The following is a 115,350-nucleotide window of genomic DNA, read 5'->3' on the forward strand; positions in this document are numbered from 1 at the left end:
CAATTCCATGCTTGTTGTTCATATCTTACATGATACGTATAGAGGTTCTAAGTCTCTTACTAATGACCTTTGGGAAGTTTTTCAACATGCATTGCACACAATCATGTGGTGCTCCATATTTGTCATGCACGCATGGAGTTGAATATAACGGCTTATGAGCTAGTTATGGTACATCTTTGACTGGTATAATGATCTTCAAGTCAGACTTTTCATCTTGGCTTCTTGATATTATTCATTCTGATTAAAATTTTTTTTTTCGTTTTCTCCCTAATTTTTTTAAAATTTCCTACAACTTATTCATTTCTAATTAATTTTTAATGATTTTTACATTAAATTAAAGATTTTGTCATGATATTTAATTTAAAATACATATTGAATATTTGTCATGAATGAAATTTGAAGTTTTCTAAAATAGAACTAAAATAGAAAAAAGAGGAAATAAGAGAGAAAAAAATTGGCGGAAGAAACTTAGTTACATATTGTGTATGTATAGTTTGGACGGGAAATTTACTATCCTACTTTTATATATACTTCATCCATCCATAAAAAATAATTAATTTTTATCATGTTGAGACGTCCAAACAAATTAGTTCATTTTTATTTTTGAAAATTTTCTATCACGTGATAGGCCATTTTCTCCACTCGCAATATAATTAATTATCATTATTAACACTATTTTTTAAGTGAGACTCTTTCTCCATTCACAATACACGAACCATTTTTATTAAAACTTGTGCAGTCTCATTATGTGAAATAGAATTTTAATGCAGTCTCATTCTATGACTATCTGTGAAATTGAATTTTGGAGTTTAGTGTCAATTCGGTTACAAACGATTTCGACTGTTCGAACCATGAAATGGCCGATTAGGTAAAAAAAGGATGGTTTCGATTCTGTATTGTGAACTGTCGGTTCTAGAGAAAATAAAATTGGAACCAACCTTCTGGAATCGATTATGATTTCAATTCGAAACTATTGCTAACGATTTCAATTCAAGAATCGTTAGCTGCGATCCCAATTTCAAACAGATTCAGTATTTTCGATTCGATTTGATCACCTCGAGTTTCAGTTCTATGCAACTTTCATTAGCAAAATAGAATAATAAATACACTATTGTCTAATTAAGCATGTGGGGTGAAAAGGGTGAGATGGCACATGATTCTTTATCATCCTGTCTCAATTAATGAGAATTTACAATTTCCTTTTCTCCATAGTGGGCCATGGAAAGATGGAAATTTATCAACTGCACTAACCCAAAACCATCACTACCAACTGTAGGATATAATGAGTGATTGGTTGCTATTTTAATCTCGCTAGCATTAATTGGTTGCTATTTTAATATCGCTAGCATTTGCATCCCGTGCAATGCGCGAGAAAATATTTTTAAATTTTATATATAAAATTAATACAAATTTAATTATTATACTTAAAAATTAATTTTAATTGAATATTAAAAAACTAAAAAAATAATTCACAATTAAAATTTGATATTATGAAAAACAAAAACAAAAAAAATAAGTTAAAAAAATTTAAAATAAAATACTAATTAAAAAGAATAAAAATATATTTATTCGGAAAAGATGAGAGAGGAGAAAGAAATTTATAAAACTTCAATATTTAAACAAATTTAATTTTTACATTTTAAATCAAATATTTTCATAAAATATATCATATTAAAGCTCTTATCGAGATCTTTCATTTGATATACATATTAAATATTTTATAATTAATCGAATTTCGCAATTTTGGAAAGAAATGTGACAACAAATAAAAAGCTAAATAAAGAAAATGAAAAGAAAAAGAAAAATATATAGTTTAAACATAAACCTTCTACTCTTTTTTTTGACTTGGGGTAGTTGGGGAGAGGGAGCAGTGGGGTTTGAACCCGGGACCCAACTGTTCAACACAGGAGGTCGCACCGCTTGGTGTCCCATTAGGGACACATAAACCTTCTATTTTATTATAACTACAAAATTGTCATTCAATTTTGAAATTATTTGAAAATGATTTTAAATTGGAAACTCCCTTTTTAGTATAGTATAGATATAGATGTATTTATATACACATATTTTTTAGAGCCGAATTAAACTGAGGGCATAAGATTATCAATAAATTATACTAATAAAATCAAGTTATAAATCCATATATTATAATCAAATTTTGGTTTTTCTATACATTATAAAATTTATGCCAAAATATATATACTTTGAGACTTTTTAAAATTTTCCTTAAATATCATTTTTTCCCTAAATCAAAGTTGACGTGGGAAAATTAAAACTAATGGGGTACGCTTAGTGATCAAAACGATGTTGTTTTGATCATTATTTTTTGAAAAAAATTGAAAAATAATAAGAAATATCATCGATGCCTCCAGGTCGCTTCGCGGCTTCCGATTGTGGCCCATTAAATTTCTTTTTATTTTTAAATAAAAAAAAATCAAAACGGTGTCGTTTTGATCGATAAGCTTGACACGTCAATTTAAATTTTTCCGCGTCTACTTTGATTTGGGAGAAATTAAAATTTATGAAAAAAATCTAAAAAGTCTCAAAATATATGTATTTTAACACCAATTTGATATTGCATGAAAAATCAAAATATAACTATAATATATGAATTTATGACCAATTAACCCTAAAATCGAATACCAAAAGATGGACAATGGTAATGTTTAAATTTGTGAGCGGTATATGAAGATAAACACATTACGACATCTTGCATAGCCCATAGGGCTCCCAAGTGGTGGAACAATGATATTCATGATTTAAAATTGGGTAATTTGAAACATAACCCCCAATTTTGCACTGTAGCCTTTTATTTAAAACTAGCACACGCCCACTCGTGCGATGCACGATCAATATCGAAACTGAACGATATTTTAAATAAATAAATATGCATATTAAATATATACTATAATTTAAATATAAATATAAATCTAAATAAAAAATTTAAATTATCCACGATATAATTTCAATAAAAAACACGAATTTGAAAATATATAAATTTTCAATTTTGTATTTTCAATTACCAATTAATTGATTTTTATTGATAATTAAGAGAAATTATAAAAGAGAAAGGAGAGACAAAAGATGAGAGAGAAAAAAAATAATTTTGCAACTTTAATTGATAATAATAACTTATTCGTTTTAAATTTATTTTTTATAATTTTTATATCAAATTAAAGATCTTTTCGTTATCTTTAATTTAACATCCATGTTGAATATCTTTTTATTAATCAAAGTTGGCGATTTTTATAAAAGAATCAAAATAAAAAAAGAAAAATGAGGAGAGAGAAATTTTGGTGGGAAAAAGTAGCCGTTATACTGCTCTTTTATATAATAATAATAATAATAATAATAATAATAATAATAATAATAATAATTGTACTATTTTACCCTAATTATCATTTAAAATTTATAATAAATTAATATATTAAAAATATTGACAAATAACTCATTTATATAGTCCCCAACTTATTAATCTAGGAACATCAAGAACATAATTGCTAAATTACAATCTAAAGTGACTTTCTCACCTACGTCTTCTCCTTCCTCCATTAATACCCACAGATTCTCATTTCCAACTTTGTCTCTCACTAGCATATCTGGGTAAAACTCTAAATTCTCTTGTTTTCTCATCATTCGATTCGATGAAGATCATATTTCCACAATTTTGAAATTCTGAAAATTTCCAATGTTATTTCCTAAAACTCTTCTCATTTCTCTGTTTCTTCCTTTTCACCTTCCCTTCTTTATGTGAAGTCATTCTCGTGCATTATATCAAAGCAAGTGTAGTGAGAAACTTTTTTGTTATTTGACCATCTTTACATTGCAATCCACAATTTTCATGTTGCTAATCAGAATCCGATCTTGAGCTCAGAGTTATGTCACTCAAGCATTTTAATTACATTAAAATTTCATTCTCGTTATTTATATCAAGATCAGGAGAATTAGAGAAATTATTTAAGTTCTTCAAACGGGTACTGCTCTCCAGTCAAAGTCGAAAGAATTTATTCATGAAGATTCTGATAATTATATGATTGTTGTATCAGGGAAGAGACAATCCGAAGAATTTCCTTGAATCAAAACTTTTACGCTTGTTAACTACCTCAACGATCCTTGGAAATATTACTTTGAATAAAGAAAACATAACAATGGCATTCTCTTGGAAGATGTAGCCTCCACGTTTTCCAGTCTTTTGATTAGGGGGTTATGTATGAGTATTTTTAGTGGGGGTTATATATGATTAAGAGATTATATGTATTAATTTTGATAAATTTATTAATTTATTATAAATTTTAAATAGAGACTATAAGGATAAAATAGTATAATTATAATTATAATTATTTTTATTATTATTTAAATAAGAGGCTATAGTGAGAAAATTGGAGGCGGTACCCTTTAAAATTAACGTTACATATTTGAGAGTCCCATCAATTCTTGTAGGCCGAAATATTTAAACGCATCCATTTGGTTGGAGCTTTAAGAATCCAAAATAAAGTTTGGAATCAAAAAGCTTTTGAGAGAATCAGCTGCATCTCCTAATTCAAGTCCATATGGTAGGTTTGTGAGCCCACCAACCTAATTTGTTTTCTAAAGTTAATGAACAAAAATAACTTTTTTAATTAATTAAAATTGTCTGGGCCACTACTAAAAAAGTCCAAACGAATCACCATGACATATACATTTTCAAATTAATCGCGCCTAGTAAATTATAAAGAAAGTTAATAGAATTTTAGTGGTCGTTTGGTTCAAGTAGAGGAATAGAAAGGGAATGAAATCAAATAAATATGATAACAATAAATATTATTTTTATTGAGTGTTTGGTTTAACAATGGAAATGAATCATTAGTAAGAGATTCTCTTTTTTCTTTGTTTCCCCTCTATTTTGAGGGATAATAAATTGGGTGATTGGATTACCCCCAAGTAAGGGTAATAGTTACTTTATTATCTAAACCAAACATGGGCTTAATGTATCGTGTTTGGTTACAAGAAAACCATTCGTGGTGTGCGTGTGTTGGCCAAGCGGTAAGGGAGTTAATGCCTAAGGCTAAAGGTCTTGGTTCAAGTCCCCTGTGGAGCGGCCATTTAATTTCTTTATCTAATATTGTAAATTTATCAAAAAAAAAAACCATCCGTGTTAACTAAAAAGTCATGCGTGTTTTATGCATTCATTGATAATTTCTTATACAAACATAAACGCTTCCTTTTATGTTACTTTTTTTATATTGTTCAAAGTATTAGTATTATTTATGAATTAGATTAATTATTAAGAAAAAATAATACTTCTTCTGGTCTACTTCAAATGTCTTGTTTTTTTTTTTTGTCCCACTTCAAATGTCTTGTTTTCTTTTATGGAAAAAATTATCCTCAAAAAGTAGATTTTTTGGGACGCACATCATCTTTTCAACTCTACACCACACCACTTAATAATATAATTAATATTTTTTTAAATAACCGTGCCAAAAAGAAATAAGACATTTCATTTGGGACAGAGGGAGTACTTGTTAATTTAAATGTTAGTTTTTGAGTTGAAATATTATATAACAACAATATTATCAACTCAATGATAATATTAAATTTATTAATAATCGCATAATAATAATAATAAAAATAAAAATAATAATAATAATAATAATAATAATTAAACTTATAAATTATAAAGCAAATAATTTAATTAAATCTTATATTGAGCAAATTACTAAATCATTAATCTAACAAAATTAATATCCCACACTTATATAATAATTTTGAATTCTTAAATTTCCAAACTATATCATTATTAAAATTGTATATTTAAATAGCCCAAAATTACTTATTTTTTTTTTTAAAAAAATACAAATAATATAAAAATAAAAAAGATATGAACAAATATTTTTATACAAATAAATAAATAAATAATAATTCATAGACAAAACTTTTGCACGTCGACTGTGGAGAATCGTTGGCCCTGGTAGAAAACCCTGGCCTCGACTAGTGGCGGAGCTAGAAATTCTCAATAAAAAGCTGAATCTGTACGGGGGGTATGAGAGCGGTAGCCCACAAGTCAAATTTTTTTGAGCAGTTCGTACAATTTTTTTTTCTTCTTTTAAGAAACAAATTTAATAGTAATAATAACGAACACCGTTTTCATATTTAAATAGTTTCAAGGGAAAATGTGCAGATTCGCCCCCGAAGTAGTAGCCCATATAACGTATAACCCCTCTTACTCATTGTGTGTGCAACTAAACCCCTGAACTCCGAGAAAAGGGTGCAAATTTCCCCCTCTGACCTAACGCCGTTAAGTGTCCGTTAATGTATGAGTTTAATTGCACCCTCTACTTCAGGGGTTGATCTGCACCTTTTTTTTTTTTATAATTTCAGCAACCCACCTCCGGCATCAACTTAACCACCCCCGTACTCATCGATTCTGACTTGCACCTTGTCAGCTCGCACGCGCCCAATCTCTTGGTTGTCGACTGCCCACCGCTTACATGCAGCAACGCTACCAGCTTCTTCACCGCCTCGCACAACAGCATATCCTCCAACACCTTAACATTTTAGGCTTATCTTATGATATTAATTGTGTATATATTTATCTATATAATATATATTTAAATTTTACTTATTTATTTTTTAATAATTATTAAAACTCTAGATAATAATTATGATTTTATTTTTGGTTAATTTAATATTTATAAATTTATTTTAAACCACCATGTGAATCTAATGGATCTGGACATGAATCTCATTTTTTTGGACCTAATGGATTTGGACCGGATCGTGACCTAAGTAAAAAAATACGGATATGGATTTGGACCGAGCAGGATTCGATCCAGGTCCACATCTAGAGTTGGTAATGCTGTTGCATGTCGGCGGTAAGCAGTCAATGATCAAGAGATTGAGCACGTGCGAGCTGACAAAGTGTAAGTTGAAGCCGATGAGTACGGGGGGTGGTTAAGTTGATGCCGGAGGTGGGTTGCTGAAATTATTTTTTAAAAAAAAATTAAGGTGTAGATCCACCCCTGAAGTAGAGGGTGCAATTAACCAAACGTTAACGGACACTTAACGCGTTAGGTTAGAGGGGGGAATTTGCACCCTTTTCTCGGAGTTCAGGGGTTTAGTTGCACACACAGTGAGTAAGAAGGGTTATACCGTTATACGCTATAAGGGCTACTACTTCGGGGGCCAATCTGCACATTTTCCCTAGTTTCAATACATTACAAATAACTTAATACTTAGCGAGATAGTTATTTTTGTTTGAGAAAACAATGACTTCTATATTTACTCATCGATTGAAAACATTTCAAGATGTACTCGTTATCAACTGTTGAGAAAATATCATTTTCAAATTATACGACTAAACTGTCATTCATCTACTCATCTTTCATACAATTTTGAAAATTACTCTTGACAATTTTTAAGGCAAAAACTGCTTTCTCAACAGAAGCAATGACTATAGGTAAAAATGTCAATTCAATCATATGATAAACCAATTGAAAAACTAAATGATTGACACTTTCAACTATTTCATGAGGCTAATGGTCAGTGCCCTAAATGTCTATATGTGAAGACAAGGCTTCTATTCTTCCCATCTCTTTCTCTTAATTAATACTACATTTTTACAAAAATATATATAAAAGATAAAATAGAAAGTTGGGGTGGGCTTCAGCTCCCCATAGCCGGGCCCCTTGGCTTCAGAAGAAAATTTACGATGCACAATCATATTTTGAGGTCTCGAAGGTGGCGAATCCAACCTCCAAATTCTTATGTTAATGACTTAAATAGATCTTCAAGATGGTTATTCGTGTAAAGACATTATCTTAGAATCATCTATTGTTGAGTATGATGCTAAAAAATACTACGAATATGTTACGGGAGTGAACGATCACACTTTTGAAAACTCAGCCATTGAAAGTTTAACTTAATAGACCATTAGGCTGACCAATAGCATTTTATCAAATTTCCATGTTTAGGTCTCACTTTTATACGCTTAATTACTCATTCATTTGAAATTAAATTAGAGTTCATAAATGCACCAACATTAGCTACTCGCTAAGTAGATTTTAAATCTTTAGTTTACTTTTATAAATTTCAATTGAGAATCCATCATATAAACATGATTTAAAGAACATTAATACGTATACTCCCTCAGTCCATAAAATATCTTTTATGGTAAAGTGGACATGAATTTTAAGATAAATTAGTTATGTATTTGGTGAATGAATCCACAAATTATAAAAAGTTGTGATTGTTAATGGACTTATGTGGATCCATTAATAACAATATTTGAAAATTTTAAGGTGATAATTAGTGATACTATATCCAAAAAGATAAGAATACATTTTATAAATGGATAAAAATATAAAATTATAAAAATATTTTGTGTACGAATAAAGTATTATATTAAAGGATAATTATCTCATGAGATCATCTCACCAACCAAAATTTGTGAAACTAAAGTATTTAAATAATACTTTTGAAAATAAATAAATGATACTAGTAACTTTTGAATGTGAAATAATATGACTTGGGATGAATTATTTATTTTTCATAGTGAAAATAATTTTCTTTAATGAAGTATTATTTTCGTGTTCAAATTATTGCTTGATTATTTTCCGTCATATTTTATCATTGAGGCCGCTTCCAAACAAGTTACTCTATTGGATAAAAATCTTGAATTTTAGTTACTTCCAATAATTGACGAATGATGTGACATGATGTTACCGAATTCGTAACGTACTAGAATAAAAAAGTGATAATATTAGTAGAGTTCCATTTCAACATAAGATTTAATTAGATAGTACCTCTAGAAAAGATTGAAATGAAATATAATCAAAAAATTGAATTTTAATACTTCCTCCGTACCCAAATAACTTTTTAAAAGGGAGAGACACAAATTTTAAGATGAAAATTGAAAAAAGTAGTAAACAATAACGATAAATGGGGTATTAAAAGTGATGAAAAATTAAAAACAAGGATAGAAGAAGAATTAATTATGCTGGAATAATGTAAAAAATTTAAAAAAATAATTTTTTTTAAACGTACTGAAAATGAAAATTAGAAAGTTATTTGGAGTATGAAAATAACATTTATATTCATACAAATTAAGTTCAGTGCTATGTAAATCTATACAAGTGACACGCCTTATAATGGCATATATATATATATATAGGGGGCCGCTCCAATGAGACCCCCTAATTTTAGTGAGATCTAAGGCACGATCTGGTGCGTTTATTTTATCAATCCTATGGCTGATATTGTATCTGGAGGGTGATTTTTTTTCACAGGGTTCAAATCCTGGAGGGGGCAGAATATTTTAAATTTTGTTATTCATCAGCATATACTGCATTGTTCATCAGTATATACGGCCTTGTTCATCAGTATATATGTCTTATTCATTACGAATTTTTTAAATTTTATTTTTCATCAGTATATACATCTTGTTCATTAGATATACGTTTTGTTCATTAGTATTATATGTCTTATTCATTGTCCTAGTGTTTCACGAAAATTATGGGGTCTCACTGGAGCGCGCCCCTATATATATATATTGAGTTTTTCCTACATAAACACATACAAATTGTACGTATGTGCAATAACCTAATAAAAAATAGGGTTAATAGCCGGAAAGTACATGAACTATTTTCAAATTTGCATATTGTACATCACCTTTAAAATTAGCTCCAGAATGCATATCCTTTTAATTTAGTTGTAAATTACACACGGCGAAAATTCCGGCAACACTTAAGTTTGACTGACGATGACATGGACAACCACATGACTTTTTTACACACTGTCAAGCCACGTGGCAAAACGACGTCGTTTTGATATTATGAAGAATTTTAAAAAAATCCTTGCTTTTCAGACGAGCCATTCCATTGCCTTCTTCCTGCTCTAGACGGTCCGCCGCGCCACCGTCACCATTTTCAGAATCCGGCGAGCCATCACTGACCCCCCCTTCTGATTCAAAGGCTGAGCTGAATATCTACAAGAATTTTTTTCTTTAAAAAAAAATCAAAACAGAGCTGAAGATCTACTACCATTTCCGGTCAAAAAAGGGACCTCACTATTCACCAGAGCTATCAACGGCCAATGCGGATGGAATCCAGCCTTCGGCAGTGAGAAAATCGCTCTGTCAAATCCATACCATCGCTCAACAATTCAGAGCCTATTTACAGCAATCGCTACCTCAGAATTCCGGCAAGCACCGCCGTCAGGCATGGATCCAGACTCTTACCGTTGCTCTCTCTCTCATGGATCCAGATCGTTCTCAGTTCCCAGCGAAATTTTCCCAAATTCCCATAAGATAATTCCTCAAAAAATCCGATCAAGAGCCCCAAAATCTAAATAGGTGGCTGGAGACAAGGGGTGAGGGAGGCGCTGAAATAGCAGTGCAGCGACAACGTCCGGAAAAGGACGGCGACGGCGCGGAAATAGCAGCGCAGCGGCGACGTCTGTCCGCGATGGTGGTGGAGGCGGCGCAATGTCTGGAAGTTGGAGGTGACGCGGCTGCTGAATAGAGCAGGGGTGGTGGCGAGGAGCGCAGAGGCGGCCGGCGGCCGGCAACGAACTGGAGTGATGGTGGTGAACTGAGGCATGCAGCTGGTGCAAGGGGTGAGGGAGGCGCTGGTTTGGGAGTGAAGAGAAATTATGGCTCAATTTTGATTTTCACGATTTTCCCTTTTTTTTTAATTTATACTCACTCAAAATGACATCGTTTTGAATGCTGGTGAATCCACATCTGAAATTTTCGGTGCCACGTCAACACCGATCAAGGTGGTGGTCAACGCATATGTAATTTGTAAAATAAAATTAAAATGTGATGTATTCTGAAGCTATTTTTGAAGGTAATGTGCAATTTGTAAATTTCGTGAAAGTTCGTGTATTTTTTTGCTATTAACCCTAAAAAATATGCATGCAAAAATTAATATAACTACAAATATATTTTTCTTTTTTTTAAGAGGGGATAAATAATGGTTTTCATTTCTGGGGTTGAAAAATAATGGGATAGGTTAAAAAAATAAATACTTCAATCAACGACGATGTCGATGCCACAATGATGATCGAAGGAGCTGGGAAGGAGAAGTGGAGGAGAATGGCTTTAAAGTATTCAATTGATTTATTCGTTCATGTAGCAGACTTCACAAACACAATAGTTTTATTTTAATTTTTTTTAATTATTTTAAAATTAAATTTTACTCCCTCCGTCCCAATAAAAGTGGCCACTTTTTTTTTGGGCACGGAGATTAAGAAGGGGATTGTTATGTTTTAATTGAGTGTGACCCACCAAAATTAGTGAGTAATTTTTAGAAAGTGGCCTACAATTATTGACCAAATTAGTGAGTAATTTTGACATTTTTAGAAAGTGGCTTACAATTGTTGACCAAATTAGTGAGTAATTGTTGACTTAATTAAAGTAAACTTTTGTCATTTTTAGAAAGTAGCCACTTTTAATGGGACACCCAAAAAGGAAATGTGGCCACTTTTATTGGGACGGAGGGAGTATATAATACTCGAGTAAGTATAAATAAAAAATTTGCGCTGTGTTGAAGCCCGGTGCGAGCCCTTCATAGATCCGCCCTACGGAATGATCCATATTGATGCTGATGTATTCCAAAATGGCGCATGATCAACGGTCCCGATTGATTGTAGGTAGACAACCAATTTGGACATGCATGTAGAAATAATTTTTTATCTATATTAATAAGACATTGACTGCTCATCATATTTTAATGCTTGAACACGGCTCTTTAATTTATTATTTGGGTAAACATCTTCTATTTTATTATGACATTTTCAGCTAAACAAACTCCCAAAATAATTGTTGGAAATTTCAGAGGTGTGCATAATCTGCATCATGGGCCCTTTAATTGGATTTGATATTCGAGAACTGCTGCTTTATTTTGTGGAAAAGGTTTGCCTTTTTCATTCATCTAATAATGGTCGTGTATTTTCTTAGAAATTGTCACGTGTAATTTTAACTTTTTTTGAGTAGGTATTTGAAGACGCACCCAATTTAAGGCTGTGGGTGTCTATTTACTAGTATTCCATCCGTGGATACGTGTGGAGTAAGATGGAGTAAATTATTTTTTTTATAGTTTTTTATAACATTAATTAATTAATATTATATTATGTTGGAGTAAAAGTTAGTGTTATATTGAAAGAAAACGCATAATATTTAATTAAGCAAATAATTTTAATTTTTTTATTGTACTATTACAAATAGTGGTATGAAATAATAATAATAATATAATTTAGATTTCTTTTAAGAAGAAGTTATTATTAAATTTATTAATTGCAAGTTTAGAAGCTCTACACGAGCATTGCTCTAAGTCGGGTATCTGTAAATCCTGTAAAGCCCTTTGGGGTAAGGTAAGATTAAACCCTTGACAGTATCTTCATAAACTTACAATGAATAAATTAATAAGAACATTTTCTACAAAAAAATCTAATGAAAAATCAGATAATAAATTATCTACAAAAAATAAAGAGATTATTCTCGCTGAAAATTTTGATAAAGAATTACAAGACTGGAAATTACCAGAAATCTCAAAATCAACTGTGTATAAAAAAGGATCTTTTGAATTTAAAAGTGATTATATTATCAAAACAATAGAAGAAACAATTCCTCTAAAAGGAGGATATGATTCCTTTAATCTTTTATCCGAAAAATTAATAAAATATCACCAACAACAGAAGTTTAAATTTCTTCATGTTGGTCTTGTCCAAATTGGAATTAAACCATTAACAAGAGATGGACTAAATGTCTGTGCTTTAACGATAATTCGAGGTGAAAGACATCTTGGACTTGAAGACTCTCTTTTAGGAATAATTGAATCATCACTTTGTGATAGACCAATTTATTTCTGCTGTTGTTGAATCATTGAATATTTTAAATATAATGAATCAGAAAATCCTATGCTATTATTATTATTATTATTATTATTATTATTATTATTATTATTATTATTATTATTATTATTATTATTATTATTATTATTATAAAAGTGACAATTGTACTACTGAACTATATAATTTATACATGTATTATGCATACAACCTATATAACATAAATGGATAATTACGCCAAAAATCATGAACTATACTTCCATTTTCAACTTTTCCATTAACTTTTTTTTAATAAAAAATTCCCTGAATTTAATGTGTTGAACAATTTTTCCATGACTTTCAAAAATCCCCAAATTGAGTGCTAACATGGCATAGCCGGCGGCGAAAAGAAACGACGTCGTTTAGTTGGGGGTAAAACGACGTCGTTTTGAGCAAAGAGGGAGAGTTTGTTGTTGTGTGCGTCTGATTTGGCAGATTGAAGAAGAGGGAGGCAGTGGTTGTTGCTGCCGGCGGCGGCTCCGCCGTGGCCGGAAATCAAGTGGAGGCGGGCGCGGTTCGCGGCCGTGTCGTCATCGGAGGTTTTGGTTCGGTGGCTGAATCTGGGGTAGGTAGCAGGGGCGGCGATTTGAGGTTTTAGGGTTTCGATTGACGGAACCGGAGCTTCTAGCCCGGAGCCCGGAGCTTCACCGGAGGACAAAATCATGAAAAAATTGTTCAACACATTAAATTCAGGGAATTTTTTATTAAAAAAAAGTTCATGGAAATGAGGGTATAGTTCATGGTTTTTGGCGTAATTAACCCTAACATAAATAACTTCTTTTAGAAATTATATTGGAGCTTAAATGTATATACATTGTTAAAATTAATTTGATGTAGTGATTTGTATTATTCTAACTTGTGTTATATATTAACTACTACTGAATGTAAAAATACCAAAGAATAAGTTGTAGCATTTACATATTTAATTTCTAATAAATGAATAGTGGAAATTGGAAAAGCTAAATGTATTATTTTTAGAAATTTGTCAATTGAACTAATCATGCTATCCAATTAACTTAATTATGGAGATATTAATAATACCACTAAAAATGCAATCAAACATAAATACTCAATTAAAAATATAGTTTTTTGGAGGCACTTAATAATATAGTTAATAATTGAGTATTTAATATATTATTTACTATAATTAATATCTAAAAACGGAAAGATGAAGTTATTATTTTCGGCTATCCGTAAGCATTATTATATATTATATATATATATATATATATATATATATATATATATATATAGATGGAGGCACTCGCAATTTATGTTCTGTATATATACGAATCCAGGATACATCATTTTCTCATTTCTTCTGAGCATATTAACTTTAACCAAAGATAGAAAGCCCGAAAATAGATATTCAATCACGGATCATATATAGAGTGGATTTCGAAAATAACCTATTGCTTTTAGTAAACTTAAAAATTAACCACTAAGATAAAAATTTAAAAAAATATCCACACTTACCATTTTACCCCTTCAAACACCACCCTTTAAAAAATCCCTACATTTCACAACCCAGTGGAATTCACAACTAGAATTAATTTTGGTTGTGAATTCAAGTAGTTGTGAATTTGAGTTTTAAAGTTTGAATTCACAACTAAAAACATTAGTTGTGAATTCACAACTAGCAATAGAGTTGGTTGTGAATTCGAGATTCGAAACTCGAATTCACAACTAACACTAGCAATTCAGTCGTTAATTCATCAAACTGGTTGTGAATTCTCGAATTCACAACCAAAACAACTAGTTGTGAATTTGAGCTTTAAAACTCGAATTCACAACCAAAATTTATTTTGGTTGTGAATTCAAGTAGTCGTGAATTTGAATTTTAAAGTTTGAATTCACAACCAACACTAATGATTCAGTTATAAATTCATCGAGATGGTTGTGAATTCTAGTTGTGAATTCATAGATCTGGTTGTGAATTCAAGAATATTAAGTTGTGAATTCGTAAATGTGGTCGTGAATTCAAAAATATTAAGTTGTGAATTCAAAGATCTGGTCGTGAATTTAAAAATATTAAGTTGTGAATTCAAGTTTTAAATAAATTTACAACTATAAATAGTGTTAGTTGTGAATTCGAGTGAATTCACAACTAGAAATATTGTTGGTCGTGAATTCGCGTGAATTCACAACTATAAATAACACTAGTTGTGAATTCAAGTTTTAAATGAATTCACAATTAGAAATATTTTTAGTCGTGAATTCAAGTTTTAAAACTTAAATTCACGACTAGCACTATTTCTTGTTGTGAATTTAGTTGTGAATTCATCAAACTGATTGTGAATTCAAATTTTAGTTGTGAATTAATAGATCTAGTTGTGAATTCAATGACATTAAATTGTGAATTTATATATCTGATCGTGAATTTAAGAACATTAAATTATAAATTCATAAATTTGATCGTGAATTCAAAAACTCTGATGATAATTAATTATGAGTAAAATTTTGAAGTAACCCAAATGGAACATAAAACTCAATTTTTGGCCGGATCTTCAAAAAACTTAAATTTTGGCCATATTTTACGATTTCAGACGAAATTACCCTTAATGAGATGGACCGGGTAGGATCAGGCACGCGGGTCGCGTGCCGGGTCGGGTTAGGCACTTATGCCACTATTAGTGCCATAAGTGCCAAGATTTTACTTTGTTTTATTTTGAATTTTCGTTGGCACTTTTGGCACTATTAGTGTCATAAGTGCCAACAGAATCCAAAATAAAACTAACTAAAATGGTCTTGTTGGCACTTATGGCACTATTAGTGACATAAGTGCCAAGGGAAATAAAAAAATAAAATTAACCAAGTAAATGGTCCTTCTGGCACTTATGGCACTAATAGTGCCATAAGTGCTCATACGAGCAATACAAATACAAAAACATCATCTAAAGGCTAAATGGATAATCTAAACCCTAAATAGAACATCTAAACCCTAAAATGGATAATCTAAACCCTAAATAAAATATCTAAACCCTAGTGGGAAGTGTTTAAAATGGTCCTTTTGGCACTATTCTTATGGCACTAATAGTGCCATAAGTGTCATATGTGCAGCACATACAGAAACAACAGCAACAAAATCATCACTGACACACCAAAAATTAGAAAAAATCATAAACTCGAAATCCCCCCGATCGAATCGATGTCGTCGAAAAACGACAGCCCGTCGTCGCCTACGGCGGCAGCCGCCGTCGACACTATGCCTTTGCTTGGCGACCAGAGCCCCAACAATCGCTCCCGTTTCCCTTCTCCGCTGTGCCGCTCGCTTTCTCCGCCGCGCCAGCAGCCGCGGCCGTTCGATGCGAGAGCCCTTCGTCCACATCAGCGAAGCTGCGACAGAGCAAATCGAGGAGCGCCAGAGCGATTGGGCCAAATCGAGGAGCTACAGTGCGATGGGAAAGGGGCAAATTAGGCATACCGCCTAATTAATGGCTAAATTTTGATGTTTTAAGATTTGAGGCTAAATTTTGGTCAATAGGCCGAATGGCCCTATTGTTTCATTAAATATTATGTCCAACCAAACAAAGAAATCGTGAGAAAGCAAACAAAAAAACTTTTAAAAAACTACCTAAAAGATTTTACTCAAACACGAGTTTCCAAAATTTACACCAACACTATTGCCCCCAAACTCAACCTATCAAAGTCAACCTCCTAAATTTACACTAAATCACGCCAGTTGATTTGAGATATCAAGCTCGAGAGAAAGAAAAAAAAAATAAATGAAATTATTAGACAGCGCACCGATTTTACCTCCTGTGAATCTGAGCTCTCTTCCTCATCCTATCTTTCAATTGTTTATTTATTGTTTTAAATCTCATCGTCAAATTTACGGTGATGTTAGAGAGGTGACGATGAAAATCTTGTCTACCAATCCACTAATTCTTGTGATGTTAAAAGTGAATCCCGACAGCATCTGCTCGCTTCTAAAAACTGATTATATCTCAATTTCAATGATTAAAAAGAAAAGCATTTGGAGAGAGAGATAGAGAGAGGGGGGATTGGAGAGAGAGAGAGAGCGCGCGAGCTTATCGATTGGTAGAGAGAGATAGGAGAGATAGAGATTAGAGCACCTCCAACGCAGCTACTCGAGCGCCTCCTCGAATAGTGCGTTGCAGTCGAGTATGTCGTTGCGGGGGGAGCTCCTCGAGTAGTACTCGAGTCTTCGAGTATGCTCGAAGGGGGGGAAAGGGAGGGCGCGTGCACTGCACGCGCCCTAATTAAAAAAAAAAAAGGAAAAATTGAGAAATTCGAATTAAAATTCGAATTTTGACTGCAATGCCTCGATTTGCGCACTTTGACCGACCGTTTTAAATTTTTTTTTTCTTCTTCTTCTCCTCTTTAAAAATCCCAACTTCTCCCCACCATCTTCACACCTCTTCTTCTCCAATTTTCTTCTCCTCCATTTATCAACAATACAATTTTCTCCGTCATGGATCCACACAACCCTTTCTACGATCCAAATTGGTGTCCCGATCTCTCCTCCGATTATCATCCCGATATGGGAGGAATCAACTTGGAGGAGAGCCCGCCCGAGGAGGAACCGGTCAGTGCACAACAGAGTGTCTCCCTACCAAAGAAAGGCGACCGGAGGAAGGAAATGGCCACCAAAATCAAGCACGACAAGGAAGGTAGGTACCGTCATACTTACCTTCCCGAGCATACGGATCTCATCGTCCAAATTTGGGCGGAGGAGACCAACGACGCCATCCGTGGGACGGATCAAAAGGGAGAGGCGTATTGGGGCCGGATCCGCGCACGTGTGAACCCCATCCTCGGCGTCGACCTTAAGATCAAGCAACTTCAAGGCCACTGGTCCCGGGTGAGCGCGGATGTGCGTCTCTGGGAAGCTGTTTGGGTGGAGACGCGCAACAATTGGCCCTCCGGTCATTTGGATGATATGCTTCGTGACAAGGCCCAAATCCTCTTCAGGGCTCGAAGCCCACACAGGGCCTCCTTCAATTTCTGGAACGCGTGAAAATTCTCCGGAACAATCCCAAGTTCAAGTCGATGTACCTCGTTGGAGACGTGCATGCCTCCAAGAGGACAAAGACCACGGAAGAGGGCGGCTTCACCACCTCGGCGTCGGGCGAGGAGATCTCTTCTGCCCGGCCCATTGGCAACAAGGCGGCGAAGGCGGCGGCGAAGGGGAAAGGGAAGGCTTCAGCGTCGCATACGAGCTCGGATCCTCCACCGGAAATAGTGGAGAGGTTGGACAGGACCGACGAGCAGATGAGGGCATTCACCGCCCAGTACCAGCGGAGGAACGATATCAGGGAGAGGGAGCTCGATATGCAGCTCCTGAACACGGATACGACGCACATGACGGACGCACAACGTGCATTGCACGCGTCCATGGTCGCCGACGTGCTCAGGAGTCGTGGTCTATCCTAGGCTTTTAATTATGTGATTTTAATGATGTTTTAGGTGTTTTTAATTTTTATGTAATTTTATTTTATGTTTTAGGTGTTTTTAAATTTTTATGTAATTTTTATTTTATGTTTTAGGTAATTTTAAATTTTATGTTTAATGGCGTATTTAACTATTACAAAAATATGTTATTTAAATTATGCAATAAAATTTAAATGAAAAACATAAAATCAAAACTAATATTATCAAGTAGGCTATCAAGGAACCCCAATGCAGCACTACCTACTCAATAACACAACCACTATCAAGTAGGCTATCAAGGAACCCCATTGCGGATGCTCTTAGGAGTGGGTAATTTTTTAATTTTAATTTTAGGGATAATTTAGTTATTTAATATAAAAAAGTGAGTAATTTTTAAAAAAATTATTTGAGTTGGTAAATTTTAAGTTTATTAAAAGAAAATGACTACTTTAAGAGGTGGCCAAAAAAATCGAAATCGGGAACCGAACCGTCCAAGACGGTTCCAGAATCGGAACCCTGTTAGACAGTTCCGAACTGGAACCGAAATCGGGTTCGATCGATTCGGTTACGGTTCCAAGTTTACAAAACCGACGGTTCCAGATTTGAAACCGAAACTGTGGAACCACCAAACCGTCAGGAACCGCCCCTAGAACTGGCAGTTCCCGGTTCGAACCATCATTTTTTTAAATTTTTTACTATAGTTTGAAGTGTTGTATGAAATGTAAATAATGTTGAACCATTTATTTAGGTTATAAATGGTTGATGTTTAGTAAGAATTAGATGTGAAAATGAGAAATGAGGATTGACCATTTATTTAGGCTGTGAATGATTGAAGTTTAGTAAAAATTTGATGTGGAAATCATGTGCATTGAAAAAATATAAGTTCATGTGCTTCTTTTATATCATTTACTTTTATCTATCTCAAATTCTTATTCCCGAATCGAATTTGTGCTAAACTTCAACCCTTTACAATCTAAATAAAATGGTCAACTCTCATTCCCACATCTAATTCATACTAAATTTCAATCATCTGCAACCTAAATAAATAGTAACATTGTGTACATTTTATAAACTTCAAACCAACACTTTAAAACATAAAATAAAAATAAATAAATAATAAAAAATATAAAAAAACGATTCCATCTTTTGGAACCGGGAACCGCCGGTACACGGTTCGAACCGAAACTGTGACACTATGTTTTTGGTTCGGTTCCAGTTCTCGTTTTTGGAACCGTGGAACCAGCGGTTCCGGTTCGGTTCGAACCGGGAACCGAATCTTGGGCATCTCTAGCTACTTTCATATATTGACTCTCAGATATATTTTATTTTATTTTATTTTTATTCTTAATGAACTATATACTTTACAAATATTTTTGGGTATGAGAAATAGAAGAATTTTATGGAGGCCTGTTATGCTACATATTTTATGTGAGCACCATTTTCATTTAATCTATGTTAACATGATATCTTTTATATTATAAATGTGTTTTGAGTCTAATACCTCAAAAATTGTTACTGATGTCATTAATTTTATCAATTTCATAAAAATCAAAGTTCGATTTGTTCATTTTTCCTATAACTTCAACTAAATTAATAAAAAGAATAATATGAGCTAGCTTTGATTGTTTTATATTCCCTCTGTCCCTAAAATTTATGAACCAAAAGAAATGACACGGATTTTAAAAAAAGTGTGGTAATTGTGTTGAAGTGGAGATTGAGTTCCATACTCCCTCCGTCCCTAAAATAACTTCCTCTTTTTCCATTTTGGGACGTCCCCCAAATAACTTCCTCTTTCTTTCTTTTCATTTTTGAAAACCTATCCCACCACTAATAATACTTTATTTATTCTTACTTTTCACTTTTCACCACTCCCAATACTAAGAGCATCCACAATGCTTGCACCCATAGTGGGTGCAATACCATGGGTCCCACTTCTATTGCACCCACTCTCACAATGGTATTGCACCCACCCGGGTGCAATAGATTTTAATTTCATTTTCTCTTTACTTTTATTCATTTTTCAATTTAAATTAAACAACTTCAATTTTAACAACATAAAATTCATTCAATTAAAAATCCAAACATTACAAATAAAATTAAAAAAAAAACAACAAATATTTAAAACATCCAATTTCGAATAATTTAAAGCCGTCGAACTACGGGTCAACCGGACCAAAGCGTGCCCATATATGCTCAACCAAATCGTCGCGGAGGCGTATATGCAATCGTGCATCCTTCAAGCTTGCATTCCGTGCCAAATAGGCGGCGAACTCCGGTGGTGCTCCGGAATTGAATTGTGTTTGAGGAGTAGAACTTGGTCCCTCGCCGTCGTCACCGTCGAAATTACTTGCATTTCCACCTTCTTCCTCAATGATCATGTTGTGCAATATGATGCATGCAAACATGATCGAACTCATTTGCTCCGACTTCCACAAACGTGACGGTCCCTTAATTATACCCCACCGAGCCTGAAGAACACCGAAAGCTCGTTCCACATCCTTCCTTGCAGCTTCTTGCATCACCTTGAACCTCCGCTTCTTCTCATCGTTCGGAAACTGGAAGCTCTTCACGAACACCGGCCAGTCCGGATAGATGCCGTCTGTTAAGTAGTATCCTCGAGTGTGGTGAGAATTGTTGGCGAGGAAGTGCACAGCCGCTGCATGCCCCGCTAAAACATCGTTGAATAGCGTGGACTGGTGGAGCACGTTGATGTCGTTGTTGGACCCAGCGACTCCAAAGAATGCATGCCAGATCCATAAATCTTGTGAAGCAACGGCCTCTAATATAATTGTTGGCTCGCCTTGATCCCCTCGAGTGTAGGCGCCGTGCCAAGCAACGGGGCAATTCTTCCATCCCCAATGCATGCAGTCTAGGCTCCCCAACATTCCCGGGAACCCATGGCGGGCTTCGTGCATTGCAGTGATGCGTTGCACATCGGCAGTTGTTGGCCGCCTCAAATACGTGCCGCCAAAGATACGAACGACGGCCTTGCAGAATTTCTTCAAGCATTCCAACGCCGTCGTCTCTCCTATACGGAGATATTCATCACAACAATCAGCAGAATTTCCGTATGCCAATTGTCGAATAGCGGCAGTGCACTTCTGGATCGGGGAGAAGCCCACCCGGCCAACAGCATCCGGACGTTGTTGGAAGTAAGGATCGACTTCTAGCGCATTGACAATGCGTAGAAACAACTCCCGGCTCATGCGAAATCGACGGCGAAAGAATTGTGGCCCATAAACAGGCTCGACGGCGAAATAATCGCGATGGAGGCGCTCGGCTCCACCTTCACGGTCACGACGAACCACTGCCCGCTTTTTCGCCGGGCGTTGTGGAGGTGGATCGAACCGATATGAACTTGCTACTTGCATAAAATTCACAGCACATCTCATAAAAAATAAATCGGGGGCTTGAGTAGGATCGGGAAGAGGAGGAAGTTGTGCGGGATCAACATGAACTTCTTCTTCGGATGAAGAATTTGAGGAAGAATTATTGTTGGAAGAATTGGTGGATGAAGACATTTTTTAGGAGTTGAAGAGAATTGTTGGATGAATTGTGTTTGTGATTGAAGGGGATATATATAGGTGAAAAAGAAAAAAAAAACAAAAAAAAAAACAAAAAAAATCGGCCGAAGACCGTTGAAGGCAACGGTCATTTGACCGTTAAAATTAAATTTTTTTTTTAATTTCGGAAAGGGGCGCGTGTTTACACGCCCCCTCCTTCGCTCCCACATTCGTCGAGTGCGAACGCACGCCTCCCCTCCATCGCACCCGGGAGCGGCAATGGTGGTGGGTGCGATAGGCCGGGTTCGATCCGGCCATCGCACCCACCATTGTGGATGCTCTAATTATAACACTTTTCACAACTTTCAATAATAATTATATCACTTTTTCTCCACTATCAATACACTTTACAACTTTTTATTAAAACCCGTGCCGTCCCCAAAGATGAAGTCATTTCAGGGACGGAGGGAGTATCTTTTTGTAAATAGTGAGAAAAAAAGTTTGTGCGATCACCAAATAAAGAAAGATCATAATTTTCAGGGACGTGTCTCAATATAGAAATAAAGCTTGGATATACCCAAGAAAGAACAACTAGTAACTAGATAAACTAACATACATAAAACTTGGATATACCCAAGAAAGAACATCTAGTAACTAGATAAACTAACACGTCGGGGAGGACCTTTCACTTTAAGAGTGTGTTCTATTTGATTGTAAATTTATTATGGGAAAAGAAGGGATAAATAAAATTTCATTATTTTATATGAAATGAGAAAAAAGAAAAGAAAAATTTAAAAGGTGAAATTTTGTTTATCCTCATTTTTCCATGATAAATTTACAACCAACGAGAACGCGGGGGGCAAATTACTTTCAAAAAAAATGAAGACCTTATCAAAACATGTAGACAAGAGAAAAAAGTGAAATTAAATCAAATTACAACTACAATTAATTGCGTCTAAAGGAGGGCGAGGCATGTGTACTCGAAAATAGGGAAAAGGGTAAAACAACCACACTAGAATACCCCATGAATCCTTTCAAGATTGAGGTGGTGGATTTGTGGAAAAACTCAACCGACAAGAACATCGGGGCAAACCCAATCTGAGTAATCAGGCCTTGTCGGTAACGTAGCACCACATGAAGCAACCACAAAAGGATAAAAAAAATAGTGGTTTTTTTGGTGCACAAAACCCTACATAATTTCTTTATAATTTGTGAAGTATTAAAATCGAAATGTATATATAAAACTAAATTATGCTTATGTGAACTAAATGAAAATGATACTCATATATATAAAGATATAACATAACATTCCTCGAATTTTAGATATTTAAATCTTATCCAAAGTGCATAAAATTAAAGGCGAAAATAAAAATTAATATTGTCTTAGACGAAAAGTTTTGAAGTAACTCTAGAAATAAATCTTAGATATTCATTTTACAATTAAAACATAAAATCATTTCACTTGAAGAAAACAAAATAAAACTTCAAACGTACGTTTTAGTTAACATTAAATGGTTCCAACATTTCAATCCTAAGAATTGTGAATGTAATGGTGGTCCTAGCTAGTACTTGGCCTAGTTGTGGAAATTGACATTACAAGATCAATGATTAATTTCCATGACAAGTAGCCTCATAACATGCACTATATAATAGTGAATTAGTGATAAAGTATTTGCAGCAATAAAAGAAGAATCACACGTACATTTTTATAATTTTGTGAGATGTCCTGCAATGTTTCTAATACATCTTAAAATATGAGTTAATGTAAGAAAACGATCACTTTTTTCTAGTAAAATTAAAATTTGTCTAATATAAAATTTAAAATTTATTAATTTTTTGTGTAAAGAGTCAAATTTGCCCATGTCATTAATTTTGCAATACAAGTTCTTTTATTTCTCTCTTCTCAGTCTACTCTGTTTCTCTCCTTCGTCTTCTTCTCCTTCTCCTTCATCTCTCTGCTCGTCATCATTACGGCTCCTTCCAGCGAATCGCTATCCACATCCTCTCGGTGTCGCCCTCCTTGTTGAACTCGTCACCGGGATAGGAGTCGGAGTCTCTCCTCTATCCTCAGTTTGAGATGGTGGTAATCAGCGTGGATTGTTAGATGCATCCACAACAAACTTTACAGAAGCTTTTGATGAGGAGGAGTAAAGTATGCACCAACGCTATGCAATATAAGGGCCGTATTATTATTATTATTATTATTATTATTATTATTATTATTATTATTATTATTATTATTATTATTATTATTATTATTATTATTATTATTTTGAATATTTGGTGCAGCGCTGACTTGATAGAGTTGACTGTATCAATCGGGAATTAACGACTCAGCTCTATTTCGACTTTGACAGTCCAACTCTACATTAGCCTCAATGACTCAATTCCAAGACAAAGACTATTGTAATAAAGGATTAAGCCCAATTATTTAGATTAATGGGCCTTAGAGGTCAAATGGGCCCAAATTCTAGGTTTACTTTGATGCTTATAAGTAGAGCTTTCATTATTAAATGGAGGGACTTTAGATTCACTTCACATAATGTAAAATGTAATCGCTCCCCAAACATAGTGAAAAATCCCGGCAACCCCCGTGGATGTAGATCTTATGATCGAACCACGTAAATATGAGATTAAGTTACAATAGGACTTACAAAAAGACTCAACTTTTCTACGTCTCTATAACTTTCAAAACCCTAACAACGATGAAATATTGAAAGCTAGACGACAACTAACCTTCTAGGTGTGCACACCGGCGAACACCACCTAATCCCTTTTACAACTCAATACTTCACGAAACAATAAGTGAATACCACAATCAATAAACGCACCTTGCTCAAGCCGACATGGAAAAGCAAATATGCAAAACTTACGAACATAATGAGTGAATATACGGAAATCGCTCAAGCAATGCTAATGAAAATCACCCACGCAACGCAACAACTATCAAATATAAAAGCTGGAGAAATAATAAAGCTATGACTCAAGAGAATAAAAATAGTCGAACTGATCTTCGTTATTCTCTTCTCCTTATATAGATGTAGCTTGATGAACTCCTTCTTCATGTAGGACTCATTCATCTCATATCAACAAGCTTATCTCCCAAGAGACCGACAAAAACGCGAGTTATCTCTGACCGAAGAAGTATATCCATACAAGAGTTATACTTCTATAATAACTCATATGTGTTGATCCATTCAGACTAAATATGTAACACCGAATGTATCAAACACAACTGTTACATGACAACTCTGCTCTTGTGCTTATCCATTCAGACTAAACATGTAACACCGAATGTATCAAAGGCAGCTATTACATGTCTACTAAATGACAACAAAAATAAATAGAGTACTTCTACTCTAACAACAAATTTTGCTCAAATAGAAAATTTTACTCGATATGATCGACCAATTCAAGTTAAGCATTACAGGTGCATGTTTACCTCATTTCTGGGCGTCATTTGTGGATGTTTTGGTGCACTTTCGAACATGTTTTGCGCTTTTTAGTATCATTTTATACTTGCTCGATTATTTTTCGTGCACGTGTGTTATCTTTGCAGGTTATCAGGTTCTCGGGCATTTCGGGAAGTGATGGAGGCCTTTTTGAAGAATTTTGGAGCCACCCACCGCCGCCTCACGGCGGCTGCCTGCTTTCAATTTGTGACAAGGCCCGAATGGGGTAGGCGGCGGCCGCCGCCTGCCGCCCACGTGAATCCGACAGTTACGGATTTTGGGTATAAAACTCATTTCTAGGGTTTTCTTCACCACTTCTGACTCCAGCAGCCTCCTGAGGCGATTTTCATATATTTTTCTTAGTTTTTGAGAGCTTTAAACTCATTGAAACATGTGTTGATTCCGCGGATCGAAGATCATGTTGAAGAATTATTTTGGATCACAATCGTTGGATTTACTCTTTAGTTTTATTGTAAGAACTCTTTTAGATTGCTATCTCCTGAATTTCAGATTGATCTTGGTTTATTGATGAATTTGTTAGTGGATGTTTGAGATTTATTTTTGTACCTTTGTTGCTTGATGTTCTTGGATGTTCTTTCTATTAATTATTTGCCTAGTTAATTGCATTTACAAGTTTTTTACTTTTGATCAAGATATTTGATTTGGTTGGTTGAGTTTGTGGGTTCGCAATTGTGGTTTATGTTCATGCTTTGGTTGTTTACAATTGTTGTGATTCGTTCATTGATTTCTTTCCCGCGATTAGGTTAGATCAATGCCGTCTAGGAAATAGTCGTTTTATGCCCTAGTTATTGTCTGTTAGCTTCTTATCGTTGGTTGTTTATCTTTCATTTATGATTGCATGAGTTTTATAATGTCTTTTAATTAGTTAAGTTACTTTCGTGTTGGTTATTTTATGTCTAGAAGGATAAAGAATTTACTCGACCCAAACTTCCGATTAGAGTGTTTAGGTTATTTACCGCTTTCTGTGAGTAGCACGATTGAAGCCCTGCTTAGCCTCTCTTGAGAGACGACTTGGGTCAACTTATCATGCTAGGATGTCCTTGTTCTATTGCAAGTCAATCTAGAAGTGTTTTAGGATGAGTCGGTACATACATCAATGCTTGACATGCTCGATCATTCTGAGTCAAGCAAACATGTATTAGTGATCGACCATTCTTAGAAGATGCATAAATACTCAACATATTTAATCATTGAGAGTCGAGTAGTCAAGCATTGATGTATGTAAAAAAAGTACCAACAGAAAAAAAAATTAAGTAAATTGGTACACTTGGCACTATTAGTGTCAATAGTGTCATATACTTATGCTGATACATTGTCTTGTCTTATATAGATGAGTACAGTTATATGACCATTTTGAACACTTCCCTGTAGGGTTTAGATTATTCATTTATGGTTTAGATTCCCCATTTAGGATTTAGATTATCTATTTATAGGGTTTAGATTCTCCATTTAGGGTGCTACAATGGTCATATTAGTGTCATTAGTGCCATATACTCTCTTTTATGTAGTGCTACACGAATTGTACTTATGGTCATATTAGTGTCATTAGTGTCATATACTCTCTCTTATGGTCACTGGTATCATTCGTGCATGGCACTATTGACACTAATGTTACTTAGATTTTTTATTTATTTATTTTTTTCCAGTTGGTATTTTTGGCACTAATAGTGGCATATGTGCCTAACCCGCGCGCAAACCCGAATTTGGTCCGCCCGAATAAAGGGCAAAACAGTCTTAAAATGTAAAAAAAAAATGGCCAAATTTTGTGTTTTTTCAATTAGTGGCCAAATATTATATTTCATTCTTCAAAATGACTATTTCAAAAGCGTTCTCTGAAAAGTATGTTTTTAGAATTAAACTAATGCAAAATTTGGAAGGAAAATAACATTTTTGAAAACTAATTAATCTATTATGAGAGTTTTATATGCATAAAATTAAATCAGCAATTTTTTTAAAAACAAAAAGTAAATCAGCATTAAGTGGAAGAAATATTAAAATGATGAAGCCTGTTGACATTCTTCATAAGTAAGATGAATGAACTATTTTTATGAATTCATCCTAGTACAATAAATTTATGTAGTCACATTGTGGTTACCCTCAAACTAATTTAATAGAAAAAATTTGATTTATATAATTTATTTATTTTTAATAAAAATAGAATTTTGTTATTTTATTTTATTCTTTAAATTGTACTTAAATTTTTTTGCATTTTTTATTTTTATTTTATTTTTAATAAAAATAAAAAATTATAATTTTTTTACTATATAGAGAATACAATAAAATAATTAAATCTTATTATTTTTTTTAAATAAATTATATAGCTTTTTTGTTTCTATTTAACTAATTTATGGTGGCTATAATTTGACTGTCTATAGCTAGCATCACCATTCCTAGTAAAATCCTATCGTCACAAACATAAAATAAATGAAATCAATTATTGCATATTGATTGTATAATTAATCCCATATTTCAGATATATGAGAATCGCAGAAAGTTTGAAAACTTATTGCGACTTTTAGTAAAATTTAATTATTAGGTCTATATTGACATGTTGTCACTCTGTTCAGCCTTTGTATCAAGAAATAAAAAATGAAAAACAGAGTTGGAAATTATTGTTCTACTGTAGCCACGCTACCACTTTTTTCCACACCAAAAGTTGGGCATGCTATTGCTACATACATTTTACAAGTGCTCACCAGCTAATCATATGAATTTGTTAATATACATGATTATAGATATACCCAATATCTTGTTTCATTTATTATTGTTAATCATATTTATGTTGTCAGTTTCATTACCTAATATTACTATTATACAATTTTAATTTCCTTATATTGCAGTAAATAAAAGGCTAGAATATAACAAGTAATTAATAGAACATTATTTTCGTTGTGCGATCTCAGATTTATCAATGTTCATATTGATGTGCTACTCTCATCGATTACATGGTAGTGACGTATTCTACGATGACGTGCAACTATATATAGATAATTAATAAAATATATTAGTATTTTAATTGCAAAATAATGTATATGTTTGACACTATTATCATCATTGGTTAAGAAAATTATTTAAGTGGTAATTATTTCCTTTTAAAGTTGAGGCAAATTTGGTGATGGGTGGATGATTGTTGTGAAACAACGTGTCACAAATGACATGCCTCGAGCCAAGACTTTCTAAAGTTTTCTTATAATTTAGCAAACATTTTATAGTGGGATGATTAGGCCAATACTTGCTTTTTAGTTTTTAGCCACTTTTTCTTTTAACACCCTACATTTCCTAATTTGGAGGTTACGTAAATAATTTTGTTTGAATATTTTTGTAATATAATTTAATATCCCACTAGTAATTAAAGTAAATCCTATGTTTTAATATTGTTCATCCAGGATTGGGGAACAAGGTTGCTATTATTTAATCTTCATTTATTTCAATAGAGATGTTAAAGTCGTCCAAAACATTCGAGGGGTAACGACTCTTTCTATAAATAAAGATATTTAGGGTTCAAAAAGCATGGTCCTATTTTCTCCAGTTAAAAAAGAAAAAGGAATGACCGTGAATTGAGTTAACGGTAGAGTGATTAATGTCTAAAATCAAATAGTTTTAAGTTTGAATTCATTATAATATGATCTTTATAAATTTATTTACTTAATTATTAATTTATATATAGAGAGAGAGAAAGTTCGGTTCCGGTAGATTAATATATAGATCACAAATTTTATATATGTGGTGCACTAAGATTGTGACATGTGGCAAGGAACTTCCAAAACTTTCCAAGACAAAATTCGTGTAGAGGTAAAATTGGAATATAATTTTCGAATATTAAAAAAATCGATATTTGTTTTTAGATTTTGTGGAAAAACATGTTTTCCATGCATAATGTTTTACAGAAACATACATAACTTTACATACAAAAATGCATTAAATTGTGCAAAAAATGCATTGCATCTTTTTTATCAAATCTGATTTTTTTCCCCCACCCATCCCCGAAGTCAAATTTTTTGTTTAATTTTTCTTAAAAAATAATTTCTTTTTTTTTTAATTTTTTTTTTGTCGAAATTCATTTTTTTTGTACAACATAATAATGCATATTATAAAACTGAACCATGCATATTATGTCAATATACCATGAATGTTGCAGGGTTCATTGACACGGGATGTATGATTCAGTTTTATAATATGCATTGTTCTATTGTGCAATATGCATGGTTTATTAACACAATATGCATGGTATTTCTCGCCACCCCACCCCCAATCCCCCACCTACCCCTTACCACCGGTCAAATTTTTTTTTTAATTTTTTTTTTTGCATAATTTTGCACACAACAGAACAATGCATATTATAAAATTGGACCATGCATCTCATGTTAGTGAACCTTGTAACATGCATGGTTCATTAACACAATATGAAGGGTTCAATTTTATAATATGCATTGTTCAGTTGTACAAAAAAATGAATTTTCGACAAAAGAAATTGAAGGTGGGGGCGGGGTGGGTTAGCGGGAAAAAAACACCAGATTTGTCAAAAAATTTAATGCTTTTTTGTATAATTTAATATCTTTTTGTATGTAAAATTATGCATGTTTCTGTGAAATATTATGCATGAAAAATATGTGAGTTTGAGAAAATCTAAAAAAATAAAATAAAATTAATATTCCATCCGTCCCACGAATCTTGAGTCTCTTTCCTTTTTCGGTCATCCCACGAATCTTGAGTCATTTCTTTTTTTGGCATTTTTTTTTCCTTTATTCACCTTTTTCACTTTTTCACCTACCACACTTAACACACTAAATACTATTTTCTTAATTCCCGTGCCGAAAAGAATTGACTCAAGATTCGCGAGACGGAGGGAGTATTAGATTTTTTTTCTCCGATTGTACCCCTTCATGAATTTTGCCTTGGAAGGCATCGGCCACGTATCACAATCTTGGTGCGCTACATAGAGAAAATGTATGGTCCAGATTTGAATCTATATATTATCTCAGGGCTTATGGTGGAAGATAGTTGGTCGGACGATCCGAGGGTGGTGAAACAAGCTGTTAGAAATCATTTCCAAACTCAGTTCCAGGAAAATTGCAGAAGAAGACCGCTCCTTCCGGATGACTTTGGCCAAAAGAAGATCACGGATGACATCAGAGATGGCCTCGATGCGCCGTTTTCAGAAGAGGAGATCAAATCGGCGGTGTGGCAGTGTGATGGAGATAAAAGTCCCGGAACAGACGGATTTAATTTCCAGTTCATGAAAAGGTGTTGGGATATTATCAAAGAAGACTTGTGCAAACTAATGAAAGAGTTTCACAAGTTTGGGAAAATAGCAAGAGGATGCAATACTTCTTTTGTGGTTCTTATCCCAAAGAAGGATGGGGCGACAGAGCTCAAGGATTACAGGCCGATCTCCCTTATCAACTGCCTATATAAGGTGATCGCGAAGGTCTTGGCAGCCAGAATGAAACAGGTACTTAATTGTGTTATTTCAGACTGTCAGAGTGCTTTTATCGAGGGGAGGTATATTTTAGATGGAGTTGTTATCCTCAATGAAATAATTGATGATAGTAAGAGGAAGAAAAAAGGTCTGGTCCTTTTCAAAGCAGATTTTGCAAAGGCCTATGACACTGTGGATTGGGGATTTCTTGATAGTATGCTACAGAAGATGAATTTCAGTGTTAGGTGGAGATTATGGATAAAAGGTTGTCTCACCTCGGCATCCTCAAATGTCCTTGTCAACGGCAGCCCCTCTGGTGAATTCCATCTTGGTAGAGGTCTTAGACAGGGCGATCCATTATCACCGTTCCTTTTCTTGATAGTGGCTGAAGGCCTTAACCTTCTGATGGAAAGAGCGATTCAAAATAATTTGATAGAAGCGTTTAAGATTGGGAAAGAAGACATTCGAATTTCACACCTTCAGTATGCCGATGATACTATGTTCGTCTTAACAAATAAGGTGGATAGTGTCAAAGCTTTAAAGTATGTTCTCAAGCTTTTTGAACTACTCTCGGGTTTAACAGTGAATTTCGACAAGAGCTGCCTCATTGGAGTCGGGATTTCCGATTTCAGAGGTGAAGATCTGGCGACCATTCTCAAATGTAAAGTGGGTGGATTACCCACTAAATATTTGGGAATTAAGATTGGGACAAGACTTTCTCGGAAATCAGAATGGCAATACGTGGTGGAAAATATCAGGAGTAAAATCAAGAGCTGGGAAAAACGTAAGTTTTCGTTTGCTGGTAGAATCACCCTGATTCGATCAGTTCTTATATCCATTCCGGTATACCATCTCTCATTTTCTCTTGTTCCAAAAGGTGTGTTAGCTGAGATGCGGTCTTGTTTGAGTAATTTTTTATGGGGGGGGGGAATAGGAGAGAGGAAGATTCATTGGGTTAAATGGGAGCAGCTTTGTGTCGGTCTGGATTTTGGGTGTCTTAATTTTAAAGATTTGGGTGGATTTAACTCGGCTCTTATGGCGAAATGGATCTGGAGATTTTTGACAGAAAAAAAATTTGTTGTGGGTGAAGGTGTTCAAATCTTGCCACGGGGACTTGGAGAGGGATGGAGAGGGATTCAGGGCTGAGGGAAACAATTTGATTAAGTCGGCTTGGTGGAGGAAAGTGGTGGGACTGAGTAGGGGTGAGGGTGGAAAAGGGATGAGAGAAAATCTTGAGCGAGTAATTGGGGATGGGAACTCGGTGAGGTTTTGGACTCACATTTGGGCGGGGGAGAAATCTCTGGCTGATTTGTATCCCAGACTCTTTCGTCTAAATTCCAATAAAGATGGAGTTGTTAGTAGCATGGGGGAATGGATTGAAGGATCTTGGGAATGGAAATTCGAATGGGAAAGGAGTTTGAGGGAGAGAGATATGGAACAGATTCGTGCTTTAACGTTTTGCGTTAGCAAGATTCGGATGAATGCAGGTACAATGGACGCTTGGAGATGGAAGGCAGCCGGAAATGGGGTCTTCTCTGTCAAGACAGCATACGAGACATTCGTTAAAAATAGGAGTTCGTCCAATGTTTGCGGAGTCAAAAAGGAGTTGGCCATGATATGGAAAGCTCAAGTTCCAGCAAAGGTCAAGGCCACAGCTTGGAAGGTTCTTATAGGAAGAATTGCAACGGTGGACAACCTGCGGAGGAGACAAGTGTTGATACATTCGCCGGCTGATTTATGCGCCCTATGCCAGTTGAAAGAAGAAACCATAGAGCATCTCTTTTTCAATTGCCAAAAAACAGAAGAAATCTGGAAAGAAATCTTAAGTTGGACAGGTAAACAAGCAGTATTTCACTTAAATTCCAAGGATCATTTCAACGCTTTCGTGAATTTGGGGAGTAAGAAGGATGTGGATTTCTTTCTTGGTGTTTGGTTGTGTGTGATTTGGAGCATTTGGAAGATGCGAAATAATTGTATCTTCAATCAAGAAAGTTGGAATAAAGATAGAATGATGGCAGAGATTAAGACGAGATTATGGGTTTGGCGGTCGGAAGTGAATCACTCAACGCAGGAACAAGATTTTCGAAGATGGTTTGTTGCTGTTAGAGGTTTGGATTGCTAAAGCTTTAGTTACAGCGGCTGATCATACTGAAGAACATCATACGCTCTTTTGCTTATGTTTCAACTGAGGTTTGGAGATTGGGGAGTCCGAATTTGGTGCTCCGTTGTGGAGTTGGTCTGGTGGGAGTTTATTTTCTTGTGCCATTTCCCTTGTTTTTGCACTTATGTTCTGTATTCTTGGTACCTCTGGTACCCGGTGACCCGTTCCGGTCTTTTCCTGAATGAAATTTAATTTTTCTGATCAAAAAAAAAAAAAAAAAAAATAAGAGAAGGGAGTCTATATAATTCCTTCCATATATATGTATGTATATATGAGAGCGTTCCAATGAGATTCCCTATGTGTGGTGAGATATTAAATTGATTTGTAAGTGTTGATTTAATGTATCCTATGATTGGTATTTATTTGGAGGAGGAAAAATTTTACCTGGGTTCGAATCGTGGAGGAAGCGAAAATTTTATTAATTTTTTGAATATCGTTATTCAACATTATATATTGTCTTATTCATCACTATATTTATTAACATAATCTCTTCGTCCCAACGAAGTTGAGTCGTTTCCCCTTTTTAGAATAAATTAAAGCCATTTTCTCATTCACTCTCTCTTTCATTTTATACTTTTTCATTTATTTTTTATTTCATTTTTTCACTAAACACTAATTTCTTAAATTTTGTGTTCAAAAAAATGCCTCACCATCAATGGGATGAATGGGACGAAGATAGTAATTCTTTTTTATTTAAAAGATTTTTTTTCTTGTAGCCATAATAGAAAGTATTTTACTAAGGTCAAATTGGTCCCTTATTTAGTACACGACAAAATCGTCCGTCAAATTGTCATGTAATCGAACAGACATGGTCCCAAGTGCATCTGAAAATAAAATACTTTGAAGTTATATAATAAAGTTGAGAAACAATTATATATATATAACAAAATAGAATACAATAAACTTCTATTTAAGACTGAAAAGTTAAGTGCAGACATCCACAACGGCACAACCCCAATTTTATAATTGTTATTAATTAATTTTCTTTCTGATTTAATAATCTGTCAATAAGGTTTAATCACTCATTATTAAGATTGATTAAACTATAATCAAATTTAGTAATTTATAATTATGATATATTAAGTAAGAGTTACATTTTATCAATATAAACATAATTATATCTTAATTAGAATTTTAGTAATCATTTTTATTATTTCATAATAAAGATTTAATGATTAATTGGATTTAGTAATCCGCAATTAAGATTTAGTAATCTATAATAAGAATTTATTGCCCCATAATTAAATTCAAATTTAAATAAATATTAATTAATTAAAACAAAACATCTACTCCTTCCGTCCCCAAAATAAGTTCCTCTTTGGGGACGACACTGGTTTTAAGGAAAATGGTAAAGTGTATTGATAGTAGAGAAAAATATGTTATACTTAATTAGTATTGGGAGTGTTGAAAAGGTGAAAAAATGTTATAATTAGTATTGGGAGTGGTGAAAAAGTGAAAAGTAAGAATAAATAAAGTATTATTAGTGGTGTGGTAGTTGTCCAAAAATAGAAAGAAAGAAAGAGGAACTTATTTGAGGGACGTCCCAAAATGGAAAAAGATGAAATTATTTCAGGGACGAAGAGAGTATCTTCTATCTATTATATATAGCATTACACATTGGAGAGCCTACAACAATTCTCACTCCTATCTGGCATCTCCATACTTCTTCTTCTTCTTCATTTTTTTTTTTTCATTTTTCCAAATTCCATGATTTATCTAGAAATCTATTATTTATATAATCTATTCTGAATTAGGAAAATGTATAACTGTTATTTTCCTTATATAATATAATCATTCAATCAATTTACATTTACATCAAAACATAAATATGAAAGCATACCAATAAAAAAGGTTGCCCCCTCCAAAAAAAAAAAAAGGTTGCCGTTATATAATGAAATGAATGCTCTAATATCCTAATTAATCATATTAATTGGACTAATCTATAATCTATAAATAGTTAAATTTTTTTAATCAATAGACGTAATGTATAATGTGATTATGTGAACTATCTTCTCTCTATGAATATGTCCTTTTTTTTAGGGAATATGTCCTTTTTTTGTTCAACCAATTTGGTAAAAGATTTTGTTCAACCAATTTTGTTGAATCAATAGACGTAATATTTTTTGCAATTTCAGACTCTATTGTCTTTAATTTGGACGGATCAGATTGGGATGGGGCGCGAATTCGCGTGGTATTTTTGACACTAATGTTATAATTTATGTCAAAAGTATCAAATTACTTAGAACAAAAAAATACCAAATAATTTGACATTTTTGGCACTAATATTGTCATTTGTGCCAAAAGTACCAAATTATTTGATTTTTTTAAATTATTTATTTATTTATTTCTGTTGGTACTTTTGACACTATATTCTCATTTATTCTAAATAATTTGGTACTTTTGGCACAAATTATAACATTAGTGCCAAAAGTACCAAATTACTTAGTATTTTTTGTTTTGCTTTCCGTTGGTACTTTTAGCATATATTATAATATTAGTGCCAAAAGTATCACCCGAACCCCGCGCGCCAAACTCGATCCGGGCCACTTAAATTAAGGGCAATACGGTCCAAAATTGCAAAAAATTGCCAAATGTTGTGTTTTTCAAATGAATGGCCAAATATTGAGTTTCATTGCTCAATATAGCTATCTCAAAAGTCGGCTCTATTAGTATTTATATATATGAAACTTACAAATTCAAAAATATGTGTGTACTATATATATATATATATATATATATATATATATCAAATAAAATATATATTTTATATTATGTTGCAAGATGATTTTTTTTTACATATTATTATTAAATTAGATTAATAAGTATAAAGTGTTTATATATCTAGTGCATGTTATCCGATATCGATATTCTCTGTGGATCGCATTGGTGATTTACTACTAGGTAATAGTAAAAGAATAGTAATCGCATTATGTTCATCGCAAAGATTAATAATTAAGGGGCGTTTACATTGGAGGATTAGCCTTGATACATAAAAATAGTAAGACCTCCAATCTCTTGTTCACTTTGATTGATTCAAACTTTGGAATATCGGTCATTATATTTCTATCATTCAAGCTAGTTTTACTTTGATTCTTATTCCATAAAAAAAAAGAAGGTGAAATTGAAAAAATTATATTTTTGAAAATAAAGACGTACAAAGTAAACTTAAAATATTATTTTGATGTCATAGTAATTTGCATACCTGTCACCAATTGTAACAAACGACATGGAAAACAACTCCTCCAACAGAACAGATATACTTCTTTAGGTTTTTGGATCTTCACACACACACACACGCATATATCTTCTATTATATTTTATTTTTTTGGATCGAGATGCATACCTCTTTAGCTATATATAAATCTGAATAGAGAGCTATAAGATTCACACAGTTGGTCGAAAGTTAATTTAGTAAGACGGATCGACACGGCCGAAATTTTTTTACAGTCGCTAAATCAGAATGAAAGGAACAAATTAGCTACTTGTCATCATATTTATTTTTTAAATTTAACACAAAAAATGACATTTTTTTATATTTTTTTGCCCTTTCTGCACGTGATGAAGACAACATTCCAAGACACGCGCAATGGAAGACATAGAATTAAGTATATATAAGTAAAGAGGGATTTTGGTGGTGTTTGGATCTCCGACTTTCTCTTCTCTCTTCTCTCTTCTCCTCCTCTCACATATCACTGTCTTCGCCGTTTACATACCGACAATAATTCACGTCTCTTTTCCACACGAGAGAGGCGGTTTGCTCTGCACTTTGTTTTTACTCTCACACACTAAATTCAAAACAAAGACAATACAAAAAGGTACCTTCTTATTTCTCAACCACAGATTTTGCATTCACTTCTAACTCTCTTCACCAGACACAACACAAGGGAGGAGGAAAAAATAAAAAAAAATAATAATATTAAATACGAGAAAACCCAGAGAGAAAGAAATGGTGGTGAATGAACAAATTTTCAGCAGTACATCAAGTAAGTCTCCTTATTACTTTCTCAACGTCCAAAACATGCATGCACGCTGCACACACTGTGAAGGAGAAAAGTGTGTTTCTGTGTGTGTGTTTTCTCATTTTAGTTTATGGTGACGACTTTATGGATGTAAATTTATGTTCATCGCCTAAACCTCATTCTTGTTTAAGCAAATCCTTTCTGTTTCATCTGAAACATGAATATTCTGAACCATCATCAAGTAAATACATGAGAGGAAAATTTCCATTCAAGACTCAGATGGATTCTGGAATATTTACTTATGATGAGTTGTTTACATGGATTTTAACTCTCTGCAACACATCTATTTGTTATTTCATCTTCCTATTGAAGCTCTTATGAGGAGCAAATTTGCAGAAACTTCATTTCTAATAGGTTTTTATTTATTATTATTATTATTATTATTATTATTATTTTCCCCCTCGGGGTGTAATTTTTTCTAGACTTAAGTCCATGATGTTTAAATAAAGTAATCCTATAAGAAGACTCACCTCATTATGATATTACTGTAAATGTTTTCCCTCTTTGGATTCTTCTGTTAGAGAATATAAATAGACTATTATCATGATGGTTCAGACAATGACTTTCAAAACATTACATGACAGCACATCAAATCCTATATATTACATTAATTTTCTATGTTTGTGATGATGATGCCGCAATTGTATCCATTTTACACGCACTGTTCTAATAAAGTTTTGTCTAAAAATACAAAAAAGAGAAGATGAAGGTTGTGTGGAGTAGCTCCAGTACAAATATCGTGTCATATGTTTGATTAAGATTTTTTTTACCAAGAAGAGAACATAAAGAATTGGACAAGGGTTCTTGTTCTTGCACCAAACATGTTCTAGCACATCATACTCATATGGCAAGAATTGAGCCCCTTTTTGCTATTCTTGGAAATGCTTGTTCAATCAAGCTCTTCAAGATGTAGGGTGGTGAAAGTAGTAAAAATGTAAATAAATAAATTGATGGGTTGCTCTGGGAACCTCATAAGTCATAAAAATCCAAGAAGTAAAACAAAATCTTGTAGGGCATCCCACATAATTTAATCAAGAAAGAGAGAGAAAAATAACAGAAGTATTCATGTGCTGATTCAGAGGGGTGAAAACAAAACTCAGATAAAGTAATCTTTTTTGTCATTTTCTTTAGATTTTATCATGATTTTCACTGTAGTTGCTTCATATTTTTATAATGGTTGAGGCTCAAATTGGGGCTTTAGTTGTTAGGAATCTGATTCAACTTCTATGTACACAGCAGTTTAAAAGGAAAGGATAATAAAATCAATTCTAGCACTGTAAACAATTAGCAACTTATCGTAGTAATCATGAAAACTCTAATAAATATAGCAATTGGTACAGCACACAAAAGATGAAGCATTGAAAAACTTAGCCAGAAAGGAGTTTGAATAGTTGTAACAAGTACCTGAAAGATTTTGATCTGTGGATAACCCATTATTCATTCACGATCTTCAGCAGATTTAAGGTTTCTACGATTTCAAGTAGCATGGCCAGAGATGATCTCCCCCTGCCACTGGGAAGATGCCAATATCATCATGCAACTCGGGTTCTTGGTGATTTTGTTGCTTTACTGCATAAGAAAAAATTTAGATTTTTTCCGCAAAGGAAGAAAGAATCCAAGAGATGTAGAAAAATACCCAACGGATGGCAGATATGGCTTCTCCTACAAAGTCAGCATCATCTGTTCCATCTTAATGCTTAGTACTCAAGTTGTGACATTGCTGACGTGGCAACAAAGCCAGTGTGGATCAGAAGTCTCAGTTCTTTCATCAAGGATAATGCAGGTGATATCATGGGCAATCACATTGTTTGTACTGTATAGAATACGAAGCAGGAAGCGTCTCAAGTTCCCATGGATCTTGAGATTCTGGTGGACATCTAGCTTTCTTTTATCTCTTGTTCGTGTGATGATTGATGCTCATTGCCTAGTAACAGACCATAATCAACTTGGGGTGCAAGAATATGGTGATATGATCAATCTTGCAGCTTCTGTATGTCTGCTCATTCTATCCATCCGAGGTAAGACGGGTGCAACCTTTAGCACAACAGAGGACGATATCACTGCCCCCCTTCTGAATGGCAAAGCTGATAAGACTTCAGAAGTGAAGAGAGACAATCCTTACGGAAAGGCCACCTTCATCCAGCTTGTCACATTCTCATGGCTTAATCCATTGTTTGAGTTTGGATTCAAGAAGCCCCTTGATCCAGATGAAGTCCCAGATGTTGATATTAAGGATTCTGCAGCTTTTCTATCCCAGGACTTCGATCAGTGCCTCAAGCGTGTGAAGGAAAGAGATGGGAGTGATATACCATCTCTCTACAAGGCAATGTACATTTTTGCTAGGAAGAAAGCAGCCATCAATGCACTTTTTGCCATTACTAATGCAGGAGCATCTTATGTAGGACCTTACCTTATCAATTACTTTGTAGAATTCCTGAATGAGAAGAAATTCAGGAGTCTTGGAAGTGGGTACCTTCTTGCATTAGGCTTCCTCGGAGCAAAGCTGGTGGAGACGATAGCACAGAGGCAGTGGATTTTCGGAGCCCGACAGCTTGGCCTTCGCCTGAGAGCTGCTTTGATCTCTCAGATATACAAAAAGGGCCTCATCTTGTCAAGCCAGTCGCGTCAGAGCCGAAGCAGTGGGGAGATCATCAATTACATGAGCGTTGATGTACAAAGGATCACAGACTTCATATGGTACTTGAATACAGTATGGATGCTTCCAGTACAAATCTCCCTAGCAATCTTCATTCTCCATATCAATCTTGGAAACGGAGCTCTAGTCGGGTTGGCTGCAACTCTGATAGTGATGGCTGGAAACATCCCTTTGACAAGAATCCAGAAAAGATACCAAACGAAGATCATGGATGCCAAAGACAACCGGATGAAGTCCACATCAGAAGTTCTTAGACACATGAAGACTCTCAAACTGCAAGCATGGGACAGTCATTATCTTCTGAAGCTTATAGACTTGAGAAAGATAGAGCATAACTGGCTGTGGAAGTCACTTAGGCTTTCTGCATTAACCGCCTTCATCTTCTGGGGTTCGCCAACTTTCATCTCGGTCATCACTTTTGGTGGATGTGTATTGATGGGAATTCCACTCACTGCTGGAAGAGTCTTGTCGGCTTTGGCTACCTTCAGAATGCTTCAAGATCCTATTTTCAATCTGCCTGATTTGCTCAATGTGATTGCACAGGGAAAAGTGTCTGTAGATAGAATTTCTTCCTACCTGCAGGAAGATGAGATCAAGCCAGGTGCTGTTGAATTCATTGCAAACAATGAGACAGAGCTTCATGTGGAGATTGATGGAGGAGTATTCAGCTGGGACATGGAACAAGGAGGGACTCCGATTCTCAATCATATACAGTTGAAGGTGAAAAAGGGAATGAAGGTGGCCATATGTGGCACCGTTGGATCAGGGAAATCAAGTTTGCTTTCATGCATACTTGGTGAGATGCACAAACTATCAGGGACGGTGAAGGTCAGCGGTGAAAAGGCCTATGTTCCTCAGTCTCCATGGATATTAACGGGCGATGTCAGAGAGAATATACTCTTTGGGAAGCCATATGAAAGTGATAAGTACAACAGAACAATTGAAGCTTGTGCTCTGATAAAGGATTTTGAGCTCTTTGCTGCTGGAGACTTGACAGAAATAGGTGAGAGAGGCATCAATATGAGCGGTGGCCAGAAGCAGAGAATACAGATTGCACGTGCCGTCTACCAGGATGCTGAAATCTATCTTCTTGATGATCCTTTCAGCGCTGTGGATGCTCACACCGGCTCACAACTCTTTAAGGTTTTTTTTTGTTGTTGAATAACCACATTGATGCAATAGTATTCTCTCTTGGAATTAATCCAATTGCTACTTTACCTTTCAGGATTGCTTGATGGGAATTCTCAAGGACAAAACTATACTTTATGTTACTCACCAAGTAGAGTTCCTTCCTGCAGCCGACCTCATTCTGGTATGTCGTGAGGAGACATTCTTTTTATGATATTCTGTTCAAATGAAGCATGGAAGAGATCATCATTTCCTCTCTAACCAAGCATACTCTTTATACTAATAAGTATATAGTTTACAACTTTGGTTGATTTGTATATGGGCAAGCCTTTTATGTGTCAGCTAGCAGTTCTGAGTTGAACAGTGTTAAATCATAAATCATGTTTTGACAGGTGATGCAAAATGGGAAAATAGCACAATCTGGGACGTTTGATGAACTATTAAAGCAAAACATCGGGTTTGAAGTTTTAGTTGGTGCGCACAGCGATGCTCTAGAATCAGTTATGACCATGGAAAGCTCGAGTAGGACCTCCGAGTTTGCAGCAGTGGAGAATGAGTTAGATGCAGATGCCATCATGAATCAAGAATTTCCTCATACTAAGCAAGATTCAGAGCACAATCTAGACATCGAGATAACAGAGAGAGAAGGAAGGCTGGTGCAGGATGAAGAGAGAGAGAAAGGAAGCATTGGGAGAGAAGTCTACATGGCTTACTTGACAACTTTGAAAGGCGGCGCATTAGTTCCAATCATCATCCTTGCACAATCATCATTCCAAGTGCTGCAGGTGCTTAGCAACTACTGGATGGCTTGGGCTTGTCCAACAGGAGATGATGAGCTAGTCGACGGGATGAACTTCATACTGCTGGTGTACACACTTCTTGCTGTTGGAAGTGCATTCTGTGTGCTACTTCGCGCTTCTTTAGTCGCCATAGCAGGTCTGCACACAGCAGAAAAGCTCTTCAGCAACATGCTTAACAGTGTTCTCCGCGCTCCAATGGCGTTCTTCGACTCAACCCCTACAGGAAGAATCCTAAATCGAGTAAGCAAATCCCAACTTTTGACAGAAAAACCGAAAAACTTGATAACTCTCTCTCATGACAAAAATCACTACTGTGAACAGGTTTCCACAGATCAAAGCGTGTTAGACTTGGAAATGGCGAACAAATTAGGTTGGTGCGCGTTCTCAATAATTCAGCTGCTCGGAACTATAGCCGTCATGTCACAAGTTGCATGGGAAGTTTTTGTCATCTTCATTCCAGTAACGGCAATCTGCATCTGGTACCAGGTATGCCATTCAAAATGTGCTTCATTTTTGCATATATCTGCCAATCTGTAAACTATTTTGCTTGTGATTCTCAGAGATATTACATACCAACAGCAAGAGAGCTAGCGCGTCTAGCAGGAATTGAAAGAACTCCGATCCTTCATCATTTTGCAGAATCACTCACTGGAGCAGCAACAATCCGTGCTTTCGACCAGCAGGAGCGCTTCACTGATGCTAACCTCTGCCTCATCGACAACCATTCAAGACCGTGGTTTCATAATGTATCTGCCATGGAATGGCTTTCTTTCAGACTGAACCAGTTGGCCAATTTCGTATTCGCCTTCTCACTAGTTTTGCTGGTTACTCTCCCTGAAGGGGTCATCAATCCAAGTATGGCAACTCATTAATCAGATCATATATCAACAATTTCAGCTGAGGCAGAAACCTTACCAACCACTTGTCTTTTCACAGGCATTGCAGGGCTCGCAGTCACCTATGGTATAAATTTGAATGTTCAACAAGCTTCAGTCATATGGAATATATGCAATGCAGAAAACAAAATGATATCAGTTGAGCGGATTCTTCAGTATTCGAATCTCACAAGTGAAGCCCCACTGGTTATAGAAGACAGCAGGCCTCCATCAAACTGGCCGGATTTTGGAACTATTTGCTTCACAAATTTGCAGGTGGCTAACTAACTAACTAACTCGGTGTGTATTTCTTGTTTCCGTTGCTTGTAACAAAGTATACATTGAATATGTGGGTGCAGATACGCTATGCTGAGCATCTCCCATCTGTGTTGAAAAACATCAGCTGCACTTTCCCTGGGAGGAAGAAAGTGGGAGTTGTGGGAAGGACGGGCAGTGGTAAATCGACCCTCATACAGGCCATTTTCCGCGTTGTGGAAGCAAGAGAAGGCAGCATTGTCATTGATGATGTGGACATATCTAAGATAGGCCTTCATGATCTTAGATCAAGGCTCAGTATCATTCCACAGGATCCAACCATGTTCGAGGGAACTGTCCGAGGCAATCTTGACCCGTTAGAGCAACACTCCGACAATGAAATCTGGGAGGTAGAAATCCTACACTCAAAATGTTGCCAACATAAACGAAATCATTATATGTTACTACAACAAGATCAAAACCTTATTAGTAAGTTCCTTCACCGGCTTCTCTGCAGGCCTTGGATAAATGCCAACTCGGAGATATAGTGCGTCAAAAGCCAGACAAGCTGGAAACTGCAGGTTAGTTTTTGGACACATTTCTACATTCATTTTTTAACCTTGAAATCTGCTGACACGCGTACATGGTCTCCCCAGTCGTTGAGAATGGAGAGAACTGGAGCGTCGGGCAGAGGCAGCTGTTTTGTCTCGGAAGAGCTCTGCTAAAGAAAAGCAGCATCCTCGTTCTGGATGAGGCGACTGCATCAGTCGACTCAGCGACTGACGGGGCAATACAGAAGATCATTAGTCAAGAATTTGAAGATAGGACAGTAGTCACAATAGCTCACAGAATCCACACAGTTATAGACAGTGATCTCGTCTTGGTGCTGAGTGATGGTAACAACACAAGTCTAAATAAACATACCAAATTCTGCTTCATCATTATCTGCATCAATCTCTAACACTAATCTTTCCATGATCAGGGAGAATAGCAGAGTACGACTCGCCGGCTAAGCTACTGGAAAGAGAGAATTCATTCTTCTCCAAATTGATCAAGGAATACTCCATGAGATCTCACGGTTTCAACGGCGTACCAAAGCTGCAGCATTAACTAATCATTATCCAGAGCATGAAATCATTAGCTAAGACTTTCCACCAAGATGTAGTATGTTTGATAAGATGAAGTAATAAAATTTATGATTGAATATTCTGATTCATCAATAAACAACATTTGTGCAATCTAAGTTGCACCAAATGATTCAGCACAGCACCAACGCAGTAGATATAATTCAATCCATTCAACATCTACTACTATTACAATTACACCATAATTTGCTGCAAGTAAAATGAGATAGTGACCCAAAAAAATTGAAGCTTAGTTGTTAAAATCTAAAGTAATGTTTTTTTAGCTTGTTTCGATACACGACTTTATTTAGAGGAGTGCGATTTACAATAAACAAAAACTGAAGTAAAAAGCAATCGATAGAAATGCTTACGTAGGATAAGGACTAAGGAGTAGCAAACAATGGCGGTGGTGATGACAGCATCGTTATCCGCCGTCAGATCGGAAGCCACGACTGCGGGAAACGGTGCACCAGCTCCAGAGAATCAGAAGCCACCGCCGCCGCGGCCAAGGTTGGCGAGGCCTTTCCTCTCGGTTTCGAAGCCTACTTGGATCGTCAGAACCGAGGCATGTATTTCCTCAATGTTTCGCAGTTATCATCACTTAATTAATTGATTAGATAACGGAGAATTAGTAGCAGAAAAGTAGGAACCCCTTTATCAAGCCGGCTTAATTTATTACGGAGCAATTTTAGGTTTTCGATTAGTAACGACGATTTGGGATGTGTTTGGAGCTAGTATCTCATTTCTTTTTTTAGAGGTTCATATTCAAATTGTTTGTGTTTAGAGATATGCAGAAGATGATGGTTTGTTTTGGTAGCTATTCTCCATAAACTTGGCTTTCTCCTAATTATCCTTTAATAAGTGTTGTAGTCGAATGTTCGGAAGGAGCGCATAGCAGCGCCGGTTCCAGCTTGTGTTGTTTGCAGAGGAAGTGGTAGAGTTGATTGCTACAACTGCAATGGAAGAGGTACATCCTTCATCTCTTTTCAAACCAAACAATCTTACGCCAATCATCTTCAAATTAGCTTCCTCTTGGCACAGGGAGGACAAATGAGATGGAAATGACAATGCTCCCTAAAGGAGAATGGCCCAAATGGTAAGCTTCCAATATGAGAAAAACCCAAATGTTGGTTGTGAATGTAAATGTTGACATGATAATCAGGTGCAGGAGCTGCGGCGGCAGTGGCCTTGCTTACTGCGCGCGGTGTGTTGGGACGGGGGAATACAGGTATATTATGGGATTTCACTTCATGAACAAGGACGCCCATCTTCCGCCCAAAGATAACCCCACCTATCATCGCCGGAGTTCGCATACATTCACTGACCTTTTACTAAACACAGATTCCGACGGCCAAACCTCACTTTTGTGATTGCCCATACTCGTTTATACTTACCTTCCTTTACATTGTATTTTCATGTTTGTTGTCGGCTTAGGTAAAGCTTATACATGTTTTATATTTCATATTTTGTCTACCAGATAAACTTAAGGAGGAATATAGTCTACGCAATTTATTTTAAAATCTAAGATTCAGCCAAAAGTAGAAAACCAGTATTGGTATTGAGAAGGCAGCTTAGCCGGCTATAAATACAAACACTCATTCAAAAGTGAAATCATTACAGCCAGGTTCATCATTCTTGGCCGTATGGGATAAGCGCCGCAGCTACTATTCTGCTATCTTCGTTCAATATATTGTAAGTAGAGGCTGCATTTCTCTACAATACACCAAAAACAACAATAAATTATCATTCCAACCAATGTTTTCAGCAACCACGAAAAGTTTGATTAAGAAACCATGGCCACAGTTTGATTAAAAGTCACATAATTTATCAAGATGTATGGAATTGGACTAGGTTAAACGATGATCAAGTTGATTAAAGTCATCCCTACTGGATCGATCAAGTAAGAGGAAAGACTCTTGGGAAACTGAGAATCAAGCCTATAATATATAGCATGCAATGACAATCAAGGAATTAAAACATAATTTTTTCACCAAGTCAAGCAGAACACATGTTTTGTGATGAGAGAGAGGTATAAGGAACTTACGGAGTCAACTACTTCTAGTTTCATGCCAGTCGAACGAATGAAGCTACGAAGTTCAGGATTTACTGGTTGAATATACCTCCCACAGCCAAGAACTAAGATTTCTGAGGTCACCACAGTCTGGATTCAGCTATCGACAAAAATAACATAAAGTGACAGAAACAGTGTATACATCTAGCTCTGAAATCTTCTTATTTGTATTAGATGCTACACCACATGCACAACATGAGTTCAAAACATAAACAAAGAAAGACGAGTACTTAATGAAATTTAGCCAATTACAATTTACTCAGAAGTATTACTTAGTTAACCAAGCCAAAACAAATACAGGTAAAGAAAAAAATCAAAATTTACAGAAACACCGAGTCAAGTATAATCTAACGAGGATAGTTTTGCAATTCCTGCATAGGTTAAATCGTTCAATGAACATTTTTGTAAATCACTGAGGTTATTCTGCCATGATATTCCAGCATGCTAGAACAAGCAGCTCTGATGGTTCAGCGATTAGAAGATGCACTTGAAAGATCAACACATATTTAAAATAATAGACATAAGCGGGCTTACATCAAATCAAACACCCTATATACACCAAACAAAAGGATCATGTCTGCATAAGCTTTTTTCTCTAGCTTTAATGAAATAGAATGTTTATTTGAGTTACTGACTATTCTGGATGGTACTCCTTCTGTTCACATTGGGCATAAAGATCAGAAACATTATCACCATTTAGTCTACTCATCTTAATTTAGTGTCTATCTATATAAGAAAGATTTGGGCCTTCAAAATTAGAGTATTTTCCTCTCTCAATCAGTTTAAGTAAGAGATTGGCTGCCAACACTTCAGAAGAATATAATTAAACTTCTTACCCGGTATGGGCCGCACAGTCTTAAAAATAGACAAGCTGCAAAAAATGATGAAAACAGAATAACATAAGAAGTTATCTCTGAAAGATATTTTGCAGGTAAAGTTAACTGAGTAAGAAACTTGAATTGAACAAACTTCCATAGAGTTATTTGCTTGATGCATTAGCTAAAGAAGCTTCAATAAGATAGCTTGCCTATTGAGTTCAAACATGAAGGATTCAACTTAGCACGGAAGCATGGCAGAAAATAGTTGCCAAAATAGTCTACAAATCTACATTTGAAGTTTGAAGTCAATATATTTCACAGGCAAAGATTCAGACATCTTTATTTTTCAATTATTATTGTTCACTTCAAGCTATAGATTCTACACTGTACTGAATCACATATAGAGATGTTACATAAAATTCACCAAATGATTATCACAAACTTCAGTTTCAATTATCAAGGTGCCCAAACGCATATTTTGTGGGAAACGACTAATGTCTAAATTTGTTAGCAGAACTTTAAGCATAAACTGGGAATGGAGAATTAGAAGCATTCCAAACCTTTCCTTGCTTTTGATTCTCAAGAATCAATAAAGCATACACAATATTTTAAGGTAAACTGGTTTGTTCTGTTCTTGAAGAATTTAAAATGAAAGGAACCCAGGGGCCGTATTCTTCTCCAATTTGAGTTTTACCCTTAGAAGAAATCCCTGAAGTGTCCACCTTTAGAAATTATTAACAATATGTGCAATATGCTGAGAAGAACTTGTTGAAGCCAAATGTCTTCTCGCACTTATTTCTCATCCCCAAAATAGTGCAAATGAAAATTTGTAGTTTATCTCCTAATTGGGTTCTTGACCAACCATGTGATTTAAAAGCTCCAAACAAAATCTGGCCAACGAAGCCTAAATAGACTATCCTCTCAAACCAACAGTAGCAGAGATTTGAGAATAAGCTTTTCTCTTTCTTTACGTACAGAATAAATCAGTGCAAGCAGGAATCAAATGATGTCTCATATCCAAGTACCTTTCAGCAGTGATATCCGAGAACTTCTTGGGTGTCCAAGACATTAATAAATTTCCTACGCAAAGTATGCTACCTTCATACCTAACTCCATTTACTTTGAACCCTGTGTTGTCAAACCTGTCAAAAGAAGAGCATAAAGGCTGGAACAAGTTAATACAGGAAACATTCAACAGCATGTTCAGCAGAGTTATTATTCACATAAACGTCATGAACATAATATTGAAAGTAAGACGAATACAAGTACACACTAAGAAATTCCAAGTATCAGTAGTGTCACGACTCGGACTCACGAGTCAGTATGCTTAAAATTCTATCATGTGGAAAACCAGCCTCGAAGTAAATAATCAACGGATGAACATAAACTCTTTTGCCAAATTTTATGAGATGTCACTCTGATTATTCCATTCCATGTGGGTAGAAGAGGTATCAGCTTAAAAGTCCAATAGATTTAAAATCGTGCATTCACTGTATGAGTGAACTAAAACATGGAAAATCTGAATAGTGAAAAAATAAAATGAACAAGCTTTCACGCCCATTCTCACAAAATATGTGTATATATTGAGTTGAAATGTATTCTCAATAAATTGTTGCGGTATCACATGCTAATTTCTAAGTAGCAAGAAATATAATGCACTCCTAATGCAGCTATTCCAACATATTCACATAAAGAATCGACATGTCATGAATGTACCTATGAACATTTGTATACGCAAACACTGAAACACTCATATTAATAAAGACTCCTTATTTAGATAAATTTAATACTAATAATAAAAAATAAAAATAAAAAACCTCCATTTTAATGCTATATTCAACAAAGGAAAATAGAAATGACAGGTCACGAAGAGATACTCTCTCGAAGAGCGAAAAGTTGAAAATCATCTTCGAGATTTTTAGGGTTTATTCCCCAACATCGGAAATTGACTTGCATAATACCAATTCCACTGAGATTTTTAAATTAGAAAAGAACGATAATCAATTGAAATTAGCAGAGAAATGAAACAATTAAAACATTAATGAGAAAAGGAAAGAGAATCGGTGAGAAGAAAATTGAGTACTCTTGGAAACGGAGCTGGTCTTCAGGGACTTCAGTGATAAGATTGATCTGATCGTAGAGAGAGAAGGTTCTTCTAAGCGACGGCAACGCCGTGTGGTGCCTCGGCGGCGCCTCTTTCCGAAGCGCCCGCATTAGTGTGGGTAGCGCCACCGCTCTCTGCCTCACCGCCATCTCTTCCGGTGCTTCAGCCCGTCTCCGGTGGTTAAGCTGAAGAATCTTGAATGGTTTGTGTTTTCTATTTTCTTTTCTATTTTAAAGGTGTCTGAATTATTAGTCCAAAGGGTCCGAAATGAAGCCCAAGCTCATCTATACATATATAAAACTAGTCCATCTAGCCAAAAAAATTTCCCACCCTTTTACTCAATTTATTGTTAGAAAGTTGATCTATATTTGGAAAGTTGACTAATTTATATATATATATATATATATATATATATATATATATATTTATATATTTATATATTTATATTCTTAATTAAATGTAATTAAATCTACATTTAATTGAACGACATTTATTCCCATCATCTATATATGAAATTTATATGTAAAAATTTGTAGATCACTAATTTCAATTAAATCTTTTGTGAGAAATATTCATCCAATAAATAAAATTCAAAATATAAATACATATAAATTGCATGGGATCTTGTAGTCATTTGCAAAAGTGAATATTCTTTTTGATTTACATGCAATTTTAGACTATAGATTGTTTTTGAATTCAAGAGAATAAAAAATTATTTACGAACTCGTAGCAATATTTCATATAAATTATTTTTGATTTACACGCTATCTCATAGATTGATTTCTAATTATTTTCAATTAAATCTTGTGGAGATAAACAAAAGAAGGGCTATATAAGGTGGCTGTTAATTTTTTGTTGTGATTTTTGCAAAGTATGAATAATAATAATAATAATAATAATAATAATAATAATAATAATAATAATAATAATAATATTCTTACTAATGCTAAACACGACACAATAGATCATCCAATCATATCTCCATAAATCATGACCCACATTGATTATGTTTCTATGTTTTGTCTAACAAATCAAAATACCAATATACCAATCAACTATCAACGAAATTATGAAATACATATTAAGTAGAGTAAGGTATTGATTGGTATGCATGATTAATGGGATTTTTGTATCATCTTTACAGCTAAACAAAGGAGACGAAGAAGAAGCCCTATCTCAGGCATGCATGACGTCAGATCTAAGAGAGAGAGAGGTGATAGTGTGAAATATGTAATTTGGCAACATTTCATATATATCTCCAAAAAATGTAACAACTTTTTATTATCGTCAAACCAAAATCAACTCCATTATCAAAGCATCTCATTCAATATAATATATTAAATATATAAGTTTCATATATATCTCTCATCAAATGTGTATCCCCGTGGCCTATATAAACTAACTTTTTGTGTGAAATTTTTACTTATACTCACTTCTTCTTTTGATATTCATCATTTCTCTAATCTCAAACATGCCGACCATGTGGTCTTTAGTAAAAAAATTGCAACCAAATAATGCCAGATCTGCAATGAATTAAATATGGGGCTATTTTATTTTGGAAGGGAAAGTTCTCACAGACCATAATGCAGGATGACACTGATACCAGTTGATCCAAAACTACCGCTCAAGTTTCAACGGCAGCAGTTCCCTATTATTGTTTCTTATGCAATGACTATAAACAAAAGTCAAGGTCAACCACTCTCTCATGTGGGTTTATTTTTTAATAGGCCTGTTTTTAGTCACAGTCAGTTTTATGTAGCTATTTCTGGAGTTACAAGTCGAAGGAGTCTGAAAATCTTGATATGTAATGAAGACAAAGTAGATTATTAATTCTACAAATGTTGTATATAAAGAAGTGTTCCAAAATTTATAATAATAAGATGTCAGGTTTGCAATTGTCTTTTCATGTATTATTATTTTCACCTTTATTTTTAAGTAATTTAAAATGTTAGTCTTAAATATATTTTAGTAGTAACATAATTGGTATAACAATTGTATAATAAAATATTTTTAAAATCATTTATTTTAGAGATTATACAAAAATATCTTTCAGAATGTTACAATAAAATGCTTATTTTGTTCGATGTCTTACTTAATCAGGTATAGACATCCTATGAACTTTTACGTAAATGGATGAATTTTAAAATAAGTTATGATATTTTTTATTATTTTATATCTTTATTTTAATTTTAATAACTTTCAACAAAAAAATATTCATATTTCTTTTTAAAAATTAGTTAAGCAAAACCAAATTTTAACAACATATGTAATTCCGTGCATCGCACGGGTAAAACACTAGTTCTATTTTAACTATTCTCATGTACTTGATCCGTCCCACAAATTTTAAGTCACTTTACTTTTTCAGGCGTTCCAAAAATTTTGAGTCATTTTTAAATATAGGAGTAAGAATTAGATAAAAGATAAGATTTTTTAATTACATTCTATCTCTTACTTTTATCACTTTATTACATTCTCTCTCCTACTTTATCACTTTTATACTACACACTTAAAACACTAATCTACAACTCCTTAATTCTCGTGCCGAAAAAAAGTGACTCAAGATTCGTGGGACACAGGAAATATAAATTAAGAGTTCTTCTTGTGTGAGACCAAATATATGTGTGAGACGGGTTGAAGAGTGGATTGAGTGGGTCGGGCATGAATCGGGCAGGTCTGGGTGTGAGATGGGGGCTGGACAGGTAGACTGAGCAAGCCGTTAAAGAAATGTAATGTTTCAATGATTATTTTTTTGTACGATAATGATTATTTTTCTTACAATAATAATTATTTGATCAAATAATTAATGATTATTTTTTTTCTTACAATAAAAATTGTTCGAGACGATGAAGTCGTCGAGATACTCGTCATCCCAAAGGCAATCAAGCAACGCGAGCTCATTCGCACATTGTGGGTCGAGGCGACGCTAATCGCGGTCAAGGGAGCCGATTAAAAGGCTCTCATCTATTGGGGGAAATCTCAAGAAAATACAACGAGCAACGACCTCCCAACATAATTTCACGTGACGTTAAGCAAATCAAATTGCACTTTCAACGAGTCCAAAAGGACGTCAAGGTTTGAGAGTTCATTTATGAACCAATTGGGGGAGCGGCATGAGTGATGATCAAAGATTCACGTCCACCAAACGAGGATGTCCACTCTTCCAAGCGTTTGAAGGGCTTCGATGGGTGCTACACAACGACTTCATCTGAGCCGAGCATGACAACAAAGCCTATAGGCGGCAAAAAGAGACAAGGGGAAAGGGAAGAAGAACGAAACTTGGTGACTTCCAACGACGACTTGTGTGTGTGTGTGTGTGTGAGAGAGAAAGAGAGAGAGAGAGAGAGAGAGAGAGTGTGTGTGTGTGTGATTTGATAATTTCGGCTACCACATCAGATTTGATTTGGGCGAACTTACAATCCGTGGGACAATTGCGAATAAATTATAAATTAATATATTTCTTGGTAAAATTAAAATGTGATAGATATAAATCATAAATGGAAAAACCATGTGTATTTTTCAACCATGCATTACCCCTTTTAATTTTAATGTAATTTTTATTGTTAGAATCAATGTTTAATTTAATTAAAAATACATTTAGATTAAAGACAAAATAGAAAATAAAATTAGAGAGCCCGGAAATAGTGAACCTCAATGTGGGGAAGAGGCTTTAATGGAGTAGAGACTACCCAAGAACCCCTTTAATGATGCACATTTTTTTTTGAATGATTATAATTTTCAAATTTTTACACATGACTGTTTATCTTAAATATCTATCTATTATATCAAAACACAGTTTGTGACAATTCTGTAAATAAATCTATATCTATATCTTATATCTTATATCTTATATCTTATACTATGAAACAACAGTTCTAACGGAACTATTTTGGCGCCTTTTTCTGCAGTTCATCATGTCGCTCAAATATTGTAACCGAAGTATCATGTCAGTTCTTTCATATCACCCACTAAGTTATTTTTCAAATTTTAATTTTTATACTTTCTAAAACAACTTTCAAATGCAATAAATTGGTCAAACCCACGTTTGGCCGTCCCTACTCCCTAGAAACTTCCTCAAATGGGTTATTTTCTAAATTCCTGCAATGCCTCCCCAATTGGTATGCACGAGTTAGTTTAGTGCCCATAATCTTTTAAGTTGTCATAATAAAGAAGAAGAAGAGAGAGTATAAATTTCGTGAATTTCTTTGGTGAGGACTTATTTACCAGCAGAAGTAGCTAACAAAATTTTGAGTCGCGACACTGACCAAAATCGTATACTTGTGAAAAATTTACCTCCACCAGGAAGCTCGACGAAGAAGAGTGCAGGCACATATGCTCCTCGATAAATAATAGTGATTTTGTTGGCAAGGTAAGCTTGGGTGAAGAATCATACATCCTCTTCCATTCTTTGCTTTTTCTCTCTAATTATGTTCTCACATCTGCCCTTCTTTTATGAAAAGAGACTAATAATCAATTTCCATAGGTTGTATTCATGATTTCCAATTTTCTATCATTTTAAAGGAATGTGCAACTGGCAAGTGGAAGAGTAAGGGTAGGGAGAGAAATATGATGGTAATCAAAGGTTGTGTTGGCAAAGAGATAAATTTTTGGCATTGTGTGTATCACATTGCACGCCTCAACACATCCCTAAGTGATTTTCTCAAGTATGTCATTTGCCCAATATCACTATGACATCATTCGTAGTCAATCTCAATATTTCCCTTTTTGTGTGCTATGTTTTAGTAGATAATAACAGATTTATTAAATCGCAATTCTCTTTTGCTTTCTTCATTCATGTATTTTCGTTAGTGACATTCAGTTTTTATGTTACTTATTGTCAAAGAACAATACTCTATGTATCTGATTTTTTAATAGGTTCGTCAAGTATTGTACTTCAGTTTTTAAAAGAATTTTGATGAAGCATTTCGATAGGATGATACCTATAAAATTAGTTTCTATAATATTGATCAAATTATTTAGTTTGTTAACTCATTTATCCTGTGTGTAGGCATGGGGCGACAACCAACTATGGCTACTCAAACTCAAGACAAATCATTATTGAAAAATATTCTACATTGTTTTAAGAGATCTTACCAACATGAAGAAGAATGTTTTTGCATTTTTCATATTACAGTAGAAATCTTGACATTTGTTAGTGATATAGAGAGTTGTGCTTATCATGTTTTATTTCAATTTAAATTTGTTGGATGCTTAGATATACTTGATGAATTGACGATTCTGATCCATTCGCCATTGTCACTGGACTATCAAGTGATATTGGAGCATGAATTGCTTGAGTCCCGACATTACATGTTATTAATGTAGTTACAACAATTGTTAAAAGGTTAAATAACTGATAGTTAAAGATTTTTCTTAAGCTAAAATTGATGTTACATACTCGATCTTGCCTCTTTTTTGCTAGAAGATTTATATTTGAATATATTACTTTGTCAAAAATTTGTATGGAAATTTGTATAGCAAGGAAAACGGTAAAAGATAAAGGTTCAAAAGACATGATAAGAGAGGGCATAGTAGAGAATTATTTTCTACTATATATCTATTTATTGTTGGTAATTTTTTTGTGAAATAATATTTTTTAGGGTTAATAGTGTTTTATGTCTCGAACTTTCAGCGTTTTTTATAAAATATCCCGAACTTTCATTTTTTTCCCTAAAAAATTCCGAACTTTTAGTTTTTTCTTTAAAATGTCCCGCTATACAAAATCTGGTGAATAAAAAATGACTTATCTCGCCGAATGAAACATTTTGGAGACTACCATTGTTGGAAAATCATATTAGAAACCACCAGTGTTGAAAAATGCTGAAAGTTCAGGGTTTTTATCATCCTTTTGTGATCGAATTTTGTATAGCGAGACATTTTATTGAAAAAACTAAAAGTTTGAGATTTTTTAGGAGAAAATAAAAATTGGAGACATTTTGTAAGAACGCTGAAAGTTTGGGACATAAAACACTATTAACCCTATTTTTGAAAAGGAATTGGTTAATCAGCTAGGCTTCTCTTATATGCTGAAATTAGTTGATGCATCTTCGAGCAATATTAAGCCATGTTTATCTTATTTTGAGATATTAACTACTACTAATTAACATTTCTTTTTGCACTTTTTTCTATTTATATATATATATATATGGAGAGGTTCAAGAAAGAATCATAAATAAAAGAAGACCGGACAACCATTTTCAGCCATTCGATCATCAAGATCTACGGTGGATGCATCATCTTGTTGGATGATCCTGGGTTCGAATCTTGAAGGGAGCATTTTTTTTTAAATTTTTTTAGTGCATTAATTTTAACAACGAATGCATTAATTTTTACAGTGGATGCATTAGATTTGATGGTTCTCCCGTTCTCACAAATAATGTAGTTCTCTCTAGAACCACACCCTATATATATATATATATATATATATATATATATATATATATATAGGGTTAGTATCTAGTGAGAATCTCAAAATTAGTGACACCTAAGAACCATCCTACACCATTAATTTTAGAAGATCCTACGGTTATAATTAAAAATCTTGTAGCTTAACATATGCCTCATTTTTATAGTATTTCTGCCGAATAAAATTAAGAAGGGTAATTTTGGAACCTCAAAACTAACTAATATGGAAAGAGAATTAAATGATTAGATTGATCCCTCAAATCCCGCATTGAATATCCTATGCAATCACTTTTTTTACACATTTACGTCTCCTCATTTTAGGCTCCATTAGAGAAACCTCCATTGAAGCAACCTTTCTTGTTCATGGTCATCTGCCTCGTTCGACTGGAATTCGAGATTGAAGGTATAGTTTTCAACTTATAGAGCATTGACCAATTCACCTGAATATGAAGACCACATCTGGATTCACGTGGAAGAGAGCTATGAGATTACAACCTTGTACATCGATTCTATTTTGTGAGTACAACTGTGTCAAAGAAAATGTCATGTAGTCCACATATGTGCATTATCGTGAACTATGCATGGATCCAAAGTTCAAGGCTAATTTAGTTTTGTTAGGGTAATGTTTTTATTCATGAACATTGAACGTTTTGAACAATACGACATTATCCTATTTGGGATTCTTATGTGTTGGGGTTGTTAATATTGTGAATCTGGATATGAACATTGTGATTGTTAATATAAGTGATGTTGTTCATGTGTAGATTTGGTTGTTCATGTGATGCTATGAATATAATGGGTTTGAATGTGAGGTGTATTTGTTCATGACTAAATTCAGATATGAATAAAATGCGTGTGAAAATAAAATTATTTTGTTCGTATCTCGAATATACTATGAGTATATCGTGAATATGAATTAGCTTTGTTCATGTTTGAACTTTAATATGAATATTAAATGGTTGAATCTGTGATGGATTTTTTCATGGTTGTCTTTTACTATGACAACCTGTCTTTGATGAACAATGCACAGAAGGAGTATGTGAAGAGGATGGAATTCGACATTATTACCATTAGAGATATATCAGGACGAATGATTTATTGGGTACTTAATTGATCATTTCAACTATGAAACTGGGGAGTTGGAGATCTACACATTATCGCGAGTTATGCAAGAGTAGTAACTTCAATGCTAACTATGTCTTTCTTGGATGAGACAATTCAGGAATATGAACAAGTTATAGACTTTCAACAAATATTATGTTTTATGCCATATTTCAATAGAGCACAGACTCATGATTACATTTGGTAATTAAAATTGAAGTTTATTCATTTTCATTGTTCTACTTTGCTTACATATGCTTATGAAAAAATATGTGCAAAAATTTGGTTATGCACCGTTGTTCAACAATATCAATTACTTGATAAGTAATTTTTTTTAAGGTTTTATAAATAATGTGCCATGTTCTAAATTTGTAATAACACAATGAGTGAATGAAATTCGAAACATGACATAATATATTGTCGAATATATGAAAAACATACATGAACAAAAAACATGTTCTTGACTGAAAAATGTTTGTTCATAATTTAATACAATCATGAATAAAAGTTAAGGTCAAAATTTTTCAAACCACAAACTAAGGTAATGATCGAATAAATGTTCATTCGTTTTATTCATGTGAAAACATACATGAACAATGTGTTCATTAATGAACAACACACATGAATGTGACATTATGTTCGCATGAACAACATACATTGAATAAGACAATATTCATGTGAACAAGACAATATTCATGTGACATTGTATTCGCACGAACAACATATATATGAATAATGGCATAATTAAACATTGAGCTATTAACAAAATCAGATGACGAATATTTGCATTTAATGTTCCAATGTAAAACATGAAAAAAATATACACAATTATACGTGAAATATATAAAATCTTAATTGCCTTAAATAAAAGATATCATGATAGCATGATTATAGGAAAGTAACGGATTATAAAAATGGATGAAATACAACAATACCCTTAACACCTCATATATAGGCTCATCATGTAATTATCTCACAGCCATTAGATTCACAAAATAAAGGGCTAGGATCAATTCTTAGGTGTCACAAAAATATGACATTCTCACATGACCCTCTCCCTATATATATATATCGATATCGTTTAATTTTGAAGTTCGCCGTGCATTGCACGGGCGAGCGTACTAGTTAGGTTAAAAACACATAGAAGTGAAATGGTGAGCGTGACTTTCGAATATTGTATCAACAATATTTTACAATTCGAAAAAAAAATCTTATTGTAATAACTTTTAGAAGCAGAGTAATGAAGTCGGAAAATCAATAACGATAAAATTTTCATATAACCACACAAACACATTGTTTTCGGGTCATGTCCCTATAGATTTCGGGTTATTTTCAGATTGACCTAATTTGACTGTCGAGCTATTCAAGCTTAAATTTTATAGGACTGAAAATTTTCAACCCTAACCATCTCAGATTGTCAATTTATTCAGCCATTCCACGGGTTTCGGGCTAGATTGACATTTTTTTTTTTTTTATAAATTACATAAGTAAATGAAGAAATTCAAAGACCGCACGACGGATGACTCGAACCCAAAACCTCAGGTCTTGGGCATCAAACTCCTACCACTATATTGACATCTTTAGCGATGAATAGGGTAGTGCAAGAACTGGACCGGACCTGCTAAATTGATTGGTTTCGATTCGGGTCAGTGTCAAGATGGTCTGTTTCAATCAAGTGCTTAAAATTTTAAATTTTTGATTCTCTGATCGATATCGATATCGCCAAAATCTATCGGTTAGTGCCCGAACCGAACCAAGAGATCTTATATTTATGATAATTATTATTATTAGGAAAAGTGCATATAAATATATAAATTTTACTCACTCTTTCACTTTGCACATGACTTTTGAATTTTTCGTTTAAAATCACCAACTTTTAATATTGCTCAATTTTTTTATAATTTTAAATTTCGCCCAAATTGAATCTGACTTAGCTCTTATGTAGTAGCGAGCATGTGATGGCATTTGTTCCATTAGTGCGATATTATTCATACCAAAACTTAGGCGAAATTAGGGTAAAATTCGATTTTTTAAATTTATTTTCTCTCAAGCTAATTAGGGCAAAAAATTTCAATATTTCTAGACTGGAGCAAGGCAAAAAATGTGGACAAAACAAAGAACCGAAAATTAAAGAATTTGTAGAAGCCATTTGAATAAATATCTTAAAATTTACAAAACTGTATGAATTAAGATGAGGAAGAAGACATACCGTATACGTGAAAAACATCACCGTGAATGTAAGATCGTTGGCCAAAAAAAAAATATGCTACAGCTCATCAATGAATTTCGCCTTAATTATTTCATTTGAGAGGAAACAAATTTGAAAATTCAAATTTTGCCGTAATTTTTCTCTAAATTTAGGTATGAACGATATCATAATGATGAAAATGTGTAAGCACATACATGACCCACACAAGCGCCAAATTACATTCAATTTGGACGAATTTTAAAACTATGGAAAAACTAAACACAATAAAAAATCGATAATTTTATAAGAAAAAATGAAAATCATGTACTCCCTCCGTCCGCGAATTAAAGCCCCATTTGCCTCTAAATATTTGTCCACGAATTAAAGCCCCATTTGTCTTTTTGTACCCTTTTACCCTCCTACTTTATCTAAAATAACTACCTTTTGCCATTAATTATCCATTCTCATTTTTTAACCTACTTAATTATAGATTTAAGTATTCATCCTTAATTAATGCAAAATAAATTTATGTCTATTAATTTAGTCTTTCTCTCTCAAATGGAATTCTAGAGAATTCCAATTCATTTCGCAGTCACCTCTCTCTCTCTCTCTCTACCAAACCCTAAATTATTAGAGCAATCCCAACTGAAGCTGAATCGATTGTTGTGTTACTCCATGGATCGTCTCTCTTTGCATTGTCTCTCTCTTGTTCTTCCTAAATCTACCATTGTTGTGTTACTCCATGGATCATCCCTTTGAAACTGAATCGATTGTGCCGGAAACCCCGGCCTCTGATCTCTGTGAATTGGCGCCGTGGTTGCTGGCTGAAATCGAGCCGCCACACCTTCCTATCTCTGAATCGGAGAAAACGAGGTCGGTATCTGAAGCGGCGCCGTGGTTGCTGCCGGATACTGAAGCAGCTCGTCTCCCTCTCTTTGAATCGGAGCAGATGTCGCCGGTAGCTGAAGCGGCGCCGTGGTTGCTGCCGGATACTGAAGTGTCTCGCCTCTCTCTCTCTGAATCGGAGCAAATGTCGCCGGTATCTGAAGCGGCGCCGTGGTTGCTGCCGGATACTGAAGCGGCTCGTCTCCCTCTCTCTGAATCGGAGCAGATGTCGCCGGTAGCTGAAGCGGCGCCGTGGTTGCTGCCGGATACTGAAGTGTCTCGCCTCCCTCTCTCTGAATCGGAGTAGATGTCGCCGGTATCTGAAGCGGCGCCGTGGTTGCTGCCAGAAACTGAGCCGCCGCGCCTCCCTCTCTCTGAATCGGAGGAATCTCTCTCTGAATCACCGGACTATGATTCTGATGGCTTCCATCTCTCTGAACATTTCTGCCTATTAAAATTGAATTCAGTTTCGAATTCCACAAAGTAAAAATTAATTAATCAATGAAACATAAAATTAAGACTTAAATTGAAACATAAAATTAAATGGAAAGCTTAAAGTCAATAAAGTAAAAGCATTCTCTTAAGTAAAGATTAGCAAAAAGTAAACAACTACCCTTATCTTTTACCTACAACACATTTTTCAGCTTTCTTAAGCTCCGTGCCCAACTCCAAATGGGGCTTTAATTCGCGGACGGAGGGAGTACAAAATAAGAGAGAGACAAAAGTTCATATATTTATATGGAGTTTTTCGTTCTTTCATCTTATTATTATTATTATTATTATTATTATTATTATTATTATTATTATTATTATTATTATAAAACAAATAACCTAGATGACGTTTTCCACTAATAAGTTGGTAGGAAGTTCAAGTTATTAAAAGAGAAAATGAGAAATCAATATATATATATATATATATATATATATTTTTTTTGAATTAAAATGAGAAATCAATATTAATTCTTCAAAAATATATCCTGAAATTCTACAAAGTGTAATTATATTATATTATATTTATATAAAAAAACCCAGAAATCCTAGAACAACTAGGCGCCGCTCTCACATTTCGTCTCCTCTACAGCACGACACAAGGTAAGGTTGATTGGTATATGAATGATGATGGAGATTAGCTAAAATAATTTGCATATTTCTAATCGATCTTAATTTAACTTTCAGCCGATAATTTTGATTGTTATTAAACCAGCCTTCTTTCAGATTTTTTTTTTGGATTTCAATGATATTTATCGAGAATCATTTGTTGAGTTCCATTTGATCGACGTTTACTGAAATGGCTGCGATTTTGAGAAAAACCAGTCAAATAAATTCCATATTCTGCAAAACTCCCAAAAATCCATTTTTTGCGCTACCTCTTAAACCCTTGCAAAACCCCAACTCCCAATTTTGTCATGAGCTGCTTCGAGGAGCCTTTTCGACGAAGTCGTCGAATTTCCCCGAATACGAGATGCCAACTGTGACTTGGGGTGTGATTCAAGGCCGAAAGGAGAAATTGGTGTCTAGGGTCATAATTTGTGATTACATGAAATCCTTAGGCATTGTGCCTGATGAGCTAGAGGAACTCGAATTGCCCTCCACTGTTGAGGTGATGCGCGAACGAATCGAGTTTTTGCAGAAAATAGGCTTGACTATAGATGATATCAACGAGTACCCGTTAATGCTAGGCTGTAGTGTGCGGAAAAACATGGTTCCGGTGTTGGGATACTTAGAAAAGATTGGGATTCCGAGGGCGAGGATGGGGGAGTTTGTGAAGAACTATCCGCAATGTCTCCACGCAAGTGTTGTGGTGGAGCTTGCACCGGTGATTAAATTTTTGCGAGGGCTTGATGTGGAGAAACAAGATATGGGTTATGTGTTGATGAAGTATCCGGAGTTGTTAGGTTTCAAGCTCGAGGGAACGATGAGTACGTCTGTTGCTTACTTGGTGAGTATTGGGGTTAATCCGAGGGACATTGGTCCAATGGTGACTCAGTATCCATATATCTTGGGGATGAGAGTTGGGACAATGATCAAGCCGCTCGTGGATTACTTGGTCTCGTTGGGCCTGCCCAAGAAGATTTTAGCTAGAATGTTTGAGAAGCGGGCTTATATTCTCGGTTATGATCTTGAAGAGACCGTGAAGTCGAATGTGGATTGTTTGTTGAGTTTTGGTGTCAAGAAGGAAGCACTTGCATCCATCATTGCTCAGTATCCACAAATTCTTGGTTTGCCTTTGAAGGCGAAATTGTCCTCTCAACAGTACTTCTTCAACCTGAAGCTCAAGATCGATCCTGATGGATTTGCTCGTCTTATTGAGAGGATGCCGCAGATTGTTAGTCTCAAACAAAATGTGATTATGAAACCAGTGGAATTCCTACTGGGACGAGGTGTCGCTGCTGCTGACATAGCGAAGATGGTTGTCAACTGTCCCCAACTAGTTGCTCTTCAAGTCGGGCTCATGAAGAACAGTTACTACTATTTCAAGAGTGAAATGGGCAGGCCGGTGAAAGAGCTTGTTGAGTTTCCTGAATACTTCACTTACAGCTTAGAATCAAGGATCAAACCTCGTTACCAGAAGTTACAGAGTAGGGGGATTAGATGTTCTTTGGCATGGTTCCTCAATTGTAGTGATCAAAGGTTTGAAGAGCGACTTCAAGGTGCGTACATAGAGGCTGAGAGCTCTGGTCCATCATTCGTTATGGGTGGGAAATTAGAGCTTCCTGGGAATAATGATGTTGTATCGGAGGAGGAAGACGAGAGCGATGATGAAATACTTTATAGGCGTACTGTATCTTTGTAGCCACGACAGACAGGTAATTTATAATCTCACTTTTTTTTAAGTTCCCTTTCTGGTTTTCAGTTTTGGTAGTAGCCATGATCCGATTGTTTTTGGATTGATTGATACAGATTGTTGTTTTTGTCCCTCGGATTATGTTTTTGACTCTTTGTTTCTTTTTCTGGCTTGGTTGATTGATCTATGAATAATGATGATTATGGAGATTCGCCAAAATAATTTGCAGATTTCTGATCGATCTCAAATTTCCTTTTCAGCCCATATACCGTCACACACTTCTTGATCTGTATCTAGTAATTATTTTGGGGGAGAAGCTGTTGATGTTGGTATTATTCATTGTTATGAGCTAGAAACATTTTGCCCCATCAGTGAAAAGTATATCGCCAGTTGCACCAAGTCATATAGGATGCTGCATGAGTGCTACTTTGATACATTGGTTACATTGTTTATATAAAGTGATTGTGTTTTACATATTTGGATCATTGAATTATACAATTACTAGAGGATATACTTGGCGTTGGCGGTGGTTTTATGATGTTAGGCACAATTGGTATTAGCTGATACATTTTAATATATTAATTGCTACCTCTACGGTCTTGTGTTACTTCATAGAACTATTCCATCTAGTAAACGAGTAATACTTAGGCTAAAAACTTGCTGTTTGTTGGCACATTAATTTTATATTGCTCTATGCTATTCCATAATAAGAAATTTAACTTCATCTGTTTGGTGTTTCCTTATATAAAGATTTGATCAGAAATTTTGTTTCTTTTTTCTTCTTTTTACGTTTCCCTTCTCTCCTCTATTTTGACATTTGCAGGGCATAAGGTATCATTATATGGAAAAGGCAGAACCTAACATGGAGCTTACTGAGGATTTGACTTGTGAATCATGCTCTCTTTTTCGGAGTATCTGACAACAAACAACCTGCTACGATGTCTCCTAAAAATATGAGTGGCGAGAACGCTTGTGAAACCAAGCTCTTTGATGGAGAAGAGAAGTGTAGGCCCAAGCTGATTTCCATTTCTTATTCATCATCACCAGATATGGAAGTGCGGCCGCCTGTGGAGTTTTGACCGGTAGCATATGCCACAGCTTTGCCACACGCTACTATGTGAAATTCGCGGCCAAAATTGTAAACTGATTTTTCTTTTTTAGGATTTGTGTTGCAAAACTTGTGACATTTAACAACTCTTTTGTTCAATGCTGTAAACATGTTGTGGATACTTGTGTTTTATCATGCTCTTTATCTCCATCAAATATATATCTCTTAAAGCTTGCTAGAAACGCAGATAGTCTCGAACGATAAGTAGTATATCTGGCTCGATTAATTTGTGTACAGCCTCAGTCATCACCATGAATGTAAAAAGAAGTGTTATATGGTGAAGTCCTTATGTGGGCGTGTTTATATCTTGCTGGGATTTATGTTTCTTGCTTTTGGTCTTTTGCCATCTAATCAGCATAAGCAATTAACGTGCTGTGCATAACTTATTCCAACCATTGGAAAACAAAAATTCATGGCTTCGGCTAATTCAAGAGTTGCTGCTGGACCTATCAAAATTAGAGTAGCTTGATGGAACAAACATTAAACGGTGGTCCCAGAAATTGCTCATCTTCTTCAAAGCTCTCGATCTGGACTATGTCTTAATCGATGAATTTGTTCGTGTTGAACCGGAAGATGCCTCGGTTTCCACTCAAACAAGAAACTAACGCGGCAAGTTCTTAAATCGTGCAGAAGTTGAAGAAAGATAACAAGACGATGAGAGGACAGGTGCTGAACCATATGACGAACACACTCTTGGACCTATTCCTCAAGGTGAAATCTGCGACATAAAGTGTAGCAATGGCAATGCTTCAAGCAGGCTAACATTGTTGAAGTTGAAACAGAAGAGATCAGCGTGCTAGGAACTGCCCCAGATCGTCACCGTGGCTTGGGGGCAATGGTTGTTCTCGCATAAAGCATCTCCTTGCCATCAAAACAAGAAAGTTTTACAGTCAACTTCATAAGTAACATAATAGGTAACTGTAGCGAATAAAGTTCTAAATATCTGAAGCTCATTAATCGACAATTCTAATCATAAACATCATACTGGTCTTAATCCAATACTAAAAAATAAGTCATAAATGACTATGCCATATGTTATTTGACTTTGATACATATTACACTTCTTAGGGAATTCTCTAGGGGTGAGCAGAAACCGAACCGAAACTCAAAACCGAATCGTTTCGGTGCGATTCGGTCCCGATTCTACTGGTTCAGTTTTCGGTTCGGTTCGGTTCTGAAAATTAAAAACCGAAAATTTTCGGTTCGATTTCGGTTTTTAGTTTTTGGTTCGATTTTAAACCGAATCGAACCGAAAATATTAATATTTTATTATATATTTATATTTTATAACATATAATTAATTTTCAGAAAATTAATCCTAAAACCCTAACACATTACACATGTTCTTGACTTGTTATGTTTTTTTAGCTAAGACTTGTTATGTTGCTATTTGTTAAACTTTGAAACTTGAATTTGTGTTTTTGTGATGTTTTAAATCCTTGAAACTAGTACTCTTGTAGACTAAGTATTATGTTGTGGGGATTTGACATTTGAAATTTGTGTTTTTTACATTATTTTACAGGTTTATATTGGGATGAGGGAATCTGTAACTCGTGGTTGGGTAGGCACAACTTTGAAACGGCATATAGGAATTCAGAAGGGAGATCAGGAGGGATTCTCTGTGCTTGGAATAAGGAAAGGTTCATGGTGACTAGCTGGTGGGATATGCCGGGAGCAGTTATAGTGGATGGAAGAGATATACAAGGGGCGCATGGTCTGTGTTTTGTCAATGTCTATGCTCCAGTTGAGTTGGCGGAGAAGGCGGATCTTTGGGATACACTGAAGTCCATTGTCGAGCAGAACATGGACACATGTCTTTGCATTTTAGGAGACTTCAATGCGGTTAGAGATTCGCGAGAAAGAGTGGGGAGCGGCGAGAACTACGGAAGGTCGGATATGAGGCAGTTCAACACTTTCATCCGAGAAAGTGATTTGGTGGAGATCCGAACACAGGGCAGAAGCTACACGTGGTATCAGGCAAATGGAGGTTGTAAAAGCAAGTTGGACATATTCTTGGTTAACGATTTTTGGTTAAGAACCTGGCCCACAACTCAAGGTCGATGTCTTCAAAGATCAGTTTCAGATCACTGCCCTATTGTTCTCTCAACAAAAAGTGTTGATTGGGGCCCAAAACCTTTCCGCTTCATAATGTCTCATCCGAAATTCGACACCTTAATCCAGAAAGTGTGGAGCGAGACCACAGTCTCTGGATGGGGGTGTTTTGTCTTCAAAGAAAAAATGAAGGCGTTGAAATGAGTACTGAAGGATTGGAACCGAGTTTCTTTTGGGAATTTAGATTCCTTGATAAAGTTTTGGAAACAAAAACTCCAACGACTTGACTTGGCTGATGAGGCCCGGGGCCTAGACGAACAAGAGGTCAGCAGGAGAAATGAGGCTAATGCAAATCTTAGTTTGCTGTCTAAGAACAAGAATAGCCTGTTGGAGCAAAAACCAAAGGCACGATGGCTTACAGAAGGTGATTTTAATTCAAAATTTTACCAAAAAGTCATCATCAGTCGACAAAAGAAAAATGAAATTTTAGGGCTGATGCTTGATAACAGATGGGTTGACAAGCCTGAGATCATCAAGGGCAAAGTAACAGAGTACTTTCGAAAATTCTTCATGAAAAGGAAAAGGACTTTACCAGAAATACCTGTGGATTTTGTTAACCAAAAGTTGTCACAGGAGGACAAAACGGAGTTGATAAGACCTTTCACTGAAGAAGAGATCAAAAATGCTGTGTGGAGTTGCGAAGGCAACAAGAGCCCGGGGCCGGACGGATTTAATCTCAGTTTTTGGAAATCTTCGTGGGAGGTGATCAAAGATGATTTTATGTTAGTGATGAATGAATTCCATGAAAATGGAAAGATTCCCAGGGGGATTGTGGTTTATTGTGGTTTATTGGAAGACTACGGACCTATCTCACTGATCGGTAGCATTTATAAAGTAATTGCAAAGACTTTGGCAGGAAGGATGAGAACAGTGCTTAACTCCATTATTTCAGAAAATCAAAGCGATTTCTTGAGTGGTTGTTTTATTCTAGATGGAGTAATTGTGATGCAAGAGATGATTGATGAAGCTAAGAGCACCTGAAATGATCGAATTTTCTTCAAAATTGACTTTGCTAAGGCGTACGACTCAGTGGAATGGGATTTTTTGGATATTATGCTTGAAAGGCTCAACTTCGATATAAAGTGGAGGAAATGGATCAAATGATGTTTATCCTCAGCCTCAGCGAATGTCCTCATTAATGGATCTCCGTCAGGCGAGTTTCAGCTAGAAAGAGGACTCCGACAAGGAGATCCACTCTCTCCATTTATGTTCCTTGTGGCTGCAGAAGGCCTTCAAGTGCTCGTTGAGAGAGCAGTAACCGCGGAGCTCATACAGCCAGCTTTGGTGGGTAAAGAAAAAGTGAAGATCTCCCATTTGCAATATGCAGATGATACCATTTTTTTGTTATCGGATTGTGAAGAGAACGCAGAGGCGATCAAGAATACTTTGAAGTTTTTTGAGTTGTTATCGTGCCTTAAAGTGAATTTCCAAAAAAGTAGCTTGATGGGTGTTTGTATTGAAGATGACAAAATGGAGAGGATGGCCTCGGTGTTGCAATGTCCAGTTGGTAATTTACCTTTCAAATTTCTAGGGATCAAAGTCGGAGGTAAAATCAAAAGTATTGCTAATTGGAACTACCTCGTGGAAAAAGTCAAGAAGCGAATTGACATCTGGAAAAATTTGAAACTGTCTCTTGTCGGCCGAGTCACTTTGGTGAAAGCCGTCTTGCAGGCTATACCGGTGTATCGACTCTCTTTCTCTTTGATTCCTAAAGCTACTGTGAAAGCCTTGCAGTCTTTGTTTAGTAAATTTTTGTGAGGGGGGGGGGGGGAGTGGATTCGGGCTCGATATCGTGGATTAAGTGGTGTGACCTCTGTCACAGCAAAAAAGATGGTGGGTTGGGGTTTTTGAATATTGAGTGGCTTAATTCTGCGTTGGTTTTGAAATGGATATGGCGATATTGGGAGGGAGGGGAGAAGCTATGGGCTAAAGTTGTTAGATCTCTGTACGGCGACATCGTGTGGGATGAGGAGGGTTTCAGTCTTAGCGGTCCTAGGAGGAAAAAAATCGAGTGGTGGTCAAAAGTGGTGGCAGCGGGAGGGGGGGTTTCCGAGAGATGGTTTTTAGATAACTTTAGAAGGAAGGTTGGGAATGGGCAGCAAACTTTGTTCTGGGATCACATTTGGGTTAGGTTGAGGCCCCTTAGGAACGTCTTTTCGAGACTTTTTCGGTTAGCCGCCAATAAGAGAGCAACTATCGGTGAGTGGGGGAGATGGGTTGATGGGACTTAGGAGTGGGATTTTAAATGGTGAAGGGAAGTGAGGGAAAGTGAGCAGGAGGTTATTGACAGATTAACCAATTATATTGCTCAATGTTATCCTTGTGCAGGTAGCAACGATACATGGACTTGGCTGGCTGCACTGGACGAGAATTTCAGTACCAAGTCGGCATACACAACGATCAATGCTAGGAGCAGCAAACCAACAAGGCAGACTATCGACGCAAAGATCCTAAAATCAGTTTGGAAGGCTAAAACACCGCAGAAAGCAACGGTGACAGCGTGGAGGATGCTGAAAAATCGACTCCCGACTTGCGACAACTTGAGGAAAATGAAGGTTCCGGTGAGTGAGGAAGACTCGAAGTGCGGCGAGTGCGGTGGGGTCGAAGAATCGATCAAACACATTTTTCTTGTTTGCCCGAAGACGGAGGAGGTGTGGAACGAAATACAGAAATGGTTGGGCATCACAACGGCTCGGCCAAATTTGATCGACGAACATCTTGGTATGTTTACGGCTTTCAGAAATGATAAGAAGATTCAAAATTTACTCTTGGCTATGTGGGTGGGTTGCATTTTGATTTTGTGGAAAAAAAAGAAATGAGAGACGTTTTCATAGTCAAGGATGGGATACTAAAAAATTTGTTTTGGAGAGAAAGATTAGACTTTGGTGTTGGAATAGGTTTTTTAAGATCATTGATAAAGAGATCGAGTTGGACTCCTGGTGCTCCAACGATTTATTATGTAAACTGCTGTAAAGTTCCACCTTGGTACCGCTGGTACCATTCTTAATATTATCCTTTTTACTGATAAAAATAAAAATAAAAATGCCTCTATTTCTTTTGTGAAAATTATTATTGTTGTTATTATTATTATTATTATTATTATTATTATTATTATTATTATTATTATTATTATTATTATTATTATTATTATTATTATTATTATTATTATATTGTTAAAAAAAGTAATGATGTTTTAGTAACGAACTCAATTTAGAATTGGGGAGTTACACATTCGTCATCATCTCTTCTTGTTTGGGAAACAAGTGTCATGCTTCTAACAATAAACAAACTATACCGTTTGATTATTGAAGAAATTAATGAAAAGTAATGGTTTTAATTCACCAAAATCGCAACAAACAAAATATATCATTTCATTCTTAAACAAATTAAACCATTTGATTTTTGAACAAATTAATGTAAAAATGAACAAACAATTTACACTATATGATTATTGAACAAATTAATTAGAATGAGGTTAGATATATAATTTTATTCTTGATCAAGTTAATAAATCATTTTGTTCTTTTACAAATTAATTATACAAATTAATATATATATACAAATTAAACCATTTGATTTTTGAACAAATTAATGTAAAAATGAACAAACAATTTACTCTATATGATTACTAGTATACCCACCCGTGCGATGCACGGACGTGACATTTAAAAATGTAATTGTAAGATGTGATGATATTATAACTATCAAATAGCTTAAATATATTATAAATTATAATAAAATAAATACAACGTAAAGTTAAACTTTTTCAAAAAAGTCATATTTACATGTGTTGTATCTATACTTATGTGATTTCAAATTTATCGATTCTACCATAAATATGTAATCTAAAGGTTTTTATTTGTAAGTTCTATTTAAATTATCTAAATAAATCAGTGATATTGTATAATTTGTTTGAGCGATGTTTTTAATTCTTATTATCTTCAAAAGTTTATCTTTTAATCTTCAACTTGTTTAATATCGAAGAAAATATCGAAGTTCCTATGCAATGAAAATACGCAACTCGAGCTACAAATAAATATCAAAGTTCTTAATATTGTCACATCATTCTGAAATTAATCATGTGCCGATCCGAGCTTCATAGATTTCCTCATCTCTACATATATCTCTTGCTGCAGATTCATTAAACCCAAAACAACTTATCACTCGAAACTCAAAAGGAAATAGAAATAGCAAGTTGTGTGAGAAGATAAAGTTCACAAGTCAAGAGACCAAAGCCCTCAAAGGGAAGCATAGAGAATGCCTAATAGCCCAAAAGATCCACATTCCTCGAAACAATATATTTCTTATTTGCAAAACCAAGAAAAAGCCAAAACTTATAAGTGATTTCTTCTTCACCATGTTTCTCTTTTATTCTAGTGTTCATCTTCTCTCTTAATAAAATAAAGTTATATAAAGAGAAAAAAAAAAAAAAAAAGAGAAAGTTAAGCAAAGCAATGTAAACAGCTAAACAAACATGAAATTAGTATTGCTCCATTTAATTAGTTTCAATAATCCTATGAAATGCCCAAACTAAATCAGCAATCCATATTAGATGTGGACTTTTTATCTTAGATTGACGAAATCTATATTCGAAATATGCAGTGCAAAACCAAACATGAAAGAAGTACAACTAAAAAGCCTATAAAAGCAAAAAATACTCTTAAAACTATTCTGACTTTAGAACAAATAAGAAGATGGCATATTAAGGTGGAATGTTGAACTATGAAGCAAGAACATCTTCGTATATTGAACTACATTTAAATTTGGATTATTCTTTCAACAATAATTTGTAATCTAAAAGGCTACACTGTTCTACAACATTAAAAGAATTAAGCGAACATAGCATCAAAAAAATTAAGTAAACATAACTTTGTAGCATGCAGTAACATTCAGTTTCTATCAGTAACACCTAAACACCAGTGTGAGTGAGATAAACTTTTTAGACAATTGGCTTATGCAATTTCTCCACCATATTCATGTACTCAAGTTCGCTGCAACCCAAAAAGTTAAAACGAAAAGCTTAAGTTAATAATATCATTTGAAGCAACGTTGATAAATTACCTCCAAGCAAACTCTAAATCGACAGTAAGATAGTTCCAACATCATAGGCAGGCAACCCCTTATCCTGTAATATGTCCAAGCATATGTTTCCATAAAACGTCTGACGTTAGGATGGAAGCAAGATGTCTCAAATTTTCAGCAAACTATGTCGTCTTCCCGGATATCCCATAATCACCTCACATCATTAGGACCATTAGCTCGGACTGCAACATGAGAATTGAAAGAGCAAGATGAGAGATTCAGAGCGTAACATCATTTTTCTTTCCCTGCAACTCACTTATATTCGATAGATTAAGATTTGTAGAGATAAGAAGAATAGGTAGGGACGGCTCTCAAAAACAAAAACAAAAAAAGAACAAATAAAAAATAGGTAGACGATAATATAGAAAGAAAGATATGAGAAACAGAGAGAGAGAGGCATCCCTTTGCAGGGAAAGAAAAACTAAAAGTTCAAGGTCCTCAGTCATGATTCAATATCCAAATGTGCAGCTAGTTAACCTCAGTATAACAACAATCATCTAAGAGAAAAGTTGCCCCAACTGCTATTACCTAGCTAAGAAAGCTCAAGAAACGTGATTTGTAGTTAGAAATATATTTGATTGATGTAAACACTTAAGTTGCAATCATCTAAAGGGGAATTTTGCAAATATAAAGCACATCTTGTACTACACAAGCAATATTTGGGTGTATACTTATATCAAAATTCACAACACCAATAAAAACAAAGGGAGAGAAGAAATCCTCATCTACTGTAATTGTTTATTTTGTCGGAGAAATTGGGGATCTTTTTGGTTCAAATGTCATCTAACAATAAACAAAAACCACACATTGCAATAAAGAACACCAACAAAGCTTAACGGAAGGGAGATGAGAAACCATTACTGGAGATATTCCATACCTTTTATTCGCGCCAGAGAAGACGCCATCGATGTTTCTGATTTTCTCTTCGGCGAAGGAGAAGTCATCTCTCCCCATCCATCAGGTCGATGGTGAAGTTGTCGAATTTAGTAAGCACGTGATTTTCTGAGTTTTGATATTCGCCATAGAAGGAGGAGAAGTAGAAATTCCTATCACTTACAGCTATTTCCCTATGCGGCGATGGTGGCAGCGCAGACTGAATCGGAAGTTGATAAAAATGGGAGCGGCGAAGGTTGCACAGAAAGATGGAGTAGCCATTGACTGAATAGGGAGTAGAGAGAGGAGACGTCGACTGAATAGGGAGTACAGAGAGGAGGCAGCCAAAAAGATGGAGAGAAAGAGAGGATGCAATGGAAAAAAGGAAGAATACATTTTGCGTAAAAGTTCGAAAAAATCTTGGCAAATGAAAAGACTGTCATCAAATTTAATGAGAAACATAAAAAGACAATTTTGCCCAAATATGTTTAGGCGGGAAAATTTTGGCATACTACTTTCCTTTAGTATAATAGATAGATTGAACAAATTAATTAGAATGAGGTTAGATATATAATTTTATTCTTGATCAAATTAATAAATCATTTTATTCTTTTACAAATTAATAAATTTACAAATTAATAAATATGGGGTAAAAGATGCTTGAACTCTTGAGTTCAAGACAACTTAATAAACTATGACACTTTTGCTCTAGCCAATTGCGCCACCATTAGATTGGTCTTCAATTTATCCAATGATAATGTTTAGTCTCATGTTCCCATATACATGTTTAGCTATTATTTTCATACTATTAAGTAATGTTCAAGTTTTGAAGTATTAATAACAATATAAAATTCATGGGTCACTGTTTTACAATTCAAATTTTATAAGATATTCATTTTGCTTCAATGCCATACACGAGAATAGTTATTTAATTTTAAAAAATCAAATATATGATTAACTTATAGTATTTTTTTGAAGAATCACATTCTCCAATTATAGAATTGATAATTAAATTAGGGATATTGTCATAAGTAGGACGAAATAAATGATGGAGTTCTTGTGTTTTCAAAAATTAGGTCTAATCAATATCCTAATGGTTTAAAGAAAGGTTAATACATTTTATAGTTGGAATTGTGTCAAATCAATGATCAAGATCTTAACAACATAATTTTCATCCGATAGCCCATTATTAGTTAGTTCAATTTTCTATTAAAATATCTAAAATATTTTTTCTTTCAGATTTCTAGTAATCTTAAATGAATTTTTGAAATTTCTACTTTTTGAAACTATATTTCACAACTCAGGCTTTTCTCAAAATATATTTTACCATCCCAAGTTTTCTTTGACTTCTTTTATACAATTTTTTTAAAACAATTTATTTCCGACTCAAATTAAGTTTACTTTTCAAGAAAACACCTACCCACGGTGCAAAATATTCGCGCTATAGCACCTACCAAAACATAGGGGAAAAATTAGTGGGACTTTGAAGGTCCTCATTTCTTTGCATTATCTACAATTAAAATTTATACCCACAAATACTTATATTATAGATTTATATTATGGTATAAAAATGTGTTATGTTTATAACAAAAATTAATAATTAGACACATTATATGAAATCAATTAGAAGTTTAAATATTTATTGTAGGTCCCAAGTGAATATATTATGGTGTATGAGAGGAATACCCCATTTAACATTTTTTCGTTTCTTAAAGTTTTAAATTGAACACATAAGTCAGTATAACACCTAACTTCTCAATTGACTGAAGATCAGCACACTAATCGTGAGCTAACATAGTCCATATAGAGTTCTTGTCTGAAAAGCGTTAAAATAATTTCAGATTGACAATCAATTAGCAATCCTATTGACAACTGAGTTGCTTATCAGTTGGAAAAATAACTGATAGTAGATGCAGAATTCAGTGGTTTTGTTTACTCACTATATTTGAAAACCCTTTATGAAATATTAATCAGCTCATGCACATTAGTCTGGTTTACTTGATATGAATATGATGCAGTGTGAGTGTGTTGAATGTATGATAGTTATTACACCCTTCATCCCAACTTTTAATATCTATTTGAGAGTGGCACGAGTTTTAATAAAGTGGTTGAATGTTTTGTGATTGAAATAAGGATCCCACTTTTTATGTGAGTGTTAAAATAATTAAAGTGGAGCAAATGTTCCACCTACTTTTACTAAAAATAGAAATAAATACTAAAATGTGGGAGGCCAAAAAAGAAAAGTTGAATACTAAAAATTGGGACAGATGGAGTATAACAGTTAATAAACTAAAAAGTACTGCACACAAATGATTTAACGTGATTCGGAATAATCGGCTTCTTCGTCCACGATCCAGACTTAATGGTTGAGTCATTAAAGGCTCATCATTTTAATTTTATAATTATATTTATCACAATTAATGATTTCAAATTTGTAGACTCTTATATAGACATACAATTATTTTTATAATTTTTAATTATAAATTATACTAGTATAAATTAATTCTGAATCGACGAGGCTAGTATGATTAATTAATAGTAAGAAAAAAGTGAAAGCGGATTAGATCCTGGTGGGATAATTTTTGAGGTGAACAAGTAAAAGTCAATTTTGACGGGCTACCAATGAATTACTAATTTCCACGTCGGAAAAGTCCAGTTGACGTGCACGACACGTGACAATCCTTTGTAAAATGGCGTAATAAATGAGACGGATCTTTTTCTTTTTTCTTTTTTCTTTTTTTCCGACAAACACAACAGATCCGAATCAGCGCCCTATTTTCTCCTCTCGCGATTTCTGGAAATCGCAGATCATATTTGGACAGACAGGTAATTTCTAATCTCATTTCTATTTTTTAGTTGCATTTCTGGTTTTTGATTTTGATAGTAGCCATGGTCCGATTGTTTTTGGATTAATTGATGCAGATTCTTGTTTTTGTACCTAGGCTTTTGTTGCTTGTTGGTTCGATTTTGTTTTTGTTGCCTTTTCTGGCTTGGCTGATCGGTATATGAATTAACGATGATGATGATTATGGAGATTCGCGAAACTATTTTGCAGATTTCTGATCGCTCTCAATTTTCCTTCTCAGCCGAAAATTTTGATTTTTTTTTTAATTGATTCCCTTAATAATTGTACCATGGTGTAATATTATTCAGCGTTAGATACACGCTATTACACTTGATTTGTATTTAGTAATTCTTTGGGGGAGCTTTCTGAGAAGCTGTTGATGTTGGTATTATTCGTAATTCTTTATTATGGGCTATTTCTTTTTTTGCCCAGCTGAAATATGATTGTGTATATATATATATATATATATATATATATATATATATTTACTTTACCGCCTATTGTCTTCTGGGATATACTTATACTGATTTTTTCAAGGTGAAATTGGTATCAAACGTGGATGGCTAAGGTTAATTTTATAGTTTTGCGAGTGGTGTCGGTTCTTATCTAGTCTTGTTTGTTTGCTTGAAGTGTACAAAGCCGAGCTTAAAATAGGGGTTAAAGATTATTAGTTGGGAAGTTTCTGTTGTATTAGCATTACGTGGATGTTTTGCTCAATTATATGTACTTCCCCTGGGTGAGACAGGCTGAGTGAGATAGAATTCAATCATCATCTTAAAAAGGAGTATAAAAATACTATTGATTTGCTTTTTTAATGCTGAATTTCTGCATGTTTGTGATTTTTCATTTTCTCTCGAGGTGTTGATTGTTTCTATTTGATGAGCGACTAGTCGTCTGTGATACTACATTGTTATGTTAAGTTCTAACAGTTCATTAGTTTGCTTTCTACCCAAATGTTCATTGCACAACACTTTATCGAGCTATAAGGAAATGATTTGTTGATATTTATAATCATAAACAGGGACAGAAGCCTTGCTTGCAAGTCCCCACTTATAGTTACATATAAGAGTTCTGGAACCTTTGATCCAATTTAAGTGTTTAGAAGATTAACACTTTTTGGTTAGTTTTCTTAAATTGTGTAGATGACATGTATTCTGTTGTGAAAAACTGAGTGAACGAAAATTCAGATACGTACTTTTGAGAAACTAAAAATGTGGATGTCTCTTGCTTGCGTATTTATCTCGGTTCTGACTATAAGATGCGAGCCTTTTGGAACTCCAAAGTCCAAATTAAACTGGGTGACGTGTTAAATTTAAGCTTCTTTTTCACAATCACGTGAGAAAAGGCTCCTTCATTTGTTTGGAAAGATCTATTAGTTGAAAGGATAAATGAAATTTTTATACTGTAGTAGTTCTTGTAATTTCAAAGGATTTAAAGATACTGTTTAGCTTTCCTATAACTCATTTTCTCTCCTTTCTTTCTTCAACTTTTATCTTCTCATCTTTGTGTTGTAAATTACTTGAGATTCTTATGGGGAAGAATAAGAGATGTTATTATATCTATTCAAACAACTGGACTGAAGTAACTTCTTTTTTGGCAGTGGTCTAATTCTTGAGTATCCTGGTTCTTAAGATTTAGCTGGCTAGGTAGATGATGTTTGTTCGTTTGCGAGTTGAGAGTTCTGTATTCTTGATTGGTAATAGGTGTGATATTATGAAGTAATAATGATGCCTTATTGTTTTATCTTGGAAGATTGTAAGAATGGGGTGTTAAACAAAAAGAGGCAAGCCTGTGAAGGCCCATTGGAGTTACTTCTGTTGTTCCTCATCTGTAATATAGGAGCTCTTTTTCCAGGTGTATAGATGGTGCTTTTCTATTTGCCAAAATGTTCTTTTTTCTTAAGGGGGTGTTTACTTTGAGTGATAGGACAGATAGATAAGAATAATATAGGCTAATCTACCACATACTTTGATGGATTATTAATTTTGAACTTGTTTGACATTCGATCTTTCAAATACTCAATCATATGTTTTATCTACTTATTCTATCACACAAAGTGCACGCTCCCCTAAGTGAATTTTATTTGATCGTATATCTATTATTTGTTTTGGTTTAGACATCAATAATTTTGTTTACTGCTTTTTTTATACCTGGAATGCTGAGGGACATATTCGGGTCCATTTATTTTGGTTGTTAAGTTCAATATTTAGAGACTAGAGTTGTGAGAATTGTCAGTCTTGAGTGGATCTGATGAATCTTGGTAAGAGTAGCTGGCTTGCACACAAGAAACTACAACCTATGCCTGTGAATGTTACTGTCATGGTGCCAGGGAATATTTTTCAGATTCTCTTTTAACCATGGTTCTGTAACTGAGCCGTTCTTGTCCTTTTCAATTAAGATACGAAAAAGAAATTTGCAGGAAATAGAGTCCATGTGCACTAAGTCTTATAGGATACTGCTTGAATGCTACTGTGATACATTGGTTACATTATTTTTATATAATGATTGTGTTTTACATATTGGGATCATTGGATATACAATTATGAGAGGATATAGTTGGCGGTGGTTTTATGATGTTAGGCGCAGTTAGTATTAGCTCATACATTTTAACATATTAATCGCCACCTCTACTATTTTGTGTTACATCATAGAACTATTCCATCTAGTAAATGAGCAATACTTAGGCTCAAAGTGATGCTGGTCTGCTCTGTGACATTCCACTATAAGAAGTTTACCTTCTTCTGTTTGGTGTTTCATTACCCAAAGATTTTATCAGAATTTTGTTTCGTTTTATCTTTACAAGTTTCTGTTTTCTCCTGTATTCAACATTTGCAGGACACAAGGTATCATCATTATATGGATAAGGCAGAACCTAACAAGGAGCTCATTGAGGATTCAACTCGTGAATCACTAATTGCCATCTCGTACGGGGTACCTGACAACGTCAAACAACCTGCTGCAACCTCTCCTAAAGATACAAATGGTGACAACGCTTGTGACACCCCAGACTTCGATGGAGAAGAGAAGTATAGGTCTGAGCTGATTTCCATTTCCTATTCATCATCACCAGATATGGAAGTGTGGCCGCTGTCGCCCTGTGGAGTTTGACTGGTAGCGTATGCTACAGCTTCGCCACACGCTACTATGTAAAATTCCGGCCGCCAAAAATTGTAAAAACAATTCTTCTTCTGTTTATGATTTGTGTTGCAAAACTTGTGACATCAAGAACTCTTTTGTTCAATAGAGTAAACATGCTGTGGATACTTGTGTTTTGTCATCCTCATGATTATAAAATTTGTTAAAGCTTTTGCTATAAACTCAAATAGTAAGTAGTATATTTGGCTCGAAATTGGTGTACAGCCTCAGTCATCGCCATGAATGTGAAAAGAAAATCAAATTTAGCATCACTATAATAAACGCCCTAAATTAGTATAGTAATATATGATGATCATTTCATCTGCAACTAGAGACGGCAGAAGTGTTTAATTATCTTTATCTTTGGTGAATAATTTGCAGTTGGTGAAGTCCTTGGCGTCTTCTCTGTTGGACAGATAATGTGAAGTCATGGAATACGCATCTACTACTAACTCATATACTGTTCTATTATTTCAATAATAATATCAATAAAGAAGCCCTCTCAATAAAGAAATTTTGTGAAATGCTGCCCATTTCGCATGTGGTTGTCTGGCTCTGGTTAAGGGGAAATAGAGTTGATTCTTTTTTACTTTACAACTCCAATAATCTTGTCTCTTTATGCATTCGATAATGTTTAATTTATGGTGCATGAAATTTGATGCTGCTGCCTATTCCAACCAATAATGCTTTTTTTGTGGGATTTGCAATTCTTTTTTGACATGGGAGTTTGTGATTTATCAAGTTGTTCAACTTTTCCAGATTATGTGAATGAATGAGATCATGTGAAATAATGTATTTTAATTTGTGCAGACAATTTAAATTGAGATCATGTCAGATTCTTGCATCTCTCTATTCTTTAGTTTGGCAGCGCAAATGTGCACTGTTCATGATGTAAAATTTGTTTTGTAACTTAAAAAAAATTTTACATATGTCAATCGGCTCAATCCACCGAATTTCGTGCTAGTCCTATCGGGTTAAGGGTTATTAGGGTACGGGTTAATTGGGTTGAAAAAAAATTCGGGTTAGTAGCTTTCAACCCTAACCCTAAATGTTAGAGTTTCGGGCTAGCCCATCGAATTACTCGAGCTCAAAATTTATTTTGTTAATAATTAACTAATATATTTCTCTTGACAATATTATATTTGTAATAAATAAATACATGCATAAATAAGTAAAATTTCAACATCGACTTACATAATAAAGATATAAAGATGCAACATTTTGGGCGGCGTCATGTATGAGATACTAGTTGATTTGATTTATTTACTGGTTGGGGGTCTAACTAACCCCTCACTCTTGGGTGTTTTTTTTTTAATATATATATATAAGTATTATTTTTTAAATTTTATATCTCAATATTTTATGTTAAGTATTCTGGTTTTGGGCTAGCCCATCAGGTTAGTCGGACCGACCCTATCGAGTGTCAGGCTATTCGGTTACGGGCTAGTCAGGTTGAAAATTTTCAACCCTAACCCTCTCGGATGGACGAGTTAATCGAGTCAGCCCACAGATTTCATGCTGGATTGACATCCCTGCACAGTGCATATCTATCTTCAATCTTCACTAACTGAAACATATTTTACAAATCAGTTTGAAAAAAGGTGGATGTCGATCATCAACTACGTATGCAATGCTCAAGAAACATGAATGAATATGCCAATCATCTAAGATCTTTGTACAACATGATAATTAGGGATGTCAATCCAGCCCGAAACCCGTGGGCTGACCGATTAACCCGTCAATCCGATAAGGTTAGGGTTGAAAAAAATTTCAACCCGATAAAAATTACAACCCGACTAGCCCGTAACCGAATAGCCGGGCACCCAATAAGGTCAGCCCGACTAACCCGATGGGCTAGCCCGAAACCCGAATACTTAACATAAAATATTTAGATATAAAAAAATGATACTTATATATATATATATATATATATATATATTTAAAAAAAAACACCCAAGAGTGAGGGGTTAGGTAGACCTCCAACCAATAAATAAATCAAATCAACTAGTAACTCATACATGACGCCGCCCAAAATGTTGCATCTTTATATCTTTATTATGTAAGTCGATGTTGAAATTTTACTTATTTATGCGTGTATTTATTTATTATAAATATAATATTGTCAAGAGAAATATATTAGTTAATTTTTTAAAAAATAAATTTTGAGCTCGAGTAACCTGATGGGCTAGCCCGAAACCCAAACATTTAGGGTTAGGGTTGAAAGTTTCTAACTCAAATTTTTTTTCAACCCGATTATTAGATATGAGAAAGGAAACTCTTGCTTACTATAGTCACAAGTTTGTTGTGCTTCTGTTATGCCTACGTGGCTTAGATGGTAGGTAGTTATACCTAACTTATAGATACACTGCAAACTAAAGAAATCACTTTATGAGCTCAAGCAAACTCCACGAGCGTGGTATGATAAGTTGAAATCTCATTTACTGACATATGGCTTTAAGTTTTCTGCTTCAGAGCACTCCTTCTTTCACATGCGCAAGAATGGAAGATTATTACTTGTTCTTGTTTATGTGGATGATATATTAATTACAGGAGAAGATTCATCTACTATTGCAGCTCTTATCAGCTCTCTTTCTACAACATTTGCTCTGAATTCATTAGGCACGGTCAACTATTTCCTTGGTATTCAAGTGATTAAGACTGAGAGTAACTCCTATCAGTTGAATCAGTCCAAGTATATCCAGGACTTGCTCACTAAAACAAATCTTGTAAACAACAAACCGCAGCCTTCGCCCTATGATTTGGGTACCAAGCTTCATGCCGCAGACAGCCCCATGTTCTCTGATCCCACTCTGTTCCGAAGCACAGTTGGTGCCCTTCAATACTTGACGCTTTCTCGACCGGATATCTCCTTCAGTGTCAACAAACTCAGTCAATTTCTTCATCAACCCACTGAGCTTCATTGGAAAGCATGCAAACGTCTTCTTCGGTATCTTAAAGAAGCTATGGATTACAGTCTTATCTTTCCTTCTTCTTCACAGTTTCTCCATCTTACAGTCTTTTCCGATGCTGATTGGGCTGATTTGTTGGACGACCACAAATCCACGGGAGGCTATTGTGTGTTTCTTAGTTCAAATCTCCTATCTTGGAGTTCCAAAAAACAGAATGTAGTGTCTCGTAGCTCCACTGAATCCGAGTACAGAGCCTTAGCTGACTCTTCTGTTGAAGTCATTTGGATCACCTCTCTTCTCTCGGAGTTTGGTATAACCCTCCCTCAAAAGCCTATCCTATGGTGCGACAATAAAAGTGTCGCGACTATAGCTACAAACCCATTTCTCCTATGGTGTATGCATGTAACCGTCTGTATCTCAGCTCTCTATATATGAGCTCAATTGTTTAATAAAGTGACTTTTACAGTTACCAAAAATATTGTCCAATTTATGTTTTGATACCGATTAACCCGCACCCGTATAACCCGTAATCCGATAGGGCTAGCCCGAAATCTGGTGGGTTGGCCCGATTGACATATGTGATGATAACATAATTTCTTGGTATTGAGATGATGAATCAAGAATTATCTTACTAAGAACGAATTTAAAAAAAGTGACATGTTGTTGTATCATAGACTTGCAGTGAAAAAAAGGATTAAGAAAATCTAAAAAATAAGTGGTTGTGGGTTTCGATCTGTATAGAACTAAATGGAGGTGGTAACCTGTACACTTGGGTGTACCGTACACCCGAGTTATACCCGACCCGGATCCTGATCCAGTTGGACATCCTGACCCATTTTTTCTTGAAATGACATTAACACTAACACGAAATGACACTAACACTAACACGATCTTGGAATGACACTAACACTATTTTTTTTTTACAAATGACACTATTTCGAAAATAACACTAACACTATTTTGTTTTACAAATGACACTATTTTGAAAATGACACTAACACTATATTGAAATGACATTAACACTGCGTGTAAAATGACACTAACACTATATTGAAATAACACTAACACTATATCGAAATGACACTAACACTTGACATTCGGGTAGGATAGTTCAATTAAATTAGATTCAAATCAGGTACGACCCAAGTGTATCGTACACCCGGATGTATAGGAGATTTTGTGAACTAAAAGAAGGTTCGCTATTCCAAAAAAACACGTTTTGTTGGAAGTTTTTGGATTCCAACATAAATTCCAATCCACTCTTCATGTTGGAATGTTAATACTCGTCGACATGCCCATTTTTTAAAAAACCAACTCACCTTAGTAATGTTCGAAAACTAAATTAGTCAATTTATTTAATTCAGAAATTAATAATGTATTTAAACACATTAAAAAATAAATGTAATTTGAATCATTAAAGTTACAAGAATAGCATTTGTCGAAATGGTTACTAAATGCTCGCTACAATTTAATACTTTTTTGGTACAAGGATAAATCATTTTAAACATAATGATAAACACAAATTTAAGACATTTGATTTCATACATTAACCACATTATCATTATATCAATACGTTATTTTTAGCGATTCCCATATTTGAACTCCACTTGGTATTCAAAAACTATATCAATTGTTTTTTTTTTTTTTTCGTCCGAGGAATTTTTTAGGTCTGAAAAGTTAATTTATATAAACAAGAACCACAGTCTCTTTTCTTTTTTCCTGAAATGTTTTAAAATCGACTGGTATTGTATGCGTTGGCTCTTTAATTTACAGCTTTGTGATATTTGTGACGTCTATTGTTTCCACTTGTTCGATTTACAACGTAGGCCGTAGAATTAAATCTCGAATTGCGCACACCCTCAGATAAATATTAAAGTTGAGTTTTTTTTTTTTTTTTTTTTTTTTTTGATCTTGTGTTCTCTTCACACTTGGCCCATATTTTTTTTTGAATTGTTTCGCTTGACTTGGCTTTTCATTTTAGTAATCAATTTTTAAAATAACTATAGATCTACACATATTTATATTATAATGTTATTTTCATAAATAATTATGTCGAAAAGAACTAATTCAAGTAAAAAGCAAAATCATTTTAGATTCAATTACAATACAATAATTGTCTTTCAATTAAATTGACGCCATGACCTGATAACTCATAAACAAATTGATAGTATTATCAAAATGCTCGTGCATGTGATCACGAGCTCGGCAAATAAAATATGAGCCTATGCAAGTTTTTAAAATATAAAAAATTATTGATAGTTTTTGAAATATGATGTTAAGAAAGAAGAAGAGAGTTAAAAATATTATTGTATTAAGATTAAATATCTAATAGTAAGTATCCAAAGGAATAAAGAATATCATTGAAGAGAATCGAGCCCACGACCCATCACTAAAAAGATATGTAATTTTCTAATTATAGAATAATAATCGATTATATATCTTAAGGTACAAAATATAATGGGTGAGAATTTGAAACATCCACTTTATAGAAATAATAATGTAGAATCTGCCTAAATGGACTAAACTATCCCTAATGTCTTAATTATATTTGTATTGTTTTAACATATTTCTTATATTTTTTTATGCATTTGAGTCAAAAAAGTGTATTTTGATCCTTTTTATGGCACAAATTATGAAGATTTTCTTATTTTTCTAATTTAATTGTTGAAGAAGACAAAATTCTATCACATCAAGCATACCACTAATTGAATTGACTGTGAGGGAGAAGGGGAGTAACTAACGGTTCAGTATATGCTGAATGTGAACACTACTCCTAGGATTATGACACGTGGTCATTCCCAAAACCAATTTTTTTAGTAATAACACATCAACCCCTTACAAGTTTGATATATAAAAAGTTCTCACATAAGTTTCTATTTAGTCAGAAAGACCCTTTTTCCATTCTCTATAATTATAAAATCATGCAATCCACATAATATGGCCCAACATGCTTCCGTATACCAACATAAAATAATTCAAAACATAAACCAACTTTATACCTAAATTGCAAATTGTTCCTAGAGTCAGTCCTGTCGTGTTTTGCGGCCCTTCTGCCACACCAAGGCTCCGTCCAACCACGCACTCGCAAGAGATGGTTGCGACCATCCTCCTTTGGCAGTACCTTTCGAATTACCCAGAATCTATCACCCTCATTTTACGAATAAATCCAACCACACACTCGCAAGAGGTGGTTAAGCGATGATTTCTTCTGGAAATTCTAAGGCTCGACGTTTAATATTTAGTTGGAAAATGAATGAAAATCTTTTCAAAATCGGAATGTTGGGTAGAACAAAGCGTTTATAGAGGAATTATAAAATACTTAATTTACTTCATAAAATCACCCTAAGGGAGGGGACAAACTTGTTTTAGCTACTCATTAGTAGCTAATACTTGTATACATAAAATAAAAAGAAACTAAACTAGAATTGAAAAACTTTTGAAAATAGTAATTAAAATTACAAAGATAAATTCTAGAGAGAGTGTGTGTTGTGTGAAGTTGTGTGAATTCTCCGATATCATCTTCTCTCCTGAGCTTGAGGTTTTATAGAGGTCTGATGTCCTCTTTAATTGCTTGGTGCTTGGCCTCGGATTTCTTTCCATCGAGGTCAGCTTATGGATTATGACTGCCACTTTTCTTTGTCGGCCATGATTGCCGACACCATCTAGTGCTTTCACATGAAGCTGAACCTTCCTTTTATCTTTTTGTGATAATTGTTGGTAGGGACCAGCTACTTTTCCTTCCACTCAACATTGTCTCCTGTCTTTTGGTGAGTGGATTCCCTGTAGAATTACCCACTTTCGTCTTTTCTGCTAGTAGGTAATCAGTCCGCATACTTTTCCACCCACTTTTGTCATTTTTTATTTAGTGGGTGGTCCTTTAATCCCGAGTCACATGACTCTCTTTTCTTTATCGGGCATCTTACTTTTTTGGTGCCCGAGGTGCTCGTCCACGTGGAGTCTTGTGCTCCTCGTATTCGTCTGACCGAAACTTCTTTTGTTAGGTTTTGGGAGGAAATCTTTTTCGAACTCCGACCCCTTCTGCGTGGGACACTCCGCGCAGACGTGCTCATTCCAATGGCCCAAGTGAGCCATATTACAAAACTTGTGGTAAGTTTCTTCGCTTCCCGCAATCTTGTTCTGCCATAGCCTTTTTTCTTCAAAGATTTTCTCGGCAAATTGGGTAGTGGTTCCTGTCATCGTATTTACCAGGAACGATCCTAGATTCGCATTCTAAGAGAACTTAAATATAAACTTGACTTTGTCCATCTCCGTGAGACAGACCCATAGTCCTCATGCTCGCCTTGTGGAGATCTGGTCCTCCGTGAATGTGGCTACGATTGAGACTTGATGATCCGGGGCCCTGATTCGGTTCAAGGCCTCAGTGTCGGGTCTCCGAAGATTTATGAAATGGAAAGCCTCATGGTTACCCTTCCCTATTGGTTCTGGTGCTGCGCTGAAAAAATACAACTCCAAAACATCTCCCCGGTTGAGGGACTTGTTGTTTTCCCAAGCTTCATAGACGGTTCCTTGGATCCACCTTGGTAGACCCTTGATCTCGCTAAATGCTGGGGAAATAGTATAAACTGAGGCTAGTGCCCCAAATTCATATCACTCCTTGACCACCTGTGGATTGGCTCTGGTGGTCATCCATATGCGAGGGTATTTACCTCCAACATCAACTCGACTGTAGTCCGGATTAATGCCCTTCCTGGTGTTGAGTTTCTCCCATCTTGACTGATACAACTGCCAAACATGAGATACTTCAATAATATTAGTATCAGCCTTAGATTTGCCTGTTATTGGCCTAAGATTGATCTCTCCCTCTTTTACCCCAGAGGTGGAGGGTTGACATGTTGGTTCAGGAGGTAAATCCTTAGCAACATCTTTTCCTTGAGGATCCGGCGTTGAAACCTTAGCCTCAGGGCATGTGCTAGGGGTACTTAAATCCCCTACTACCGGTAATCTGCCCGGTACGGAATGCCTGCTTTAATCAAGGGTTCCCTGATTCCGTGCAGGAGCGGTCTTGTAAGTGCATCATGAAGATTTATCATCTTCTTGAGGCATTCTCGTATGCGATCAGATACCATGGCCTCATCAGCCGTTTGTAATCTACCCGCTTGCTTGGCATGGAGCGCACACTCTTGCCATTCCTGTTGTAGCTTCTCCATGTTATCTTGGAGCTGCCTTTGGCATGTTGTGATAGTGTCAACCTCAGTTGGCTCCATCTCTTGTTAAGAAATCTGCAAGAACATTATAATTAGATTTCAAAATGACAATATCAAAATCATAATATTGACATTCAGCTTGTCATCTAAGTAATCTAGTCTTTTCAGGTTTAGATTCTATTTTCTTGGTTAAGAAAGCCTTAACATTAGTGTTATCGACTTTCAAAATAAATTTCTTTGCTAGTAGAAACAGCGGCCATTTTTTGAACGTCTTTCTAACTGCATAGAACTCCTTCTCGTTGATGTGCCATCGCTTCACTGTCAGAAAAGAGACCACTACAGTATCTGCAAGATTCTTCTCCATAAGGGGTGATTTTAGTGAGAACAGCTGCCCACTAAAAATCGCTCGCGTCGGTGTATAGGACTAGGTCATCCTCATCCTGTGGTATTGAAAGCTTTGGGAGATTTTTGAAGATCTCTTTTAGCTTCTTCATACCCTCACAATGCTCCTCATTCCATATGAATGGAACATCTTTCTTCAGTAGATGATTGAAGATTTTCCTGTGCTTTGCAAGGTTTTTTATGAACATCCCTGCAAAGTTAACAACTCCTAGAAAGCTTTGGAGCTGCTTCTTCTCCTTGAGATCCTCTGGGAACTTCTGGACCTTTTCCACAATATGATCTTGCAGAATTATCCCAGTCTCATCGATCTCGATTCCCAAAAACTCCATCTTCTGGGTTGCCATGACTGCCTTCTTTTCAGATCGCACCAATCCTTCTTGTTGACAAATATCCGCAAAGATCCCCAGATGCCTAACATGTTCATGAATGTTTTTTGATGCAATAAGGATATCATCAATATAAACAAACATGAATGAAGAATAATTTTTAAAAAGATTATCCATCTTCCTTTGGAATATATGGGGTGCATTAGCTAGCCCTATCGGCATGACATTCCAGACGTAGTGTCCCTGTGGAGTTGAGAAGGTCGTGAACTTCTTACTCATTTCTTCCATGTGAATCTGGTATAATCCTGATTTGCAATCGAACTTTGAGAAGACCTTTGCACTTAGGCAGCAAAATATTCTGCCTTGAATTTTTCGTATAACATCCCTATAGAGATGTAAATCGAGAACGAACTTGTCATTCAATCAATAACCTTTTCTCGCTGATTGTGATCTCCATTCCTCTTCCTTTCCTTGACCATGGTAGATACTTGTCAAGGAAATTTCGTCCTAAGATCAGGACGTCAACTTCTTGTACGGCTTTGCCTTCGATCTCGATCTCAAAGCCTCCAATCTCTAGAAATCTGATATATCGGTTGCTCTTTGGATTTCTTAAATAATACAACGTGTTGCAAGGAAACTGATTTTTCCTTTCAGTTGTATCAAATCTTATGGAAACACTTCTCCAACCTTCGGGGCACTTGAGTTTTACCCTTATGCCTTGGGCTAGTACTTCCTGGATTGTTTTTCTCTCGTAGGAATAAGAGAATCTTTTTTCCAAAGGCCTTGATATAAGGCTTTGTCCTTGGAATGACAACCTTGGTGCTCCCAATCTAAGACTTTGATTATGCTTCCGCACCTGTTTGTCTTTGACCTGGGTGTCGATTTCCCTAATTGCTGGGATTTCAACTCGATCCGGGCTGATGATTTCCTTGTCCACCTCTTTGAGTATTTCTGAGATCTCAATAAAATTTTTCCCATAAATAAATCCATATGATGGGAGTTTGATAGGGCATACGATACTTGATATGTAATCGAATACGGCATATTTTCACCGTTCTTTGAATCACCTACAAGTTGATGTCGTCGGAAGAGTTTGGCTCGATTTTTTGGTAAGCTGTTCCAGCCTTGTCCTTCTGCTCCATCAGTTATGGGACAGATGGATCTCGGTTCTGGCTCGTTCAATCGCCGCTCTAGTCTCGGCGATTTCCAGTAGGCGGCCATGATAGGATCTAATACTCGTGATAATATCACGAATAATTTCTCCGTTTTCTCCTCGATGAATATTCGTTACGAGGACTCGATTGTTCCAATTGAGTTCGTCTAGTAGATAAGTAGTTTCTCTCTCCATATTTTGAAGAGAATTCATGTATACAATACATCTTGGACACTTGTCCGGATCCATAAATTTTTAATGGAGTCTCCTCCCAATTTTTGGTTAATTACAAAATAAATTAAATATAATATAATTCCTCCATCAAAACTCGCTCTGATACCATTTTTGGCGAAGCGCGGGTATGCATGAAATTTAAAAATTATAGAGAAATTTCAAGAGTTGTAAAGGAGTTTTCTGAGCCTTTTTGCAAAGTAAGTGGGGTCTTATGCAATTAAAAAAATTTCAAGGGGCCAAAACTAAGTTATTTAGAATTGGGATAAAGTAACAAATTACCAATGCCCACATGTCATTATCCTAGCGGTAATGTTCATGTGAACATGGTTCAGCATAAACAAAACCGTAACTAACGACTAGTGGGTGGGTAGTGTGGGTAGGGACTAGGGATGTCAATGGGCGGGTTGTACCCGGACCAGAACCAGAACCAGAACCGTTCATTACCTGTTGGGCTATAAAGCAACAGTTCTGGTTCTGGTTCTAGACCCGACCCACTTAGACCCAAAACCTAATTGGTCAAAACCCAATTCAACCTGTTTGTTTAGGGTTCAGTCCGACCCGACCTGACCCACAAACTTTTTTTTTAAAAATTTCGAGTCCGATTTTTTTTTAAATTTCGAGTCCGATTCTTTTTTAAATTTCAAGTCCGATTCCGATCCGACTTTAAACATTTTTTTTAAAGGCCAGAGAGTTTCAAACTTGTAGCCCCCCTCCTATCTTGTTTTCTTGTCTATTACATCTTGCAAGAAATCTATATAAATCAAAAGTTTGTATCGGTTTGGAGGTCTTTTAAATTCTCATTGTAAAAATATATGATTTTTATTAAAGAAAGTGATTTAAACTTGAAGCATATAACCAGGCATGTTCATTGTTCACGTACCTAAATTAGGTCAATATACTTTGAATGTGAATTCACTTGATCAATACAACGAATGGATTAAAAGAACTCATTAAGACATTCGAAAAATATGAGAAACGAATTCAAAACAGATTAAAAAAGAAAATCACGAAAATCACTTAGCATCTCAAGTTCCAAAGATGAATTCAAAAATACAAGAAATGGTAGATCTGCAACACTGTTTCATTAAATTTACATAATCAAATGTGTTAATTCTAATTAACCCAAAAACAAATTAAAAAAAAAATTCGCTGACTAATGCAGACTCTGCAACACAAGAAATGCCCCCACCATTTTATTTTGTAGCCTTCAATTAAATAGCACGAATAGGGGTGTAATCGAACCGAGCTAGCCGTTCATTAAAAGCACCGCCTCCGACGTATTATAGAGCATGGCCATGCATTAAAAGCTAGCCGGGCTACTGGTGTTTTGCAGGAGGCCGTTCTTAACTCTCCGGTGCCGGTGGAGTTCTTGAATAAAGCACAACATGCTCAATCTGGAGGAGCGATTCTGCAAAACTTTGTGATTCACTCCTCTTCCGATGCTGCCCGAGCTATGTCGGCGGTGGCCAAAAAGAAGAAATGGGGTGATATACTGGATGATGAAGATGTTGGGGACGAGGATGTTTTTTTAAATTTTTCTTCTTAGCTTTCGTTTCCTTTGTTTTCAACTTCCCGCGGTACTTTGTGGGGGGTTTTTTACGCGGTTTTTGTTTTGCTTTGAGTCGGTTTTTTGTGTTCCGTTCCTTTGTTAGCATCGGTGCTCTCTTTTTCTTTTAATAAAATTTCTATTTCAGCAGCGGGTGTAATCGAACCGAGCCGAACCGAATAGTGGTGTGCTCAAGTTTGGTTTGTTAAGTATCGAATCGAATCCCGAACTTTACTTACCGAATACTTTGAGGCTCACGAGCCTAATCGAGCCTATACAAACTTTCTAAATTTATATTTATATCCAAAATATTGATTATTTTATTTTAAAAATAAATTATTTTATTTAAAATAATAAATATATTAATTATTTTCTTATAACAAACAAAATTAATTAGAGATTTAATACAATTATTATTAATTTTAGTGGATAAATATAAGTTATGTCTACTAATAATTTATATTTTTCAAGCTGAATCACTTGACGAACATGTTCACGAGCTAACGAGCCGAATACTACTAAGCTCAAGTTTGGTTTGTTTATTTTACGAGCTTCTCTAAACGAACTTGAACGAGCTTTTTTCGAGCCGAGCTCCGAATAGTTCGCGAGCGGCTTAATTTGTTTACAGCCCTAAGCACGAATTAAATAGCTAAGATTCTTATTACTTATCATTTTGCAGCTTTTTTCCTTCAATTAAATATTCATGTTTATAAATCCCACCAAGAAAAAAGTCTCTCTTTTTTATCCTTCAATTACGAGCAGAAAGTGAAAAAAAGAAGAGATTAAAAAAGTCTCTTTTTTTCTCAGTTTGTTTCGAAACAACCTCCATTGGAGCAAGATCAAAAATTTTCCGCTGCCAAATTAGTCAAGGATTTGGGCCTTTTTCAGATTTGGGTAATGGACCCATGGGTATTATGAGGCCCATAGGTAATTATCCAGATCCGGACCGCATTACTTTGCTACAAATGGTTCTGGTCCGGTCCTAACCCAATAAGCAATGGGTCGGTTTCGGATCCGGAACCGTAACAATTTTAACGGTTTCGGCCTGGGTAAAATCTGCCCATTGACATCCCTAGTAGGGACCACTATATTAATTAGGTTAAATTGAGGGAGAGAGGGGGACGACTAGTCGACTACTACCATTTTAACAAACACCACATTATCGATGGCTACAACACACAAATTGTGTGAGAGAGAGTTTAGGGAGAATTCGACGACTACAACACACCATTTTGAGAGAAGGGTGGATCACTACTACAACACACCATTTTGAGTGAAAAGTGGACCACAACTGAAGACAATTTAGAGGTAGAGAGGTCGACGACGACTATTACACAACGACGGCTATGACTACTTCTTTAAATTAAGTAAGAATCTAAACTTTCCACATCTTGAATTTATCATTATTGGCATGATGTTATGAATTTCTAGTTCATTGGATTTTAGCACAAATTCATTGTGTTGGATAGTGTATTGTACTCCCTCCGTCTCATTAAAGTTGGCAACATTTTTATTTTGGGTGTCCCACTAAAGTTGGTCACTTTCTAAAAATGGTAAAAGTTTACTTTAATTAAGTCAACAATTACTTACTAATTTGGTCAACAATTGTAGGCCACTTTCTAAAAATGCCAAAATTATTTTAATTAAGTCAACAATTACTCACTAATTTGGTCAACAATTGTAGGCCACACCCTATTAAAACATATAACACTTAATTTCTTAATCTCCGTGCTGAAACGAATATTACCAACTTTAGCGGGACGGAGGGTGTAATATAAAAATTAAGGGTGTGTAAATTTATCTAGAAAATATAGAGATGAGTCAGAATATATAACTAGCAGTGAAAATAGGCTTTGTTTAAGCCACTAGCCGACGATGTTCATCAATGTCAGCCAGTGGAGTAAATAGTGCCGAATTCCACATATTTTAGTTGATATGCTATTTAATTGTTGAATGATTCATATTTTATTCGTGTTTTGAGAATTTATCAAATTAATTATTCTATTCATAGTTTATTGAGATGTTAAAATTTAGTTGATTATATATTTAGTATAAGCATAATAAATCGCCCAAAATATCAACTAGCCGTCGTATTGTTATCTCATTGCGCCACTAATCATGAGCTAGTCACTAGTCGCCGACCACTAATGTAATGTTTCAGTAAATTGTAGGATAGTTGGTTTTTTGGCTATTTTTTGGCATACTTATGCTAAATACATAATCAATTAAATTTTAGTGATACCAATACGTGATAGTTTCTATTTGGTGAATATTTATGTGTTACTTTGTAATTTTGTGACTTCTTTTGTTAGACGAGCACTTTTTTTTCTCTTTAAGAAATAATTAATGTCAATAAGTTCTAATTTTGAATTTAAAATTGTATGTAACAATTTTAAAATTATTGTTAACTTGCCTCATCTGAAATTTATTTCTGAATTATGGAGTAGTTTTTGCGAGTAGTGTGTAAATGTTTAAAAAGGGGTATGTATGGTGACAAAAATTTATTGGTAAGATATTGAGTTGACGACTTTCCATATTTGTGGCCAAACCAGAACCAGGAAATATAAAGGTAAGAAGATAACCATAAAAGCGTTATCTGTCAGGGAAAAGATTAGCAGAGGTGGGGTTGCATAGATACAAATATTTTGCAGACATGACCCAAATCTATCCACGGACATCAACGATTCCCAAAATTATATTTTTAGTGATGATGATAATAGATCTCTAGATTTAATAAGTATCTACAAGTGAATCACCCATTTTTAAAAAGTTATATATTTATCTTCGATTCGTAGGAGTATTAATTCTTATGATATAGTAATGTTCTATTGAGTAGATACTGTTCAATACTTTTTTTAAAAAATAAATTAATAATATTAAATAAAAAAAATTTAAAAATCACGCCACAAGAGACTCGAATTCAAGACCTTTGACCTTGGGCATTAACACTTTAACGCTTGACCAACACACGTACACGAATTTTTAAGAGAATAAAAATATTATAACAACAGTTGGTCTTGCATGCGACCGGCCGCATACTATGCGACCGGTTACTTTTAATAAGCATAAGATATACATTTGTTCGCACAAATGTATATTTATGTAGTAAATAATACAAGTTCTCATGAATAAAAGTATAACTTATCGTGAATAAATGTAATACTTTAGAAATATTACATTTCATTGTAACAATAATTACTTTTTGTACGACAATGATTATTTGACTAAATAGTTAAAGAATATAAGTATTATTGAGTGAAAATAACTAAAAGTAAAAGTTCTTATGAATAAAAGTAAACATTACTGTGAAGAAATGTAAACTTTCAAATCGGTCGCATACTATGTGACCGGTCACACCCAATAATTTGCCTTATAACAAAGCTCGAAACTGAAGGGTTGACCCAAATAGACCGATAAATAAAGAAGGTTAGGACTGTAAAATTTTTAACACAAAAAAAAATTTAGCCCGAATGGCCCGAATCGAAAAATAGCCTGATCCTGATAGGGTTGGCCCGAAAATCGAGTGGGTTGATCTAATTAATAGAACATTTTCTTAATAATTCATTTTTAAACTTTAATACTTATTTTTTAATTCGATAATAATATTTTTATACTTGTAGAATGTGCTTTGGTTTTTTCCAACGGTTAATAACAAACATTTATTACATAAAAGTCAAATAATGATAGTCAGTTATGTTAAATGTATATCGAATTCTTATCGGAAACGAAGTTAACATTAGATATTATGTAAACTTACTTTAAAATAACACTAATTTTTGTTTCTAAAATAAAACGAAATGTCTTGATTTAAAAAAAACGACACATTTTTTATTACATGAATATGATTATTTATAATAAAAAAATTAAACATGTAAAAAAATCATAAATTTGCGGGCCCAAATGGGCTAGCCCAAAACCGAGTGGGTTAGGGATAAGGTAAAAAAAAATTAGCCCGAAAAATAAAAAAATCGATTAGCCCGAACCGAAAATAACCTGAAACCGAATGGGTTGGCCCGATATTGAGTGGGTTGACCCGATTGACCTCCCTAAAAGTAAGTAATATTTTTAAACTCAATTAAAAAAGGTAAATTAGGAGAGAAAAATGGCAAAATGCTTTAACAATCGGGTGGAAGGACTCACATCTCTTAAATTGCACAAGTGGGAGGGATTTATTTCCTTTTTAAAATTGAAATATTATAAATGAAATATTCTAAAAAAGAAATTGAGATATTTTCAATGGGACGGAGGGAGTAATAATATTCTTATTCTCTTAAAAAGAAGCAGCGAAAATTTGCACAATATAAAACCAAGAAAACTAGGTAGAATTAGAGAAAAAGATTTTCTTTATTTAAGGGCTAAATTGTAATACTAGTTCCATTCACCTACCTATTATAGACACACGTTAACGTGCCCACAACTGACGTGATAATGCCACATAAGAAAGAGAGTTAATCATATTTAACTCCAAACAAAAATCACCATTTATATTATTTTTATTATATAAAAATTTATTATTTTTAGTCTCATTACCATAAATAAGAATTATCTTAAGAATTAACCATAATCAATTAATATATATTCGTGATTTATGGCTTTCCAATGCTTTGAGTCCGATTTTAATCTCAATAGAAAATTTAGAGAAAATAGAAAAAATAATTTAAAGAATCAAGAAAATAATAGTAACTTAATTATCTTACCCATGAAAGGTCCTATCTAGAGGTTACAAATTAAATCTAATAATACCCATTAATTAAGATAATTGAACCCGAGCCCTATTACAACAGTTTGTGTCTTAAAATTGACATCAAATGTTGGTGATTGAGCAGAGGCTAAAGCGCTAGGATCACTACAAAAAAACGCGTATTTACCGGCGAAAATTACCGGCGGCGATTTTGCCGTCGGTAGGTAACGGCGGCGGCATTTCAGGCGACTCGAACTTTCGCAATCACCGGCCAATTACCGACGGCAAAATCGCCGCCGGTAGGTAGCGGCGGCGACGCCGCCGTTAATTTTAAAATACGCAATAATTAATTAATTTTATATAATTAACGGCGGCAATATTGCCGCCGCTAATTAGCTGCGACAATTGCCGTTGGTAATGGTTAAAATATAGGGCAGCGGGTTTTCCTTCTTTTTTCAGTTTCTGCGCCGCACACAACAGAAAATCCCCCCCCCTTCCCCTGCTGCGCGCTGCTGCTTCCGGTCCGACCGCCGCTGACCGCCGCCGCCCAGCAGGTAACTCTCTCTCTCTCTCTCTCTCTCTCTAGATCTATATATATATATATATATATATATATATATATATCTCATTAATTTTAATTATATATATAATTATTTAATTTTCACTTATATTCTTTATTGTAGTTCGACGACCTCGTTTCACCGCCTTCTTCACGACACCAGCCGGAAACCACCACCGTACGCTCTCTTATTTATTTATTTAATTATTTAATTATGAATTTATTTATGTATTTAATTATATATTAATTAAATAGATTTATTTGTTATATATAGTTAATTAATTTATAATTGATTTTGTTTATAACTAAATTATATGAAGCATGATTAATTTTAAATTATATTAATCCATTTAATATATGTTGTTAGTTTAATTTTAAATTATGAAGCATGATTAATTTTAAATTATATTAATTTTAATCAATTAGTTTAATTGTAAACTATGCAATACCGTATAAATACGGAAATAAATTGTGGATATACAAAAAAATAAATAAATAAATAAATAAAATAAAAAAAATAAAACTAAAAAAATTACCGAGGGCAAAACGCCGTCGGTAATTTTGCCAAAATTACCGACGGCGTTTTGCCCTCGCTGAAAACCCGGCCCCCTCCGGCAAGGGCCACCGGACGGCGGTGGCATATTACCGACGGCGTTGTGCCGCCGCCAATTAGCGGCGGTAATCGCCGTCGCTAGTTTTCCGGCAGGGGTACGCCGGACTCCGGTGGCGCACTACCGACGGCAATAACGCCCTCGGTAATTAGCGACGGTGGTTGCCACCGCTAATTCTCCGGCAAGGCTCCGCCGTTTAACGGCGACAATTCCGGCGGCAAAGCCGCCGTTACTTGCCGACGGCGGCCGGTCGCCGCCGGTATTGTCGTTGCCGACGAGCCGATTAGCGGCGGTAGTTTGCCGCCGGTAACTCTATTTACCGGCGGCCGTCTTTTTTTACCGACGGCATTTAGCCGTCTGTAATGACCGATTTTTTTGTAGTGGATTGTGTTAAGCTAAAGCACCCGAACAATCTTCATTCTGTAGGATTGGCTTTATTTAGGGTTGACACTATGTTAAAGTTAAATGATTATAAAATTTAATATATAAAAATTTACTTCAAAAAGTTCAATTTAGAATGATTATAAAATTTAATATATAAAAATTTAAAAATAAAATTAATATTTGTAATCAAAGGCGTGGCTAAGAGAACGTGTAGACCTGTGTGAATTTTTTAGTTTGAGCTCTTTGTTTATTGTTGAGAAAATTATAAACCATATTTTTTTAACTAGATAATATATCTTTTAGTCAAATACATAATAAATATATACTCCCTCCGTCCCATTATTCATGGCTCGTATTTCTTTTTGAGCTATCTCATGTTACTTGGCTCGTTTCCTTTTTGAGCCATATAATTAGAGAATCATTATATAGTGTCAATCGTTTTTGAAGGGATATGGAAAATCGTGTCCAAGGCGGTTTCAATGATTTTTGAAATCCGGACAAATATAATATCAACACGTGTCATGAATTCCACCTTGTTAGTAAAAAGGGGCGGGATCATTGAGATCGTGGAGTTAACTGCTTAAAATAAAATGCTTGATAACTTTGACTGAGACAAGTAAATACAGTATAAGCATAAAGCAGATAATCAATGACATTCCCATCAAAAGGGCAAGATGTTTCAGTTAACATTTCTAAAAAGACAAAGAGGCTTACTAGTCAACAAATTATTTAAATTAGTTGATTCCAGAAGTTGGTTGAACTAAAGTTTAGCTTTTCTATTGTCGTTGACTGATGGCGTCAATCATGAATCTTCAGTTGATGAAGTTCCCCTATGACTGATTCCTTTTGTAGATACTTCAATTGTACCTTCATCAGTAGATCCTTCAACTGAGGTTTCTTCTGTGGAGTCGAGGTTGAGTTTATCAGTTGAATCATCCTCAGGAACTCCTTTTCTCTTGTCTCCTTCAGAAGACCTTCCTTCTGTGCTATCCTTTGTTATCAACGAGTCGATGACTGATTTGAGAATCAGGTCCATCATTCGAGAGGATAAGTCTGCTTCAGGGTAGATGACTAATCTTCTTTCTTGTGATGAAGGATCATCAGTATGAATCATGTTTTCTTGATGCTCGATTGTCATTGAGGAATTTGCAGTCTGAACTCTCTTTCCCTTGTCGTCTTCAATGTGTTTCTTTCCGAGATATTCTTCTCGAGAAATGGATGGAAAGAGCTTTACTTTGACATCCTTCATGCCGAACTCAACCCATTGATCTTTCTTGACTTCTACATTTGACATTTTAATCAGAACCTCGTCATGATCTCTTCTCGTCTGGATGAGATTTGCATCTACGTCTCTGAGAAGATGTATGAGTTGGTTTCTCTTAATCTGACACGTCTGCATCAAGTCTTCCAATCTAGCGTACTCAATAGCCAGTTCTTCTTCATCTTCTTCATCAGCGGGGATCAGGGAGATTTCATTCATTCTGGAGGCGGTCTTAGCGATGACCATTTCCAGTCTCTGTTTCTTTACAAGGATATTCTCAAGAATTATCCTTTGATCACCGTAGGCAGTTAAAGCTTGTTCGATCTCTTTAACTTCAAGAAGATCTTGTTCTGAAGTGGTGGATTCTAATGATGAACTTGAGTCTTCAGATCCTTCTTCGACAATTACCTTTTCTTTCTCGATTTGCTTGTCCTCATTTATTCCGGAGAATGATTGAGAGGAGGAAGTGGAAGGGACATAATAAGAAAGAAAGAGGAGCAGAGAGTAAGCACTTAGCACAGAGAAGAGAGAAGAGTTTGAAAAACTTGAAAAACATTTGACAACCCTTCTAAATAGGATCAAGTTTAGTATAACTGAGTCAAAGCAAATTGTTCTTGCAAACAACCTGCTCTGATACTAGTTGTTAGGTCCCGAAAAGTCAAGATAGGTGTATGGGAGGGAATACACCTATAGGCTATTTTCAAAACACAAAACAGAACAACCTTTTGAAGTTAACTGAAAGAGAAGACTTCAGTTAAACAACGGTTGAAGACTGATACTGAAGATGACGTCAGTAAAGAGATATCAGTTAGGCACGAGACTTTAACTGATATTCACGTAGAGCTTCAGTCTTGATTTAGAAACAGATGAGTGTTATGAATCTTACTGATTATCCGAAGATTGGTCAGTTAGACTAATAACACTGGCAGTAGAAAACTATTACTTTGATAAAGCCTTTGATAAACACGTTGTCAAATTAAGGTTTCACTTTGCGATTAATCAGTTTCAGTTAATAACAGGTTTGAGCACAGATAAGAAAGTAAGAACTAAAAGCGATAAAAGACAAAGGAATTTTTACGTGGTTCAGAACAATTTTCTACGTCCACGGTCAGTTGATCACACTGACAAACACTCTAGGCTTATGCTTACGGGTGCACAGCAAACCTTACAACTGAAAATCAAATTTTCAGTACCAACACACTGAGTTGGATTTCTCACTCACTCTTAGCACGCTAAGACACCACAATGCCTTTGCTAGCGCTGGCTAAGATCTCTTGGAGTCAGAACACTGGTCTGAACTCCGCTCTACTCAAACACTCTTTTCGCTTAGTTGAAAGGAGGTTCGAAATACCAATTAGATCACAGAGAACAGGCTTTCTGTAGTCGAAACTTAGGCTTTGGATATACAGTGTATTTGCCTAAGGATCTAAGAGAATGTAGGTAATCAGTAGTCTGATTTTGGCTTTGTGTATTCTCTTCTTCGATTCAAAATTTGTTGGCTTTGAATGGCTAAGTTGCAATTTCGGCAGCGCTTCAGCTTGTGCTTTTGATCGGTGAAGATTGAAGTGATCCTCGAGCTCTATTTATAGGAGAGGTCTTGAATAGATCCGTTGGCGGAGGTGGTCTTCAAGAATTCATCCATTGTGAGAGTAATTTGAATTTGAGTTGAGGTTTCAATCTTCGAGGTTCCTTGTTTGGTGAGAAACGGCGTCTCAGGTATATGAAGTAAGGCGCCTCTGAAAAGTAATCACCAAAAAAGAATGCTCTGCAGAGAAAGGACGATCCTCTGTATCTCTGCATTTAATGCGGCTGTACTTGGAGTGTGTGGCTTCATTTAAACTTCTAGATGATGCATGCCATGGAGGCCCAAGTGGTGAGGAGCAATATATGCAGAGTAGGGAGAGAGTACAAATCAGAGGAACCACTCTCATCAGAGGAGCCGTATGGGTCAGAAGAACCATTTATACCAGAAGGATTTCATCCATCAGAGGAATGACTCTAGCCAGAGGAGTCATCCGCACCAGAGAAGTCATGCTTGACAGAGGAGCCCTCTCCTCCAGAGAAATCATCCGCGCCGGAAAAGTCACCATCGTCAGGGAGGTCATCGTCACCAGAAAAGTTAACTTCATCAGAGAAGTCACTACCGCCAGAGGAGACGCCCTTGCCAGAGAAGACGTGTTTACCAGAGGAGTCCCTCATGCCAGAGATGTCAATATCACCAGAGAAGACGCCTTCGCCAGAGAAGACATTTCCATCAGAGGAGCCAATAAACGCGCGGGAAGGTCTCCCGCGTATTATCGAAATTACCAACATACCCTTCCACCACGCAGGACGCATGCACCGAAGATGTTTTTACTATTTTACCCCTCCGCTTGTAAATCTATAAATAGGGTCCGAGCTCGTGTATTATTGGGGACGCTATCTCATATTTTCGAATACTGCAGTTGTTTTCTCTCTTGAGCAAGGTTCCCGATCAACTCTTTTTACTCTTTCCAGCCTTTTCGACTAGGTAGAATTTTACGTTTCCTTTCATAGATTTAGGTGTTGGTTCCGTAAACACCAACTGGCGCCGTCTGTGGGAAAAAATGGGCTAAGGCGTGAGAATTCCACCCCCTGCGTATGCAGATCCGGAATCGTCGCCGGATTTGCATGCGTAGGTCCCAATTACGCCATCATTCGGAGGTTTCAAGTTATTGTAGATCAGTTTTTATGTTTTCGTGCAAATTTACTTACAAGTTCGGGAGATCTACGTTCAATTGTGTTTTTGTGCATGGGGAAAAGGTGGCGACGGTTATAAATTATGAATTAGGGAAAATTTACGTTTCTTCACTGTGGATCGGGGTAATTATGGGCAAATGTGAGTTTCCTTTGGAGAATGGAGAGATTATTCGTAGATCTAACGGTTTTATCGGTGAATTATGGAATTTTAGCTCTGTTTTTGCTTAATGATTGGCTCTGTGTTGGGGATTTGTGGGTTTGCAGCGATAGAATGTTAGTTAGCACTCCATTTTGGTTATGATTGGGCTTGCGTGGTTGATCTGTGAGTGTTTGTCGTTCGCGGATGGTGCTTATCAGTATTTTCCATGTTTTTATGGTTAATACTCGTGTTTTATCGGTGGATCGGGGAATGGTGTTTTGTTTCCGTTATGATGAGGCTGATACTGTTAATTTACTGGTATTTTTCATTTAAGAAGGATGTTTATCAGTGTTTCCATGGTTTCTATGGTTAGTCTTCGTTGTGCTTGGGCTCGTGTGGTTAAATCTGTGGGTCTTCTCCGTTTAAGGTTGATAATTACCGTTACTTCATTTGCCTGAATGACAAATCTTCGTTCTATACCGTTGGATCGGAGTTGCTGCCCTGTTTTTGTTCTGTCGGCTCTGCGTTGGGGGTTTATAGACGCTTTTCGTTTAAGGGAGGGGGTTTATGGGCGTTTTCCATGATTTTCGTGGTTAATCTTCAATTTCGGTGATTGAATTGGGAAGTTATGCTTTGATCCTGATGTATTGGAGTTCTTTGTTGCGGATTTATGGGTTTTTGTGGTTAATCGTCGATGTCGAGAGTATTTATTGTCGTTGATACAAGAGTTTTACCTCAATAATATGATGATTAAACACTTTGTCTTAAGTTATGGTGAGATCCATATTGTTGTTTTGTGAATGATCTTCACTTATGGGAAACGATTATTCATGCTTCTCCATGTTTTCCTTGACCAATCTTCGAAATTATTAGCTTCGTCTCTTACATAATTCCTTTTCTTATTATGTTTAATGCAATCGTGCTAACATATCTTCTGGTGGTAGCTCTGCTTGTATTTATCCCTGGGTATTTTGCGTCTGTGGAAGTTTTATTGAGGGCCCCGTTTTCTTAATCTATACTCTGGGTTTATTTCCCCGAGTGTAGAATTACTTGGAAGGGAATTTTTTAACGGTCTCTGCACCGGAAGCCGGGATTTCTTATTGGATTTCTTACATTGGGACTCCAATCGGTAAATAGGGGTTTATTCTTTCGTCGTTAGAATGGTTTCTCACTTTGTTTATGTGTAGGTACCATGGGATCATCAGATGCACACCGCAACCTAGAAAGGGAGTTCGACTCCGCTGCTCTCACCACTGAGATGCCACCTTCATTGTTCCCGGGCCTCCAGGGCAATGCTACCTTCACTGCCCCACCAGGGTTTCAGGCTATCCCCGCCACTCCTTTGACTGGGTTGAATGCAAGCCTCCAGAGATCTGCTCTGGTGACTCCAGGATCTGACATGCCATGCTTAACTCCCGCGTCTGGAGCGGGACAAATCACGTTTGGATCAATGGAACAGATGATGGCGCTGCTTCACTACTCCGCTGTGCGTCAGGCACTAGGAACTCCCATGTTGTCCGCTGTTCCCACTGTAGCTCCACTGGGGGGAACGGCTACTCTGCAGGGCGTTGAGGCCCCACCTCCCGCTGCTCAGGAGGTAAACACTTTAGCAATCAACAAACAAGCTGCGATGCCTCTGGAAGTGCAAGGGGACCCTGCTGACAGGGAAGTGGAAAGAAGACCAGAGGGGAGCCGGGTCAGACTTAACAGTGTGGTGAGAAAGGAGAGGGTTGACGAGTCTGATAGTCAATCCGTCTCTTTGGTGTTCGAGGAAGAGAGACCGAGGGAGAAAGCTCGGCTAAAAAACCAAGTGTCTCAGCTAAAACATCAACTCCAGGATCTGGAGGAATCACTGAGGGAGAAATCCCGAAGGGAGGACAGGGAACAAAGGTCAGGAAAATCGCACCGGATGGAGAAGTCCCATCGATCGGAAAAATCGCGCTACACAGAGAGATCAGAGGAAAGAGAGCCGGAGTATTCCTCTGGTAGACATGAATATAGAGTCCACAAGCGCCACGCTCATGAAGTACCCAGGGACAGAAGGGAACAGGGGAGGCATAAGGGGGACAAGAGAGCTAAGACATCGAGGTTCCACCCGATCCACAACCGCAGTCCTTTCTCGGACGATATTTTGGCAGATGCCTTACCTAGAAGCTACAAGCCCATCTCACTGGATTACGATGGCACTACCGATCCGGAGGTACACCTCAATCGGTTTGAAGGGTTGGTTACGTTGCACATGTACACGGAGGGCATCAAGTGCCGGATTTTCTCCACCACCCTTACTGGACCAGCCCAGTTATGGTTTGGGACGCTGCCCCCAAATTCCATTCACTCTTTCGAAGAATTACAGACTCGTTTTTTGCGTCAGTTCGCAAGCTCACGGAGGGTAGGGAAATCAGCCCTTTCGCTGATGGATATTAAGCAGGAGCAGGGAGAAACGCTTCGGGAGTACACAGCAAGGTTTAATCTTGCTGCTCTGGAGGTGCCAGAGGCAGAATCGCAAATTAAAAACTGCGCCTATGTCAGAGGACTCAGGCCAGGAATCTTTTTTGACGAATTACAAATTCGACCAGCAAGGGATTTTGATGACATCATGGCAAGGCTGCCGGGGTATCTACAGTTGGAGGACGCCAAAATGGCGAGGAAGGTGGAAAATGAGAAACACAGAGTCAAGAAAGCTGAGGAAGCACCCGAACGACAAAGACAGCAGGATAGGGCCCCATTCAGAGGGTTGCCTCTTAGGGTACTCCCACCCCAGGGAGGAATGCCATCTAATCAACAGCGCACCGTGAATGAAGTAACACGGTTTACCGAATACACGCCCCTGATTAAACCACAAGAAGAAATTTTTCATCTAATAAAGGATCAGCCGTTCTTTAGGGCACCGGGGACTTACCGGACTGGGCCGCCGCAGGAAGGGCCTAACAATAAGTTGTGTGAATATCACAACTCCTTCGGGCATTACACGAAATATTGTGGACATCTTAAGCACCAATTGGAATTATTGGTGCGCCAGGGATGTCTCGACCACTTCATTGACAGGGGAAATGAAGGTCAGAGGAGGACTGATCAGAGGGATCAGCGGGATCAGAGAGATCAGCGAGATCAGAGGGATCAAAGAAATAACCGGGATCAGCGACGAGAGCAGGGGAATAACAACAGAGATCGCAGGCTCGATGATAACCAGGATAATCGCAGAGAAGGGGCAGATAGACAAAATCTTCCTCCCCCCCCATATAGAAGGGAAGTTCACATGATTTGTGGGGAAAACGGGATGCCCACATCAAATAGGGCTAAAAAGCAAGTCGTCAGAGCAGTCAAAGCAGGGTATTATCCTAAAAGGGTCATGGAAATCACCAGCGCGGCAGAGGAGCCGGCAATCACTTTTGGAGTAGAGGATATACGCACATTAATGTATCCACATGATGATGCGCTGGTCATCACGGCGGACATCGCCGGCTGCATTATTCACCGAATTTTCGTGGATTCGGGCAGCGCTGTAAACATCTTGTACAAGGAATGTCTCCAAAATATGGGAATTAACGCTCATGTTGAGCCGACAAATGCTCCTCTGTTTGGGTTTGGAGGAGAGATGGTCATGCCCCTAGGGTATGTAGAGCTGCCGTTGATCCTTGGCAGTACAGTGGCGGGCAATAAAACAAGGATGGTACGTTTCTTAGTGGTGGATATGCCCAAACCCTCATACAATGTCATACTCGGCCGGCCTGCCTTGACGGCATTCAAGGCAGTTATCTCTTTTTTTCACCTAAAAATGAAGTTTCCAATCGAGGGTGGAAGAGTGGGAGAAGTTTGTGGCGATTAGACGACATCAAAAGCATGCCACGTGCAAATGCTCACGCAGTCAGCGGGGCAGAAAAGGGAAAGATGGACAGAGGGATCGAACGCCCGGAAGAGGGGGAAAGTGGGCGAGGTGCATGCCCCAGCAGAGGAACGCCAAGAGTTGGCGGATTTATTGAAAGACAGAGACTCCACAGAGAAAACCGCGCTGGTGTCCACTAGCGATGTTTGCAATATGATAGAGTTATTTCCAGGGAAAGAGGGTTTCCAGACTAAGATTGGATCGGCCATGAGTGATCAAGTCAGAGAAGAGCTCATTGGTTGTCTTCGACGAAATGCGGATGTGTTCGCTTTTAGTACCTCAGATTTGAAGGGAATCGATAGAGGGTTGGCGGAGCATTGCCTCAACGTGGACCCTAAGGTCAAGCCGGTAAAGCAACGGACAAGGAATTTTGGGGCTGAAAAGGACGCTGCCATCAGAGAGCAGGTCTATGAATTATTGAAAGCTGGGCATATTGTAGAAGTGCAATACCCAGAGTGGATTTCAAACGCAGTGATGGTACCCAAGAAAACAAACACCTGGAGGATGTGTGTGGACTTCCGAGATTTAAACGCTGCTTGTCCGAAGGACCACTATCCTCTGCCGAGGATTGACCAATTAGTGGACTCCACTTCAGGATGTGCCTTATTATCCATGATGGATGCGTACCAAGGGTATCATCAGGTAAAGATGAACAGGGGAGACATAGCCAAAACGGCCTTTGCCGTCTGTTGCGGAGTATATGGGTGGAAGAGTATGCCGTTCGGTCTGAAGAATGCAGGAGCCACATATCAGCGGATGATGGAGAAAATTTTCAAAGAACAGCTTGCTAAGAATATCTCAGTATACGTAGACGATATGCTCGTACGGAGTAACAGGGCAGAGGACCATGTGGCAGATCTGGAAGAAATCTTCACGGTAGTCAGAGATCACAGACTCATGTTGAACCCAGCCAAGTGCACTTTTGGGGTCACAACAGGGAAATTCTTGGGGTATAAAGTCACGCCAGCAGGGATTGAGGTCAACGCCGACAAGGTCAAAGCTATTTTGGAAATGACACCGCCTAGAGGAATCAAGGAGGTGCAGACTCTGAACGGGCGTATCACTGCCCTAAGCAGGTTTATATCGAGATCGGCAGAACGGAGCATGCCGTTTTTCAAAGTGTTGAGGAAGGGAGCCAAGTTTTTGTGGACAGAGGAATGCCGCGCAGCATTTGAGGATCTTAAAGTATACCTAGCGAAACTCCCAACCCTGACCAAGCCGGTCCCGGGAGAAACGTTGTATTTATACATAGCTATGGGGGAGGAGTCAATCAGCTCTGTGCTAATCAGAGAGGAAGGAAGTCATCAGAGACCTATCTATTTTGTCAGCAGAATTATTCAGGGCCCTGAGCTCAACTACACAGAGATCGAGAAGGCGGCTCTGGCGGTCATGATCACGGCAAGAAAGCTGAGGCCTTATTTCCTTTCACATCGAGTGGTGGTACGCACGTCTTTACCTTTTAAACAAGTTTTGGGGCGCGCGGATTTGTCGGGAAGAATGGTCAAATGGGCTGTGGAACTAGGGGAATATGATGTAGAGTACGAGCCACGAACGGCGATCAAGGCGCAGGCATTGGCAGACTTCATACAAGAAACAACTCGTCGTCCCATACCAGAGTTCTGGGTGGCTTATGTGGATGGGTCAGTGACAAAAGAGGGGTGCGGAATTGGGGTTTATATTACTTCGCCAGGTTATGGGACATACCAGTTCGCCATCAAATTCACCTGTCGGTTATCTAACAATGAGGCGGAGTATGAGGCCGTGGTCAGAGGGGCTCATATCCTATCAGAGCTTAAAGCTGAGTGCGTTATTATAAAGACAGACTCCCAGCTGGTTGCACAACAGTTTTCGGGAGGTTACAGTGTCAAGGATCAGAGGATGAAGGCGTACCATACCAAAATTAGCGAAATGAAAGAAAAATTCATGGAGTTCAAGCTCGAACAGATTTCTCGGGAAGAAAACACGAAGGCCGACCTACTGGCGCGCATGGCTAGCGCAGTTGAGCAAACTTGGAGCGACGAGATCATTCTACTTTGTGACACCAGAGAGATGGAAACTTCGCAGGTATTCTCGGTAGAGATCAGAGATGATTGGCGGGCTCCGATTATACACTTTCTGAAGACAGGGGAACGACTAAGCAGAGAGTCCAACCAGAGGGCTCGCTATGAAAATTACTGCCTAATCAATGATCAACTCTTCAAAAGATCTTTTACTCAACCTCTGCTAAAATGTTTATCGCCAGAGGAAGCTAACTTTGCTCTGAAAGAGATTCATGCAGGTTGCTGCGGCGGTCATACCGGATTTCGAGACCTTGTACGCAAGATAATTCGGGCAGGTTTTTATTGGCCTCACATCAACCAGGAAGCCAGAGAATTTGTCCGCAAGTGTGAAGCTTGCCAGCGGCATGCTGGAAAAATCAACATACCAGGGGAGCCCATGGGTGTAATGTACGCTGCTTGTCCGTTTGATAAATGGGGCATTGATATAGTTGGGAAGCTGCCTACAGCACCTGGAGGGAAATGCTTTCTCATCGTGGCAGTGGACTATTTTTCCAAATGGGTCGAAGCTGAGGCCGTGAGCAAGATCGATGAAGTTACAGTGGAACGTTTTATCTGGAGGAATATCTGCTGCAGATTCGGAGTGCCACGCATCATCGTGTCTGATAATGGGACTCAATTTACAGGGCAACGGGTTGCGGACTTCTGCGATCGAATGGATATCACACAGCGTTTTGTCTCGGTGGCTCATCCACAGGCAAATGGACAAGTGGAATTGGCTAATAGGACCATATGTGAGGGCATCAAGAAGAGGCTAAATCAGAGCAGAGGGAAGTGGGTGGAGGAGCTGGATACCGTTCTTTGGGCTTACCGAACTAGTCCAAAAACGGCGACAGGGGAGGCACCATTCACACTGGTGTATGGATCCAATGCGGTGATACCAGCAGAGGCACGACTAGAATCATACCGGATTACCACGTACGACACTGAGCACAATGAGGAGCTCCGCCGAGCAGAGCTGGACTTGATAGAGGCACAGAGGGAGGAAGCCCGTGTTAGAGCGGCCAAGTACAAAGGCATTATCAAAGCGGGATATGATAAACGGGTCAGAGTGAGGAAATTGTCGAAGGGAGATTTGGTTCTCAAGCGAGCTGATGCATTAAAGGCGGTGGGTAAGTTCGAAGCCAATTGGGAAGGGCCATACATCGTCACAGAGGTTTTGGGAGGCGGTGCGTACATATTGTCGGATTCAGACGGCAGAGCTCTACCCAGACCATGGAATATAAACACACTCAAAAAGTTCTATGTATAACTGCTTCTTAGCAGGAGTAATCACTTGTAGACCGGATACTCTTTTTCCCCACAGGGGTTTTAACGAGGTCCGGGGCCATAATATCAATAAAACAGATATGTGGTTCTAGGGAATTCCCTGGTGTTGTGTTTGTTTATTTCAATTTTTGTTTTCTTACATTACATATGCTACTTAACATGTTCGTGCAGAACACTGCACATGTCACCAGAGGGGGGAGTAGGGTGTATACCCACAATCCTCAATTTTTAAATTCAAAATGCAAACTGCTTCTTAGCAGGACAAGGGAGAAACAAATACAAAAATTGCTTCTTAGCAGGTCAAAGGGAAAGCAAGCATCAGGGATGGACGTCTTTTCTTCCACGATCCAACACTCTGAGTTCTTCTTCGTGGCGGGGATACGCTCACCTCTCAGATCTACTTCAACTTCACTTTGTGTCTGCAGAATATCAAGGAAAATAGCAAGTCAAAATGCTACAAAAAAGAAATACAGAAGAGGAACAAACCAAGGGTTAGATCTGAGGAACCAACGCTCAGATCTGAGGAATCAACGCTCAAATCAGGGAAGTCAACGTCTAGATCTGGGAAGCCTGGTTATAAAACACTCAAGCAAGGGAACTCCACTCGTTACAACCACGAAGTTAGAGATCTACACCAGAAGCACAGGGGAAAAGGCGGAGACCTCAGGGATGTGAGTGTTTAGAGGGGAAATTCCCTTACCTGAGTGCCTTACAACCGATCTAGGGAGGCAAAACATCAACAGAATCCAGGGTTGGAAGGATCGGAGGAGGATATATATAGAGGTGATTCTGGGCTTAAGAAATGGGCTAAGGGATAATGGGCCCGCATGAGCTTATGGGCCGGAGAAGGGTGTAAGAAATAATTGGGCCAACATGTTCATAACAGAGTATTGCACATGTCACCAGAGGGGGGAGTAGGGTGTATACCCGTAGGTCCCAATTTTTAAATTCAAAAAGCGCTTCTCAGCAAGACTAGGGCAAATCAGAGGAATTACGCTCCACCAGAGCAGAAGGGTCACGCTCAACCAGAACAGAGAGGTTGCTGACAATCGTAAGCCGCGAAAGTTGGTTGTGCCAGTCGGGCCTTCCATGCTCCGCGCAGAGATAGCACTTAATCGTAAGCCGCGAAAGTTGGTTGCACCCCCCGGGTTTTCCATGCTCCGCGCAGAGGTTGCTTTAACCGTAAGCCACGAAAGTTGGTGGCACCCCCCGGGTCCTCCATGCTCCGTGCAGGGTGTTCTTTCAATCGTAAGCCGCGAAAGTTGGTCGTGCCAACCGGGCCTTCCATGCTCCGCGCAGAGGTGGCACATAATCGTAAGCCGCGAAAGTTGGTTACACCCCCCGGGTCCTCCATGCTCCGCGCAGAGGTTGTCCTTAACCGTAAGTCACGAGAGGTGGTGTGCACCCCCCGGGTCTGCCAAGCCTCGTGCAGGGTGTCCACTTAACCGTAAGCCATGAAAGCTGGTTGCACCCCCCGGGTATTCCAGGCTCCGTGCAGGGTGGACCTTTAACCGTAAGCCACGAAAGTTGGTCGCATCCCCCGGGTCTTCCATGCTCCGTGCAGGGGGTTACTATTCAATCGTAAGCCGCGAAAGTTGGTCGCGCCATCCGGGCCTTCCATGCTCCGCGCAGAGGTGGCACATAATCATAAGCCGCGAAAGTTGGTTACACCCCCCGGGTCCTCCATGCTCCGCGCAGAGGTTGTCCTTAACCGTAAGTCACGAGAGGTGGTGTGCACCCCCCGGGTCTACCAAGCCTCGTGCAGGGTGTTCATTTAATCGTAAGCCGTGAAAGTTGGTCGTGCCACCCGGGCCTTCCATGCTCCACGCAGAGGGTTACTATTTAATCGTAAGCCGTGAAAGTTGGTCGTGCCACCCGGGCCTTCCATGCTCCACGCAGAGGGTTACTATTTAATCGTAAGCCGTGAAAGTTGGTCGTGCCACCCGGGCCTTCCATGCTCCACGCAGAGGATTACCATTTAATCGTAAGCCGTGAAAGTTGGTCGTGCCACCCGGGCCTTCCATGCTTCACGCAGAGGGTTACTATTTAATCGTAAGCCGTGAAAGTTGGTCGCGCCACCCGGGCCTTCCATACTCCACGCAGAGGGTTACTATGTAATCGTAAGCCGCGAAAGTTGGTTGCACCCTCCGGGTCTTCCATGCTCCGCGCAGAGTGCTCAAGCATGGATGGGAAGCAGCGTGGACGGGAAGCACGAAATCGCCAGCAAAGAAATCAACCAAATCCTCGTCAGAGGAGGTGGTGAAATCCTTCCTAGAAGAGTTAACAAAATCCTCGTCAGAGGAGTCATCGCAATCCTCGCCAGAGGAGTCATCAGAATCCTCGCCAGAGGAGTCACCAAAATCCTCGTCAGAGGAGTCATCAAAATCCTCGTCAGAGGAGTCATCGCAATCCTCGCCAGAGGAGTCATCAGAATCCTCGTCAGAGGAGTCATCAAAATCCTCGACAGAGGAGTCATCAGAATCCTCGACAGAGGAGTCATCAGAATCCTCGCCAGAGGAGTCACCAAAATCCTCGTCAGAGGAGTCATCAAAATCCTCGTCAGAGGAGTCATCAAAATCCCCGTCAGAGGAGTCAACAAAATCCTCGCCAGAGGAGTTATCAAAACCTTAGCCAGAAGAGTCATCAACAGGCAACGAAAACAAATATAGGCAATAAAGATAAAAGGAGCAAGGAAGGGAAGGAAATTTCACTAAAACATGCCCGGAGGGCATAGCTATACACCAAAATTTGAAGGTAAATATTCAGCTTATACAAATCAAAGAGTTACAAAAATTTCTTTCGGTAAAGACAGGAAAGGGATAAGGAGCATCAAGAGGGAGGAACAGAGACAGCTGGGGCAACAGCAGAGGAGACAGGGGCAGAAGCAGATGGAATTGGGGAAGGAGCACCACTTGCAGAGGCATGGCCAGAAACGGTCTTCTCTGTGAACACGGGCAACGGACCAGTCTCCACCGGTTGGGGAAGACGCACTCCCAAATCCAACAACTTGGCAGCTTCCTGCACATATAGATCCTCATCTTGATACAGGTCGAACAGCTGTTCCACCGCAGCAGAGGAAGAGACAGAGTCGGTGAAGGCAGAAGCCGCTAAGTCAGAGGGCAGAGGGGGCTCTAGGCCGAACTGAGAGAATGTTCGGGTGCTCTCGCCAGAGGGATCCCATAGCCGGTTCACAAAGTTCATCAGGGAAGCAGAGAACGCAGGCGCATATATGGGAGCAGAGGGCAGCGAGTCAGATCCAATCCCAAGAGAAAAGTAGGGAATGGCTTTCTCTAGCACTGGATACCACCACTCTGGCTTCTCTGGAGAGTGTTCAGAAATGCCCATCCGTTTGTTTATCTCCTCGTCTTGGAGGTTATCCATCAGGGCTCTGAAATTCAAAGTGGCAAGTTGTTCTGGGGTGGCCCCCGCCATCTCCAATGCCTTGGAAGCTGTTTGCTCTATCACATAAGCAAAAAGAGGTCCGAAATCTTCCAAGTATTCGGGAGTCTTTTTGAAAGACTCCAGAGTGCCTTCCAGCATCACCCCCAGGAAGTGTTGGCCTCGCGGAGACAAGAAGTACTCCAGGCGTTGATCTCGAGCCCCCAGGACGTACGCACGGTTCTGAGCTTCCACAAGTATCCTTTTCCAGCCCCGCCTGGCTTCTTCGTAGTCTCTTTCATAACCAGCTTTAAACCTGGCCAGGCATTCATGGCCCTCTTTTGTGGCCCTCGACAATTCGGAGGCCAAGGACGCCTTCTCCACCTCCATCTGAGCTAATTTAGCTTTCAACTCAATAACCTCCGCTTCAGCCTTGCTTAGGCGCTCCACAACTCCAGCAACATCATCATCGCGTTTAGCGACGTCCGCTTGCTCTTTCTCTCTCTCTTTTTTAGACACATCATAATCATGAATACACTTGACAGCTCCCCAGATCCCGGATTCCATCTGCAAGGAAAACAAAATGGGTAATGACAGAGCAATCAAAAGGTTAGTAACTTAAATTTTCTATAACAAAAATACAAGAGGCAGGATACCTGAAGAGCCAGCTGGCACAACTTAGTAGCCAAAGCCCCGCGCGTCAGCGCCTCCATCTTTTCCTGATCCTGAGAATGGACACGAGCTATCAAAGCATCAATTAATTTCTGCCCCGACAGACTCGAAATCGGCCCAGGAACAAGATCCTCTGGTTCGTCAGCCGAGGGCACCACAGCTTTGCCCTTACCCTTTCCACCGGCAGAGGGGAGAGCCTTGGAACTACCAGCTGACTTCTTCGCTGGCCCTTTGCCCTTGTCCCCAGCAGGAGTGAGAATCTTCACACCACCAGCAGACCTCCTCGCTGGCTCTGAGGACTTACCAGCCTTTTTTAGGCCCTCCTGTCTCTCCTTCTCACCCACAGAGATCAGGGAACCTCTCTTCCTCTTCTTCGTAAGATCAGCAAGGGTGGCATCGGGAGCCGAATCAGGTGAAGGAATCTCATCGGTGATATCCACGACTTGGACATCTTCTTCACGGGTGCCAGCGGCATCACCAGCACTGGAGTGCCTCCCCCTGTGAACAAGAGCACCCGCATCAACTTCCTCCGCATCAAAGGGGCGCGAGGCTTCCACATTCCTCTCTGGGATTTCAACTACAGGGGGAATGGGGATCAGTTGGGAACCAGCAGGCTGCTCCGAGGGACTTGTTCCGGAAGCAGAACCGCTCGAGCCATGTGCTCCTCGGCCAACAAGAGAAGGGGTGTCAGGCAAATTGTCCCCACATTTCGATCTCCAAGACATATCTGCAAACCAAAATTTCACACCATTAAAAGCAGGGTAACAAGAGCTGATGTATTTTCTAATGTATATTTTTTACCTATTGATCTCTCTGGATACAGGGGAAACAGACCATTATATGCCAGAGAGGAATTGTTCTCGGCCAGGTACCTACAGTCTAGAGGGTGGGCCTTATTCATAGCATTAAGGTGAGCTATAATATTCTGGTCACGAGTAGAAGGGACTTCGGAAGAGGCTGGTTTATAAGTAGTGCGACTTGTATGCCATTCCAGCTCCGAAGCACCATAATCGCGCCAGTTGCCGAAAGGGGTGCGCACATAACAATAATATTTCAGGAAACCCTTATCGAAAGAATTCAGAGAGGAAAGGAAGGTGGTAGGATATTTCGGGTGAGCAGCAAAGCTATACAGGGGATTGCCCTGCATGCGGAGAGTCTGGGTCTGACAGAACAATTTGGCGGTGTCCCCAACACCGTGAGCGCGGCACAAAACGTGAAAGGCATATAATCTCCGAATGGCAGAAGGAGCGACTTGAAAAAAGGGGATGTGAAAATAGTTACAAACATCAACCAGCAGAATAGGAGGAGGGAGTCTCAAACCAGCATCTATTTGAGCTTTCCAAACAACTATCACCTTGGGATGACGAAGGCTTTCAGGAGGCGTTGAATCCTTACAAAAGGCCTCGAATTTTAAACCATCAGGACGCCTACATTTGCTTTTCAATTTTTCCACCTCTGCGACACTAAGGCGGGATGGAGGAATACGTTTGGGGGGTAGGCGGGGCTTTTTCCCTTTTCTCCTAGGTGGAGAAGGAGGAGGTGCAGTTTGAGATTCGTCAGAAGTAGAGGGGGAAGGAAGATTTTCAGGATCTGTCCGCGTTGGGGAGGAAGATGAAGGGTCTTGGGCAGAAGGAGAGGGCGAGCGAGAGAGTTGAGGGGCGGAGGTGCAGGCCATGATGGGAGATGCCAACCCTAGGGTTTCTAGCACGCTCAATCAGAGCACCAACAGATATACCACTACACTACGATTAAATACGAAATTGCAGTGAAGAGGATACGCGAGTTACCTAGACCGGAAAAAGATGGACGGTAAAACCTGGAGCAAAAGGGTCGTGGGAGAATGCCGGAACAGTGAGGAAATCGCCGAAAAATGCAGAAAATTCGCTCGGAAAACTTGGAGAAGAAGAATAGTGAAAAAAGGGGAGTTCGAATCGGCTAAGTAAGATTGTACGCGGGTAACCACCAGCACGCGGGATGAACGGCACGTGGCATAAGGAAGAAATCAACGGAGGGGAATTTATACGGAAAGGCGAAAGGACGCAAAAGTTTAAAAAGTAACCTCGGGTACGGGGAAAATACTGTAGACTGGGCAGACATTTAATGCGGATGACGTCATCCACGCGGGCGAATCCTCTGACTAGTTGCACCTCTCCAGAGTGAACTAGCCAGACCAGGGAGCGGGAGTAACAAAAATGCCAGAGAACAATTTACAGGGTCTCTTTTTACTCTCATAATGTCAAAATGTCAAAATGCTTATGTCTTTATGATTTACAGGGGCCAAGGAAAATAACAAAGCTTTGATGCTGATAACACACCACTGGTTGAACGCGAAGAATACCCGGTTCAACCAGACTAGAGGGGGGAGTGGTTGGTGAGGAGCAATATATGCAGAGTAGGGAGAGAGTACAAATCAGAGGAACCACTCTCATCAGAGGAGCCGTATGGGTCAGAAGAACCATTTATACCAGAAGGATTTCATCCATCAGAGGAATGACTCTAGCCAGAGGAGTCATCCGCACCAGAGAAGTCATGCTTGACAGAGGAGCCCTCTCCTCCAGAGAAATCATCCGCGCCGGAAAAGTCACCATCGTCAGGGAGGTCATCGTCACCAGAAAAGTTAACTTCATCAGAGAAGTCACTACCGCCAGAGGAGACGCCCTTGCCAGAGAAGACGTGTTTACCAGAGGAGTCCCTCATGCCAGAGATGTCAATATCACCAGAGAAGACGCCTTCGCCAGAGAAGACATTTCCATCAGAGGAGCCAATAAACGCGCGGGAAGGTCTCCCGCGTATTATCGAAATTACCAACATACCCTTCCACCACGCAGGACGCATGCACCGAAGATGTTTTTACTATTTTACCCCTCCGCTTGTAAATCTATAAATAGGGTCCGAGCTCGTGTATTATTGGGGACGCTATCTCATATTTTCGAATACTGCAGTTGTTTTCTCTCTTGAGCAAGGTTCCCGATCAACTCTTTTTACTCTTTCCAGCCTTTTCGACTAGGTAGAATTTTACGTTTCCTTTCATAGATTTAGGTGTTGGTTCCGTAAACACCACCAAGTTACGTTGCATATGTGGGCTGATTTAATAGAGTCTTTTATTTTGTTTTATCTTATAATTTTCGTGGGTTATGTTAGGGTGGCTGAAATTAGGCCTTAGTTGAGTCAATTTTGAGTTTTATACCTTGTTTTGACTAAGGATATGTTTCCTTATTAGATTAGGAGTTATTTTCCATGTTTATTCTCCTAGTTTGGTTAGGTTTTCACATACCTTATTTGTAGTCTTTATGATGGACGAAAATTAGGGTGTCTTTTGCTTGTTAGTCAAGTTAGGTTTAGTCTTTACTTTGCCTATATATAAGGCTTTGTGTTGGACGAAATTTACAACATACTTTTATCAATAAACTTGTGAGTTTTATTTCTCTCTTGAGAATTCCGAATTCCTCTTGATTGTTCCAAGACGAATTCATTTATCGACGTAACGACGAGTCAACCAACCCTCGTCGGGTGTCATTCAGCGTCCCCGAGTTGCTGCGTCAACTGCACGTTGGGGTTTAGGGATTCGTTCACCTAAATCATTCTGTGGGTTAGATTCAGAGGTTTTGGGATTTCCATCCTTTCCATTCAAGTTCAGTCTTCCGCGTGCGTTGTGTTCGAACGATCGACAAGGATCATATCACTAGAGATTCAGTCCGAGGAAGAATGTCAACTGATACTTGACTTTAGTATCAGTCCGCTGAATCCATGTAGCCAACATTGATGAATCAGTTATGACTGATTCTTCAGTTGAGAAACTCGTTCAGTCAAACATCCGTATTTGACTTTGCCTTTAATTGCAAACATCAGTTGAGTTCTTCCGTCTTCAGTCTTTAGTCTTCAGAACACTAAACAAATTAGAAGGAGAACTCCAACACTTGAGTTCGAAAGGTTCTAGTCTATTACAAAGAAAATCTAAGGATTTTGGTATCATCAAAACTAGGGCTAGGATATTTCATTAAGTTCCCAACATGTATTTTTTCAATTAGTGGCCAAATATTGTGTTTCCTTCTTCAAAATGACTATTTCAAAAGAGCTCTCCTTAATATTTACTCATGTCTTCACATAATAAAAAAATCAAATTATGCTCCTTGTGGCGCGATCTTTAAATTTCTTTATTTAATACTGTTAATTTATCAAAAAAATCAAGTTATGTTTAAAATAATTATCAAGACAAAACTTAATACAAACCATTCATTACAATTTTTTTTCAAAATAATTCAACATAAAAATTAAATTACAAGTACGATTGTAAACAAGTTTATATTTACAATTCAAATCTAATTGTTTTTTTTATAAGTCCACTATATATAATTCTAATTTCAAACTCGCCAATCAGATAAAAGAAATAAATAAACGAAAGTACTCCCTCCGTCCCAAACGAAATGTTCTTTTCGGCACGGAGATTAAGAAATGTGTATAAAGTGGATTGGTTGAAATTATTTAAATATTAAGTATAGAGAGAGAGTGTATTGCCAAAAAAGGAAACATGACATTTCGTTTGGGACAGCCCAAAAAGGAAAACAAGATATTTCGTTTGGGACGGAGGGAGTACAAAATAACAATAAGTCAATAAAGTTAGATTTGAAATGAAGGAAAGAGAAAATGAACTGAAACTAATTTTTATTAAAAAAAGGGTTAATATCCAGAAAATACACGAAGTTTGCCCGAATTTGTAAATTGCACTTGACCTTCAAAAATAGCATCAGAATACATCAACTTTTGATTTTATCTTAAATTGCACATGCATTGACCAACACATTAATCGGTGTTGACGTGGCTCC

General features: G+C 36.8%; 6 protein-coding genes, 2 long non-coding RNA genes and 1 other non-coding gene across 10 annotated transcripts; 6 read left to right on the forward strand and 3 right to left on the reverse strand.

Moving 5' to 3' along the window:
• Window positions 1-16,710: 16,710 nt before the first annotated feature.
• Window positions 16,711-16,791, forward strand: LOC131019250 (small nucleolar RNA snoR14). Its single transcript, XR_009100170.1, has one exon. It is a non-coding gene; the product is annotated as a small nucleolar RNA snoR14 (small nucleolar RNA).
• Window positions 16,792-20,414: 3,623 nt separating this feature from the next.
• LOC131018828 (uncharacterized) lies at window positions 20,415-21,629 on the reverse strand. The gene is made up of 2 exons (XM_057947532.1): window positions 20,717-21,629; window positions 20,415-20,617 (listed from the first exon to the last, which is right to left on the reverse strand). The coding sequence occupies exons 1-2, from the start codon at window positions 21,627-21,629 to the stop codon at window positions 20,415-20,417; spliced, it is 1,116 nt and encodes a 371-aa protein (XP_057803515.1).
• A 14,691-nt stretch (window positions 21,630-36,320) lies between these two features.
• LOC131015851 (uncharacterized) lies at window positions 36,321-38,611 on the reverse strand. Its single transcript, XR_009098702.1, has 3 exons — window positions 38,470-38,611; window positions 38,238-38,402; window positions 36,321-36,599 (listed from the first exon to the last, which is right to left on the reverse strand). It is a non-coding gene; the product is annotated as an uncharacterized LOC131015851 (long non-coding RNA).
• LOC131015845 (putative ABC transporter C family member 15) lies at window positions 36,595-43,785 on the forward strand. The gene is made up of 11 exons (XM_057944288.1): window positions 36,595-36,797; window positions 38,291-40,632; window positions 40,715-40,801; window positions 41,010-41,657; window positions 41,739-41,903; window positions 41,978-42,272; window positions 42,354-42,568; window positions 42,652-42,957; window positions 43,065-43,128; window positions 43,204-43,443; window positions 43,530-43,785. Exons 1-11 carry the CDS (start codon window positions 36,761-36,763, stop codon window positions 43,655-43,657), a joined length of 4,527 nt encoding a protein of 1,508 aa, XP_057800271.1. The 5' UTR covers window positions 36,595-36,760; the 3' UTR covers window positions 43,658-43,785.
• Window positions 43,786-43,966: 181 nt separating this feature from the next.
• LOC131015848 (uncharacterized) lies at window positions 43,967-45,191 on the forward strand. Of its 2 annotated transcripts, none has more exons than XM_057944290.1 (4): window positions 43,967-44,236; window positions 44,542-44,638; window positions 44,713-44,767; window positions 44,834-45,191. In XM_057944290.1, exons 1-4 carry the CDS (start codon window positions 44,072-44,074, stop codon window positions 45,039-45,041), a joined length of 525 nt encoding a protein of 174 aa, XP_057800273.1. In that variant the 5' UTR covers window positions 43,967-44,071; the 3' UTR covers window positions 45,042-45,191. The 2 variants fall into 2 exon arrangements, with proteins under 2 accessions (XP_057800273.1, XP_057800274.1); XM_057944291.1 differs by having other exon boundaries at window positions 44,005-44,236; window positions 44,840-45,191.
• Window positions 45,155-48,946, reverse strand: LOC131015850 (uncharacterized). Its single transcript, XM_057944293.1, has 5 exons — window positions 48,644-48,946; window positions 47,586-47,702; window positions 46,579-46,613; window positions 45,716-45,816; window positions 45,155-45,384 (listed from the first exon to the last, which is right to left on the reverse strand). The coding sequence occupies exons 1-5, from the start codon at window positions 48,811-48,813 to the stop codon at window positions 45,301-45,303; spliced, it is 507 nt and encodes a 168-aa protein (XP_057800276.1). The 5' UTR covers window positions 48,814-48,946; the 3' UTR covers window positions 45,155-45,300.
• An 11,251-nt stretch (window positions 48,947-60,197) lies between these two features.
• Window positions 60,198-63,254, forward strand: LOC131015847 (transcription termination factor MTERF4, chloroplastic). The gene is made up of 2 exons (XM_057944289.1): window positions 60,198-62,047; window positions 62,849-63,254. The coding sequence occupies exon 1, from the start codon at window positions 60,529-60,531 to the stop codon at window positions 62,032-62,034; it is 1,506 nt and encodes a 501-aa protein (XP_057800272.1). The 5' UTR covers window positions 60,198-60,528; the 3' UTR covers window positions 62,035-62,047; window positions 62,849-63,254.
• A 10,505-nt stretch (window positions 63,255-73,759) lies between these two features.
• Window positions 73,760-77,308, forward strand: LOC131015852 (uncharacterized). Its single transcript, XR_009098703.1, has 2 exons — window positions 73,760-74,026; window positions 76,881-77,308. It is a non-coding gene; the product is annotated as an uncharacterized LOC131015852 (long non-coding RNA).
• A 2,361-nt stretch (window positions 77,309-79,669) lies between these two features.
• Window positions 79,670-80,524, forward strand: LOC131018829 (uncharacterized mitochondrial protein AtMg00810-like). The gene has a single exon (XM_057947533.1). It carries the CDS (start codon window positions 79,670-79,672, stop codon window positions 80,522-80,524), a length of 855 nt encoding a protein of 284 aa, XP_057803516.1.
• The last annotated feature ends 34,826 nt before the right edge of the window (window positions 80,525-115,350 follow it).

This window comes from Salvia miltiorrhiza, chromosome 3, assembly GCF_028751815.1.
Source record: "Salvia miltiorrhiza cultivar Shanhuang (shh) chromosome 3, IMPLAD_Smil_shh, whole genome shotgun sequence".
NCBI lineage: Eukaryota > Viridiplantae > Streptophyta > Magnoliopsida > Lamiales > Lamiaceae > Salvia > Salvia miltiorrhiza.

Coding starts and splice junctions, on each gene's coding strand:
- LOC131015848 (XM_057944290.1), top strand. CDS start 44,072: ATGGCGGTGGTGATGACAGCATCGTTATCCGCCGTCAGATCGGAAGCC. Junction 44,237..44,541: donor CTTGGATCGTCAGAACCGAG/GCATGTATTTCC, acceptor TAAGTGTTGTAG/TCGAATGTTCGGAAGGAGCG. Junction 44,639..44,712: donor CTACAACTGCAATGGAAGAG/GTACATCCTTCA, acceptor CTCTTGGCACAG/GGAGGACAAATGAGATGGAA.
- LOC131018829 (XM_057947533.1), top strand. CDS start 79,670: ATGCGCAAGAATGGAAGATTATTACTTGTTCTTGTTTATGTGGATGAT.
- LOC131015847 (XM_057944289.1), top strand. CDS start 60,529: ATGGCTGCGATTTTGAGAAAAACCAGTCAAATAAATTCCATATTCTGC.
- LOC131015850 (XM_057944293.1), bottom strand. CDS start 48,813: ATGGCGGTGAGGCAGAGAGCGGTGGCGCTACCCACACTAATGCGGGCG. Junction 46,614..47,585: donor TCGGATATCACTGCTGAAAG/GTACTTGGATAT, acceptor CATTTTTTGCAG/CTTGTCTATTTTTAAGACTG. Junction 45,817..46,578: donor GACTGTGCGGCCCATACCGG/GTAAGAAGTTTA, acceptor TGGTGACCTCAG/AAATCTTAGTTCTTGGCTGT.
- LOC131015845 (XM_057944288.1), top strand. CDS start 36,761: ATGGTGGTGAATGAACAAATTTTCAGCAGTACATCAA. Junction 41,658..41,738: donor CAGGAAGAATCCTAAATCGA/GTAAGCAAATCC, acceptor TACTGTGAACAG/GTTTCCACAGATCAAAGCGT. Junction 42,569..42,651: donor TTTGCTTCACAAATTTGCAG/GTGGCTAACTAA, acceptor ATGTGGGTGCAG/ATACGCTATGCTGAGCATCT.
- LOC131018828 (XM_057947532.1), bottom strand. CDS start 21,629: ATGCAAGTAGCAAGTTCATATCGGTTCGATCCACCTCCACAACGCCCG. Junction 20,618..20,716: donor TGTTCTTCAGGCTCGGTGGG/GTATAATTAAGG, acceptor TTGAGGAAGAAG/GTGGAAATGCAAGTAATTTC.